Source organism: Setaria viridis, chromosome 9, assembly GCF_005286985.2.
Source record: "Setaria viridis chromosome 9, Setaria_viridis_v4.0, whole genome shotgun sequence".
Lineage (NCBI taxonomy): Eukaryota > Viridiplantae > Streptophyta > Magnoliopsida > Poales > Poaceae > Setaria > Setaria viridis.
The window spans coordinates 52,227,199-52,362,777 of NC_048271.2; the positions used below are offsets into that span (position 1 = coordinate 52,227,199).

General features: G+C 46.6%; 18 protein-coding genes and 2 long non-coding RNA genes across 28 annotated transcripts in view; 8 read left to right on the forward strand and 12 right to left on the reverse strand.

Moving 5' to 3' along the window:
* Positions 1-1,989: 1,989 nt before the first annotated feature.
* LOC117840451 (probable LRR receptor-like serine/threonine-protein kinase PAM74) lies at positions 1,990-5,045 on the reverse strand. The gene is made up of 8 exons (XM_034720960.2): positions 3,807-5,045; positions 3,256-3,719; positions 3,005-3,140; positions 2,717-2,788; positions 2,551-2,619; positions 2,397-2,468; positions 2,235-2,306; positions 1,990-2,150 (listed from the first exon to the last, which is right to left on the reverse strand). Exons 1-8 carry the CDS (start codon positions 4,451-4,453, stop codon positions 2,126-2,128), a joined length of 1,557 nt encoding a protein of 518 aa, XP_034576851.1. The 5' UTR covers positions 4,454-5,045; the 3' UTR covers positions 1,990-2,125.
* Positions 5,046-7,054: 2,009 nt separating this feature from the next.
* LOC117840653 (UDP-glucuronate:xylan alpha-glucuronosyltransferase 2) lies at positions 7,055-11,068 on the reverse strand. 2 transcript variants are annotated; one of them, XM_034721168.2, is made up of 3 exons: positions 10,662-11,068; positions 9,915-10,530; positions 7,055-8,153 (listed from the first exon to the last, which is right to left on the reverse strand). In XM_034721168.2, exons 2-3 carry the CDS (start codon positions 10,459-10,461, stop codon positions 7,213-7,215), a joined length of 1,488 nt encoding a protein of 495 aa, XP_034577059.1. In that variant the 5' UTR covers positions 10,462-10,530; positions 10,662-11,068; the 3' UTR covers positions 7,055-7,212. The 2 variants fall into 2 exon arrangements, with proteins under 2 accessions (XP_034577059.1, XP_034577058.1); XM_034721167.2 differs by having other exon boundaries at positions 10,667-11,067.
* A 6,583-nt stretch (positions 11,069-17,651) lies between these two features.
* Positions 17,652-18,890, reverse strand: LOC140221377 (uncharacterized). The gene is made up of 2 exons (XR_011897137.1): positions 18,353-18,890; positions 17,652-18,223 (listed from the first exon to the last, which is right to left on the reverse strand). It is a non-coding gene; the product is annotated as an uncharacterized lncRNA (long non-coding RNA).
* A 1,313-nt stretch (positions 18,891-20,203) lies between these two features.
* On the reverse strand, positions 20,204-24,434 carry LOC117835061 (protein WEAK CHLOROPLAST MOVEMENT UNDER BLUE LIGHT 1). 2 transcript variants are annotated; one of them, XM_034714409.2, is made up of 3 exons: positions 24,292-24,434; positions 22,287-23,302; positions 20,204-22,203 (listed from the first exon to the last, which is right to left on the reverse strand). In XM_034714409.2, exons 2-3 carry the CDS (start codon positions 23,265-23,267, stop codon positions 20,371-20,373), a joined length of 2,814 nt encoding a protein of 937 aa, XP_034570300.1. In that variant the 5' UTR covers positions 23,268-23,302; positions 24,292-24,434; the 3' UTR covers positions 20,204-20,370. The 2 variants fall into 2 exon arrangements, with proteins under 2 accessions (XP_034570300.1, XP_034570301.1); XM_034714410.1 differs by lacking the exon at positions 24,292-24,434 and adding an exon at positions 23,886-24,278.
* Positions 24,435-24,561: 127 nt separating this feature from the next.
* On the reverse strand, positions 24,562-27,899 carry LOC140221430 (pentatricopeptide repeat-containing protein At5g39350-like). The gene is made up of 2 exons (XM_072291037.1): positions 24,798-27,899; positions 24,562-24,700 (listed from the first exon to the last, which is right to left on the reverse strand). Exon 1 carries the CDS (start codon positions 27,781-27,783, stop codon positions 24,817-24,819), a length of 2,967 nt encoding a protein of 988 aa, XP_072147138.1. The 5' UTR covers positions 27,784-27,899; the 3' UTR covers positions 24,562-24,700; positions 24,798-24,816.
* A 620-nt stretch (positions 27,900-28,519) lies between these two features.
* LOC117835063 (cold-regulated protein 27) lies at positions 28,520-31,375 on the reverse strand. Of its 3 annotated transcripts, none has more exons than XM_072291038.1 (3): positions 30,531-31,375; positions 29,559-29,967; positions 28,520-29,070 (listed from the first exon to the last, which is right to left on the reverse strand). In XM_072291038.1, exons 1-3 carry the CDS (start codon positions 30,591-30,593, stop codon positions 28,961-28,963), a joined length of 582 nt encoding a protein of 193 aa, XP_072147139.1. In that variant the 5' UTR covers positions 30,594-31,375; the 3' UTR covers positions 28,520-28,960. The 3 variants fall into 3 exon arrangements, with proteins under 3 accessions (XP_072147139.1, XP_034570305.1, XP_072147140.1); XM_034714414.2 differs by having other exon boundaries at positions 29,553-29,967; positions 30,531-31,262; XM_072291039.1 differs by having other exon boundaries at positions 29,553-30,397; positions 30,531-31,260.
* Positions 31,376-32,035: 660 nt separating this feature from the next.
* Positions 32,036-37,270, reverse strand: LOC117835062 (15-cis-phytoene desaturase, chloroplastic/chromoplastic). Of its 2 annotated transcripts, none has more exons than XM_034714413.2 (15): positions 37,051-37,270; positions 36,206-36,515; positions 35,995-36,127; positions 35,799-35,887; positions 35,633-35,690; positions 34,998-35,153; positions 34,644-34,792; positions 34,060-34,179; positions 33,657-33,870; positions 33,482-33,584; positions 33,311-33,358; positions 33,076-33,121; positions 32,730-32,917; positions 32,458-32,620; positions 32,036-32,335 (listed from the first exon to the last, which is right to left on the reverse strand). In XM_034714413.2, exons 2-15 carry the CDS (start codon positions 36,383-36,385, stop codon positions 32,267-32,269), a joined length of 1,716 nt encoding a protein of 571 aa, XP_034570304.1. In that variant the 5' UTR covers positions 36,386-36,515; positions 37,051-37,270; the 3' UTR covers positions 32,036-32,266. The 2 variants fall into 2 exon arrangements, with proteins under 2 accessions (XP_034570304.1, XP_034570302.1); XM_034714411.2 differs by having other exon boundaries at positions 36,206-36,448; positions 37,051-37,269.
* A 4,261-nt stretch (positions 37,271-41,531) lies between these two features.
* Positions 41,532-46,624, forward strand: LOC117838612 (ATPase 10, plasma membrane-type). The gene is made up of 20 exons (XM_034718706.2): positions 41,532-41,597; positions 41,729-41,848; positions 41,938-42,036; positions 42,175-42,312; positions 42,393-42,527; positions 42,645-42,824; positions 42,916-43,122; positions 43,209-43,328; positions 43,420-43,539; positions 43,648-43,770; positions 43,914-44,018; positions 44,130-44,274; positions 44,350-44,753; positions 44,856-44,888; positions 45,127-45,208; positions 45,299-45,459; positions 45,543-45,716; positions 45,844-46,026; positions 46,095-46,261; positions 46,357-46,624. Exons 1-20 carry the CDS (start codon positions 41,532-41,534, stop codon positions 46,451-46,453), a joined length of 2,859 nt encoding a protein of 952 aa, XP_034574597.1. The 3' UTR covers positions 46,454-46,624.
* On the reverse strand, positions 46,607-52,653 carry LOC117838611 (protein STRUBBELIG-RECEPTOR FAMILY 6). Its single transcript, XM_034718705.2, has 16 exons — positions 52,276-52,653; positions 50,957-51,089; positions 50,790-50,861; positions 50,626-50,700; positions 50,467-50,538; positions 50,306-50,377; positions 50,084-50,155; positions 49,928-49,993; positions 49,784-49,849; positions 49,429-49,709; positions 49,056-49,339; positions 48,374-48,645; positions 47,874-48,009; positions 47,459-47,589; positions 47,202-47,358; positions 46,607-47,106 (listed from the first exon to the last, which is right to left on the reverse strand). The coding sequence occupies exons 1-16, from the start codon at positions 52,409-52,411 to the stop codon at positions 46,966-46,968; spliced, it is 2,166 nt and encodes a 721-aa protein (XP_034574596.1). The 5' UTR covers positions 52,412-52,653; the 3' UTR covers positions 46,607-46,965.
* Positions 52,654-64,767: 12,114 nt separating this feature from the next.
* Positions 64,768-65,750, forward strand: LOC117839275 (FCS-Like Zinc finger 17). Its single transcript, XM_034719582.2, has 2 exons — positions 64,768-65,216; positions 65,340-65,750. The coding sequence occupies exons 1-2, from the start codon at positions 64,912-64,914 to the stop codon at positions 65,518-65,520; spliced, it is 486 nt and encodes a 161-aa protein (XP_034575473.1). The 5' UTR covers positions 64,768-64,911; the 3' UTR covers positions 65,521-65,750.
* Positions 65,751-69,329: 3,579 nt separating this feature from the next.
* LOC117839274 (ethylene-responsive transcription factor ERF073) lies at positions 69,330-70,591 on the forward strand. The gene has a single exon (XM_034719581.2). The coding sequence runs from the start codon at positions 69,562-69,564 to the stop codon at positions 70,483-70,485; it is 924 nt and encodes a 307-aa protein (XP_034575472.1). The 5' UTR covers positions 69,330-69,561; the 3' UTR covers positions 70,486-70,591.
* Positions 70,592-76,199: 5,608 nt separating this feature from the next.
* Positions 76,200-77,437, forward strand: LOC117836929 (uncharacterized). The gene has a single exon (XM_034716457.2). It carries the CDS (start codon positions 76,388-76,390, stop codon positions 77,285-77,287), a length of 900 nt encoding a protein of 299 aa, XP_034572348.1. The 5' UTR covers positions 76,200-76,387; the 3' UTR covers positions 77,288-77,437.
* A 6,810-nt stretch (positions 77,438-84,247) lies between these two features.
* On the forward strand, positions 84,248-85,879 carry LOC117840982 (uncharacterized). 3 transcript variants are annotated; one of them, XM_034721541.2, is made up of 3 exons: positions 84,248-84,564; positions 84,705-85,462; positions 85,545-85,879. In XM_034721541.2, the coding sequence occupies exons 1-2, from the start codon at positions 84,315-84,317 to the stop codon at positions 85,433-85,435; spliced, it is 981 nt and encodes a 326-aa protein (XP_034577432.1). In that variant the 5' UTR covers positions 84,248-84,314; the 3' UTR covers positions 85,436-85,462; positions 85,545-85,879. The 3 variants fall into 3 exon arrangements, with proteins under 3 accessions (XP_034577432.1, XP_034577433.1, XP_072147132.1); XM_034721542.2 differs by having other exon boundaries at positions 85,564-85,879; XM_072291031.1 differs by having other exon boundaries at positions 84,249-84,564; positions 84,705-85,879.
* A 3,333-nt stretch (positions 85,880-89,212) lies between these two features.
* On the reverse strand, positions 89,213-90,014 carry LOC117840984 (uncharacterized). Its single transcript, XR_004637134.2, has 2 exons — positions 89,705-90,014; positions 89,213-89,489 (listed from the first exon to the last, which is right to left on the reverse strand). It is a non-coding gene; the product is annotated as an uncharacterized lncRNA (long non-coding RNA).
* A 924-nt stretch (positions 90,015-90,938) lies between these two features.
* On the forward strand, positions 90,939-92,272 carry LOC117840983 (ethylene-responsive transcription factor RAP2-12). 2 transcript variants are annotated; one of them, XM_034721544.2, is made up of 3 exons: positions 90,949-91,339; positions 91,460-91,804; positions 91,914-92,272. In XM_034721544.2, exons 1-3 carry the CDS (start codon positions 91,066-91,068, stop codon positions 92,141-92,143), a joined length of 849 nt encoding a protein of 282 aa, XP_034577435.1. In that variant the 5' UTR covers positions 90,949-91,065; the 3' UTR covers positions 92,144-92,272. The 2 variants fall into 2 exon arrangements, with proteins under 2 accessions (XP_034577434.1, XP_034577435.1); XM_034721543.2 differs by having other exon boundaries at positions 90,939-91,804.
* Positions 92,273-93,374: 1,102 nt separating this feature from the next.
* On the forward strand, positions 93,375-96,566 carry LOC117840129 (eukaryotic translation initiation factor 3 subunit K). The gene is made up of 8 exons (XM_034720589.2): positions 93,375-93,638; positions 94,302-94,358; positions 94,444-94,494; positions 94,591-94,653; positions 94,995-95,045; positions 95,134-95,200; positions 95,873-95,955; positions 96,175-96,566. Exons 1-8 carry the CDS (start codon positions 93,531-93,533, stop codon positions 96,373-96,375), a joined length of 681 nt encoding a protein of 226 aa, XP_034576480.1. The 5' UTR covers positions 93,375-93,530; the 3' UTR covers positions 96,376-96,566.
* Positions 96,567-97,003: 437 nt separating this feature from the next.
* Positions 97,004-100,404, reverse strand: LOC117840130 (uncharacterized). The gene is made up of 7 exons (XM_034720590.2): positions 100,229-100,404; positions 100,065-100,109; positions 99,085-99,707; positions 98,618-98,810; positions 98,348-98,412; positions 98,056-98,266; positions 97,004-97,531 (listed from the first exon to the last, which is right to left on the reverse strand). The coding sequence occupies exons 1-7, from the start codon at positions 100,382-100,384 to the stop codon at positions 97,169-97,171; spliced, it is 1,656 nt and encodes a 551-aa protein (XP_034576481.1). The 5' UTR covers positions 100,385-100,404; the 3' UTR covers positions 97,004-97,168.
* A 1,129-nt stretch (positions 100,405-101,533) lies between these two features.
* Positions 101,534-103,556, forward strand: LOC117835871 (small ribosomal subunit protein uS2y). Its single transcript, XM_034715188.2, has 5 exons — positions 101,534-101,781; positions 102,126-102,388; positions 102,488-102,685; positions 102,787-102,973; positions 103,133-103,556. The coding sequence occupies exons 1-5, from the start codon at positions 101,634-101,636 to the stop codon at positions 103,264-103,266; spliced, it is 930 nt and encodes a 309-aa protein (XP_034571079.1). The 5' UTR covers positions 101,534-101,633; the 3' UTR covers positions 103,267-103,556.
* Positions 103,557-105,941: 2,385 nt separating this feature from the next.
* Positions 105,942-113,232, reverse strand: LOC117835870 (phosphoinositide phosphatase SAC2). Its single transcript, XM_034715186.2, has 16 exons — positions 112,673-113,232; positions 111,786-111,990; positions 111,525-111,690; positions 110,684-110,906; positions 110,010-110,086; positions 109,674-109,861; positions 109,499-109,593; positions 109,193-109,326; positions 108,975-109,088; positions 108,426-108,741; positions 107,912-108,033; positions 107,676-107,786; positions 107,065-107,247; positions 106,817-106,975; positions 106,649-106,730; positions 105,942-106,511 (listed from the first exon to the last, which is right to left on the reverse strand). The coding sequence occupies exons 1-16, from the start codon at positions 112,730-112,732 to the stop codon at positions 106,401-106,403; spliced, it is 2,346 nt and encodes a 781-aa protein (XP_034571077.1). The 5' UTR covers positions 112,733-113,232; the 3' UTR covers positions 105,942-106,400.
* A 20,654-nt stretch (positions 113,233-133,886) lies between these two features.
* LOC117840057 (probable flavin-containing monooxygenase 1) overlaps positions 133,887-135,579 on the reverse strand; it is a 3,754-nt gene continuing 2,061 nt past the window's right edge. Inside the window, exons 2-4 of the mRNA XM_034720509.2 lie at positions 135,403-135,579; positions 134,807-135,159; positions 133,887-134,707 (exon numbers count right to left, since the gene is read on the reverse strand). The exon at positions 135,403-135,579 is cut by the window's right edge and continues 2 nt beyond it. Of these exons, the coding sequence (XP_034576400.1) occupies positions 134,368-134,707; positions 134,807-135,159; positions 135,403-135,579 (870 nt within the window). The 3' untranslated portion in view covers positions 133,887-134,367. The remainder of the gene's footprint in view (positions 134,708-134,806; positions 135,160-135,402) is intronic.

Consider the following 135,579-nt stretch of genomic DNA (forward strand, 5'->3'; position numbering starts at 1 on the left):
TCATTGTGCCTTAGGATCTTGCTTCTTCTTTCTCCTTCAATCTCCATCCCTTCTTCCTTCTTCTTCTTCTCCTTTTTCCTCTCAACTCATCTTTCTCCTTTAGTTCTAGTGGAGCTTTTGGGCGGAGGAGGAGGGCAAGTGCCCCTAGCAGCTGTACGTACAGCAGTGCGCTTAACTTGAAAGGTTTGTTCTACTAGGTCACAAGAAATCCAACCAACCGCTGCTCGTGGCGTCCTCTCCCTCCCGATCCAGCGCCCTGCCTTCGCAGCCACCGCCATGTGCAATCTTCTACCATGGCGGCGCGCACTCCTCGTTGAGCAGCGCTACCGCCATAGTGCCCTCCCACTCCGTCCGCTTCACCTCTCCATAAAAAAAGATGGAAACGGATTGAATAGTGCCCTTACCACATCCGTTTCCATATTTTTAAAACAAATATGATTACGAATACAATCAGAGCTTCTTGCAAGCTAAGAAACTTTGAGGTTTAGCGCAGTTTTACAAACCCAAAAGGGACGCCTAAAATGGGATGAGCCTCAGTACTGCATGGTGACTCGTGCAACTGACGAGTGGGCCATGCGTGATCATGACCCACGCGCCAGTGACACTGAGTCACACTGCAGTACTGCAGAGGAATCGTTTCCCGTGTTATACTTTGGGAGTGACCATGGAACACTTGGAATTCGGCAACAATGTTACTCTAACATACCATAGGCCATAGGTCAGCAGACAATGTTAATCAGACATGCAGATGGCACCTGCACGGCACAGCGTGCATCGTACTAAGCATTCATGATTCATGTATCGTAGTCGAGGAATCCGTCCTACTCCACCGCGCTGCGCATCTGCCGACGAACACCCCGCGACGAGGCGCTCCTGATCCTCCCCGCTCCTCTGCTCTGCCTGCACGCTGCACCACACGTTGTTTCAGCTACCACTGCCAGGTTCACTAACCAAATCCAGGCGACCGGTTGCTTCAACCCAAACCCGAAGTTGGGCTGTGTCTGGTGCCGATTGCCGTGCAAACACATGCAAGATTGATTTCCTAGCATCCTCTTAGTACACCACCTATCCGGTTAAACGCTGTGGCAAGGTCTCGCGTCATCTTCAGATATAAACGTTACTCTCTCTGGTTTAAGGTAGATATAGGTTGTTTTAATTTTTCCCTAATAAAATTTATCCAACTTTAATCAAAATTGTAACTTTGCTCATAGCAACAAGTAGGCGTGACATCGGGTATCCATACCCTCTCCCCAAATCCACACCCACTTTCAAATGTGGAGGGTATGGGTAGAAAATTATATACCCATTAGAAATGGGAAATGTTGGGTATGAGGAGGGCAATTAATCAATTGGATATGTATATATATGTAGTATAAAGTTAATTATCCATTGGATATGGATGGGATTGGGAAGGGTAAAGAGTGGATAATAATTATTTGGATTTGGGTACGAACAAGAGTGGGTTTGGCCATACCCTCCTCAGTAGCATGCCTACATTTCCGTGACATGCCAAAGCAAGACTCTCATTGTCACTTTGGTGGATATTGGATGAGAAAGATGAAGAGTTCGACAAAAACTACCTTGCCTACAAGAAAAGGCCGGAGCTAAAGAAAAGGCCGGAGCTAAGTACTAACTTATCAGGAGGTGAAAAGTGGCATTTTGGTACGTTTTAGGCTTTATCTATCAGAATTGGCTGTTATGTATTTTGTTTGTATGCCTGTCGGTACTTCTACTGACACTCCTGATCATAATTTGCAAAATGCATGATGAGCTATTTACGGCTTCTGCTTGTTGCTGTCCTAATGGAAGTTTCAGAATATGCAGTTTTGTGACTTTTTAGATAGATTAACGTATGATTCTTTCACCTAACACCTACCCCTAATTGATGCTTTCTGATGCAACATGTGCAACAAAACTCTAAGAATAGGACACAGGTGGCTCAAAGGGATGCTGGATATAACATCAATCTTCAGCTCTCATACACCAGACACCAATATCATCCTACAAGTATTGAAGCCTTCAGTCCTCTCCCTTCATCATTAAACTGTGGTCTTCTGTGTTCATGGGTGCAGCATCATATTGAGAAATAGTGATTTAGCATCAGGATACTTCCTCCTTGCCTGTCTCATTCAAATTTGTTCCCCTCAGTTCTGTAAATTATTCATGCAAACCGTATCATCAAGAGTTCATCACAAAAAGAAGGAACCCAATGAAGAGATTCTCATTCTTCATACCTCAAATCAAGTCCAGGTTTGTTTTTCAGGCCGTCTGGTATCTTGCCCGTGAGATTGTTGTTGTTCAGGTATCTGCCATTGTCCAGAGAAAATGCATTAGGCAAACAATGTATCGGGGTATTTTCTGAGGCACATTACGAACATGAGAAATGGAGTACTAACAGTTCCTTAAGATTGACGAGCTTTTCCATTGATGGGTTGATCGTTCCACTGAACTGATTGCCATCAAGGTGCCTTTTCAATGAGGAAAACCTTAGAATGGTTAGTAAAATTATAGATGAATTGTTCAAAACAAGTCAAGTATGCTTGAGCTTACAAGGCAGTTAAGGTGTGCATGCTGCTCATGTCAGGTATGGAGCCTGAGAGTTTGTTGCCACTGAGATTGCTGCAGCCAAAATTTCCTAGGCGTAATTAGAAGGATTGTCCATCCATTTTGTTCATACACTGTTTGCAGATATTAGCTTTGTGTATGTATATCTTACACGGTTTTCATCCCTGTCAAATTTCCAATGCTGTCGGGAAGCGATCCTGAAAGACCATGATTTTTTAGATCCCTGTATTGCAGAAAATCGGTCATATTAACGCAGAAATTATCAACAATTTGCCAGTGTTTTATTTTTACTGAATTGTTAATGCCGTTCTTTCCATTGTTACAAGAAGTAGAATACCAATGCATTGGCCGAATTTAACCAAAAAAAATATTTTTGCAGTTTGAACACCATCAACAGCCAATTAGATACGACCGTCATTGTAATCTGATGAGTACTTACAGTGACAAGACTCGCACGGGTGATCCCTGGGAGCATTCAACCCCAGTCCATGAGTGTTGCTGTGGCAAGCAAGGGTCTCCAGCCCAGTCGGGCGGTGGGTTCTTGAGACTCATAGCAAGATCTTCCATTGCAACCACTGCACGAGGGAAAGGCCTACACCTTCTCATCATCCAGACATTTTATCTGACAGACCGAACCCCGCTGACAATGCTAGCTAGGTGAATTGAAGCCTTGAATCTGCAAATGCATACCATCTCTAGTGGCCGTCTTGCCGCCGAGCGGGACAATCTGGTAGATCTCCCCAGCGTTGATGAGCGGGCCGACGGGGGACGTCTGGTTGGGCGTGAGCAGGATCTCCGTCCTCCCTGACAGCTGCATCATGTTGGAGTAGACCATGACGCCGGCGGCGGAGGCGTTGAGCCCCCGGAAGAACTCCTTCCCGTTGACGGCGACGTCGAAGACGCGCCAGCTGTAGGGGCTGGCGGTGCGCGGGTCCTGGAAGTATAGCGCCACGTAGTAGGTCGCCGCGGGCAGCTCCGCCGGCGGCCACAGCACGGTGAGCTTCTTCCCCCGGCTGGTGGTGACCCCGGCCCTGAGCGCCTTGGCCGGCGGCAGGTTCCAGAAGTCGCCGGGCGAGATGGGGGAGTGGCTCTCCACGGTCGGGTTGGCGTCCGTGAACGGCGCCCAGTACCGGTTGTACTCGTCATCTGGATAGCTAGAATAGAATGCCAACCCACGTCACGTCAGGATTCCCCGCGGGCGGGACGCGGACACGGCAGCTGGGACGACGGCGCGGGCGTACCTGACGATCTCGCCCTTGCTGCCGAATCGGCTGCGCGCGACGGTGCTCATGGCGTACCTGCCGTAGTCGGTGGTGTTGTACATGGAGTCGTCGAGGTCGATGACCTCGAGCGCGGAGATGAAGGGGCTGGACGCCGTGTCGGGGCGGCGCGCCAGGCACACGCTCATGATCTTACCCTGCGCCTCCGCCAGGATCTCGAAGTAGGTGGACATGCCGCGGCGGTAGTTCTCCGTGGTGTTGACGGCGCTCCACCGCGTGCCGTCGACGATCTGGTCGAACACGGGGGGATCCTTGCCGCCGTCGAAGCCGCCGTAGAAGTAGGTGGTGCGGACGAGGTAGCGCGTGCCCTTGACGACGGGGAGCTCGTAGCAATACTTGCGCGCCGTCGCGTCGGGGAAGAAGCGCAGGGTGGCGAGCAACGGGAGGAGGTTGGGCCTGTTGATGGCCGAGGCGTTGCCGACGCCGATGAAGCCCTCATCCTGGACCCACTTGATGCTCCCTACCTGCACATCCTTGTCCGACCCGCAGCTTATGTAGAACCCTCTGGGTTGTGGAGGCGCGGCGGGTTGTTGGGAGGACGAGGAGGGGAATAAGGCGGCGGCGGCGACGACGAGGGCGAGGAAGGGGAACGTGATGCGGCTCGGCATCGTAATGACATGCTAGGATTGGGAGGACGGTGGAGCACCCGCGAAGGGGAGGCTCCGAAGGAGAAGAGGCGAAGAAAGGGGGGCCAGCCAGGGATGAGAGAAATGTTTATGGGCTGGACGGGCGCCGCATGCATGGCATGGCAGCCTGCACGACCGTATGGATGGATGGTTTTGGTTTGTGCTCAAATATAGCAAGGTTGAAGGGGTCTGTTTGGTGGCAGAATTAGTACGGGCGTTTCGGCGTCCCCTTGACCGGACGGCGACCGACGCGCGGTGAAGCGGAGACGACGACGAACTGACCCACCCATCAGCGTCCCAGGCTCCCAGCGAACAGGTGGGCCAACGAGATTGGGCCCGAATCCGATAATTCTTTCTACCCAGCAGCCATGCAATCCTGGCCCAACAAGAAATAAAGCCCAGAAACAATCATAAGTCACGTGGCTCATCTCTCAATTCCAACCCGTAAAAACATTGAAAACCCACACGCACGGACCAGGATCTAGCCCATAGATTCGATCCACCAATGTATCCATGATCAGTTTGACCCATTGACCTGGTCAATTCCTACTAATGACCTTGTCCAGGGTACCCGGCCCCAAGCGTTAGCCTCTAAATTTTTTCAAATTTTCACAATAACTTATTAGTTCCTGAAATCATTGACAAATCCCAACATTCATATTTCTTATGATATTCTCAAATTATTCCGTCACGCTACTTTTTCCTTAATTAATATGCCGGACGATCACATAACTCCTCCATTCAACTCCTATAAATTCATCTAAAATAAATCTCCATCCATCTAACCTAGTTTGGTAATTTATGGATTTATTTAGGATATAGTTTAGCCTCGAGCCATTTCACCAATTAAAGGTTTAACCATCATAGTTGGCAGTCAAACACCCGATAATTAGGTGGACCTATCTAATAACGCTAGTGTTTACATGCACTACCGATAATAAAGCAGCAAGTCGAGTTTGGGCTCAGCTCATAAGAGTTTTATGATTTTCTAAAAGTTTTAACCTTTGTTTTCTCACTAAACTTCTAATGGTATCATGTACACGTCATTTGAGCAAAGACATTTTCTGGATTTTTTTTACGTTGACTCAAGATCAATTGCTCATGTACATCCACCTCTTTTTAACATACTCTTTTTAACATACTCTTTTTCTTAGGAGGCGTTTAGTTCCTCAAGCTAAAGTTTAGTCCGTATCACATCAAATATTTGGAGGCTAATTAGGAGGATTAAATATGAGTTAATTATAAAACTAATTACACATATGGAGGCTAAACGATAAGACGAATCTATTAAGTCTAATTAATCCGTCATTAGCGAATGTTTACTGTAGCAGCACATTGTCAAATCATGAACTAATTAGGCTTATAGATTTGTCTCGCCGTTTAGCCTCCATCTGTGTAATGGGTTTTGTAAATACTTTATGTTTAATACTTTTAATTAGTATCTAAACATTCGATGTGCAGGGAACCGAACGCTCAGCACAGGTGTGCATCGTCCATCATCTTGTGTTTCTAGCATCGGGAGCCCCCTCCCTTGACCCTCGAGGAAAGGAAGGGGGAGGGATAACAAAGGGAAAAGAATAGAAAGAGTGAAAAAGCTAAATGAAGAAAAATAATATGGATTGGAATTTTGATTTCCACTCTTTTCAGTCCAAGCAAGCATCATATTCGGCTGAAATTTAGATAAAGAAATGTATTTCCACAGTGAACAGTACTGTTCTCCGCAAAAAGTAATTTCGGTAGAAATTTTAAGGGGCTGTCTATTCTATAACCGAGTGTTCTACAGAAGCTGGGCACATGATCTTTTGATCCGTATGATAAAAGTTCGGACAGCTCTGGCTGCTTCTTCAACCTCCGGCCGTTTTTCTTTCATCTGTTTGCAGCCCTGTCCGTTGTTGCTCCCATGGCTGACGGACCTCACCAGCCCTGTCCTCAACCCCGCCCCGCCCATGTTCCTCGTCTCTGGCAGCTTCCCGCTGCCGGATCCGCCGCCACCACCCGCCGTCGCACTAATCCGGCTCCACCGGACCCTCGCCGTGATGCCCCCACCCACCCTGGCCCAACTGCCTTTCTTCACCGCCGGCCCCGTGCCCACCACCACCGCCAGTCCGGCCTACCACCGGCAGTCTTCCCTCTATGGCCGGGAGGCAAGGATCCCCACCCCAAAACCCAAATCCCAAACCCCTGAGCACTAACTTCGCCGGAGACGGGAAAGATGACCCCCGCGTCGTGTTCGTGGCCACCCGCGCTCTCTTTGTTCGCGACGGCTTGTGGTGGCCGGCACGGCGAACATCGGCTCGGATGCACGTTTTGTTTCAGTCGGCAGGCCTGTCCTGGGTTCGGCTTTCGACTGGCAATCAGTTAACCTTTTGGCCGTGGCTCGCAGTGAGCAGATGCTGAAGGTGAACTGAACCCCTGCATATGCTGATGCCGGCACCAGTGTCCCCTGACTGAACAGCGACGAATTGCTGCAGCTGCCGACGGCCAACGCGCACGGGGGATTGGCCGTGGCCCCTAGCTGCCTGTCTGCACGGCCTGTATCCGGACGGCACAACACCTCACGCCGACACGAGCAAAGTGGGACAATGAACTGGAACTGTAGTTATTCATTATTCAATCCATTCAAGTTCTGCTTACTCCTCTGTTGTGTATATGTATATACGAACAAAGAGAAAATCAAAGGAACCCACGAATCAAAATGTGGCGATCGAGCTCGATCAGCTGCGGCGGCCTAGCTGCGGCAGTCAGTCCCATTTCCTGGGGTCGGTGATGTTGATCTTCCAGTGCTGGTCGGCGAACCCGACCTCCTCCGCCACATGCCTGTCCCATGCGATCTCCACCTTCCTCCGCTCCGAGAGCCTGCATGGCCCTCGCATGGCCTCCCCCATCCGGTCGTACACCTGCCACCACCGCCTGTGCGCCTCGTCGCTGGCGTACACCCGCTGGTCCTCGACGTTCCAGTTACAGTCGTAGTCCCTGTAGCACGTCCAGGGCTTCATCCCCAGGTAGTGGATGGACCACACCTCCGCCGGGTCCGCCCGGAACAGCCGCTCCTTGAGCGCGCGCTCGCCCGTGGTGTTGGCCCAGAAGTTCTTGAGGTAGTTGACGCGCCGCGGCAGCCGGTGCCACCACACGAACACCTCGTTCAGGAACCCCTGGTCGCCGCCGTTGTACGACCGCACCGTTCGCCGCTTCCGGATCAGCGCGTCGAAGGTGCACGACGACGGCTCGATCACCATGACCCCCGAGTTGAAGAGGGACCCGTCGTTGCCGACGGCGGCGAGCTGGGGGAACCGGAAGAGCGCGTCCAGGTTGCGGAGGACGAGGATGTCGGCGTCCACGAACACGACGCGGTCGTAGTCGGAGAGCTGCCACAGCCGGAACTTGCTGTAGTTGTACTCGTTGTAGGTGCCCCGCGCCGCGCGAGGGTTGCGGATGCGCTTGATCTTGCGCGGGGTCCACCCGGCCGCCGACAGCGCGCGGAGCGCCGGCTTGGAGACGGTGTGGTCGTGGAGGAGGATCAGGTCGCGGGTGGAGCCCGCGCGACGGATGCTCTGCGCCAGCACGATCGCGCCGCACAGGTACGTGTCCGACGAGTGCAGCACCGTCGCGTAAGCCTCGCGCCGGGGACGACCGCCGGCCGGCGACGGCAGCTCAGCCGACACGTTGAACACCTCGTTGATGCCTGCGGCACGCATCTCGTCAAATTAACTAGATTGATCCATACATTAATTCAGTCGTAAAAAAATTAATTCATCGAAATCGATGTGTCGATCCATCTAGCGAAGCCTGACCACGAGAAGAAAATGCTGGATTGAAGTGTTCGTCAAGTCAAAACCAAAGGGTAACCACGAATTGGAAAAAGGGAAAAAAAGGCTTTGCGGCGGCGTTGCGTACGGTTGTTGATCCACCTGGTAGAATGCAGTAGCATGCAAGTATCACTTGGTGTGCAGTGCAGCGCCCAAGCTGGTGGCTAGCAGCTGAGTGCAGGGTGCCAGGGCAGCTCACCAACCGTAATCAATCGCCAATCGTGTCAGCGTATTCGCCCTGCCATCATATGGCGTATGTGCTCGATGGATCGATCAGACGGGTGGGAACGACCGAAAGGCCTCCAACCACGTACGTTAGGTAAAGCCCCAGTCTCTCCTGCCGGTATTCTAGTAACTTTTCTTTTTTACCAAAAGTTTATTTACTTCATTTACTACATGTGCAAATTGGATGTAAACACTTGTTATTTGTGGCTTGTTATCTGGCGATCCTCCTGTCAGGTTCTTGCAGGAGCTGAAATTGGTGTGCTGGAAGGCTCACACCTAGTGGCTCTATCTGTCTGCTTCTTGCAGGGACAGGTTAATCTGGGTTCTGTTTCTGATAACAACAATGAGTCAATGACACCACTGATGGATCCATCGATCACTACCAGTGGATTTCTTTCTTCCTGGCCTACCTTTAATCGTGGCCTATTAGCTCCAGTGTTATCGATCAGATTTCAATAAGTTGGGTAAGAATATATGCATGGGGGCTACTGGTTCAAATAATAACAGTTTGTTTCTTCTTCTTCATCTAAAAGAGAGAGCGTTGAGTGCTGGTGAGAATAATCGTTTCATGCATTGTACGCCTTGATCGTGGCCTTTCACCACATCTCCCGACCAGATTCCTCATTTTGTTCTTGATGGCTTGCCCTACGCACCCCCATTATACCGGCCGTCCCTACTGATCATATCATATATGCCCAAGATAAGCATCGTAGCTTGATGATTATGTGCTTTATTCCATTAGGATTAGGTAGGATGTTATGTCCCTGACCCTAACACAGGTCTAGTAGCACATGTTCCCAACATTATTTGTTCCAGGCCCGATGTGCTAATGCTCTTATCCTCTCTAAAACTTTTTGCCCCTGCAAGGTATTGGGATTTAAATTTGGTCCATTTTTGTTAGCATACAGACCTTTTTGTGACACAATTGTTGTTTGTAAGAAAAAAGCACAGCGCAAATGGAATGGTCGCCTAACAAGAATTTTAGCCTTATGTACACCATGAAAAATCTAGCAGCCATTCATAGTTTCATTATTAAAGAATAAAGATGTTTTTTAGGGCTATTAAAGAATAAATATGTTAGTGAAAGTTCAAATCAAGCAAAACTACTATACCCTGGTTTGTTCTTGGCCCTTTGCATAGATAGCAGTCATAGTTTCTGCTGTCCCAATCTTGTTTTACTAATTCCCTATGGATTTTTTTTCTAATTCTACTACTAGGAGCACCACAGGCTAGTAAATGATCCTAATGTGATGCACTATTCATGATGCATATCATCTATCTTGTTCGTACTGCCTGCTGCCTTTTCATGTTAGTTCGCCTAGGTGCAGCTAGATGCTTGGCACGACCTGCATGCATGGAGGGGGTGCAAAAGATGAAGCAGATCAGACACCACAGATCGAGACCGAACGTACCTCCTGCTCCCCAAAGCGGCAGCGCGAGGTTGCAGGATCCGACGGGCAGCCGGAGCTTCTCCTCGAGGCGCTGCACGTCGACCCTGTACATCCACCAGTCCCCCTCCCGGCCCACCTCCTCGTCGCAGCGGAACAGGTCCATCATGGGCTCGCACTCGCTCCGCAGCACGACGCGCACGGCCCCGCCGCCGTCGCGCCGGCCCTTGCGCGCCGCCACCTGCGCCGCCGCCAGGTGCACCTGCAGCCGGAACACGTCGCGGTTCCACCCGCCCGGCGCGGTGCGGTTGCACGGCAGCGACGCCACCACCACGTCCACGTCGCCGCCGTACAGGGAGAGGTCCGGCATGGGGAGCTCCGGGCAGGACGGCCCCTCGTCGTCCTCCTCCTCGTCGATCCACTCCGGGAACAGGTCCGACCACCGGAACACGTCGGAGACGCGCTCGAATTCCACCCGCACCGCCTCACCCTCCACGCCCAGCGCCAGCAGGTCCTCGTGGACGATGTTCACCAGGCCCATCCGCAGCCGGCCACGGAGCTCGTCGAACATGGCCGGCGCGCGCCCCGTGTTCACGATCCGCTCCGCCGCCACCACCTTGTTCGCCGCCACGCCTCCCAGCTGCACGTTCATGCACGCAACGTCAAGGCCGGGAGACGAAGTCTGCTTTCTGACGCGGCCGGCCTGCCGGCGGGCGGCGGCCGGAGCAGAGAAGAACGCCACGACGCGTACGTGCCGGTGGACGTACTCACCTTACCTTCCGTGAGAGCTGGGTGGACGGCGGGCAGGCGTCGTCGCGGAAGGTGCAGCGGACGAGGGAGGTGGCGCCGCTGTCGAGGAGGTACGAGTACTTGGGGTGGAGGAGGAGCGCCATGTACGCCAGGAGGAAGAAGGCGAGGAACGCCGCGTTGAGCTTGACGATGACCGAGGCCCGCCCAGGCGACTTCACCGCCTCCCCCGCCGTGGTCACCCCCATGCTGCGCAGCGCCGCACTAGTATATCTGTATATGTATATATACGGCGGCCGTTCACTCACCGGCGTGTCGTCGTCGTCGGGCCGGCCGGGCGTGCGGTCGAGCAGGCTAAGGCGAGGCGCGTGTTGCATGCGAGGGGTTATATAGTGGGGTGGCGTCCCGCGGCGCGGCGCGGTGCTGGGCTTGGGAATGGATTGATCGGGTGAAGAAAGCTGGGGGTTCCGTGTGGGTGCGCGGCAAGGGTGTGAGGCGCGGCCAATCAGCGGTGGTTGGGCGTGGGGTGGCTCTGAAAGGACGGCTGTAACGAACGAGGGTCCACGTGTCACGGTTCATCCGGCCGCAAGGACGACTGGCCATGGCCTGGCCTGTCGCTTCACAGTGGTTCAATCGATCCCAGCAAGAATGATCGAGCTAGGGGGTACTACAAGTACCTGCACAAGAGCTAGCTCTTTCTTTCTTCATTCATGACGTACCTGGTGATCTGCCCTTGCAGTCATGATTTTTCACCATCCTAGATCATGTACAGTTTGTGGCCAGGTACACACTCCTACGACTATGATCATGACAATTGAACTTAACTTCACCTAGCTAGAGAGATAGCGTGCCCCTGCATGACTAATGAATGCTCTATGATCTATGTAATGTCCTGTAGCTGTCTGAACAGAGACAGTCGATTTTCTTCTCTCCAGTCGATCTATTTTAATTTCTTTAGTTGCAATGCATGTATCAATCAGTCGACACATAGCTCATTTTAGTTTTAGTGCCATTATATTGTAGCAACTCGGATCATCACTTAATTCAGTATCAGTCGAAACGCACCTAGCCAGCTGCATTGCAAGTAGCAGTATCCATGACATACCCTTCCTACCTTATTATGGTGGAACATCCATTGTTATTCCAATTTCGTCGATAAGCAAGCTTCACGCATAAGTACCCCATTAAAATACAGTGATCCCGGACAATTTAACCTCCATTTTCTGCATATACAATTCCGTCAGGTTGGTCACAGCCGCACAGACCAAACTGCAGGCGTCGGGATACGATCCGTTTGTTGGGTTGGTGCTTGCATCCTCCTCCAGAAGCCATTGCCGATCGATGTATAGATGCCTCTCGGTTTAGTGCTTTAATTTTTCAGTGATTTGGTCACGGTTTCATTTCCTTGGTGCTGTTCCTGATAGCAACCTGTCAGGCTCCCGATATGATCGCTGATGCCGCGTCCCCGTTGGCGCTTGTGCACCAAGGTACGGTTCGGTTGCCCGGGCTCGATCATGACCAGCAAGGACACCTGCATCCCCTCTTCCTCGATCGTCGGCCGCCTTCCGCGTAGCGCTGCTCCGGTCGGTGAGATCCTGGGCGTTCATTCCAGCTTCAACGCACCAGATCAAGCAGCTAGCATCAGGATTTAATTATCCGCACCGCATTGAGTTTTCATCACCTTACGCCTCGCCTGCAGGGAACGCAAGAAGGCTTTGTTTGGAACGCAGGAAATCGAAAACGCGGTTAAATGCAGCGGCCCATGGCATTTAGCATGAGCTCCAAAAACAGGGAAGTGGAAAGGAGTGGCTAGCTGATCGCTGATGCGGATCAAAATGGAGTAGTCGAGGGCGACCCTAGTGCTACTGGTACTTTATATTCTGCGCATTATTCAGGAACGAACAAAAAGCAACCGAGTTGATCATTACCTTGATTTTAACGTCTCGATTGTCTTGGATGTGCACGCGTACAGCTACAAATGATCCAAGAGCTAGATTGAATTAATGCCTTGGCATCGCACGTCTGTAACCATCACAATTAAGGCGGAAATTCACTGGTCCTGAACTCAAGTGCTGCATCTGAATTAAAGCGCACCACACAGATACAAAATCCTAGCTGAACCATTCATCATCCAGCATTCGAGCTATGATGATCTACAAGCATAGCATAGACCACTGTTGCTGGTCCAGTCTGATGTTATCTTCGCATCACTAGCTAATAAAGAGAGATTTAATTATTATCCTGAGTTCCTGGCAAAATGATGTTTTCTTTGCCGGTGCAATGAACGAGCAACAATGACCGGAGAAGTGTGTCAAACACAGAACTCAACTGAAAACGATGCTCAATTCATAGAAACTGCGTGCCCAAATCGCATCAGGTCAGGAGCTCCCATCCATGCTACAGGCGAACTCAAATCTGTTCCAGTGATGATTCGGGTCGTACATGCCCGTCGTGCTCACGCTCGTCCGTCGTGATTTTCATACGTGGAAAGACGACGACGCCCGGGTCGGTCGATCGCGGCGTTGGAAGGAATACGCATTTAGCAACGTGCAAAAGCAAACTATTAGTTGAACCGAATGCTTCAAAGAATCCTTTTTTTTTCCACTTTGCTTCGTCGTCTTCTTTTTCCCCGTTCCTTTCGGTATCCGGTGACACTTTCAGTAACTTTACCCCACTGTAACGTCAGGGGATTTGCGAGACCACGGATCTGCATGCTCAACATTCAAAGAGCCGTTTGGGGTATCAGAAATTGTGACGTTACGTCTCACCTGAATATAAAGAGCTTTAATAAGTGATTTGGAGCATAAGACAAGCACATTCAAGTTTGAAGTTCTATCTCAGTCTTGTGAAAATTGCTTACACACCACTTCTGATTCTTACTATATACTAGTAGCATCTTTTTACCAAAGAAACCACTATAACTGTTTGGTGAAAAATATGATCTTCTTTGGTGGTCTTTGGAAATTGGAGAGAAAAATGCTGTGCTTTGCTTGCACTTTTTATATGATGTTACCCTATCCCATACCCTACTGGTCCCATATATGTTTCTCTTTCGCTTTAGATGAAGTGTGTAATGGATCTTGGTAAATGGCCGACAATATCTTTTTCGGAAAAGCTTCGACGAAAAGGAACATGTATGTACTATGCCAGGTGAATTTCAGAGTAGCACTTGATAAAATCTAACATGTCTAATCTTACTAGCTTCGTTGATTAGTAAGCTGAACAAAGGCGAACAGCATCTTTCTTTAATCATGCGTCGCTGAAGAAGACATGGCACAGACATTTGGAGTTATTAGGTTACATTACAGTCGTCAAAGATCTCTCTTGGCACCAATGTATGAGAAAACTAGCAGGTACCCCGCGCCAATAGCGCGGCTAGATTTGTTGATTTTTCCTTTTAAATATCTTATTATCTCAGTCATTGTATATTTATGATTTTATGATCGGTCAATACATAATTTCTAGATTTTCTTGATGAATCTATCGAACACGGTTGCTTATGCCTTCATGATTATGCTTGCACGTCCTTTATGTTGATCAATTCTTATTAGTTATCCTTAGTTTGGATAAACTATAAAAAAGAGTAAAACATGGAAAGTAGAGATTATGTTTTTCTTCAATTTGGACACTTGCAAATCCCTTCATCTGTTGCTAATATCCTGTACTTTTTCACATATTGTGCTTCTTTTTCCATTTTAATCTAAATTTAGTTATCGTAAATCATATTTTATATGAGTAATTTATTTAGGTCTTTTTCTTCACAGTACCATGATAATCTAACTTAAAATAAAGTATTTATTTATATCTATTTGGTATATACTCTTATTTGGTTATTTTAACTTTGAAGCCATATGAAAACCAAACTGCTAATTTCAATTCTATTGTTTGCTTGGGCTCACCGTGCATCTTTAATTTTTTTTACTCAATTCATAATTTCTTAATTGACATACGGTTTTTTATACTATCATGAAAATATTTAACTCAAAAAACTGTTTGGAAAAAGAATAAGGAATACACCCTCAGGACATACCATAGTCCCACCTTCGTTACTGATAATCTCCTTGGCTCGGGAGAAAATCGATTTCTTCCTATGTTTCTCTATTTTCTATGCTTTCTTTCCATCTCACCAACGTGCACTGCTGCTTCATGCGTGCACCTGCAGCTGCAAAGCCTCTTTAACTTCCTCCCGATGCTTCACCTGGTCGTTCCTATTTCTTATATGTGCTCTAGTGATCTTTGTTCAGATTGCAAACAATGAAGGAATTTAAGGTGCAGCAGATTTCCACGACTCGACTCTATCATCACATCCACCAATTCTATGAGAACCAGTTCACCTTGGCACTTATACATTACACACTTGAAGTGATCGCTATAGGAGTGTTGTCTCGATCTGCGCTGTCTCTAACTCTAGTGTGAGACACCTTTGTAACACAATCACTGGTGAAATTGTTTTTTTCTCTCATATTGTTCACTTCATCCTTGAGCATTTTGCAAAGGCATGCAGTATTCTTGTAGCCTTGCTTTCGTGTTCCAAAGACACAGACAACGCATGCAAAGTGGTATTTCGCTGTGCTGGTGGCATTGTTGGTCAATGTGGTTGTTCAATCATTCTCTTTTTCCAAAATTAGAGCGCCGCCATGTTAGGCATCTTGACATTTCTTTCTCCGGGTTTATTTATGTTACTGTTCGTGGTTAGCATTTATGCCACGTGGGTCCATGCAACATGGCAACCCGTGTGACAGATCTCATGTCGTCATTCTTCAGAGTGCGAGGCCTCACCTTACTCCTCATCCAGTCGGCCTGCCTTCTTCCATCTGGCTTCAATACTCCATTGGTCTCTTGGCTTACTTGTTTTTCCATCGGCGTGAGGCTAAGTTTTCATTTTAAATTGGATTGTACTCTTGTACTCTTCCCTTGAATAATCGACCCATTATAACATGCGCCACTAAGATCAATAGTAGAGATATTTATGTTTCTTTCACTGGTTAGGTAATTTATAGTTCCTATAAATGAACATAGGTATTAAAATAAGTAATCTCATGTTTTTTTTCAAGTCAACGCCGAATATTGCCTTTGAATAACTTAACCTATTATAACCTACGTAACAATATCAATTGGTTTTATTTCCATTTCCAATCAAATTGTTGATCGTATACCTTGTGGACTCTTTAGTATTGATGTAATTAATCTACTACTATAACTTAGACCGTGACAAATCAAATAGTGTAGATCGTTCTTGTCTACCAATTGACAGGGGAATTTTGAACCCTTGAGAACAAACATGGTGGCTTATTTTATTTTTCAAGTATTAATCTTTGTGGGATCTGAATTTGCTTCTCAATATCAATAAAAATAAAAATAATCAACTTTTTGTTTCAAATTTTCATATTTATTAATTATATTTGCACAAACTCTTTATTTAGCTATTTTGCTCCCCAATTTGTATTGAAATCACATGCTCATTTCCTTAATTTTTTTGAAATTCTAAATTTATATATATTTAGTAGTTGTATTTGACATGGGCTCTTCGGGTTAGTCTAGACCATTAGATGTATATTCTTATATTTATCTTACTCTCTGGGATCATGGTGACTTCTTTTAACACTATCGATTTATATCAAAATTCTCGCGTCCCAGCACTAAGTCCGTTCAATGCTAGGTCTTAAAAGACCTCAATGTCGTGTGCATGAACATGTAAAACAGGGTTTTACATGACTTCCATTTGTTGTTTCTTTTCATGCAATGGGCTTCGCCTTTACACTTTGGCATGCTACATACTCCCTTTTGTCTCATAATATAGCAATGTTTTTTATTCTAAGTCAAACATTCTTAATTTTGACCAATAATATCTTTAAAAATAATTTATTTTAAATAGAAAAGTTACATGTTATGATAGTTGGTTTCATGATAATGTTATGTCATCAATATTTATATTTTTTTACTATTTAAAGTAAATGTTTGACTTAGAATAAACCTAAACATAACTATATTACGAGATAAGGGACTATATGGAAAAAGAAGCATGGCTTTCCATTTTCTCTCAAAACCAACTCCTTCCGTTACAAGCTTTAGGCCCTGTTTGAGTTTTTCTTTCCGAAAGCTGGGGTCCATTTGGCAACCCAGCTTCTCTGAGGATGAGAGTGGCGACGAGGACGAGCAGGGGCCGGGCGATGAGGACGAGGCGGGGCTGGGCGACGAGCAGGGGCTAGGCAACGACGATGAGCAGGGTCGAAGGGAGGAGGGCTGCCCGATGCGGATGGAGGAGGGTGGTGGCCCAAGTCGGGGCTGGGCGACGAGGATGAGCAAGGGCGGAGGAAGGAGGGTGGCGGCCCGAGGTGGGGCTGGGCGATGAGGACGAGCAAGGGCGGAGGGAGGAGGGCGGCGGCCTGACGCGGGATGCGGAGGGAGGCGGAAGAGGATAGGGTTTGACAGGGGATAAGGGTACCGAGAGGAAAAAGGAACGTACCGATTCGCAACATTACTAATGGCAGGCGGGTAAATAACGCCAGAAGCTCGTTTTTCTCTCCTTTCGAGCTTTCCATTGAACCGTGGCTTTCCATAGCTTTTGGCTTACGAAAAGCTAGGCTCGAAAGATTGCCGTTTGTTTGGACTTTTGGCTTTTGGAGGCGAGAAGCTAGCTGAAAGCCCAAATAAACAGGACCTTAGACTGCATGTGTTTTTTTGTTGCTAGCTGATGTGATCCAAGTAGACGGTTTTGCCATGATACTTGATAATAAATTAATCCCCATGGTTAAACAAATGCTATTTCAATTACCGTGGGAACATGGAAATCAAGCTCAAGCAAGACTCATACGCGTATTGAGTTAGGAAAAGGAAAGCAACATTTTTTTAAAAAAATTCCGGATTTATATTTGTATATACTATTTGCCGTATTCAACATGGACTCTTTGGCATAGCCTAAACTGTTAGATCTTCATAAAATTCAAAGGTGTATATTTTTCTCTTTTTTAATTAACATGGTAATTTCTAGACCATCTCAGTAAACGTGGTAGCTTCTCCTAACACTATTGTATTAAGATAATAGATAAAAGGCTGTGGGACACAGATCCGACTCATCGGAGTCCCTCTAGAGCTCACACGATTAGAATGGCGAAAGAGAGATAAAAAGGTGAGAGTGAGGTCTACTACAGTTACAGGAGAGTAAGTGCTGAGTGGCAGCAGGGTTACAGAGTCTTGAAGCCAACTCCATGGCCAAACCTACCCTAACCCGCCTAGCCTTTTCTCCGGTTCGTTTTCCTGATCAGCATTCTTCTCCGTCTTCCACGTCGATGCTCGATCGCTAGAACATCGATCGGTCTCTCACCAAATCTTTGATGGTTTTCTTTGTCTTTCAGTTAAGAAAGTTTGGATGTAAAGCTTACTGGTTATTGCTACATCATTCCAATCAAGGGGAAAGAAAAAGGATGGATGGGGAACTTGACCTGCTGTGTGTGGATCAGGGGTTACCTTTGGTACTGGATGGTGGGAATCTTGTTACGAGTTGTGAACTGACTCATCTCACTTGAGGGGAGTGATGTGCACATGAGGCCAAATTCAGACAGGCCTTTTGTTTGCACTACGTACATCTGCAGGTAATCAGAGGAAGAAGATAGGTTCTTCAGTATAAACTGCAAGCCGTGCTGCCTCATCAGGAAAAAAACGAGACCAAAACTCTCTTCAATCTAGTTCCATAGTACGACAAGAACAGTGGTCACCTTGCCTGGTTTGTCCACGGCCTAACCGACGAGACGCGACTCCACGCGCGCATGAGAGCCTCTTCAGCTTCACGGGCGGCCGCGACCTGCGGTACGGCGGCGGGCGTCAGGCCAACCACTGGAAGATTGCCGGCCGCCATCTTCGTGCCCATCTCAAGCCGCAGCCGCCGCGCCTTAAGACAGCAAAGGCGACGGCGGCGGCTTTACCTGCGGGCGAGAACGCGCCGGCGCGGCGTGGCTATCCTCAATCCTCAGCATGGACAGTCTGCAGACGCCCGCCACCGTTTGTGTTCTGCGCGTTGCGTCAATGCCAGCCGGTGCCGCTGGCGGATCCTGAGGTGCGCGCGGCGCGAGGAGTGAGTTCTGTCACCGCAACGCCGCTCAACAGCCGGCGGACGGCGGCGGAGAGGCGGTGACCTCGGCAGCGAGGGAAACGGGTGGACGGTATTTCATTTACCGTCCACCCCCTGAGGTCACTGCAGCCGTCAGATCGAGAATGAGCGGCAGGATCCTAACCAGCGGGGGCGACCCCGGGTGCGTCGCGTGGGCCGATGTGCGCCTAATTCTCGGTCCAGTTTACTGCCGAGGCCCAAACAAATGAATAGCAGGCACGCGCGCTCCTTTCAAAAAAAAAAAAAAAAGGCACGCCGCCGTGCAGGAACTGCAGAATGGAGGTGAGACGAGCGCGCCGCCGCCTGCCGGAGAAGGAGGAGACGATGGCCATGGAGGTGATGTCCTTCAATTTTTGCGGCAGGACGCAGGAGAGGCCAGGTTACATTAGAGACATTGCTGAATGTCGATGCTTCAAAAGTATGGCCTGGACAACCTCTATGACGGCGAGGCTTGCAGCATTGGTGGTGTGTCATGACAAAGTGCGAGTCTCGCTGCCTCTGCCCGTCTGGCGTTGCCGTTTACCAATGAGTAGTGCAACGTCGACGTGAGGGGGCGAGTCCATCTTGCCGACGGCGCACCTGCCGCGCGCGCCAGCATGCCAGCCACCGACCGGTCTGATGAGGCGGCGGCTGAAAACCACCTGCGAAGCGTGTCGTTTCGGGGCGGGATAAGCGTGCGGCCGACGGCTCGGTGTTCGATGGATCTCGCCGCGGCGGCTGGAGACGCGACGCGACGAGGCGAGGCGAGGCGTGGATCCTACGAACTGGGTTGGGTGGACCGACCGGTTTCCAGGCCAACATGTGTCGGGGCTTGGGGATGTGCGGTTGCGCCGTTTGCTTCGCCGGCGTCACCACGCCAACTCGTGTGCGCCTCTCCTGACTCCTGCACAGCACCAGTCAGCACCCAACAGTAGACGCGACTGGACGGTGCTCCAGTGTACCAGCACTGTAGCGACTTGTGGCGAGGTGTTGCAGAAGGGCTAAAACTGGGCCTAGACTAAGGTTGGGCCGTTGTTCCCTGCTCGGCCCATCCGAGTAACGTTTGGGCTCACTTCAACCAAGCAACGTTCCAACTCATAGGCGACATCCAGCTTGCACACACAATGCACATCAGATCGTCGTGTAGGCTTCAACTGCAAGCTGGGCCAGCTTGCACGCATCTCGGGAGATGGACAGTCAACGCTAGCTGCTGGGCGGCTGGGCCAGCTTGCAACTATAGTTGCTCTACCAATGCTGCGAGCACGTCGTCCCGTTCCAGCGATCATGCCTACCGATCCAGCGAGTTCCATCCCACCGGGGCCTGACCAGGCTGTTTTCTTTTCAGCTGACATCGTGATCGTGCCGTGATTTCGAGAACCAGATAGAATTACCCTCTTGCGCTTTCTGTTCACACTTGTCAGCATCTTTTTAGTCCCAAAACACAGTCACACGCATACTGTGCATCGCATTGTTCGCCGAATCAGGAGCAGAAAAGACCAGATCCAATTCCCTTAGAGAAGCATATCTTGTACAGCAAACTGAATACACCAGCGATCTCATTTCTTCAACACATACATCACACACAACGTGCCATCGAACAAATTACTGCAAATTTACACACTCCCGTCACTGTTGCACATCACCAGGTTACTTCGCGGCTTTGAGCCGCCTCCTGCCCAGGAACATGATGACGCGCGGGAAGAACGACACCTTCTTTGCCTTCTTCGTCTTCGCTTGCAGGGCCAGATGCAGATCGTTGGGGCTGCTCCTCCCGGACGCGTCCGACAGCGGATGAACCGACGAGGGGGCGCGAGTGTCTTCCTTGCTCGTGCACTTCGTTTCTCCACCGATGATGATCTCTGCTGTGTTTGAAGATTTGGCTTCAGGTTTTGAAGTTTGGTCACCAGCCCTGCGGCGCCTCCCATTCTCCTCTCTCCATTTCCTCAGCTCCTGCTCCATGGCCAGCTTGCCCTCCGTGGCCCTGTCCGCCTCCTCTGTGGCTGCCAGCAATGCCTGCTTTCGTTCTTCCAAGGCCTTGTACGTTTCGTTCAGTTTTGATAAGGTGCGTGATTCGGACTCCTTGGCCGCCTCGACCTGTGCAATAGCAGCAGCTGTCTTCTCGTGCACAAGCTCTTCTGCCAGATGGGGCTTCTCGATCAGAGATGCGTACTCATTCAAACCAAGCGTGATGATCTGAGAAGAACCCTGTTGTTTGATGTTTGCTGCAACCTTGGTGCCCTCCAGAGCATTCACCGCCAGCCTCTCAGACTCTTTCGCTGCTTCTATCTCCCTCAGAACTGCTTCAATCCTGAATTCCATAGTGCTCAGAGCAGCCTTGGCTTCCTCCACTTCTTCCTTGGCCTTTCTTAGCTCCTCCTGCGCCTTGGCAGCGACGGACTTAGCATCCTCAGCTTCCTTGGCTGCATCTTGCAGAACCTTGGGCAACTTGACTGTTTTATCTGGGTGCTCCTTCTCCTTGGCATGAACTGCTTCAAGTTCCTGCTGACACAGTTTAATCTCCACCTTGAGAGATTGGATGGTTATGGATGCCATCGCTTCCCTCTGTTGAATGGCGACAAGTGCTGCTTTCTCTTTGTTCAACTCAGATTTGAGTGATGCGGCAGTTGCTTTCAGAGAACATAATTCATCTGTCACCTTAGATATGCTTTTCCTGTGCTCCTCGAGCTCATTCCTTGACAGAATGATGGCTTCTTCTTGCTTGGATTTATGAGTTCCACTTTCTTGTTCTCGTGCTTCCTCGATTAGCTTTGCCTCCAAACAAGTTGCTAGCTCATTCTTAAGATCCAGCAACAAGCTGGATGATGTATCAAGCTTTGATTGCAATTCTAAAACAGAAGAGAGGTACATGCTGATTTGATTCAGCTCTTTGTCTGCTTGTCTGAGATCCTTTTCCAATGCCAGGGAATCCTCATCACGCGCTATCAACATGACTTTCTTGTGTTCTTCAGCATCATGGCATGTTGCCTGAGCCAAATCAAACACCTCCTTCAGTCTTTGGAACTCTATGGTGAGCTCCTCTACTTGTTTCTCGGCATCTTTGGACGTTGTGAAGGCTGCCTGAGCTTTTCTAACGGAAATATCTGTTTCAATCAACAAAGAATCATAATCCACCTGGACTTTTCTGAAATCATCTTTCACTAGCATCACTTTGGCAACCAATGATTTGTGCCGTTCATGAGTATTATTCAACTTCTCCTCAACCGTGATACTATCATCAGAGGCAACTCCCTCCTCCATCTCTTGTAAAATAAATTGAAACAACTCCAAGTCCTCCTTGCCATCAACCTCTATGGCTTGTTGCCTCTCCAGGACACGTTTCATCTCGCCAATAATCTTCTTTGTTCTCTCAAGCTCATTGAATACTGATAACTTTGCAGCCTCTGCAGCTTCTGCTTGATGTTTACACACTGAAATTTCGTTCTTCAGCTTATCAAGCTCAAGTATGATATGATCAGTATCCTGCTTATTAAAACAAGTGAGAGTATGTCACAGTTAGAATCCATATAAAAAAATAAAATGAAGGGAAAGTAATTCTTGGTTACCTGTGCTGTTTGTGATCTGCGAGTTTTCCAGTTGATGCTACCACCAAACTTTGATGCAGCAACCTTTACTGATTCAATGGGGGTCGTAGTATCAACAATGGTTTTATCCATTCTCAAGTACTTGCTGGTGCTTGATCTGCTCACTGGTGCAGGCACCTTTTGCTGTGTGTCTCCTAGGCTCATTTGGCCCTTATGGGATCTGTTGACAATCAGTGGCTTATCTTCTTTCACCTTTTTCAGGATAGCAGGTGGTGTTCCACAAGTAACCTTACCAGAATCAATACAAGAAGAATCATCTTGGATCCCTTCACTTAACCCAAGCAAAGACTGTGAAGCGGCACAGACATTTACTTCTAAAGCTTCCATTTTGATAGAATCATCTTGGACTTCCTTCGATTCATAGGCATCACTAGAGGAAGTTGGAAAACCATCAGGAACTTTATTGGTGGATGGAAATTCACAACTGTCTGCTTTTGGTGAAAGGGCAACATAATCACCAATGGGAACCTTTTGTTCAACTGAAACTTCATGCAAATCACCCTTTTCGTCAGTCAATATGAGGCTCATAGGGCATTCTTGTTGCATTGGTGCCTCAAGCATGGAACTCGCTGTGTTTGATTTCATTGTGTTAGAATCATCATGGGTTTCGCAAGAGGAAGATGGAATACCATCATGAACTTCATTGGTAGATGGCAATTCACTGTTATCCACTTTTGGTGAAAGGTTAATAGAATCACCAGTAGGAACCTTCTGTTCAAGTGAAATTTCTTGCAAATTGCTTTTGTTCTCAGCCAACACAAGGCTCATAGGATGCTCTTGCTGAATTGGTGCCACAAAATTGGTACTTACTGTCTTCTGAAGGTTATTATCATAATCTTCATCAGTACCTTCAATTAGCTTAGGCTCTACTGAATTTTGTAAAGATTTTGGTGAAGATACAACGTGAGATGCATCGGCCTCTTCAATATTATTGTCTGCCATCCTTTAGAGCGGCAACTCAACAAATTTGTCACTAACTGAAGAAGAAACATTGAAGATGAGAATCAAGGATGGATAACAAAATAGTCAAAGCATATGCACACAACAAGAAGCTTGTATTTCATCAATCTAAATCTGAAATGTCAAACTATTGCTCAAATTGATGCAGATCCTGAATTATAATACTGTATAACTGAATAAGTATCCTTCATCCATGAAATAGCTCAAAAAAGAACATTCAGGAAGGATCAGAATTCAGACCTTGGTAAAATTTGGTCCATGGTGCATAATCATCTTTATAAGCCACAAACCATTAACCCGATTATTTGTCAGGACAAAGCTCCTTTTAGCTAATTATCACGGTTCAAAAATGAGTATCCGATTACTGTGAACCTATGAATACTACCCTCACAGTAAACTTTGTCATGACATGTAAGCAAATCCCATGTCAAACACAGGAACCAAAAGAACATCACAAAAGAACTCAAGAACTTATGAAACAAATAATGAGAACAATCAATAAGTGAAGCCAATCTAAAACAACACATGAAAGGAAAGTACATAAAAGACTACATGAATCAGAAAATAAATCAAAGTATAATACAAAAGCATAATACGAACCTTACTCAAGACACTCCTACGTGTAGGTGTTTATCTCAGGAGAATACTAAAGGTAGGACAAGGGATTTTGGGCAATGTATGCATGATTTTTCAGGGAGAAAACTGGAGGAGGGGCAGAGATTTGAAGCGGTGGAGAGCCATTTGGGAGGGGGAAGAATACCCATACAATAATTACAGGAGAAGACTTGGACTCATTCCTTAATCTATAATTGCTTTGATTTATTTCTGTAGTTTATTCTCTATGTTTACTTCTTTATATTGGTGCTATTGGCACAAGCTGGATAGCCTAAGGAAATTGTGCCAGCATGAAGCAGGGACAGGCGAACAGCTGTATCGGCAAATATTCACATATAACCTCATGAAAGTTGGAAATTGCAAAGAAGACTGCATAAAACTGAACGTTCACCTGACAACTGGACAGCAATGGTATTCCAGAATTGCACGTGTCTGCACTATAAATTCTTCAACTGTCTGCTCAGTTTTCTGCATATATTGCTGTGCTCATGTAACTATATCTGATCTGGAATATAACAGGATCTCCTTGAGTCAGTCTGTGCATCATCTTAAGAAAAAAATGGGTCAAATAATTTCCTATTGTTACTGACATGATAGCAATCAGCACAACAGTGCAAGTGCAACCCCGTGCAGTGCCTCTACCATTTACATGTCCCACAACCTTCCTTGGAATATTTAGTAGTAGATTTTAAATGCAATGTTCTTCGTTGCAACAATCAGCTACACCAAAATATTAAGCCGTGGAAGAATGATGGAATGTTCTCTTGTGCACAAACAAAAATAAATGTTCTGGTGACTTCCTGCAAGAAAAGTAACTTAGATATGAGCAATTGAGCATAGTTTCCATACACCACCCAAAGCTGTAATATGCGACCAAAAACTTCTCAAACTCTAGACCTTTGTTTCATCAGGGCTATTATGTCATCCCAATTAAGCTAACCCCCACATCTTTTCGCAGTCCTTTTGCTTCCATGTCTGACCTCAGCTCCTGACAGTCACTCCATTTGCCAGCTGAAGCATAGATATTTGAGAGCATGACATAAGATCTTGACTTGCCATGCTCAGATTCAATGAGCAATTTCCCTACAGATTCGCCAATTTTAGAATTACCATGGAATCTGCATGCTCCAAGCAACGATTCAAGCAAATTATCTGATGGCCTGGATGGCATTGATCTAACAATATCATATGCTTCATCCAAGTGGCCAGTTCGGCCCAATAGATCCACCATGCATGCATAATGCTCCATTCGTGGTGTAATGCCATAGTCTGCCTGTAGTGATTTGAACAATGTTCTTCCTTGCTCTACAAAGCCGCTATGACTGCAGGCCGACAAGACACTAACAAAAGTTATGTCATCTGGATCCACTCCTGAATCTATCATCGTCGAGAAAAGATCAAGGGCAGCCTCACCATTTCCATGCATACTGTATGCATTGATCATTGCACCCCAAGTGACTGAATCTTTCTCCACTGAGCTATCAAAGAGCTCCCTTGCAAACGATATGCTTCCGCATCTTGAATGCATGTCAATAAGAGCATTGAGAACCAAAACCTTTGCATTAAAACCCCTCTGGAAAATGACAGCCGTAACACATGCAGCGAAATCTGCATCTCCAAGCTGTGAACATGCTGAGATGAGTGCCAGAATGGTTACTGCATCAGGTTTGACATTAATGAAGAGCATATGCTTGAAGAAATCAACTACCACATCAGCCTGCTTGCATTGGACACATGCAGATAAGAAGGCATTCCATGATATAATGTTTCTTTCACCAACCAAACTGAAAATTTTGCTGCAGTATTCTACATTGTCGAACCTACTATACATACCCATTGCTGATGTGGAGAGGGGTGTTTCAAACCTGGTGAAATTTCGTACTGCGTAGCTGTGTATAGACTTCCCTTGCAACTGGCTCCGACAAACAGGCAATAAATTCAGTAAGGTTACAAGATTTGGTTTCACATCATTCTTGACCATTTGGTAAAACAAAGGCAATATCTTCTCAGATACGTTGTTTTTGCGATATCCACTCATCAGAGCATTGTAAGTGATTGTATTCGCAAAACAACAACTGTCAAAAAGTTGCTGACCCGCTCCAACAATACCACAGTTGGTGTACATGGTAATGAGGGCATTTGTAAGAGAAACATCTGAATTACATCCACTTTTGATTGCCAAAGAATGAACTGATTCTCCAACCGTGGCATTCTCGGACGCTGAAAGGCTGCTAATAACACCAATAAGAGTTACTAGATCAAACTGCACTTCCTCGTGGCACATCTGGCAGAATAACATTAGAGAAGCCTCTGAATCCCCTACTTCAGCAAAACCAGATATCATAGTGTTCCAAGATATTAACATCCGTACTTCCATTTTCTGGAATAATGTATAGGAAGTTGATATATTTCCACAACCAGCATACGTAGCTAGGAGAGCGTTCATTACGCTCTGGTTTGATTCAAATCTATTCCTAACAGCATATGCATGTATTGACTTCGCCATGTACAAATCCTTTGTGTGTCTACATCCAGAGATGACATTAATGATAGCTGTTGCATCTGGAGCCACACCCTTGATCTGCATCTTGCAGAACGAGTCAAGAGCCATGTCCCAGTCATTGTTCACAAGGTATCCAGAAATCATAGAGTTCCACATGAGATTGTTCTTCGTGGTAAAACAACAGAAAAGGAGCACAGCCGAATCCAATTTCCCAAGCTTCGAATACATGGAAACAAGAGCACTGGCAACAGAAACCTGCTCTGCAAGGCCAAACTTGATAATCATACCATGCACAGACTTGCCTTGGTTTATGCCAAAGAAATCATTGCAAGATGGAAGGACAGACACCACTGTGACCAGATTAGGTCCTAGGCCTGCACAATGCATCAATCTAAAGACCTTGAAAGCTTCCTTCCAGTTGCTATGCTGCATGTACGCTGATATCATGGAATTGAAAGATACCAAATCTTTCACAGGTTGCAGATCAAAAACCAATCGAGATGAGGAAAGATCATCAAATGCAGAATACATCGAGATGAATGCAGATGTAAGGGACTCATCAGCTATCGCCCCATATTTCATTGCCAATGCATGGAACGAACTACCAGCATCCTTTGCTTCGACACTACCACACATACCAATGATTCCAACAAGTGTGCTTGCATTCAATCTCATGCCACCCTGCTGCATCTCCTGTAACGCCTCAACAGCTTCCTTGAAGCACCCATTGAGAGAGTACCCTGAGACCATAGCGTTCCATGAAATCAAGTCCCTCTGCACCATACCATCAAAGACTCTCCTTGACACATCAATCTGACCAGCCTTAGCATACATATCAAGGAGCGCTGTCTGCACACCAACATTGCCCCCATGCCCAGTCCGCAGAACCCTGCAGTGCACCTCCCTCCCCAGTCGAAGGCAAGAGACGGCCGTGCAAGCCTTGATGACCGGAGGAAACGTGAAGTTGTCGGACCCAAAGGCACACAGCTCCCTGTAAAGATCAAGAAGCTCTCGGTGGAACTCATGGTCCGAGAAGCAGCGGACCGCGAGATTCAGCGAGTAAACCGTGGGGCGGCCGCGGTAGGCTTCGGCGAAAAATGACGCCGCGGGCGCGGGCTTCCCTAAAGAAAGATACCTCTCGACCAGGCCCATGACGACGGAGGTGTCCCGGATCGCGCCCGCGACGGCGAGCCGCGCGTGGAGCGTTCTGAGGCATTTCAGCGAACAGGTTCTGTGCAGGAGCACGGTGAGGGCCTCCAGGTGCCGAGCCTCACTCGTCGGAGCTGAGGAGGCGAAGGATTTGACGCGGTGTTGTTTCGATTGGTGCAGGAACCTTGTGATCTTGAAGAATTTAGAGAGATTGATGCAGTGGGTGGCCATGCCATGGAAGAGCGCAGAGAAGGGCGTGGCCGCGTGGTCTGTCTCCTAGGCGGGAAGAGGAACCACCGGTTTATTAACCGTTTGTATTTGTTTGTGGGTTGCCCGGTTTAAAGAGGTCTACGAAGGATAAATATCGTTTCAGAAAAAAAAAAAAAGAAGGCATTTATATGAAGTTATTAGACCTCGTTTGAAATGTTAGAACGTGAACTGTACCGCCTAGTATGCTCAAGAACCTTGTTTTTATGAATTTTATAATTTTCAAAAATATTCCTAAAAAGTGAGAAAAATTAAGGTTCTAGTAATTATGCCATGCTAGCTGAAATGCTAGAACTTCTCAGGAACTGTGTCGCTTCTTATGCTCTATATTTTTCTATGAATTTAGCAATTTATAAACTATTCCAAAAAATAGTGAGAAAAAATATGGTGGTTAATAATGTGCCATCCTAGCAGCCGGATCAGTTGTGTAATTGAGAATTAAGGTGATTATGAACTCATGCGTATGAGAAATTGTCAAAAAAATCAGATCCAACAGTTCCAGTAATTAAACATGAATGCAAATGACTCATGGCCACTCTAGCTTTATTTTCAATTTTCTAAAAAAAACGATGATCGTTCAACGGCAAGCATACCTTCCTCCCGGGAACATGCTACTTGCCGAGTACATGTGCGCGACATCCACAAAGTTGAGGCATAAAAATAGTTTGGGAATTGGAAATCTGGAATGATTCTCATAATGTGGCAAACATGTACATCTCACTCATATTGCAAATTTAACAGTAGCTGCCCCACAAAGCTGCAGCAAAAAACATTACATTCATCAGATCAGCCAATACATATATACACCAAGTAGAGAGCTAGCCTATTATTATCCTTCTGACGAGAAGAGTGAGGCACTAAACAGCACTACTGATGAAGACTGCAAAAATACACCGATATACATAACAAGAACTTAATCCACCAAAATGCCGCTACTAACTGCTCCAGTACATAGGTCACAAAATTACTAATAACTACTCTTACAAAGTTCCTTTGGATCATCTTGGCTTCCAACAGCTTTTGTGGCCACAGAGAAATTTTGAGGGACCCACCCCAATCATCTTATCACCTCCTTTTGTGATAGCTAGTCATCTCAATTCTTGCAACAGACTAAGCTAACTGGTCCTGCGAATTTACTTGATCATTCATCACGGTAGTGGGATGTGCTGCTTAATCTCCTTTCCTTGCGTGCTTTACTTGATTCCGCTTCAACTTCTGCCTCCTCGTCAGCGAAATTTTGATCAGAGACCTCTGGAGAGGAAGAAAAGATATAAAATTGGCATTAGAAACAAGTATACTGCATGCTCCTCCTGCTGAGCAGTGCTAGTTGAATTCAGCACCATCAACATCTAATAGTTAGCTGTAAGGCTACCATAATATGTATCCGAAAGAAACAGAAACAAACAAGTTCTTGGAGAATAAGCACAGTTGATCAGTTCCATTATTCATGTGTCTTCTATAAAATATGCTTGTGTTAATAAAAAATATGATGATATGAATGAATTTTTATGGCATTGATTGAGGAATCTCAGTACATGTCATGGAAAGCTAGCATAGATGGACTATATTAAATTGTGAACTAGCTGCATAGCTAATTAGGACACCTTAAGTTTGAGCAGCTGTGATACTTAGTAAAAGAAAATGTTCAGTCAATAAAGAATTTCAGACAATTACAGCAGAATTTTGACCATTCGGGCAAAATATGCCAATGAGATAAAAATCAAGTTAGCAACCTGTACTTTCATCAAGAAGCTGGTTTTCCCCTTTGCAAGCTTCCCATTTCCTTCCACGAGACACTGAAAGTCTCTCCCCGTTTGTCTGAGTACCTGATTCATGATCGCCCACTGAAGCCTCCAGCCCATCACTTTGTGCATTGCTACCGCAATCACGTGGCCTGAAATGCCGGATCCAGGGACTTGCAGGCACACAGCATTTTGTCCCACTTTGTGCACGAGCATTAGTCTTCTCGTACTTGATGTACTCCCACACACCCCTGCGGAGAACCTTGAAGCCATTGCCATTTGTATTATGCGGACGGTGTCTGTGATTGTATAGTTGATCAACGAAAGAAGCCTCCATAGAGCTTATATACAACATGTGCCTCTCATCTGTCCACCCTGCCGACATCATGTTCAGAATTCGATTTCCCTGTCAACGAATCAAATGAAACATTTTATTTACCATGTGTAGAAATCGGCTAACAAAACGATGTAAGAAAAAAAAAACCAAAAGTCATGATCAAATGGCATACCAGTACTACTTCCATTATTGAAATTATGTAGTGGAACATGATAAAGCATATAATTATTTTTAAAACGACAGTAGTCTTAAAAGGATACTTCTAAAAAAATTTAGTCAAGACACAGTAGGAGTTAGGTAACATTTTCTGACTTGGAAATGAACACGCTATGCCCCAGTCTCATTGCATTGCAAAGGACCAAAAAAGTTCACAGCACTCAATAAAAGATATCAAACTGCACACAAACTCATATATGTCTCTAGCAGGTCTCATCGTCCATTGCTTCGACCCTTGAGTTTACCGAATAGCAGTTCGCAATCATCCTACCAAGCTCGACTCCTAAGATCATTGTTAAGAGAAAGGGATCATGAAATTACGCACAAAACAGTTCAACAGACAGTAAGGAAATTACAGGACCTAAAGAACTAACACGATATGGCAGAAAGAAAGGGAAACAAATGCAGTTTACTACCTTGGCAGTGGCACCGGCAGCTGGCTCGGCCTTCATGGGTCGATTCAACGACACATCCCCCATTGGATTCTTTGAATTAGGGCAAGGAACAAGCAAATGATGCCAATTCCAAGGATTTGCTTGTACTTTCCTATTTCCTTACTCTATCCGATGAAACCAGTGTTGTGTTTCCTGTTCCTCGATGAACAGAAACTTTTTCCCCTTGAGAAATTGTAACGAAGATGCAGAAACGCAGAAGATCAACAGAAAAACAAACTGGTGCAAGAAAGAGCCGCAATTTCCTAGGCACCGGATGATTGTGGATCGGAGAGACAGAGCAGGAGGAGATCGCAACTCAAGAACCAAGAAAGCCCTCCAAGGATTGCAAAACCAACAAGAAGAAAACGACCAAATTTCAGCGAGGAATTCAAGGTGGGCTCTTGACCGCACCCCCCAGAAAATCAAACAATCCTCGGAAAGCAGATCAAGGAAGCTCCTAGATGTGGCTCGGGCTCTGGATAAACGGCGAGCGACGGAAGGGAACAAGAGAGAGGTAGAGGCATATAACCGCGGAGGGGAGAATGGCCATTGAAACGCAAAGGACAATAAAGGCAGGATTAAAGAGGGGATCAGCACCCGGCCGGACCCTCTGGATGGAGCTTTACGCCTACGTGCCGGAGCTTTTCCACGTGGCGGGCCGACACGTGGCGGGGCGGGGAAAATATCTGGCCTCAGATATTTGTTGGCCTCCCTTGCCGCCAGAAAAGGGTAAAGGGTGGCGAGAAAGATCTGCACAGGCACCTGGGACACCGCGCGGGGCCCGCCGCCGCCGCTGGAGGAAGACAACTCCACCGGACGAAGCAATTGGCGCAGCGCAGGCATGGGAATATGGGATCGGATCATCACAGCCTGTAGTAGTAGTTATCCTCAGCTCCCGTCCTGCCTTTGCTGCCGTCTGATCCTCTGAATAAATCTAGCAGGCTTTATTCTGTTATATCCTAAGTAAAGTCACCAATTGATGCCGTGGCAATACAAATCTGAACAAGAAAAGTCACCAAATGATTCTGTGGCAATACAAATCTGAACAATAAAAAGTAACATCAGAGAAGCTGTGCCTGCTGCTTTCAGGTGGATGTAACATCAGAGGCGCACAACCAGGATGCCAGATAACATCTACGAGTACCCGTACAATGCAAACAGATAAGAGAAATGTGACCAGTGATAATATCTGGGCTCAAAAGGACAATTATTGAGGTGCCAGAGTATCTGAGGACGAAGAAATATCTCACGGCCAAGGCCAAGGTCCAATCTGGACCTTCCCTTTGCTAACTGCAACTTGCCAAATATGGTATGCCGCAACAAGACAAACGGCACACAGCCTCGAATAAGTTCGGCGAATGGCGCAAGGCACCTATCGTAAAAAAGGTCAGCCAATGGCTTACCTGACGCGCACAGTGGACAAGTCTTCCCACGTGGGATGATGGATTGAGCGAAGCCACCATCCGAAAGTGCTACAAGATAATATCTACCTGAGATCTCTTTTTCGCTTTTCCTTTTCCAAAGGGTCTAACAATTGCTATGCAGGTCGTTTTACATAATGTCACTTTTTCCCAATATGATATACCAACTAGTGTGTCACAAATTCAACTCTAGGGAATTGTCAAAGGACCATAACAGGTGCCTTCACCATGACCAGTTGGTGGGTTCCCATGAAATAGGTGATAAGATGGCACCCCAAGTGGGAGCCTCAACTACAACTAAGATGCGACCGGAACTTCTTCAGATTGTAGGCTTTTCTGACTCCTGAGGGAGAGCCTGCTATAATCCTGAAAGCAGCAGATGTTAAATCATTAGCTGCAAAATTGTATCACATCAATATGATCCAATAAGGCAACAACACAGTAATCTGGTGCTTTTATGTGCAACCAGGACCCTGGTGAGTATTTACCTGCACTATAGACTGGGCGCAAAGCTTCCCAGATAATACTGCACCTTCCATGGAAGCCAAGTATTTCTGCTTTGTGTAATCGCCAGCCAGATAGAACCCTTCGATCGGTGACCTTTGGAGAGGTCGGCAAGGTTCACAGTTTGGGACAGTTTTGTAAACAGATCTGTCAAAGCAAACCAGAATATGAACATGAGGAAGCAACAGACAAAACTATCAGAGCTCAAGCTACTTATGATTATCCATCTGGAAGGGTCTTTGACAAATATCCTCACCTCGGTGTCTTCACGACATGATACTTAAGAATCTTTGCTTTACTCTGATCGGCAGCGATTTCATCAGGAAACAACTTGGCTAGCTCTTCCATAGTCGCATCGATGATTTCAGTGTCACTCCGACCAACCCACTCCTCTGCAGGAGCAAAGACCAACTCCAGCATTGAACGGTTTGGATCATAGTATTCCTATAAAGAATTAGAAACAACAAAGTTAAGAAAAGAAAGATGAGTGTGCATTCATGTCATATCGTGATCATCCACTGACATGTTCGCGATGACTCAAGTCCTAACTTTTCAATACATTTAGTGTTTGTAGAAAACTGATAAGGTCCTCAAGTTGGTACCTTGCAGGTTACTGACATGTCTGCATAGACACTTAAAAGTGGACTCCTGAAAAGAAAATAAACAAGATCAATAAAGGGCATATGGTATTTGATACCAAAAATGGACATTCACGCATGAACGGTAGAAACTGTGCAACCTTAATAGCACATGTAATATCTTGATAGATAACCATAACCAAGATATACTGCACAAAACAAAATGCATGAACTACAGGAATATGGCCAGGAAACATACCTGCTGAAAAGAAGGTGGTCATATGTGTTTTTCAGTTTTCTGTCAAACCTGAGGCATTCAAAACAACAGAAATTCTCAGCAAAGCTTCAGAAATGTCTCAAGGAAGAAGCATAACCACACAATGTAATGAAGTCGTTTCCAATTCAGAACCAAATATTTCAATCAACTAACCATATATGAACATTGATAACAGGAACTCCTACCAACTTCTCCAGCTTCTTGAAATAAGAAATTTCACTCCACTCTTGCGGTACAAGAAGCTTGAAGATATCAACTAAATACAAAGACTAGTCAGTTGAATTGAATAGCTGCACAGGAAACAAGGTTTATTGGAAATAAATCACACCTGGTGCCGCACAGACATATGCATCTCCAGTTATTTGAGTTCCGTCGGTAAGTGTGAAGTGTTTAACAGTTCCATCAGGATTCAACTCAATCTTTTTAAGACGAGAATTCAGGCGGACTTCACCACCCCTAGACCGAATGTGATTAACAATAGGCATGCACAGCCTTTCAGGTGGATTACCATCCAAGAATGCCATTTTGGAACCATGTTTCTCCTGCAGATTTACACAAAATAATCTTTTCAAAAGACATGCATGCTATCTTAACCATGCAAATAACTATTAGCATTTTTCTCAGGTAACAAAGAATACAGACAAGGAAGAATCAAAATGTGTAAGCTATCTCTCCAAACAGAACAGGCAAGACATACATTACACAATCCCACAGAGCAACAACAGCTATACCTGAAGAAATCGGTTCAAAGCAATCAAAATGCACTGCATGGATAGCTCATCAGGATTTATGAAATTGAGTGCCTTGGACATTGCAATAAAAACTTCATCATTCACTCGATCAGGAACACCCTGTGCTGATCAAATAATTGTATCAGGCATCAAATGGCTCCATAAAAAAAACATAGAAAGATATGTTACCATATGTATTCCAAATGACAAAAATGAAACCAAATTTGAAGAACGTTGCATATGTATATCAGTTAGCAAAGAAACTGTTGTGTGCTCTTCAGCTCTTGTGCTTTTTTTTTCATTTTGGTACATTGCTGAACTTAACTGGAAAAGTCAATGCATCTATAAACATTGCTCAGCCTAAACTTGCACAGAAAGCACTTTTACGACCAAATACTATAAGATACGGACTTGAGCATATTAAGCATTTTCGTGTATGGAGCTACTTATGCTTCTTCAGGAAGATATGAAAAGAAAAGGAAACAATTTATTGGCAAACTATGAGCTCTCTAGTAGTGATGAAGAAAAGGAAATAATTTATTGGCAAACTACAAGCTCTCTACTAGTCTGCATTGAACTTGTACCTGCTTTTTCATCCACTCTGAAACCGTTAAACCATCTTGAGCTTCAACATAAGGTTGACCACCAAGCATTGCTGGCAGAAGTCCAATAGCAAACTTCACTTTCTCCGGCCAGGTAAGCATTTCATTGTTTCTCAGTATGGCCCATATTCCTGTTAAAAGTACAATGGTAAATCATGGTACGGCATCAATTAGAGGAGTGAAGATGAATGGTAATGCTGTAGTGTTATTGCTGCCACTAACAAACCCTCTAATTATGTCCATATATTAGCAAAATAAGAGAACAAATATTAGAATGCATTTCTGGATTCTCTAGGAAATCTGTTGCAGCAAATCCAACATTGTGTATAATCTTACCATTTACAGGTGCTGGCAAAGTTTCTGGGAAATCAAACCGGCTGAATTCTCCTGGCTTGTTCGGCATGGCAAATATCATGGAGTGTTCTTTCCATTGCAAACGGTCTTCAATACCAAGCTCGCCAAACAAATTCTGTATGTTGGGATAAGCTCCAACTTAAACCAAAAATACATGGTTACATACGCGCACACAGTAAGTGTCATATATGCTAGGAAGGGAATGGTAGCAATCCAGTGCTCTTGTGGACAGAAGAACATATATTCAACTACCGCATTATGGATGCGATAGTGCATAGGACAACACGGTACATAGTTTATGTAACAATAAATCATGTACTGATGTATGGTTTAGTAGTCCGCATTTCAGGTTATTTTGGCACTATAATTTAACAAAATTCCTTTCTCAATAATTATTTTGCAGAATTATTTACAAATTTTCCTTGAACGAAATTTACTGCAACATAATGAAAAAAAAGACAAATAGACACAAGGAAACTATGGTTCAGAAGTTTGCGTGATATGGTGTGCCTTAACAGTTTGTTAACATGCGTACATTCCCTGTATGTTATTATAGAAATAATCTATAAAATTAAATATCATGGAGAGAACCTCGAGGACCAGAAACTGTAACTTACAGAAGATATGAAGCCCGGTCTCATACCAATCTCCATCTTCATCCTTCCAAGCAGCTACCTGTTCAATGCATAAACAAAAAAATATATATAAAAGGTGCAAATGATGAAAACGGTGAATGCAAGCAATTCAGAGAGAGTTAACCAATCATGTAAGTATCTATCAGACCTTTCCGCCCAAAACATCTCTTGCTTCAAGCAATATGGGTTTATGGCCAGCATCTGCCAGATATTTCGCCGTTGATAGACCAGCCAGTCCTGCAAAAGTCACATAACATTAATAAAGCTAAGAGTAAATTGTGGTTGCCCTCAAATAAATTTACGATAAAAAACTATGAAAACATTAATCACGAAATATGTCGGACCTGCACCAGCAATCACGACCTGTAATGGTTTACTGGGGCGTTCGCTGTTTCTAAAAAATGAAGAGAGCTGTCCAGCTTCCAAATAGTTTATTGTGCTTTCTAGCGGAGGTCTTGGAAAATCCTTGCAGACAATCTGCAGAAAAGGTAATCAATCATGTTTTCACAAGAAATGACCTGAAAATATGGAAACAAGCGAACAAAAATGCTGAACCTGCAAAGCAGCATGTCTATGGTGTGACCTTCTTCCTTTGTTCCTCACAACAAGAGATTTCACAGCAAAGCTTGCATGGTGACTATTTGCAAAGCATCTCTGAGTAGGAAGTTGTCCTGCTAACGATCTTGCTTGGTTCACCCCAGTAATGTTCATAGACGACAGGCAGCCAGTATCCATGTCGAAGCAATTCTTGATAGATTGTTGTCAGCTCTGCTTCAACTAATATGCAGAGGCAGACTACTGTATAATCAAGAGGAGCCATTAGACTCACGGTTCATGAGATCAACTAATATGCAGAGGCAGACTACTGCATAATCAAGAGGAGCCATTAGACTCACAGTTCATGAGATCTTTTTTTTATGTGCAAGTATGGTAAGTAAATTGGTCCAGGTTGATAAACATTAACAAAGTTATTGTATACCGAAAACAATTAATGAATTAACTATGATGTAAAGGAAACAGAAAAACACAACTTGGACCTCCTTTTAGGCCCATTTTGTAGCATCACCGTCTAGCATTAAAGTTCATCCATGTCTCTCTATACCATACAGTGTAAGCCATACTCAACAATCTCTACCAGAACACCGCTAAACCTCTGTGCCCAACAATTGCAGCCTACTCCATGTAAGTTGTAACTTGTAACAGCCAATTGATGCCTTCAAAGTACAAACCCTAAGAAATCCCCCATTTCTACAGCCTGTTAATTTTTTCCACTTCCAGGTAGCATGAGAGCCCGCCCCATCCCCCTGAGGAACCGGATCGCGCCCGACCGCATGACTAAACAGAAACGCAGCGTGAACAAGCAAGGGAAATCGGCTTGGGCAGGCGCGGCGGGGACTCACCGGGAGGCGAAGAGAGGGAGGGGAGGCAGCGGAGGCGGACTGGGGCGAGGCCCGGGGCAGTGGGTAGCGCGTAGCGGAGTGGCGTGGAGGCGGGGGAACCCAGGTGGGAGGAATTCGTGTCTCAACGTGGGCGACGATAAGGGGAGGCGACCTCCGTCATTCGGTTGCGGGGCGGTGGGAAGGGACTAGAGCACGACAAGACGGGGTGAGGAGGATGTGGTGGAGGAGGATGCCTTTTGGCGCCTGGTGCGCTCTACGTCTCCGTGGTATATACCGCCAGGTCACTTTCTTTGGAATTCTTTTTTCGAGCGTATCTTTTAATAATTTTATATTAAGAAGGAAATAACGTTCGTCGTAACGCGGGTGTAACCAGACACACGTACACGGATAGGATAAAACGTAAAAGAAGTGAACTATCTTTTTAACACAGACAACAGGCATGATGAAATGGGCAGGTTCAGGTAGATTGCAGGCCTACAGCCGGCAACTGAAAGAGGCCCAAGTGCTTGGTGCTGCAGCACACCATAACTGAACCTGCTCAAAAATCTCTGTCAGCAGCTGCCCAAGCAACCTCGCCGGCTCCCTATTGAAAACTCGCGAATTGCGTTCATTCCGGATGCTCCATGAGACAAGCATGAAAGCCGAGTCGAGTCCTCTCTTCCTCAGGGAATCCAGGTCATCCTTGCAGTCGAACCACCATTCGGTTATGCCTAGGTGCAGTGCTAGTGGTTGCCTCTAAATATTTAGAGCGGACATCAAAACTTGCCAAAGCTGTTTGTTGAACAGACAGTGCACAAAGAGGTGGCTTGCCGTTTCAGTGTCCTACTGGCACAAAGCACAGGCGTCATGATCCTAGATTCCTCGTCGGCGCTTCCTATCTTATGTCCATAAACGATCTTTAACAGCGAGCCATATAAAGAACTTGATCTTAAGAGGTCCAAGCTTTCCAGATTAGTTTATGAGCTGCAAATCTGATCGCCCCTTAAAGAAAGCATTGTACGCTGATCGGGTTGTATAATCACCGGAGGGGTTCCATCTCCAGGACACCTTGTCCTCAGTTCCTGACGCAAGGTGGAGTCCGTCAAGAGCGTGCCAAAGACTGACATATTGTATCTACAACCAATTAAATGATAAAGACGAAGTGCACTTACTACATTGCACTGCAGGCGATGCAGCGAGGAACAAAGAGTATGACAGTCAAGTACGCCAAGCCTCGACAGTACGTCCCTCGTGTTTATATTAGCTACACTGTACAGCGAGGAAAAAGATGTGTATTACTTTTACTGAGCACATCACTGAACACGGAGATGGAACTGAAGGAGGAACTGAGGGACCGATGAAGCCATGGAGTAATACCTGGAGGCTGGTGCGGTCGGAGAAGTCGGAGCTCGGAGGAGGCGTCACCGCAGCCGGCGCCGGCGCAGCGCAGGGCAGCGGCTTTACCCGGAGCTGATTCCCAGTGGAGGGGCGGAGGCCCGACAGAGGGCGGCAAAATCCCGTGCGGATGGCCTAGTCCGCGCCCTCCTCAACGCGGCCTCGCCGCTACTCCGTCTAGACTACGAATCCAAGCGCCGGAGACGGAATGTGGTGCGGGCGCCGGCGGGTGGCGGAGGCGAGAGGGCCGGCGCCTGTCCAACGAGCAGCAGCGAGCGGCAGTCAAATGGACAAGGAAGAAGAAACTGGCGGCCTGTTTAATTGGACTTTTCGGCTGAAAAGCTGAAACGGCTGATTTGTTGTGAGAGAAAAATACTGTTCGGTGGCTGATAAGCCGGCTGATAAGCTGAAGTGAACAGGCTGTGGGCCTCTCGATTTGAGCCAAGGTTGGGCACGTTCGTGACTTTTTTTAAAAAAAAATCTTGGCAAAGCACTACCATATCATTTAAGTAGGAGTAGAAATAGAGCCTGATACATAAATTATATATTACATAATTAAGATCAAACTCATGAACTCAAAAGAAACTAGGATACAATAACATTAGAACTAAGTTATTCCCGGCGCGCCGCACGCTTGTCTGCGCAGCTCCATTTCCTATTTGATGAACACCGCCACCTGCAATGGTGATCCGCTCTTCCTTCAATTATTCTTCGATTTCTCCCATTCCAGATATTCCACACCATGTACATCATAATTGCAGCTTTCAGTCTCCAAATTTGTTGTGGCAGCGATTGCAAACTCACTAGTCCACCACTTGCCCACACCGATCCCCATAGCAGGCACATTGACCAGATTTGTTGTCCACTCACTAATTCTCTCCCAAACATCCTTGGCATAGGGGCAGTGCAGGCACAGGTGCGCTGCTGATTCAGACTCCTGCTGACATAATGTGCAAATAGGATCACACGGCCATCTTCTTCCCAAGAGCTTGTCGGCTGTTAACAACTTGTTCTTCCCAAGAGATATTCCACACCATGTACATCATTATTATAGCCATGCAAAGAGCGTGTTCGTTGGTTGGACCAAAAGTTTCACTCCCCGCCCCATGTTGAAAAATTACGTGCGCTTGTGGCAGCCTCCCGATGGTTTTTTTTTTTGGGGGGGGGGGGGGGGGGCGCGATCGGACGGCTTAATGTGTTTGAAGTGTAGACCAATGGGCCTGTAGCACCAACTTACGCGCCTATAGAAAAAAAAGTTATGACACTGAGAATTCAAATGGAATCAATCCACATATACCTTTGTTGTTGAGGCGTTGTATAATCTTAATAGTTGTTGGCTTTCTAGACACTCCAATATAAATACAATGGGGCAGCTCTACTGCCTCTTCCTTTAAAAAAACACCAAAGAAATGAGAAATATAAAGAATTATAGTTTGTTTTGGCTTTTCTACATACAAATTTTTTTATATGTACGCAATTAGAAAATTTAAAATGAATAGTGATTTGGGACAAAGAGAGTACTATATGAGCATAGAGCTTAATTATCATTAATCAAGCGCATCGATCGTGCAATCGGAACTATGGCGGACACGTGGGATTACAGGAAGGGCACACGGCCCTACACTCACCCAACGTGTCATAACACAACGGTTCCGGTGATGTTTCGGCTCACACTAAACCTTGGCGCAGAACACCAGCGCCACCTTGCTCCCATCTACTCCTCCAAAGCGCGTAATGCTATATGCGTGGCTCCTTGCAGTTCCAGCATTTGGAAGCTCGAGAGCACGACCTGCTTCATTATCGTGTTCATCAGCACGAAGTATACATGCATATGCATATCTCCAACCAATTCAATTGTTCAAGATAATCGGTACACTTATATTATGCAGGGATGAAACGAGGAACAAGAGCATGATGACCATATGTTCCACGTATTCATACCCTTGTTCCTCGTTTCATCCCCTGCACAATGTAACCTGCTTCATTATCGTGTTCATCAGCACGAAGTATACATGCATATGCATATCTCCAACCAATTCAATTGTTCAAGATAATCGGTACACTTATATTATGCAGGGATGAAACGAGGAACAAGAGCATGATGACCATATGTTCCACGTATTCATACCCTTGTTCCTCGTTTCATCCCCTGCACAATGTACACTTACATTGTGCAGGGGATGAAACGAGGAAAACGGGATCAGTACACCAAGGCTCCACGTATGTTCCTTGTATTCATGCTGGATAGGAGTTGACTGCAGGCAATTGTGCAATGGCCTGTGTCTGTGTGTATTGGGATGGCTTATATACACACGCGCAAGCACATGAGTATAACGACACTTTTTTTTTGGTAGGACGTCAGCTGTAAAATCATAAATTCATGATTTTGTTCCTTTTAAAAGATGGAGAGGAAGATTAGTTTCTTTTTCTTAATTAAAAAAGGACAGAGATCATTGGTACTAGTAGCCTGAAAATATGCAAGTCTACTCTCAATCAAATTTGTCATGAAATCCTCTAGAAAAGAAATTACGAAATTTCTCTAAAAAATCATGTATTTTTTTCCGGCTTCAACGTGCTAGCGTTTGACGTTCCCGTAGCACTTGGTTCACATCCGCCAGCAAATTGTTACTTGCATGCAGCCATGTACCAGTAGTTGTACCAGTTCCAACCCTGCCAGCCATGGACCAATGGACACACCAACCCGGCAACCCTATGCTTTGCACACCTCCATGCTCATCGGTGGGTCGCATCTGCAGACGGCATACAGAATTCACGCTACAGGAAGGCGACTGTTTGGTTTGGAGAGACAGCCAGCAGCCTGCCGGGGAAGTTTGAACGGTGGTTGGAGCAGTCAAAATGGCGGGTAAAAGGGGGATACGAGTCCAACTGCCACTCTGCCAGCTCCCTTCACTCACTCGCAACGCCTCAAGAAGAACCACCCTGCCAATGCTCTGCCCTAGTGCCCTTCAGCTTCCTGAACGGTGAGTTCTTCAAACTGCATTGTCTCCGGATTCCATATGAAGGTGTAATTCAGTTACATGAAGAGTCTACCAACTACCTTATTCTACTTGATGAACTGCAGATCCTCGCTCGCGTGAGGGCCAACAATGGCTGACGAACTGCGCAATCCTCTGCTGGGGCTTGAGAAATTCAGCAGCGAAGAGATCGATCTGGTAAGCGCATCAGTTACAGCAATGCAAGGTCCCATTCCTCTGATTCTCTGAAGATTCATTCAGTTACAGCAATGCAAAGTCCCATTCCTCTGATTCTCTGAAGACGTCATGTATGCACTGTGCGGATACAGGAAAGCCTGCCCCTGGAAGATGTTTTCGAGCAGCTCAACACATCTCGCAGCGGGCTTTCATCGGCGGATGCTGCAGAACGGTTGCAGCTGTTTGGGGCAAACAGATTGGAGGAGAAGCGTGTAAGTTGAACATTTTGACTAACCATTTCTGGATGACGCACATATTCTGAATTCCTAACTTTCTGAATACGCGTTTCACTTTCTGGCAGGAGAACAAGATTCTGAAGTTCCTCAGTTTCATGTGGAACCCTTTGTCCTGGGTGATGGAGGCTGCAGCAGTGATGGCATTGGTCTTGGCAAATGGCGGTGTAAGTTTGTAACATTCAGAGATGTGAATATATGACCCTTGACTGGTTTACTCAACAAGTCTCTGAAAATGTTACTAAGATACTAATTTCAGTCACTCAAACTGTCAAACATAATGGGGATCTTTTTCCTTTGTTCAGAGTCAAGGTCCTGACTGGGAGGATTTTGTTGGAATCGTCTGCCTTCTGGTTATCAACTCAATTATCAGCTTCATTGAAGAAAATAATGCTGGCAATGCTGCTGCAGCTCTCATGGCACGCTTGGCACCAAAAACAAAGGTTTGTATAAACAAAATAGTGCTATTCCAGTCTGATCTTGTTGTGCTCTTCATACATGGGTCATTGGTGTGCTTTTTCAGGCTCTTAGAGATGGGCAATGGCAAGAGTTGGATGCTTCCATCTTGGTCCCAGGAGATATTATCAGCATCAAGCTTGGTGACATCATACCAGCGGATGCGCGCCTGCTAGAGGGAGATCCTCTGAAAGTTGACCAGGTAATTTCCCAATTGAATTAGCAGATATTGTTTCCATAAGTAACATAGCAGCTGCTGGTATGTTCAGATGAGCATGTCAGCTTATTTGATCTGCTCCTTGTATTTTCCCTAATGCAGTCAGCTCTAACTGGTGAATCCCTTCCGGTAACCAAAAGGAGTGGTGACCTAGTGTTCACGGGTTCAACGTGCAAACATGGAGAAATTGAAGCTGTCGTCATCGCGACTGGCGTCCACTCTTTCTTCGGAAAGGCAGCTCATTTGGTGGACTCCACAGAGGTTGTTGGCCATTTCCAAAAGGTGAATTGTCAAATGTTCAGAATATATGTATGAATCTCTAATTGCACATGAATGCCTCTGGTTTAAGCTAATCATACACCTGAAATTTCAGGTTCTAACCTGCATAGGGAATTTCTGTATATGCTCGATTGCGGTAGGGGTGATTCTTGAGGTTATTATCATGTTCCCAGTACAGCACCGGTCATACCGAAATGGAATCAACAATGTGCTTGTTATTCTGATCGGCGGGATACCTATTGCGATGCCTACCGTTCTGTCAGTCACTCTTGCAATAGGTTCTCATCACCTATCTCAACAGGTATTCTACGGCACTGTTGATATCTTTCTTCAGACAATAGTTGTTAATGCATCATTTTTCCTTAGGTTTGTTAGAACATCTTGCAGGGTGCAATCACTAAAAGGATGACAGCCATCGAGGAAATGGCAGGAATGGATGTTCTGTGCTGTGACAAAACTGGAACTCTTACTCTCAACCATCTTACCGTCGACAAAAACCTAATCGAGGTAACTTATTATGATAATATAAAAAGGTACTGTGTATTCACCTTAGTGATAATTAGTGGTGCAAGCTGATCCATCCTTTGGGTAACTTCAGGTGTTCAGCAGAGTAATGGACAAGGACATGGTTGTCCTGTTAGCTGCAAGAGCATCAAGAGTGGAGAACCAAGATGCAATTGATATGGCCATCATTAACATGCTAGCTGATCCCAGAGAGGTTCTGAATTTATTTGCTCGGTTTAAATCTGCACACATTCAGAACAGTCCTTGGCAGCTTATCTGTTCTCTCTTTTCTGAAACAAGAATGCTACGTGTTCCTTGTCAGGCACGCGCCAACATCACTGAAGTTCATTTTCTCCCCTTCAATCCAGTTGACAAGAGAACAGCTGTAACATACATAGATTCTGATCATAAGTGGTTCCGGGTCAGCAAAGGCGCTCCGGAGCAGGTACTCCTGTTGAAGTTCATCGTTGTATCTCTCAATCCATAATCCATTCTTCCTTAGTCAGTACAGGCCTTACAGAATTCTGTCGAACCTACTTTGATTCTGTGTGACTGAATGCTATTCTTCTGATGATGTTCATATTTCAGATCTTAAGCTTGTGCTACTACAAAGATGATGTTGCCGAAAAGGTGCAGGCAGTGATCGAAAATTTTGCAGAGAGGGGCCTCCGTGCATTAGCAGTTGCTTACCAGGTGCCACATCATTCAATTTATTTGGTGGCCATTACTTTTCTTTTTGAAGAAGAAGATCTGGTGGCCATTATTGCAATCTGAACTCTGAAATCAGTTGGTACCTTGTATCAGGAGATCCCAGAAAGATCAAGGGACAGCCCTGGCGGACCATGGATCCTCTGTGGCCTACTGCCGTTGTTCGATCCGCCGCGGCACGACAGCGCCGACACCATCCGCAGAGCGCTCGATCTTGGCGTCTGCGTGAAGATGATCACCGGTGCGCATGGCCACGAACTTGTGCTTGTTTCCGTAGCGTGACGCCCTGACTTGATCGCTGGCTCTGTCCGTGCAGGTGATCACCTGGCCATTGCAAAGGAGACCGGCCGGCGCCTGGGGATGGGCACGAACATGCACCCGTCGGCGTCGCTGTTCGGCCGTGGCAACGGTGAGAACTCGGCGGCGGTTCCCGTCGACGAGCTTGTCGAGAAGGCCGACGGATTCGCCGGCGTGTTCCCGGAGCACAAGTACGAGATCGTGAGGATCCTTCAGGGTAAGGGCCACGTCTGCGGGATGACGGGCGACGGCGTGAACGACGCGCCGGCGTTGAAGAAGGCGGACATCGGCATCGCGGTGTCCGACGCCACGGACGCCGCGAGGGGTGCCGCCGACATCGTGCTCACGGAGCCCGGGCTCAGTGTGATCGTCAGCGCCGTCCTGACCAGCCGCGCCATCTTCCAGCGCATGAAGAACTACACGGTTCGATCCTTATTGCATTCAGTATCATGCTTCAGCATTGCACGGCACAGTAAAATTCAGTGGTAAATTTGGCTTGCCGTAACTGCTGCTTCATCTCTGCAGATTTATGCCGTATCCATCACCATACGGATAGTGGTAGGAACCAAATTAACTTTTAAATACTTGACTCTGCCATTCTAGGTCACACTAAATACTTCCTCCGTTCCAAATTGTAGGTCATTTTGGACTTTTCTAGGTTCATAGATATTATTATGTACCTAGACATACACTATATCTAGATGCATAATAATATCTATGAACCTAAAAAAACTAAAACGACCTACAATATGGAACAGATGGAGTAGTAATTTCAGATTTTTTTTTCTGCAAGCAGCTAGGATTTGTTCTTCTGGCATCGATATGGGAGTACGACTTCCCTCCGTTCATGGTTCTAATCATAGCCATACTGAACGACGGTGATGCATCTCTGAACTTGTCATCTCATCCAAAATAGCTGCACATTGCTACATCAGAATGATGGATTTGAAATGTACCACTCTGATAAGGGACCATCATGACGATATCAAAGGATCGCGTGAAGCCGTCGCCAAGACCAGATAGGTGGAAGCTGAATGAGATCTTTGCAACTGGAGTCGTCATGGGAACCTACCTTGCATTGGTGACGGTGCTGTTCTACTGGGCAGTGACAAGGACCACATTCTTTGAGGTAACATAACATTGGTTGCAGCATCCAGAACTGAAGATATATTTGATAGATCAACTGACTGAAGATCTGTCTCTGAATTGCAGTCACATTTCAAGGTGAGATCTCTCAAGGAAGACGCTGAGAAGCTCTCGTCGGCGATGTACCTGCAGGTCAGCATCATCAGCCAGGCTCTGATCTTCGTCACACGCAGTCATGGCCTGTCATTCCTCGAAAGGCCTGGAGCTCTGCTGATTTGTGCCTTTGTCGTAGCACAACTGGTGAGTCTCTGAAATCTCTGGAGAAGAGTGAGCTGCACCAGAATTTAGCGAGCGCTTGTCATTCACGTTCAACCCAAGATGCATTGAAGATGTGCCTGTAAGTTGTAACTGAAGCTCTCGATCGCAGGTGGCTACCCTTGTCACCGTCTATGCGACCATCGGCTTCGCATCGATCAGTGCGATCGGATGGCGCTGGGCCGGTGTCATATGGCTGTACAGCCTGGTTTTCTATGTGCCACTTGACCTGATCAAGGTCGCCGTCCGGTACATTCTTAGTGGCAAAGCATGGAACTTGCTGATCGACAGGAAGGTACTGCACAGTTGTTCATCTGCTCTCTTCCTTCAGAATTCATTCATGGCTGCTTGTTCATGCTTCAGACTGCATTTACAAGGAAGAGCGACTTCAGGAAGGAGGACCAGGAGTCCAGGTGGGCGCTTTCCCGGAGAGATGTTCAGCAAAGGGCGTTCTCTGATCATCTTCTCAGCAGCTCAATGCCGTCCTCTCAGATCGTAGATCAGGCGAGGTGGCGCGCCGAGATCACCAGGTAAGAGTGCTTTGGGGATTGCGAGATTTGGTCTTCTTGGCTGGGCAATGTCAAAGCAGGAAACTGAGTGAGAATCTGATCGATTCTGTTTGCAGGTTGGGAGAAAGGCATGCACTGAGAGCACACGTGGAGTCTCTAATGGGGTTGAAGCGTGTGGATAGTCGCATCATACGGACGGCTCAGACCGTCTGACCTGCATGAGCCTTAAGGTGGTGGTGTTTTCAGATAACAAATGGGACAGCATCTGTTCAGCTCGAAACTAGTGTTTATGCATATCTTCTTAATAAGGGAATGCTAAATGTGAAGAGATTTGATAGAACAGATTCCAGATCACACCCAATAAAGTTGCACTGATTTTATGCATCTTGTTTCAGCTGATGCAGCAGTACTGAGAGTACTTGATTATTTTAACATTCAGAGAACTTGACACCATAGTTCTGTTTATCAGGTGCATTTGAATATAATCTAGCCAAAGAATACAATAGAATGCATTAATCTAAGATCAAGGTACTGTTTTTCTTGACACAATACAACCATCAACCATAGAACACAACTCCTTTGTTACCAAGAAAAACCTGTGATTATGTACTGGCGAAGCTGACAAACTCCTCTGTTTTCTTCTTCCACTTATCTCTCTTCTGGCACTAGTCGAATGGAATAAATACAACCTGAGATGTAACAGAAAGGATCGGGTTCTTCTTCCATCATATGAAATCTTGGTCTTGGTCATCTGGTCGGCGAGAAGTATCTCCATCGAGCATTCTCTTTGTCATGTTTGCCCTCTGCACAAGTCGAACCAGTGCTTGCACCACCTCTGACATTGGTGGCCTGAATTCAGGTTCAGGCTGCAACAAGAATTTGGTTCACAAGGTTCAGAACTTTATTTAGATGGATATGTTTGTTCCATACGACTAGTATATATGAACACTGTAACTCCTACCTGGACACATAGTGCGAGCACATCAGCAAATCGAGATAGAGATTTGGCTGGGTATAGACCCTTGAGTGCAGGATCAACCATCCTGTCCAACGCGTCAATGTCATGCAGCTGGGGGGTCGCCCACCGCACAAGTGACTGCTCTGACCTGGGTCTAGAGCTGTAATGAAAATGGTCACACAATGGCATGTAGGATCATCAATTATCAAATTTTATAAATTATAACTTAAAAGGCTGAAAAACAGATAATGAGAGGGCACCTGTCAAATGGTCTCCGTCCCGTCAATAGCTCAAGCATGACAACTCCAAAGCTGTAGACATCACTTTTGAGGGTGTACTGACCGGTCATGTCCACCTCTGGGGCAGTGTATCCCGCACTTTGTTCTGCTGCCTGCACAAATTTATTTGGCGGTAAACATTACAAAGATGGTTAGTGAGCCAGAGTCTGAAAAACTAGGGTAAGAACTGCATAGCTGATGCATACCTAGATAACCAAGAGGACATAAAAGATATTTGTTTTTCATCATTGTAGGTACATGTATACATGAAGTTTTATAAGCTCATTAAACTGGTTTTTAGTAGCTTGGCTACCTAAGAGTTCTCCATGTACTAAAGTTCTTTTAACTTGACCTGTTGACCATGCAAGAACTTAGATGTTAGTATATTGACCATTACCTGGAATTCAGCATCAGGAATAAAGCTTGCAAGTCCAGCATCTGAAACATGTGGATTGAATTCCGAGTCCAGCAAAATGTTTGATGACTTGAAATTCTTATGGATGATGGATGGAGAACATATTTCATGAAGATACCTATGAATTACATTTTAATGGGAAACTGTAAGGATTTACATAGTTTGAAAGGAAAAATAGAATGTTACAGTATATCACGTCATGAACAGGCTTAATAATCATTGAAGCATGTTCCTCAAACTTTCAGTTAATATTTTGACATATTTAACCAACAAGACAGATTCCACAAGAATAAGAAAAGAGTAAAAAAAATGCATAAACAAAAAGTCTATGCCGGGATACTGTTTATTCCACTATCTAAAATATAATATGCATGTAGACTATCTAAAATATGATAATTGACATGCATGTAGACTCAATATCATAATTCATGCCATTCAGATTAACAAATATTATCATTCATGCCATCCAAATTTCCACTTACTCTAGTGAACGGGCAGAGCCGAGTGCGATCTTGACACGAGAATTCCAACTAAGTGGCTTGCTGTAATCGTCTGAAAGGTGAAGTAGATCATGAAGCGATCCATTCCTGTGGAAATCATACACAAGCAAGTGTTGCCCGTGTTCCATACAATAGCCCACAAGCTCATTTAGATTTGGATGGTGCAATTTTGAGATATTAGAGACCAGTTCAGCAAAGTCATCAGATGATTGGAATGGCATCACAGTGCTGTCTAATTTCTTGATGGCCAGAACCTAGATAGAGTAAACAAAAGTAAGCACATTATATTTAAATAAATGGCCCAACTCTGTATTACACTACATGAGTACTTTCTAAAGAAAAGGAATAAATATTAGAACAGGAAAACAGAAGCTATCATTATGCAACAGAAAGTAGTCAATTTTTCAGGATCTTCTATGTTACTTTGTTCTTCATTAAAACATCTTGCTCCGAAAATATAATTTCTTCTTAGCACTGTATGATTGCCACCTTTCACTAATGTTATAATATATACATGAATATAATTTCTTCTTAGCTCTGTATGATTGAAAACATTAGCCCTATTTTCAAAGGCCTTACAGAATACAGACAGTACTTATATAAAGAAACTTTTCGTGTACCTTACGAAATAGATAGGAATTGTGACATGAGGATATGAGCATACCTTTCCATCATTGAACTGTGCCCTGTAAACACGTCCAAAAGTACCCTCTCCAACAAGGTTGTCGAAGCTGAAGCTGTCTGTTGCCACCTGTAGATCTGCAACTGAATAAACAGTCGCCTTTATAGGTGTTATATTGCTTTTCTTTGCAACAGGCCTGTTTGAAAAATCATCATCATCAAACGATTTGTGGCGTTCTATCTTCGGGGGCGGTTTCAGACTAATGGAAGCAGGTGAAGCCAAAGACTCTATGTCTACTGTGGTAGACTCATCAATAGGCTTCATGTCTGCAACATGTGAATAAAGCAGATATTCACATAATTATATAAAGCTGAGAAGACATCTCTCAAGTGTGACAGCCATCAAGATAACCGACCTTTAATTTCGTTTGAGGGAAAGGAAGTGAATGGCTGGTGCTGTTCATAGTGTTCTGCCTTAGCAGCTTTGCGTTTTCTTCTTTTTATTAGAAAGAACGCAACAACTGCTCCAACAACCAACAATGATATGATAATTCCAGCCACACCTCCACCACCTATCCCAGATTTTCCACCAGAACTTGATGAACCATCTGGGCTGTTCCTACGGTTCGGAGGAGGCGGCGCTGTATATGGAGGTGGCGGTGGCGCTGGTCCTGTGCTCCAAGAATTTCCGTCAGTCCTGTACACAAGAAGCATATCAGTCCAAGATATAGCTCTCTAACAGTTGCACATCAAGCAGTCAAGATAACTCACTGTATACTGTTTATCTTCTTAAGTTGACTAGGAATCCAACCAGTGAAACGGTTGTTCGCAACATTCCTACAGGCAAGCAAGTTATGAGATATTGTACTGAGCATGCTAATAAAGCATCATTGAATTGCACTGTTGATTACTCACAGAGCTTCAAGGGGGAGATTCGCTAGGACATTGATATAACCAGTAAATTGATTGTTCTGCAAATATCTGAGAAAAAAAAGGAATGGGTTAATGCAAAAAAGTTCTAATGAGATGTGTATAGGAGATGAAAATAAATGCACAGGCATCCTTTCATACAAATGTTTCAGGCTTGACAATCCAGTGAAACTTTGTGGAAGATCACCCGTAAGAGAATTAAAGGAGAGATCCCTGCATCACATTAAATATGAAAACAATGAGAATCAAAACAGAAGGAAAATGAACGAAAAATGAGGAATTTTACTACACAAATTAAGACCCATCTTTTTTATTTTTGCGAAGAAATTAAGACCCATCTGACACTGCCCACAACGTACTTACACATCTGTCAAACTATAAAGGCTGGAAAATACATCGCTGATGTTTCCTTGTAATTGGTTATGGTTAAGGTTTCTGCATATGCCAAGAAAAAAATCATTTAGCCCTTCATAGATGATATATATTCCAAGGTAAAATCAACTCCTGGGTGCAAAGATACTCACAAATACTTAAGATTAGTCATTGTCGAAATCGAGTAGGGTAAATTTCCACCAAACTGATTTCCTGCAAGATTGCTGCACAACAAGAAGAATCCTCAAACAGTCATGCCACCTGAATAGTTGGAAATAATTACAAATGCATGTATTCACTTGGGAGCTTACAGTCTCTCAAGCTTCATATAGGGAAGATTGTACTGTATTTGGCTCCCACCACCAAGACTGTTTTGGCTCATGTCACTGCACCAAACAAAAATTGATTTACGATGGCTATCAACTGAAGTCTCACAGCAAACAAAGTTGAGCAAAAGTTATAATTGGGGACTCACAGCTCAACTAATGAACCCAAGTTATTCATGTTGTAGGCCAAATTTCCGGAGAGTCCCAAGTTCGACAATAGGCTACAGCATCAAATAAAGGAAAAATACACTAAGAAGGAGTAAGAAATGAAAGCTGTGCTAGGCTGGTAGCAATTATATTGCGGCACAAAGCTCACATTTTAGTGACCCCTGATCCTGAGCAAGTGATGCCCTTCCATGACTGGCCACAAGGATCACCACCATTTGCCTGCCAACCATTGAGCTGCCCAGGAGAATTCAGACTAGTAAAGAGTGTATTGAGGACATTAACTGCATGCAGGAGAGACATGAATTAGAACAGTAGATAGGACATGCTGTTAAAGATCTCAGTTCGTATGCAAACGAATTAGTAAGAATATGCATGGATTCAAGTTAACATAGCATGACTTCTAATGGGGAAAAATCACCATGGTTGATAAGGAAAAAAGATCTGCTCAGAGAAATCTATAGGGCAATTTTCATCTTTACTTGAAGATGAGATTTTGTAAAAATAAAAGGAGAAGAGGTGTCAAATCAAGAAGCTGCCTCAAAGGAAAATGATTGTGTTATCTAGGAGACTGTTAAAACCAAAATGTCCCACTCACAATGGCACTCCTATATCCAACCAACTCCATCAACACTTGCAAGAATCTAAAAATAGCATTATGAGTTCAAGTGGTGCTACTTTTGTTAGATAAAGGAATAGTTCAATATTCCGGCCTCTACATCACAGTGTTACTTGAGGTATTAAGTTCAGAGGCATCAGCTAACAATAGAATTTTCTTTTACAACACTTCCGATTTCAATTCAAGTCCTTGACAAAGAGTTGAAAACAGAAGTGAAGGAAACCGAGACCAACAATAGATAAAGGCAGCAAGAAGAAAAACATTGCAGAAACTAGAATTTCCTCTGAATCCAGCGCATTCCCGCTGCTGAATTACCCCTCCAAATCCACCAAAAAAACTGCAGGCCCCTGCTATCACCATCTAACTTGTGTCAGCGCGCTGCGACAGAAACTGCCGGACGCACAGTAAACCGTACAGTTCGTGAGCTTGTGGACAAACAGACAGCGGAATTCAGACAGCATCCTGTCCACAATGTAGAAAGGATGAAAATCGAGAGCATTCTCAAATCCCACACAAAGCGAAGCCCCCGTAACCTAATTTCTAAAAGTAACGTTAAATACTAATGACTAGAAACGGGGGAGTCGCGAGAAGAAACCAAGATTTGGTTAGGGAAGAGAGCAGTTCAGCAGACTTGCTGATTCCGGAACCGAATCTACCAGAGCACGGCACCCATCTGGTGGAAATACCGAAAGAAATTGGAAAATTCACCCCTTGGAAATTGGTAGGAAAAAAAATCCAACTTTCTTTCTGAACTGAAGACGCCAAACAGACCTCTAAAGAGCAATCCAGTTACTAACTTACTACTACCAAAAGGAAGAATTATCCAGTTAGAGCAGAAGTTTCCAACTCACGATCGCTGGGGTCCGTGTCGGCAGCAGCGAAGATCCATCCGCGTGGCCAAATGCCGCCGCCGCAGCATCCCAGGAGCAGCAGCACCAGCCATGGCGCGCCCACCGTCCCGCCACCGCCTCCCCTCCTCCTCGCCATCTCGCGCGGCAATGCTCTCCTCCGGTCCTCCCCCCTAGCGAAACCGGGAGGAGCTCCCTTGTGTACTCGGCGCCTCCAAATCCGACTGAATTACGACCCTTTTTAACAGATCGTGGCGCCGCTCTTCAACCCCCGGATATGAATTGTGCGCGTGTGCGTGTGCACTGGAAACTAGCACGGCGGCAGCTGGCAGACAGAGCGCCCGGACAAGAACCCGGGTGGTGATGAGGTCAATCGCTTCGCTGGTGTCGCTGTCATTGGCATTCCCGTGATTCGCCTGCCCCGGGGAAGGAAGGTAACGTTCGAAAGGAAATGGAGGATTTTTTTTCCTTTACAAAATGCACGAAAGGAAATTCCGCCGATTTACTTGTCATCGAAAATGCTAGTACTGCTCCTTTTGTGAGGAAAAAAGGATATTGACATGCTAGTACCGCTACCATGCTTCGTAGGACAATGAACAGACAGGATGGCGATTATTAGGATGGACAGAGGTCGTTACACTAACATGGGATTAGGTCTCCGTCTGCCTCTCTGTGGATGGGTACGAGAACGTGGCAAGTGCCCTGCAGCCTGAGCCTGAGCTGGCCGTATCGGCTTGGTCAGCGGCAGAGGAATTTTGGCCCCTGTGTTTCCCAGCTGTGACAGACAGAGAGAGGATACAATACTGAAAAAAATAGTCACGAACCGCCGCAGATTGTTGTTATTCTGCTATTTGTCAGCCCGATGGGCGGTGCTTTGTTTTTGTTTCCTTTTCTTTTTCCCCAACCCTGCAGTGACGATCCGACGGTGCGAGTGTGGCGTGTCATTCTTTTTTTTTCTCAATCTAACCTGCATGCGCTTCCACCGCGACACGCGCACCTGACACAAAGGTCAACCAAACAGAACCTGTGCCCGCCCGCCCTGCGTCGCCAGCTGGTCGTGAGCCAAGAAGAAGAGCGCCGCGTACGACGACGAACGGGCCTCATGCAATGCAATGCAATGCATCCCTGTGGCAGGACACGGCTGTTGCTTAACGCTCCGCGAGCAGCGCACCGGGATTAGAGAGCAAAGGGCAGAAGCGGCATTGCGGTAACCCATCGCTTGCCCACACGCTAATGATTGGACCATGTCATGTTACCATCCACACTACGCGCAGGGACGACGAAGAGAGGCTTTCCTCCATTGCGATGCGTCGCAGCTGCTCGATTCAGTCGTGGCGAGAACCAAGCTGGACAGCAACATGCGACCAACCGCCCCAAGCCAGCGCGCGGACACGCTAATCTAATGCAAATCCTTCGACACCACACCAACGGGCAACGACGGCTCTGCCCGCGCTGACGAGGACGCGCTCGGCTCCTCCTCCACCAACGGCCCTGCAGCGCTTTGGATTATGTTTTCTACTTGGCGAGCACTTGGGACTGGAAAGCGAGCCTGCAAAGAGAGACCTGAAAAGCACAGACCCGTGCCCGTGTCCCTCCCGGATTCGCACCCCCTAGTGGTGGTACAAAGTCTCCTGCTTGGGTTCAGTTCGTTCAGACTTGAGAAAGTGACTCTGCAACCACCAGCATCCATAAGCACCGTGTGCGTTTCAGTTTCTGTACTTTCTATGGTTGTCTGCAACTGACTGCAGTGATCTCGGTGATTTTCACGGGGCCTTTCGAGGTGTCGTCGTCCCCACGACGTGCAGCAAGGCCACGAGGATTTTGTGGGTTCTGGCGTTGTGGGACACGCATATGGATTCGGGTTTCGAGGATGCTACCAACGGGGACTGAGGACGGGCTGTACCTGTACGTGCGCTCCTTGATTGACACACCTGCCGTTATGTCCCTCCGCAACGCCGGACTGCTCGTACTAACTAACTGATCATCATCAGGTCTGTAACGGAACAGAGTACGGGACTAGGTTTGTTAGCGCTCTGTCATTGCTCTGCTCCTTTTCTTTTCAAGTTGGACAACTACCAAGAGCTTGGCTTGGCTTGGCTTTGCTCATGTTGTCTTGCCTCTTGTTCTGTTGACTTCTTTTTCATGGTATGAAATCTATTGGACTAGATTTTATCTCTTTTTTTTCTCGTTCAGTCTCTACCTTTTGGGAGCGATATGAAGGTAGCCATTCCGATGAGCCCTTGTCATAGCTGGACAGCTTGATGATGGACTGTCAAGCGGGATGAAAGGCAAGATCTGGATTGGGATGTGTCCTTGAATAGGTACACAATGGATAGTTTTCTTGGAGATCTCAAGCAGAGGTTGCATTGGGGTAGCACACAAGAGCCTCACATCTGGTCCACTGACATGAGCACAAAGATCCAAGAAAGGGTTTAAATTAGTGAGCATCTGTTAACCATATTCAAGGATAGATGGTCTGTAAAGTGGGTGTGCTTCTTAGTTGAAATTGTTGACATATGAAGTAGTTTTTCATGTCAGTCAAGTGTGACTTTCTCGAACAGTGGCGCGCAGGAACCATTTCTGCTTGAGTTTGTGCCATGTGAGCTACCTGATTTTGAATCGATTAATTGGGATACATTGGTAATTTAGGAAAGTCATGATGAGGAAGGAAGAATTGAAACCATTGGACAAGATAAATTGTACGTTATTTTGGGGTTGAAGGATGAGGATGAAAGGGTGAAGAAGGCCGTAGAGGCTGCTGCAAAGGAGGCTGCAGCACAGGCGGCTGAAACCCAAGGAGGTACCATGCCATTGGACATAGAGGGTGCAACCATTCCAATGGATGATGTCATACCAGAGGAGTTGCATATAAGTTATGACAAGGATAAAACATAAATGAAACTTGGCATTTATTACCATGATATGGATGAGTATTGGTTGGCTGTGAGGCAATATGGAATCAAGTTTGAATTGGGTACAGAGACATCAGATCAAAAACGATTTAGAGGGTTCTACACAGGTGAAGACCGCCCTTGGAGAATAGTCGGCAATCGTCAAAGTAATGAGAGAACTATCATGGTACTAACTTGTTATTTTGCATGTGTTTGTAGTGCCTGACCTGCAGCTATTTTTCATGTGTTTTCACTTGCTCATATGAACTAATTTTCACTGCTATTTGATTGCAGATCACCCTTTTAGTGGATAAACATGATTGTATATCAACCGGTAGAATAAAGACTACTACAGCTTCAAAATCCTGGGTGGCTACAAAAGTTGTCCCTATCCTCATCAAGGATGAGAAAATGGGTACTAAGAAACTACAGAAAAAGTTGGAAGATGACTACAATATCACTATTGGGTATCATACAGTATAGAAGGGAAGGGGATGGCTTTGAAACAGATATATGGGCCATGGGAAGAGAGTTTCCATGCATTGTACAGTTGAAAGGCAGAGATTGAGAAGATGTCTCTGGGAAGTGTTGTTGAGATTGATACAGAGGTTGTACAAGGGAGAGTTTACTTTCGTAGATTTTTTTGTGCACTGGCCCTTGCATTGAGGGATTCAAGGCTGGTTGTAGGCTATACCTATCCATTGATGGAACTGCACTTAATGGAAGGTGGAATGGTAATTTAGCTTCTGCTACAGGTGTAGATGGAAACAATTGGATGTATCCAATAGCCTTTGGATTCATAGATTCGGAGATTGAAGATAATTGGGTTTGGTTTATAAGTCAGCTCAATAAAACAATAGGGAATGCTTCCCCTTTGACCATCTGTACAGATGCTTGTAAAGGTTTGGAAAATGTAGTTAAGCAAGTATTCCCTCAAGCTGAACATAGGGAGTTCTTTAGACACTTGATGCAAAACTTCATCAAGAAGTATTTTGGTGACACATTTGGAAGGATGTATCTTGCTGTAAGAACATATAGAACTGTTGTGTTTAATCATCACATGAAAAAAAATTTGGATGCAAATTCTGAAGTGGAGAAGTACCTAGCTCAGTACCATCACCTGAAGTGGATGAGGTGTGCTTTCAACCCAGCCATCAAATATGATTACATAACAAATAATATTGCCGAGGTGTTTAATAACCGGGTAAAAGACTATAAAGACCTACCTATTACGGAGCTAGCCGACAAGATAGGAGATGATAATGGTACTATAGGATAAGAGAAGAAGGATGGGAGAAAGGTTTCATGGATTGTTATTACCAACTGTAAGGCTTCATCTAAGGGCAAGGACCAGAGGATTAGGATACCTGAGAGTTGTCGGTTCTGCTAGATTTTCTGCAGAAGTTTGGGACAACAGTAGAGATAACCATGTGAGGCATGTTGTCAAATTATTGGACAGAACTTGCACTTGTGAGGAGTGGCAACACACAAGTAAACCATGTGAACATGCCTTGGCTTTTCTGGCGACACAAAAGCTAAGTCCCATTCAATGATTATGTTCATGAGTACTTCTCAGTTCAAAGGTTTATAGAAGCATATCAAGGAATGATTGAACCAATGACTAACAGAAGTTAGTGGCCTAAGGTCGACCTTGGCTATGTCTTAGGGGCACCTCTCGGGAAAATGGGAGTAGGAAGATAGAGAAAGAAGAGGATCAAAAGCTTCCTGGAGGGGGTAGCGTGAAAGGGAAAGCATGAAAGGATAATAAGGAAGAGAAAGACATAGGAAAGGGAAAGGAGAAGATAACGATTAGAGGTCCAATAACATGCCCAAGATGTGGAAATAAAAGACCATAGATAGGCTAGCTACAAATATCCACTAAATGGCAAAAAAAAAGAAGTTGAGGAAGCCTAGGAAAAATAAAACAAAGCAGTTGAGAACTGATTCTAAACCTGCGAAGTCTAACAACACAAGGGGTCCACTACTAGGAGACAACCCTGGGATGCTCACAAGAAGGTAATGATGCTTCTCGTGAAAAAATTGCTTTGTATCATTGTTCGCGACTTTATCTAATCTGTTTTTATTTTTATATGCAGGCATCTACGATGCTTAGGGGAGAATGCACTTCCAATCAGAGCACTGCAGCACCTCCTGCTACTCCAAGCACACTAACAACTTCAGTTAAGATTGATACTAAAAAGATTACTTCAGAGAAGAGGAAAAGGAACCTGGAAGAGCTACTAAAACCCTCTCTTTTGTATAATGAAAGTGCTCTATTTTGTTGAACCATCTAAATTGTGCCATGACTCTGCTATTTTGTTCAGCCATCTCAACTATGTGATGACTGCTATTTCAAATTATGGTCTGCATGCTAAATGGTTACAGCCTGGACCTTGCAATGAAGTTGACTGAATTGTGAACTCATTATGAAAATGAATGAACCATGATATTGTTGCCTTGTTGGGTGTAAAATTAATTCTCAATGTTTCATGTCAATTGCACTGCAGCTAGGGGTGGTAATGGATCATGGCCCTTATGCCTCCTTCATAATCCAACTTAGCCCTATCTATTTTTAGTTTAAATTCATATTAATTTATGGCCCGGTCCTTATTGAGCCCGATCCTTAAATTTGGCTAAATTAGAGGGCCCTTTACCATCCCTAACTGCAGCACACGAATTTTGGCAGGGGCGACGCTAGGACCTGAGTCTGCCGTGGCGCTCGTCCTGTCAGTACTCAAGAACAGCTCCGAACAGCCTTATCTGGAACGTGAGCACTTAGAAAAGATATAAGGGGTAAGATTGTCATTTCACGTGGGTATGTATGGGAGAGAGAATTAAAATGGATTGGAAACAGCATAGTGGCAAGAAAAACAAGGTTGCAGGTGTTATTATTGGCAAATCGATGAAGCTATTGTTGGCAGGTGTTATTATTGGCAAATCGATGAAGCTATTGTTGGCAGTGGCAAATTGATGAAGCCAAACATTTGACCCAAATAGGCAAAAAGCTCTGGGAAGGAGAACCGACGGAGGAGGCGACGCGGTGACGGGATCGGGGACTTGGGGATTGCCGGATGGTAGGTCTGGTTAGGAGCAAAGGGAGGTGTTGTCTTTTTTTTCTCTTTTTTTAGAGAGCAGGGAGCCAGGGAGGGTGTTTTCTGTGAGCAGGCGCAGGAGAGAGAGTAGTAGGTTGGCCGTCTCGGTCCGCTCGAAGTCCATCACGACACTACGGGGGTGTTTGGGAGCACTCCACTCCACGAAAAATTGCTCCACTCCACCAACTTCGAAAATTTCGCAGCCAAACGCGTCTAGCTCCAGCAACTCCGGCTCCAGAAAAAAGGTGGAGCAGGGGGTAGATCCACGTTTTTTATGGAGTACCTCAAGAGGTGCTCCAAAAACCCCCTGTACAGACCTCCTCGTGGAGTTGGTGGGTATTTACCCACCATTACCACTCGTTACACAATAACGGTTCGCGAAACAAAAACAGCCTCCCGTCGCCCCGTCCCTGACGTGCGCCGCCCGCCCCTGCCGCGCCACCCGCCCCCCACCGCGCCGCCCGCCCCTACCGCGCCGCTCGCCCACCACCCGTCGCGCCGCCCGCCCCTGCCGCGCTGAAGGGGATCCTCAAGACCGAACTGAAGTGGCTCGACACGATCAAGACCATTTGCTGCTGCTACTTCTCTCTGAACATCTCTAAATACTGCATATAGGACTTCCCACTTGAGCAAATGCTGGTGTGTACAGGAGGAAAGAAGGGGAGGAGAGAGGAGAGACAGATATGTGGGTCCGCTCACAAAGGGTAAAATAGGCTATTCACAAGAAGTGCTCATGTTTTTGGAGCTAGAGCACTGCCACCAACCAAACACGTGCAACAGCTCCATATTTTTCTGGAGTTGTTAGAGTGGAGCTAGGAAAGTACGGAGTTGGTGGAGTGAAGTTGATTTTTCTAAAGTGAAGTGCTCCCAAACAGGCCCTACAAACAGCCCACGAAGCCATGGCCGTAAAAATGTGCGCGTAGCAAGGAGAGAAGCGCACGAAGTCTGTATGATTTCGCGGCGTACGTGTGTAAACTAGGGTCCTTTATATAGGCCTCAATGGCCATGCAGGTCGATTAGCTATTACATAGGAGTTTATAAACTGATCAGAGCTCTATCTCCAATCCATATGATCAAATATTATCTGCAAATCCTATCAGCAACCCGCAGGTTTTCACTACTGTATGAAAGAAGAAACAAAAAAAATTATGAAAGAAGAAACAAAAAAGACAAATAGGTGCATGAATAGTACATAATCTTGCATAAATTTTTATTCATCCTCAAATTTGCATGATAGTAGAAGATGACAAGTAGTATCCATTCATAATTTTAGACGAAGTTTTTATGCACATTTTGATCGATTCATAATCGTCGTTGTCTTGTTGATGCAGTGCAGTGTTTCAGTGATTCAGTTTCCACGCTTTCGGACATGTAGGATGTAGCAGGTAATCAAGCCTGTAGGTTATTGTGGGCTCATTTTAGTTGGGCGTATCTTTCACTTATGCGGACTATATGCCATTTGCAACCAAAACTGAAATTATATATTATTTGAAGCAAAACGATGATGGGATGTCTAGTTTTTCCTCGGCAGTGTAAAGTTGACTGAATGGTTTTTCCTTTCTGAGGTTGAGGAATATAAAGGTGAGTGAGTGTTGCTGACACTTGCTGTGTTGGCCCTCGCATATATATGACCACATCTCTCCAGGCGACCACCACATATCTGAATCTTGATTGCGAGCACGTCCCTATCAAGTATCAACAATAATCAATTAATCATCGATGTATCTGCTCAATTAGTTGGCGTGTCGAGCTCAACGGAACGGATACTTTCATATCGCTTCCAAAAGATAGAGACTGAACGGAAAAGATAAAGTATAGTCTAAGAGACTTGCTACATACAATTACTAAAAGAGAACTGTAGCCCAATTGAGCAGGGGGCAGGACAAACATGAGCGAGGCCAAGCTTGGCAGTTGCTTCAACTTTAATAAAACCAAAAGAGCAGTGACAGCGCTAACAACCTCACGGCGGCACAGCACGGTCCACCGAACATAACACGTACTCTGTTCCGTCAGAGAACAGTCCAGCATCATGGACAGACAGAAGGGCCTGTGTGTCAATCGAGGAAGACGCCGTTCGCAGCATCCTCGAATCTACGCATGTCCCACGGCACAGCTGCACGTCGCGGGGACGACACCTCGATCGAAAGGCCCCGTGGAAAACTGAAGATTATTACCGACATTTCAGAAAAAGGAGTGTATACACTGACGAGGGCAGTGTGCGCCGGTGGTTGCAGAGTTGCTTTCTCAAGTCCGAACTGAACCGAAGCAGGAGAGGGGTGCGAATCCGGGAGAGACACGGGCACGGGTCTGTGCCTTAATTTTCAGGTCCCTCTCTTGGATTTGGAGGGGTAACTCAGCAGCGGGAATGCGCTGGATTCAGAGGAAATTCTAGTTTCTGGAATGTTTTTTCTTCTAGCTGCCTTTATCTATTGTTGTTCTGGTTTTTCCTTCACCTCTTTTAGAAATCTGAACTGTTCTAAAACGAAATTTTATTGTTAGCTGATGCCATTGAACTTAATACCTCAAGTAGCACTGTGGTTTATCAAAAAAAAAAAGTAGCACCACTTTTGAACCCAAAATGCTATTTTTAGATTCTTCGCTAGTGTTGATGGAGCTATACCTGAGCATTTTTTGTCCAGCCCCCGCTGGGATTTGGTCCGCCCACGATGACTATGGGATTGGCGTGGGCAGAAAAATTAAGCCCGAAAAGATTCAGGCCAGCTCGAGCCCAGCTCGAAAAATCAGCCCAACACCGCCTATGGAACGGTCGTGGGCATGATTTGTCAGCCCGAAATGAACCGGGCTTTTTTTCAGCCCAGCCCGAGAAATATGGAGCTGGTGGATAGATGAGTGCCATTGCTAGAGGGACATTTTGATTTTAACGGTTCCCATAGACAACACAATGTTTTCCGTTCATGCAGCTTCTTGACTTGACGCCTCTTCTCCTTTGTATTTTACTAAATCTCATTTTCAAGTGAAGCATGAAAATTGCCCTATTGGTTTCTCTGAGCAGATCTTTTTTTCCTTATCAACCGTGGTGATATTTCCCCATTAGAAGTCATGCTATGTTAACTTGAATCTATGCATATTCTTACTAATATGTTAAGAGCAGAAGATCATCAGCGATGGGCACACAAACAAACCGCAGCCGAAAAAGGAGGAGCCAGGAGACACAGCAGAAATTGGGCCGAGCTGATTTAGACGCAGACGCACGCAACGCTCCCGTGCGCCTCCGCCAGCTCGGATCCTGCCGCTCGTTCTCGATCTGACGGCTTCGGTGGCCGCCGGGGTGGACGTAAACGAAATACCGTCCACCCCCGGTCGGTAAACGAGATACCGAACACCCCCTGTTCCCCGTCGCCGCCGCGGTCCGCCTCCTGCGGTCCTGCCGCCTTCCGACGGTCGTGGAGCGGCGCTTGGGGGGGTGTGTGTGTGTGGGTGGGGGGGGGGGGGGGGGGGGGGGGGGGGGGGGGTGATAGGACCAAGTCTTCTGTACTCGCGCACATCAGGGGCCCTCCTCGATCTGTAAACGAGATACCGAACACCCCCTGTTCCCCGTCGCCGCCGCGGTCCTGCCGCCTTCCGACGGTCGTGGAGCGGCGCTGGGGGGGGGGGGGGGGGGGGGGGGGGGCGCGGGGGTGCGGGGCGGGTGATAGGACCAAGTCTTCTGTGCTCGCGCACATCAGGAGCCCTCCTCGATCAGTGCTCCTCGAGTGGCTCCGGCTGGCATTTTTGCGCCACGCCGTCTGCACTCTGTAGCATGCATGCCGACGATGGCCTCGCCGCCGTCTGCACACGGACACCGCCGAGCAGGTGGCGCGAGCGCAGCGCCGCGTCGCCGTCCTGCAGCACCCGGGCGTTCACTCTGATCCAACCACGCGCGCAGCTGGTAGCTGAGGCTTGCCGACGGCGCTCCTCGTCGACTTCAAAGTTCAGAGGCGGCCTCTCCGTCCGGCCGCCCGGCGTTGAGTCTTGGACGGGGTGGCCACGAGACGTTCTCCAGCCACCACGCACGGCTTCCTCCAAGACCGGGTCTCTAAGCGCCGCCACCGCGCACTATGCTCACGCGCTCGCCAGGCCGCCGCATCTTGCCACGACTCCTGCGGTTGATCTACCTCTCGTTTGTGCAATTCCCTTCAGTTGAGACGGTTCAGCTGACAGCTCGCAACTGGATTCACACTGGCCATCACCAAAGATATAACCTTGGTGACATGCACAGCAGGCAAAGTCCCAAACTTTCCCAAGGTAGAAACACAGACACGTCGCTGCTGTCACGAGTCACGACTCACTTCAACCACACAACAGAGACGCGAACGCACCTGCCATTGATGCTGCAAATTAAAGCCTCCTTGCCTGCAAATCGTAGAGGTTGCCAAGTCCATGCTGGCGTGGCCACCGCCGATCGAGCCTCTGATGTAATCGTCATTCAGACTTAAGCATCGTCATTCAGAAGCGTCTCTGACGTAATCTCGCCTCGTCCAGCCGCCAGAATTGAAGGACTACTCCTCCATGTCCATCGCCTCCCTCTCCGGTAACGCACGGCGAACGATTCATTTTCTGGGCCTCAGCAGTGGTACACTTGGCCGAGCTGATTCCTATGGGCCCACGCGAGGCTCCCCCTCGCCTCCGTCGGCTTCGGATCGTGCCGCTCGTTCTTGATCTGACGGCTTCCGTGGCCTCCGGGGTGGACGGTACCGTCCACCATCGATCGGTCCGCCAGGTTCCCCGTTGCCGCCGCGAGCCCCGCGATCAGCTCCTTCCCACCGCCGTCCGCCGACTGTTCAGCGAAGCTGGGTGACGGGACCCGGTCGTCCCGCTGCGCGGACATCAAGATCCCTCGAGCTGTGCGCCCTGAGCGGCTCCGGCTGGCATTGCCGCGACAGGACCGTCGCCGTCTGCAGCATGCATGCATGGCGATTCTCGCCCGCAAGTAACACGACCGGCGTCGGCGCCGTCTCTACAGCAAGAAAGGTTCCAGAACACGCCGGCCTAGCACGTCGCCTCCCCATTTTTCACGACGCGCGAATCGCGCAACTGTTTTGTCCGGCGACGCGATCGGCCATGTGCTGCGCGTCCATCGCTGCCTTTCTAGGCGTACGCACGCACTGCCTTTTTCTTGCTCGGCGTGGCGACAGTCCTACTAGTTTGTAGATTTAGTACGATCTAGGCCGTCTCACATGGCCTAATTCAGCTAACCGGGCCTCCTCTAGGCCGTCAGCTTTGGAATTTTTTAACTGCTATATATAATCTGGTGTTGCTGGTCGTCTACTCCCTCCGTTCCTATCGTAGGTCATTTTAACTTTTCTAAGTTCATAGATATTATTATGCATCTAGATATAGTGTAGTTCTCACCTATGAATCTAAAAAAAGTTAAAATAACCTACAATTTGAAACGGAGGGAGTACAATTTGCTGGTGAAATCACCGTAAACTAAGCACAGTGTAGTTCTCACCTTAGCTCACGCACCACTAGCTAACAGCGAAGCTGCTGATAATATGATAGTTCCAAAGCGTGCGCCGTGTTTTTCCCCTTCCCGTGTTAGCGTGAGGCTCTGCATGAAAGTGATACGTGTTGACATTGTTGTTGTTATCATTTTATTCATCTATTGTATAGTCGACACGACGTTTTTTGTTCTCATGTGGAGCGGTGAAGATATGATAACACCCACACGTCTCGCTACGAGCCTACGACTACGATGTGTATAACGAAAAGGCAGGGCGTCGCCGGGAAGCACGTGCGGCACGAACACAACACTAGCTTCTGCCGCTCGATCGCACAGACTCGCAGGCCGTGTCATGCGTGCAGCCGTTTGTGGAGCCGAGCGAGGATGCTGTCGTGCACGATGAGGGACACGGGAGAGTGGCCGGGGGAGAACAAGAATCGGATGCCACCGGTGTGGCCCATATGTGCCGCGCCCCCATCGCCGCTTTCTAGCGTACGTCCACACGCGCGCGCCACCTTTTTTCTATAAACCTTTTTTACGGCAAAGCCGGTGTTACTTGTCGCCCACATTTTCGTAGTTTAGCTGGGCGGTTATTAGCTGCGTGATCAATGGCCACAGTTCCATTATTCAAATTCGCAGTGGGTGTGGGTGTGGTTCCAGTTGTTACCACGATTGGCCATTCAGGACAGTGACGTTAACACAAGATACTGCAATCGAAAGGACACCTTGTTGTCGTGTGGAACGGTAGAGATAACACCAACCCACATGTCAGTTGTCGCGTCTGACGACTACGATGTGTTATCCGGGTGTACTACGTGGCAAACAGGGCGACACTGCAGCTGCAGGCCACGCCTACCCAATCGCGTGATCGCACGCACGCCGTGAAAGTGAAAGCTGGCCCAGCTTTTGCCTCATGTGTAGCATGTGCGCGTATCCTCGCTACAAAACAAACATTTCTCTCTCTCCCAGCTTTTTCTTGGCCTCAACCAACTCAACTGTATAGCCACAAGAACTAATAAAACGCGTGCGTCCACAGCGCAAGCTGCTGTGGGGCTGCTATATATTCGCGCACCTGGCAGCTCAAACACCTCACGACATCAATTCCTAGCTCTCTTGCAATATCTTCTCTATCTCAGTCTCTCCGAGTAGTACATACACAGACATACACGCTCCGAGAGAGGCAGATACTTGCAAACTAAAGCACAGAGCTAGCATGATCCCAAGAGCGCCAAGCCTCTTCCACCTCGAGGAGGGGGTGGGCGCCTCGACCTCGACGCCAATGGCGGCCTCATCCGCCGGCGAGCTCGTAGGGCTCCGCCTCATCATACAGCCGTCGCCGAGGAAACAACAGCTGCCGACGGTCCTGAGGAGGTCAGCGGTGAGGGTCCCGGCGGCGGCGACGGGCGCGTCCAGCAAGTGCCACGAGAACGGCAGGGTGTTTGTCGGGCTCGAGTTCTTGAAACGCTGCTTCTGCTGCCACAAGAACCTCGACGCCACCATGGACGTCTTCGTGTACAAGTAAGAATCCCTGCCACTATCCAATAACCTTCCTCGATCTCTCAGGAGCTCGTTCACTCTCGAGCCTAGCTCGACCGTGTGAGTTAGTGACTCATGTGGGTTTCGGGTGACTTAATTTTGCAGAGGAGAGCAAGCGTTTTGTAGCGCCGAGTGCCGGTGCCAGCACATAGCGAAAGAGGAGCGGCGAGAGATCGAAATGCTCATCAGGAAGCGCCGCGACGCGTTCCACCGGCGGCACGCTGCTGCGGCGCCTAAGTTGCAAGGAGCAAATCGGTTCATGAGACTGCAAACCGCCGCACGATGATAAACATATGTTAAAACGCTGTATAAATACTGTTGCCTTCTTCCATTTTACAAGTTAGGAGTGCGTTCTTCTTCAGTATGAATCGAAGAAAGATGTCAGTGGTGAGCGGATGGTACTGCTGGTTGACCTTTGGCCTGGGTGCCAGGAAAGACGACTTCCTTCTCTTTTTTGAAGCAAAGGAAGAGGCAACTTCTGAATAATAATAGACTCAGACAGCATCATACGGTTCATGGCTTATGGCGCATAACATTTTCCATGAAGCAATGTCTTTATTTGGCATATTCAATTAACTACTCCGTCCGTCCCAAAATTCTTAAACTATTCTAAGTTTATCATTCCACTGTGCCTCTAGCAGTAGCCGGCATGGAATGCAGCAGATCAAAAGTCAATGGAAGAAAGAATGAAACGATCATTGCTGTTCAATGTTATCGTGCGTTCTGATCAAACAATCGGATTGACGTGTATCAGATCACCAGAAAAAAATATAAAGAAACTAAAGAGGAGACGTTACATTTGAGAGAATCGAAAACGGACACAAAAAGGGAAGAGGCGCATCTAGAGAGCTGGATTATTACTGCAACCATCTTATTGTTGTTACATGTGGATCGGATGGGCGACACTAGGGCGGGCACACGGGATCGCAATGAGGGCACTTGGCCCTACACTCACGCATCGTGTCGTAACACAGGGATTCTGGCCTCTCGTTCCAGCAGCAGTAGCAGTCATATGGCTTCGTATCACACTCCATCTTGGCACAAAATACCAGCTTCACCTTGCTCTCATCGAATGTCGCTGTAGCATTATTGCTCATCTTCCTGAGGCTATACGCATGGCTCCTTGCAGTTCCAACCTCGAGAAGGTGAGGACGACCCGCTTCAATTAGACGTACGTGTTCAACAGCACGCGGAATATGTATATATACATCTAGATTCAATCAGTGATAAAAAAAATAATGAGAAAAAAAGAAACAAAGATGGTGAGATGTAACTTACACCGGACGGGCGATGCAACCAGGATCACCAAGAGTATGGCCGTCATCACCATGCACCCCCAAGCCACCGCACCTGTCCCCCATGTTCATATTGGATCTGATCGAAGTTCTGAACGAGATGATTCAGAATTTCATACTGAAGGAACTCAAGGAACCTCGAGAGAAATAAACTAACCCCTGCACAGAATACCGGATCTCCTCCCAAATCAATGCATCCACCGGCTCCTGCAGACGTGGAGAGGGTAATCTCGCTTGCATGCTTTGTTTCCACAGTTATGGCTACCAGTAGTGTTTAAGTACCAGCGAAAGGCAACCCATGAACAAAGGCATAGACGTTAACATGACCGTTGCAACGGGCGCCAAAAAAAAAAGTTTTCACGAGAATATACAGTCGTTCATTGTCGCAAATCCGGTCTTATTATGAGAAAATATATAGTCGTTAGTACTGTCGACGTTGTGAGCTGTCTGACCCTTGTAGAGACACAGGCCCATAAACGGCGTTTCAGCCGCGCGAGAAGGGAACACGGAGAAAAAGGCCTGGCAAGCCCATGGAACGGAAGGGCCCAACAACACAGACACGCCATCCGAGCGGGCCTCATCGAGGATATCCCTTTTTCTGGCTCGCTAAATCGTACGCAGACAGCGAAAAATACAGCTTGTTGCCACTGAAATTATTCTATTCAGTTGCCTGGCAGTTTCATTCCTCAGTTGATAAGCTTGGAGTTTGCGTGGACCTCTGTTCCCTCCCTACGCATAGCGAGGAGCATGACACGAACCGCAGCTCTACTGAGTACCTTCCAACCATGGCAACCGACCAACCGTAAATTCAGTCATTGGCATGGCAAACGCAACACAGGGAATTATCGACGTGTGGTCCCATGGAAATAGATCATCCAAGGACACACTTATTTCCCTCCCAAATTTTAGAAGCTACTTTATGGTCCAGATCAATATGGTAAAAAAAACCACCTAAGATGCTTATCATACTACCCACTAGGGACACTAGCTACTTTATGGTCCAGATCAATATGCTCATAACACATGCATTAGAGTGTATAATTTGCATAGACAATCGATCAAGTCTGTATTGTTTTCACCCCTCACATTAAAGAACTTTGCACGATCTGGTTTGCTTGGGCCCCGTGTTGTAGTAACCCTGGCTTCATCCCTGCTACCCACTACTCAAATACTCGAGCCTTCGATAACTACTTTACGGGCCGCTCCTCCACACTTTTTCTTTTGTAGACCATCCAAGACTCGAACATCTTTTATCATAGTACCTACTACTCAGCCGAGAGTGACGGCGTCGCTTTGGTTGGGCAGGACGGCGAGGGCTGGGACGTTATTCATCAGGAATTACATATTATTCACGAAAAATCAGGAATTACATATGTTTGCTCCGCTCAGGTGCTGCAACGGACCGAAAGAATGGAAAAGGGCCTTTCAGTAAACTAACTGCCCCAAAGTTGGGCCCTTCTATAAACACGTTTCATCAGGCCCTTTTAGAGAAGAACTCAAAGGGCCTGACTAGCCCATAGAATGGCCCAACAACAAAAAAAAAAGTGTTGAAGACGCGCCATCCGAGCGGGCCTCCCCTCATCGAGCATATCCCATTTTTCTGGCTCGCTAAATCGTAGGCACGCAGGCAGCGAAAAATACAGCTTGTTGTCACTGGAATCATTCTATTCAATATTCTGGCATTTTCATTCCTCGTTGATAAGCTTCGAGTTTGCGTGGACCTCTCTTCCTCCCTACACGGCTACGCCTAGCGCTGAGCTTGTCGAGGCCTGAGCTCAGCTTGGAGACAAAGTGAGGTCCGTCCTCCTAGTCCTAGTCCAACGCAATACCGATACCGCTTTTCCCGAAACTTTGGCAAGCCGCAGTCGTCCTCGTGCCTGGTTTGGCACTTTGGCTCGGTGATCATTGACATCATGACCCAAGAAGATGTATCTGGAAGACTTGTATATTTCCCAAATTGCGGCGATATGTTTATTCCAAGTGCACGTACAGTACTGTTTGCAGACCGAAGACAGGCACTCTTTCAGTTTAGTTTACCTCGATTTCTTTATGCGGGCCCCACTTTGAAAAGTTGAAGGCCTCCGGTCCTCCACTCCACCCCACTTGCTAACTCTGTCAAATCATCATCAGCGCTAATCCTTCGGTCTTATCGCTAAAGCTCAGCCCACTTGCTTAGTTTAGCAAGGGGTTTAGCGGAGTGGTTAACAATAACACACCTGATTAGAATAAGCTCCCAGCTGGGCCACTTGCCAATACAGCCTTCCCACAAACTGGGGGGCGGAAGGGAGGAGGAGGTGGTGGTTCCGGTTTGGCGCCGCTGTCGCGGGCACCCGTCTCTGGGGCGTCGCGTGTGGCCGCCTCGCCACGGGCTCCAAGAGGCAAGGCTCTCTTCCTGCTCCGGCGCGTGGCGGGCACACGCCCTCCTCCTCGAGTCTTCGGTGCGCTCAGCGGCAACACGGTGGGCCGCAGAGTGGAGACCGTCGCCGAGCATCGCCGAAAAGCTCAAAACCGCGGGCCGGGGCGCCCGGCACGCGCGGACAACTTGACCCCAGCCGGGCCAGGGCGCCCGGGTCTACACGTCTGGCTGCCTGTTGCCGTCGCTGTCCCCCGCCGCGCCTCGCGACAGCGGCTTCAGCGCGGACGCAACTTGGGAGGAAGGCAAGAGGCAGATGCATTGCACCTCCTGCCCAACCGCCGAAATAGCGATGGCGACGAGGGGACACGAGCATGCGGGCCCTTACCTGCGTGTCCGCGGCGGCCGGCCTTATCCCCTCACACGCTGCGATGAAGCTGCACGCCCCGCTCAGCTGCTCTGCTCTCCTCGCCCCGCGAATTTTGGAGCTCCCACGCCATGCCATGACCCACCGCTTCTTCCTCCTAGCCCAGCGCGTCCTCCCCCTATTTAACAGCGCCTCCTCGTCGAGCCGAGACCACCCATTCCAAACCAAACACAAGAGCTAGCTAGCGTCCGACTAGTGACTCGCGTCAACAACCAGCAAGCAGAGAGGCAAGAACCCAAGAGAGAAAGCAAGATGTGTGGTGGTGCGATCCTCGCCGAGCTCATACCGAGCACGCCGGCGGGCCGCGTCACGCCGGGCCACCTCTGGCCGGCGGCAAGCAAGGGCAAGCAGCAGCGGAGGGCCGACGACTACGAGGCGGCCTTCCGGGAGTTCGACGAGGAGGAGGAAGAGGTGGAGAGCAAGCCGGCGTTCGCGTTCAGCGCTTCCTTCGCCGCGACGAGGAAGCTAAGGAGGCAGCAGCGCCAGGAGCTGGCCGCGCCGGCGCCGAGCAGGCGCCGCAAGGCCGCCCAGTACAAGGGCGTCCGCCGCCGCCCGTGGGGCAAGTGGGCGGCCGAGATCCGCGACCCCGTCAAGGGCGTCCGCGTCTGGCTCGGCACCTTCCCCTCCGCCGAGGCCGCCGCGCTCGCCTACGACGCCGCCGCGCGCGACATCCGCGGGGCCAGGGCCAAGCTCAACTTCCCCTCACCCGCCGACGCCGTCCAGAACAGCCGCAAGCGCGGCCGCGCCGCCGAGGTCGTCGACCTCGTCGCCGACGAGGAGGACGAGGCCAGCGAGAGCTCCGATTCCGGCGCGCTCCCGGACTTCTCGTGGCAGGGCGTGTCGGCGTACGACGAGGAGGCCCCCGCGGCGCACCCCGCCCTGGAGGCCGCCGACCAGAGCAGCGGTGGCGCTAGCAAGCGCCAGAGGACCGAGCCGGAGAGCGCCAACGACGAGGCGTCGCCCCGGGCCTCCGACTCCGAGTCGGACGCCCTGTTCGACGCGCTCATCTTCGGCGACCAGTTCGCCTACTTCAACGGCGGCGCGTACGAGTCCCTGGACAGCCTGTTCAGCGCGGACGCCGTGCAGGGCAGCAGCGCCGCCGTCGCGGCGGACGAGGGGATGGGCCTGTGGAGCTTCGACGACGGCTGCCTCGTCGAGGACAACCTGTCGTTTTAAGCTTCCTCGCCTGTGGTCATGTCTTGTAAACTACGGATGGTTTTGTAAAATTTTGTCTAGTTTGAAACCTTCAATCGAGGAAGAGCTGCAATTACCGTTCTCTTAACATCTTTCCCGGATCGAGGAAGAACAGAAATTACCGTTCTCAAAAACATGTTGCTCTATCCTTTCACATCCAAGCGTTGATAGTCATCTAGCCTTTGATGAGGAATTCTATTGCATCAAGTCTTACTGACTGCTTGAGTTGATCAATGTTAGTTCACAAAGAAAAAATGGTTTAGGGGGTGTTTTTTTCTAGAGCTAAACTTTAGCCCTGTCACATTATTAGTCTTAATAGATTCGTCTTGTCTAGAACGTGTCACATTATTAGTCTTAATAGATTCGTCTTGTCTAGAACATCTGCAATTAGATTTAATAGATTCGTCTCGCGAAATAGCTCATTATTTCTGGGATTTCTACAGTTAATTTTATAATTAGTTCATGTTTAATTAGATTTAATAGATTCGTCTCGCGAATTAGCTCATTATTTCTGGGATTTCTGCAGTTAATTTTTAAATTAGTTCATGTTTAATTAGTATCCGAATCTTTGATGCGATAAGAAAAGGACAAACACGCCCTTCAACTAGAAGGAAATTGAAACGACGAACGTGGTTCTTTTCTGTTCCTAAGGTAAACAGTCGAGAGCAAGGACCATTGAAAACAGGCGAAGCATGTATTCGCACGCAAATCGCGAGGCTGAATTCCACTGATCGTCCTGTGGAGTCTGCAAGGTCGCGTACTCGCGTGCACCATTAGTGCGTTGTTCCACGAATGACCGGAGAGAAAGAAGTCTAGAACCAGCCAACCTTTATCCAGCCAGTGCAAGATTAAATTACGAAGAGAAACATATAATGATACTTTCATCTGACATGTTTTTACTCTTTACATATAATATATCAGGACATGTTAAATTAGGAATATGTAACAGTTTATATATGCGATTGTTCAAATGATTGACTTATGATTATGTTTTGTTTAAAATTGACATTGAATTGAAAATAACATGATCAGTGCACCCAAGTTCACCAATTCAATTAAATTTAACAAACTCAATATTGTCCTCATGATTTGCAATTTATGTTATGTTTATACAAAATCTACATATTTAAAATACAAAACAATTATCCTTATATGGTTTCTCTGGAGACTAGAAATATTTGTTGATTCCTAATGCAATGAAACCAAAGAAAATGTAGAATGTTTAAGACAACCAGGCCATTTTGTAAAACTAGTATAGAATTTGCGAACTAGGTTCTTTGTTTTTTTTTGAAAAAACATTACCATTTGGATCTTTGAGCCACGAACTACGCACAGGTACTCCCATTTCCTGACAATTTTGTTCACTCGCTTTGACAGCGAGGTTCATTTGATTAGTTTATGAGTATGATGATTTATCATTATTATAAAAATAAGAAAAAAGTTCTATTTTCACCCTTAAACTATCACAAAAGTCTAATTTCCAACCTAAAACTACAATACCAAACAACTAGGGCCATTTAGCTATCAAAACGGGGCAAATTTGGCCTTTTGGATGGTTTAGATGGTGGTTTTGCATTTTGTAGAAATTTTAAAATTTTTGATTTAATCAAAAAATTCATAACTAATTCATTTCAAATCCAAAAAATATGAATTTTTTACTAAAAGTTTTCTAAAGGGGCAGGTTGATGAGCATGAGCCTTGGCATTTTGGAGAGGATGTGCTCTTAGATCTTTCTCTTTGTGTGCAATATGGAAATTTGGCGGAAGGGCATACTGTGACACCGCTGCGCTACAGAACTGACGCAGGAGGCAGAGTTTATCACCTTGTATTTTACAAATCGGTGATTCATTCGGTGATGACAAAGGGATACTTTTGAATATTCGGACGAAAAAAGAAGAAGAGAGAGGATGACAAGATGAACTTTGCCAGCTGCAAGCATGAGCCTCCCAGACGATAGGGAAGACATTTGTATTCTTTTTCATTATCATCATCAGTTGCATTATTTTGTTGGCAACTCTCAGGACTCAGGGAGAGGAGAGACACTGAACTTGGCTTTCCCTTGCTTGCAAGGCGTCCCTCAAGTTGCAAATTGTCAAAGCTACAACATGTCGCAGTCTCACCATCAGATCAGCCAGCACGGCTCGGAGAGGTGTCGACATACCGCGCACCATCCCATCATCTAACAGGCACAACAACGCCGTCATCTCTTAAACAAACAAGCCAAGATGTTGCCATCTTCTCCTACCCCCTATCATCTCATCAGGGCTCCAGTCCAGGCCAAGCCTGGCTGTTTGCGTACGTGCACAGTGCGCCTGTATCTTCAGCACTATTTTGATAGATACGAGCGGGTGATCCGTACTCCGGGTTTTTGTCATGCATGATGCGTGTGTGTCTCCAAAGCTGGCCTCCATTTTTTTTTCCGCCGTTCCATCGCCACACTGCCAACGAACTATATGATGTGTGGAAGTGGAAATGAATCTGAATGTTTAGAGAGTGGTATGTGCTTCTCTTGTGGCGACAATGGGTGGACTCAAACTGTTAAGAATCAAAACTATTACTGCCTGTAATTTTAGGTTAAGGTAAATTAGACTCGCGCGTGCCCGACCTGATTGGTACCTGAATTTTCCTCATCTCCCTCTTCACTCCATTCAATTCTCTTCTTCTTCTTCGATGAGAACCCAAACTGTATTGTGTGGCTATGGCTTCGGTGATTCTTCCTTTTCTTACCTCCCCATTAGGCTGCTCATCATCTTCATCCTATCCTTTTCATCATCCTCAGCTGTTGTTCGTCGTCCCAAATGCAAGTCCCGGCGACACGTTTGTTCAGTGTGAGATACCGCTCTCCCCTTGATACCTGGGACTGGAAGTGATCCATGGTTTTGCAGTGCAGCGTTCAGCAGAAAAGCTGGTTAGCACCGCGGTGTCGATATAATAATCAGGTGATTGCCGATTGGATGGTCCATTGCATAAACAATGACAGGCGTAGCTAGCTAAGAGACGACGACTGTTTGCAGTAGTCCAGACAAAGGAGCTTGGCTGCTTAGGTAAGGTAGCACGACGACTCGAGTGCCGTGGCTCAGGAACGCCAGGATCGCTACTTTGCTATCGGAAAAGGTAGTATCAGATGGGTGGATTAATATACGCATCCAGTTGATGATGAATAGGCTCGTAGCAAAATAAAACTAGCGTGATCCGTCCAATCGCATGAACTAGCTTTAAGCGCCACGAAAGTAAACTCAGCGTCCACTTGGTGGAGATGGATACAGCCTTGCTGGAAACTGGCAGGCCGTACCAGGTTTCGGAATCGCACGGTTCCCCCTTTGAAGCTACTGTCAGCGGGAACACAAGGATCGAATTCACAGTTTTACTGAAATCCTTCTTTTTAAAAAAATACTGAAATCTGTAATACACTAATACTGCTATACTGTACTTCATTTGATAAAATTTTGCAAATTCAATGGCCACTTTCAGAAGAAGAACGATGAGCTGTTAACCTGCTAAGCCCATGCGGACATGTTGACTTTCAGGTCGACGTGAATTACTGCAGAGAGAGACGCGTCAATGAAGGACGTGTTAAGCCATCATGCCGTGCAGCTTCATCTGATCGGATCCGGATGCCCTTTCTCGCCTGTCGCCTGTGGGTGGGAGAGTGAAGTGCAAACCCCATCAGCCCATTGGTACCTGCCATCGGCCCGGCCCTTGAACGAGCCTTGCCGTCGTCTCCCATCAGTTCTGGAGCCAGCCACGCGCCCTTGCGGCTAATCGTACTCGTCGTTTCGTACGTGCTGACTTGGATGTCCCTTTTCTTTCCACTAGTCCATCAACCCGTGCTCCCGCACGGACTAATATTTTTAGAAGCTATTGTATTTGAAAATTATTTAGAAATTAAATTCCTAGCTAATAATCAAAATTGATTTCCTACTACTCTCTTATTTTTTTCAATACGTCAACATAATACTTATATAGATATGTACCTATCTTTGTTCAGTTGTGATTGATTTTTAATTAATAATTACTCTATGCACTTTTTCATCCATATTCATACTTTTTCCATTTTGTATTATATCTCCAATCCTCCATACATTATGTTTAGCATACAAATCAATATTTTTCATCGATTCCTCACATACATGTATAAATGGTCTAAATGGTGACACTCATCATGTGTATATACTTTAACTTAGTATTTTTATATTAATAATGACATAAATAGGTAATTTAGAATCATATATTATTTTATTTTTTGATATTTTTGTATGATACACATGAAGATAATTAGATTAAGATTTAGATTACGTGGGTAATATAGATAAAATTTTAGAATGACATTTTAAGTTATGCTTTATAATGATATGTATTAGTAAATTGGATGAAGATTATGGGGTTACTTTAGATTATTTTTTATAATAGCTGAGCTCGGTAATTTAGATATAGGTTTAGAGCTCATTTTTGAATATTTTCACAATGATAGTGGTGGGTAACTTTTTAGAAAATATAATGGATCAATGGCTATGATTATTAGAGTTTACAGGATTGGTATTTGATGTTTTTGATTTTTATGAGAATTTGTCTCTTTTTTCTAGCTTGTCTCGTGGGAACTAATGCGGAGCCTCTAATGGAAAAAAAATGGGACTACATTGCTAAAAAAATATTACCATAAGCTACCTCTCGTTTGTTAAATATTCAAACACAATACTTATATAGATATATACTTATTGTCTTCATCCAATTGTGATAGATTTTAGTTAGTAATTACTCTATAATATTTTCATCCACATTTATAATCTCTAACTTTTCACTTGCATCGCAGGTATGCACTTCAATTTGTTCAATGAACCCAAGTTTGTGATAGAATTTTAATATAGAAATATATATTCTCATCACTTCCTCTATATCTTTATAAATGGTGACACATCATGTATATAGACCTTAATTATTATATCATATATCAATAGTGCAAGATATAGACGATTTAGAATTATATATTGCTGTATATTTTTTATTAAGGTTATTTGATTCAAACGTAGGGTTATCATGTTATTTTTAATAATGGCATATGTGGGTAATATAGATGCAAATTTAACGGGTTACTTTAAGTTTTTAAGTAATAGTGGTGGGCAATTCGGTTGCAAATTAGGGGGTTATTTTAAATATTGTTTATAATGGCATAAGTGGGTAATTTTGATGAAGATTAGGGGGTTACTTTACTTTATTTTATATAATGGCAGAGGTGGGTAATTTATATATAGATTTAGGGGGTTACTTTAGGCTATTTTCATAATGGCATAGGTGGGTAATTTTTTAGAAAACATAATAGATCCAATGGCTATGATGATTTGAATCTATCGATTGATGGTTGGATGTTTTGCTTTTTTGTGAGAATTTCTAGGATTTCTCTCTTTTTCTAGAGTGTATATATAGATTTAGGGGGTTACTTTAGGCTATTTTCATAATGGCATAGGTGGGTAATTTTTTAGAAAACATAATAGATCCAATGGCTATGATGATTTGAATCTATCGATTGATGGTTGGATGTTTTGCTTTTTTGTGAGAATTTCTAGGATTTCTCTCTTTTTCTAGAGTGTCCACCTAGGAATCCTAGGTGGCTTCACCTGGAAGCTTCAAAAGGAGCCTCAAATTAGTAATAGTAAGATAAGATTGTTTCCCTCTTCGTTCGGGACGAGGCCTCGCCGTCGCGGTGACGCGATCGCGCAACGCTTTTCTTTCCTTCTCACGCCTTTGCCCTCACGACCTCCATAAATAGTCGCCACCGCCGGCGACCAACACCATCACAGCACTACACCGATCCACAGCTGCTTCACCGCTCACGGCCTTCTTCATTCCGACAGAGCACACTAGGCATCTAATAAGCTAAGCTAGCAAGATGTGTGGCGGTGCGATCCTCGCCGAGCTGATACCGAGCGCGACGGCCGGCGGCAAGGGCCGGAAGCGGGCCCCCGCCGCGGCGGCCAAGGACGACGACTTCGAGGCCGCCTTCCGGGAGTTCGACGAGGACTCCGACGAAGAGGTCGTGCTGGTGACGGAGCGCAAGGCGTTCGCGTTCGGCGCCGCTGCCGGGGCTCGGCGCAGCAGGCGGCCGAGCCAGTACCACGGCGTCCGGCGCCGTCCGTTGGGCAAGTGGGCGGCCGAGGTCCGCGACCCCGTCAAGGGCGTCCGCGTCTGGCTCGGCACCTTCGCCACCGCCGAAGCCGCCGCGCGCGCCTACGACGACGCGGCGCGCGACCTCCGCGGCGCCGGCGCCAAGCTAAACTTCCCGACGTCGTCCTCCGCCACGGCGCGCACCAGCAAGCGCAGCGCCGCCGGCGCCGCCAAGGCGGTGCCGTACGTCGACCTCGTCGACGGAGACGATGTTCCTGACGCGGCGCACGCGCCGTCAGTCAAGAGCGAGGCGGAGACCAGCGACAGTGTCTCCGACGCCAGCGGCTGCAGCACCCTGCCTGACTTCTCGTGGCAGGGCATGTCCGCGACCGACGACGGCGCGACGTGGCCTGCTGCTGGCTTCCACGTTGAGCTCGGCAGACCCAGCAAGCGGGCCGGGACGGAACCCCAGGAACCCGAGGAGGAGGAAATGGCGCCTCCACCGGCGGCGTCCGAGGAATCCGCCGACATGCTGTTGGACGCTTTCATGTTCGGCGACCAGTTCAGCTTCTTCAACGGCGGCGCGTACGAGTCTCTGGACGGCCTGTTCGGCGGCGACGCGTCGCTGTCGCTGGGCAACGAGGGCGTGGGGCTCTGGAGCTTCGACGACACCGTGTGCTATTAGGCTTAAGCTTTCCTTCATTCATCTACCCTGTTTTCCCGGAGAAGTGCTCGCTTCATCGTCCTGCACTGTTGCTCGTGTTCTGTACAAATGCTCTCGTTGCTATGAATCCTTGTGGTTTGTAATCACATGTTGCATCATTGAGGTTTTCAAGTCTTCATCTTCAGTGACCACGTGCTTAACTGATTGTAAGACGACCTGCTAACATCTGAACTGAACGTTACAATCTGCTTCTTGATCGCTCCTCGATTTGTTGTTACTTTCTTCATCATACAATATATTAAGTTCAAAATTTTGATTAAAGTTGGATAATTTTTTCTTAGGGCAAAATTAAAACAAACTTAAAACAGAGAGAGTAACGTTCATCTCTGAAGATTACGCGAGACCTCACCATAGCGTTCAACCGGATAGGTGGTGTACTAAGAGGATGCTGCTCTGCGACCTTTTAGCCTGACCGTAGGAAGGAAATCGATCTTGCAAGTGTTTGCACGGCAATCGGCACCAGACCCAGCCCAACTGCGGATTTGGGTTGAAGCAACCAACCGGTCGTGTGGTAACGCCTGACACATCCCAACCTGGCAGTGGTAGCTGAAACATCGTGTGGTGCCGAGCAGAGGAGAGGGGAGGACGAGGGAGTAGGAAACATCGTGTGCCGGTGGTCAAGAAGAAGAAGAAGGGTGCTGTATCGCTGGCGGCTCTCCTCCTCCTCGTCGTCCTCTCTGGTGTCTCTGTTGCATCATCCGTGCGCCGCCGCCGCAGGTGCTACCGCATCAACAAAGACGGCATCAAAGTAGGGCTGACCGGGGTCGAGCCCTTGGTGGTGGCCAACAAGCCAGGAGTCCTGAGCAAGTGAGCATGTCCACCATGGGACTGTGGGTCTTTCCGGAGGACGGCACACCTTGTTCAAGAAATGCTTCTATTGTCCCGACCATCCTTCGGTCGGAGTTCGAAATTTGCTGATGCAAGTCCATCTAGTTCATTCCAGGCAAAAATCAATTACTGTGATTTCCTTCTTATATAATCTGAGTTTAGTTGCCATGAAAAATTCACAGTTTCTTTTTTTCGCGCTTCCATTCCTACGACACATGCATGCCGCAGATCTGTACATAGTTTTAATTTCTTCTTTACGAAAAAAAGGAGCTACTGTAGTATATCGGTGATGCTCCTCGTACCTTCCAGCGAGATGCATCACGCACGCACGTACACAAAAGAAAGAAAAAACAAAGAATGTTAGTACAATTACATAACCTCCTCATAGTACTTAAGAAAACAAAAGCATGAGAAAACAACCTAGTAATGGAATAGAGTAATCGAATGTGCAAGAAAACATAACCAAAATACAAATGAAAGTGATGCTTACTTGATTGAGTTGTACAACCAACATTAATCTGCAAGTTGCTAGTCTACTACTAACTTAATCTCTAAAGTCTGAACAAACTACAAATGTACCAACGGAAGTAAATAGGCTCAGAGTGGAGCGGACGTGGTGGGAGGGGGAGGGGGGGGGCACAACCCCCCTAAAAGAACTAAAAGAAGAGGTGGAGATGGAGGAGGAGGAAGATAATCCTGCCTCCACCACTGGCTCAGAGCACAAGGGAGCGTAAGGCTAACTAAAGGATAAATCAACGCCATGGTGATAATTGCGGGTGGCTCACGGTGCTCTGCCTAGCACCTGAACTTGGATTTCAACGGGTAAGAAGAGCATGTTGGGCAGCACGGACGGTGGTGCCGGTGTCCCTGGCTCTGGGATCATCAACCTCACCGCCGGTAGGATGAGCTCGGGGTGGTAGGTCCAAGTCAAGTAGGCGAGCATGTTGGGCGACTCGGGGCGGTAGCCCCGGGATCATCAATATCTCTGCCGGTGGGATGAGCTCGGGGCAGTAGGTCAAGCCCGGAGCCGAAACTCCACCACGTCGGCGCGGTTGGCCGTGTTGGCGTGGAGGCGCTCAATCCAACGGGGTTGGAAGAGTACCGCCTCCGTCGTAGCAATCTCCCAGTACGCTAGTAGACCTGTGATGGAGATCTCCACGTAGTGGACTCGCGAGCCGGAAAGGACGCGTTCAACGTCCGCCATCGATGGCAACACCACCATGTACCCGGCCGGGAACTGGTGGATAGTGAGGTTGCATGCGGATTGGGGGCTCCAGCCACCACCATGTACCCGCCCGGGAACCGGTGGATAGTGAGGTTGCAAGATAGGGGGCTCAAGACCCACCCACCCCCGCGCGGTGCAGGCGTTTGTGTTGCGTTTTCCATCGCTGACAACTTGCACTGGGTCGGTCGATCCAATCCATCACCGACACAGCTCGCTTGTATTATTGGGTTCAGTCATTGTATTCACTCATGCCTCCATGCATCTATCGTGCGTTTTCTTAAGCCCGTGCGTGGTTAATTAGCTACATCTCGATCTATCCTCATGCATCATCTGGCATTGTTAGTGCTATACACGGACGACAGCTGCGTTTTGTACCTAGAACCAGAAGTTGAAAGGCAGGAGCTGCGTTTTCTAGACCGGTTCGTCAGCTGCGAGTCGGTGCGGCTAAAAATCAACAGGACATCCTCCATACATTGCTGAGCAGTAACACGTCAGAAAATCGTGCTGATGGATCCAAAGGTGATGAGCATTAATTGTTGCCTCGTTGGTGATGGGGTACGGTGGCAGAACCAAATAATAAAGCTAGGATGGGCGACCGGAAGTGCCATGGAGCCTTGGAGGCATGCAGGGAAAGGAGGTTGGAGGCTTGGAGCTAGCTAGAAATGCAAACCATGGGGAATAGAGAGGTTGGTGACGACGAAAGGTGGAGGAGCGTATCTTTCCTAGCTTGTTTGTCTCACTGGCCGCTCGTTGTCATCGAAAGCAAGCAGACGCATGTTGCGGCTGGGCGCACTGCAAGCAGATGCATATGTGTCCCACTGATGTGCCAGCTGATCGGTCAAGTCTGTTTTGTCCAGCAACATGGGCGCTCTCATCCGTCTTGGATGGTGACGGGATCGGATATGCTGTGGGGTGACGGACATGGCGCGGCCGGACGGACGGACTTGCTGGCTGGCTGGACACAGACGATCCGTGCAGTGGAACGTATGGCATGCTGCACCAGCTATACTTGTCCCGTTGGGCGAGCACCAACTATACGCTCGTGCACCTCAAGTGATTCGCGCACTGCTCGCTCATCTATAAAGGCAGCATATGCACATGCACATGTTCATTCACCTCTTCGGCTAGACCTCCATCTGGAAAAGTAGGCACTGGTTCACGCACGGTTAAATTCACATCATGAAACGAACCTGCAGCCAATCGAGCTATGTGATGATGCAGCCATCTGCGCTTCGTCGATTCGATGTTAATCCCGGCCATCAACGGCAACCAACTTGAGCCAAGTGTACCGACGCGGTGCCCGTGTACCGCGAGCTGGCCCCGGGAGTTTGCCGTGTGCGGCAGCTGGTTCGCGTCCAACCAGGCGTGCACGCAGCCAACCGGGTAGCTATTCGTGGTCCGCAACGACGCCAAGCACAGCTCGTCCCCGGCTTGCTGCAGCGCACCATCTTCTATTCGGCGCACTGCTGGCTGGCTGGCTCGCTCGCTCATAGTCCACAAAGGGATCGGAGGCAGCACCGCCCCGCAGCAGGGTCATATCCGTCGTCATCGATCCATTTACAAGGCGAGCCACCGCTCCCGCTTGCCCGCAGCATGCATCGCGCTGCTACTGCTCGCAGCATGCATCAGTATGTAAGCATTTCACTTTTTCACCTTGCTAAGGCAAGTGTAAATATTGTAAAGTTGCCGATGATCTTTCCCAAAGTTGAGCAGCCATATGCCGCCCTCGGGCATACCAGGTTGGGAAAACCAGGGACAGAGTACATAGCGGCGGATTTTTGACGTACAAGTGTACAGCAGATCTATACTATACATTAGTAAACAACACTACCTCTAAAAAAATAATAAGAACGCAACAGGTTTTATATGTATACGTGGACAGATAGGCTGAAGTCATGAGAACAATGTTCTTCCAAAGAGCGGCGTGGCAATACAAGCCTCTAGCGTACCAAGCAAGCGGCGGCGGCTGCTATGGCGGTTTGGCAAATCATATGACCTTCAAGAAGTAAGGGATTTGCTGGTTGGTCATTAATTATTTTTATATGAAATAAATTTGTCCTATGCCAACAACTCTTTTTGGGCGTCTCTTTGACGTAATAAAGACTTTAAGCAATAAAAATAAAAACTTGTGCAAGAGCTTTTCTCTAGTATCTCGATTGAATGCTGGATCCTAAAAATATTCATTCAGATTTCTCATGTCCCAAGGACTTGTTTGTGAGAAGAGTGAATATATACTTACACTCTATCTTTTTAATTCTCGAAAAACCTGTCGATTCCATTTACTGGTACTATCTAATTTTCGATTTTCAATATATACAAACGTATTAGAATTTTTTTTGAAGGAGCAACTTACTGGAATTTTAAAAGGTCAAACTCTATAAGTTTGACAAACAGTTATTTCATTTTAATATGATATTGATTTTATAACAATTAATCACATATTCAAAAGGTAAATTAATCGTCCAAAATACTTTAAAAAGAAAGGCAGGGAGTATATTGTTTGCTTTTGCCAGGTAGGCGGAATGTGGTGACCACAAGCCATACTCAAACATATGACTATATGAGCATTGGACGTGCGATTCGTGATGAAGTAGTCAAAAGTACTAGCTGCATTATGATGGAGACATGCTTAATAAAGGTGTTAGGGAGATAAGATTTCTGTTTAGCTGATGTGCCCATTCTAATCCCTCATTAGCTGTTTGTTGATCTGTTTGCTCTACCTTAAAACTGTAAGTTGTTGGCGTGACGACTGAAGGCAGTTGTTGTTATGTGACCGTGACATCATTGCTCAAGTAATCAACATGGGCTGTTGCAGTGGAACGAGCGAGATTAGGGCGCCGTCGTCCTTTTGTAAGTTTATCATTGACGGCCAAGTGGGGAGGAACGAGGCCTTTGCACAAGTAGCTCTGGATGGTTGTCAGGCCTGAATGACGAGGAGGGATGAACCGGCAGCTGAAGGGACAGTCACCCAGACAGTTTCAGAACAAGTGGCATTAACTGACGAACGGAGCACAAGATACTCCTCCAATTGCAGGAGCACGCATAGTAGGACGATTCTTCATTAGTGCTAAACTGCTAATGTAATCAGCCCAAGCATCGACCAGAGTTCCCAAGTGAAGCGTTTGAACGAAAATGTTTCCAAAAAAAAACGTTGAACGAACTTACAGCACCTATCTACTCCCTCCATTTCAAATTTCTATTCACTTTAATTTTAGCATAAATCAAACTTATCTAACTTTAACTAAATTTATAAAAAAATATCAATCTCTACCGTAACAAATAAATGCACAATTAAGACATATATTATAGTGGATTCAATCGAACTAATTTGATGTTGTATATGTTGACTTTTTTAATAAATTTGATCAAATTAGATAAGTTTGACTTAGAGTAAAATTAAAGTGAAGAAGTAATTTCGGAAAAAAAAGCGAGTAGCACAGAATATTTTCTGAAAGAGTCATCGTGATGAAATGGTTTATGATCACTCGTCTACTTTGTGGCATTGTTTTCTGATTTTTTTTTTTAATTTTGGCTGTAGCAATTAGCATAGAGGGAGAGAGCTTGATCAACCTAGAAGAACAAGGTGGCTTCCCATACTAGAAGAAATAGGCACCCAATCGAGCTAGCTTAGTTCGTTCAATTAGCATAGGACATAACAAAATTATATTTTTAGAATATGATTTTGCGTGTGTTTTCATTGTTTATGATGATGAGAAGTGAAAAAAAACCCCCCATATATGTGCGTATCTTCGTCGTTTCAGTTTAACATGTGTGTATTCATCATTTCAATTGGATGGGAATATACGAATGAGCATAGTCACTTGTTAACACATTCCGATTCCAGAATTCAAGTTTCATTCATTCAAATTGGGAAAAGCTATCCATTGCTCGGGTGTTTTAGGAGCTCCCGTCACCTGAATTTTGTACCGTCCAATCTAACGATGTGTGGTGCTCATTCATTCGCTTTCCCGTTACCTGCTGCTACCCACTGCCTCCTGCTGCAGCTGGCACAGCTCTCTGCCTCCTACTGCAGCCTGCGCCGCTCTCTGCTTCCTGCAGCGCTCCGACCAGGAGGCAGTCATCTGAGCATGTGTTGCAAGCAGGTAGACAACGCTCCGACTAGGCCATGGTGACCGATTTTGAGCTGAGACACCGTGCGGCCTCGTGCTCCCCCGTGATATATCGGCAGTGCAAGCCTAGTTGAAGGGAGGCAGTAGAGTTTGCTAGCATTTACCGTTTGAATTATATTAATTTACAGTGCTTTAGTTGTTGTAAATTATTTAAACTTGTCATGTAAATGAGTTGCAATTTTTAATTTTGAAATCTGATTTGTATTTTTGCATTCGAGGGGTTTCTCACAATTATAAATAATTTGTTATCCGACTGACTATAGAAAAAATTTGTTATCCGATTGACTATAGAAAAAATTTGTTTCAGTTGTTAATTTTGCCTTTTGCATGTTATTTTTCTTTCTCTTTTCTGCATCATTTTATTTACTATGTGCTCTGTATAGTTGTTTTCTTTCTGCATCATCTAATCAGGATCCTAGAGCCATAATTTTCGGGTGACAGATCTGTTTCCAACGCCTGATTTTTTTCCACTTCAAAACAGGGTGTTATACCCCTGCAAATCACCCGGGTGATTGTTGGCCCAATAATACCCCGGTGAGGAGTAGACACTCCCTTCAAATTTTATCTGAAATACAACCTTACGGCAGCAGGAAGGGAATGCAACGTGGCTTACCACTTGGCGCGCAAATGCACCGTGGGATCCATTAAGCTGTGCTAGGTGCGTGACATGTGGCATGCTACTCACCATGCCAAGTCATCCGCCAACGGTCCTAGCTGGTTTATAAATCTCTTCCCTCCGTTGGCAACCTTCCTGGTTCCAAACAACACGAACAACCCAGAGAAAAAAGTTTCGGAGGGGTGAACAATGTGCGGAGGCGCCATCCTCACGGAGCTGATCCCGTCGCCACGGCGCGCGGCGTCGAAGCCGGTGACCGCGGGCCACCTCTGGTCGGCGGGTTCCAACTCCAAGAAAGCCGGCAACGGCAGTGACAAGGGGCACCACCACGCCGACATCGACGACTTCGAGGCAGCCTTCGAGGACTTCGACGACGAATTTGACGAGGAGGTGGAGGATCACCACTTCGTGTTCTCGGCCAAATCCGCATTCTCCCCAGGTAATCAACGTCGTCGCTGCTCATTAATTCAAGGGTGTTCAATAATCTGTATCGGCAAGAATGTTCACGCACGTTCTTGGGTTTGATCGTGACGTGCGCAAGAGCTGTTAGTGTAATCTCAAGGGAAAGAACTCTTGTAGCCCACGGCGGGCGCGCGGCGAGCCAGAAGAAGCGCGGCCGCCGCCACTTCCGCGGCATCCGGCAGCGGCCCTGGGGCAAGTGGGCGGCGGAGATCCGCGATCCGCACAAGGGCACCCGCGTCTGGCTCGGCACCTTCGACACCGCCGAGGACGCCGCCCGAGCCTACGACGTCGAGGCACGCCGCCTCCGCGGCAGCAAGGCCAAGGTCAACTTCCCGGCGGCCGGCGCGCGCCCACGCCGCCGCGGCAACCCGAGAGCCGCGCCGAAACCGCAGCACCACCATGCTGCAGCGGCGGAGCAGCCCGCGTTGCTCGCAGGAGAGAAGAAGCAGGAGGAGATCGCCGTGAAGCCTGAAATTACGGTGTCGTTCGACGTGGACGGTTTCTTCAACATGACCTTCCCCGCCTTCCCCGCCGCGCCGCTGGCCATGGAGAGCTCCTTCACCGGCAGCACCGAGCCGGAGTCCGGTAGCCCCGCGAAGAAGCCGAGATACGACAACGAGTCGTCTGGTGGGATGAGCTCCGGCGGTGGCTCCACGCTGGAGCTCGCTGACGAGCTGGCGTTCGATCCGTTCACGCTGCTCCAGCTGCCCTACTCGGGCGGGTACGAGTCCCTCGACGGCCTGTTCGCCGTCGACGCCGCCCAGGACGTGAACGGCGTGAACAACGGCATGGACGGCGTCAGCCTGTGGAGCTTCGACGACTTCCCTGCTGACAGCGCTGTCTTCTAATGTGTAACCTACCAGTTGCGCTCAGTTGTAAGCACCTGAACTGAATCCATAGCCATGGCTTCTGTTCCTTGTGTTCGTCTACTACTGGATCACGATCACCCTTTGTCAGGATCTGGTTCTTGGTTCAGGAACGGCGTCGGTGCTCAACCGGACGATCGATGCGGCTGAGGGCGACTGGCCATCGCTTTGCTTGGTGTTTGGTGTGTAATCATACGTCAGATTACTGTACTGCAAGCGTTTGCTTGCTAGAACCTGTATCTGTACTGCCGGCCTCCTGATCAAACCTGTACTCTCTACTATGAATATTTGTACTACTCGTTTGGGTGCTTTGCACTACTGTTGGTCAATAGTCCTATGAATTCGATCATGTCGGCAATGGTCGTCTATATTGTACGGTTGTGATTGTTATGCCAAATAAACTTTGTGAACCTGGTTCTACATGCAGTATCTTGTTCATGTGTCACCTAGCCACCCTGCCATGCTTGAGTTGGAGCGTGCAAGGCGATCATAATTTTCTGAATCCTGTTAGATGGTGAACAATTTTGCTTCCTGTATAGGTTGTGTCTTGTGTAACTTCGTGTAAACATGGCATAACTTCACTATTTTTTAAACAAAAAATACATGGATCTTGCAAAATTACCTACTTGCAAACATGTAAAAGAAAGGCTCCATAACAAGCATAACTTCACTATTTTTTAAACAAAAAATACATGGCGTGCTAATCTTTTTTCGAAACGAACAGGCAGGGGCCGATTATATTAAAAAGAAGGAGTTCTAGATTGAAAAGATAAAAAATAGAATAAAAAAAATAAAATAGACTCGCCCGGTTGTATTGGGACATCAACACGGGTAGTCACTCAACTCAACACTGCCAGACGCGATCGGTTAGATTGGGACATTAACGCAGCCTCATCACTCCACTCGCCATGGCGTCACCCACCAACCTCCATGCTTATAATATGCCGAAACCTCCAAGCGTGACCCGGCGTCGACAAGGAACCGATAGAAACGGACCGCACCGCACCAAAAAGGCCACCGCCATGTGGGACCTTCTGCTGTAGTATCGCTGCAACACCACACTCCACCTGAAAGGGTGAAACCACCGAATCCGGACCTCTCGCGGGCTGCCTCGCAGTCGCCACCATGATAACACAACGCGAGAGGGCCTTGCCACATCCACCGTGAGACTCCACCTCACTCTCGTTGCTTCGAAGAAAAACACCACGCACGGATCCGTTTCTTTTGTCGTTGTCCGAGTGGTGAGCAAGGTTGCCCCGCTCCACAAGCTCTCCTCGATCAGCCAAGCCGGCGCCACAGGGTCGACCTCGCCTCATTGCTTCACCCACGCACAAGCATCCGCCGCCATGTCAGCAAACCAGAGAAGTCGCTTGCGCCGCCTTCTGACAATGTACCGCATCAGGTAGCCCAGCCAAGCTGAGCAACCCGCCGTGATCCGCTGCAAGCCTAGTTATCCCATGATGCCGTTGCCGCAAGCGTTGTCCTCCGACGCAGTCCCACGCCGCACTGACCGTTGCCAAGCAACACCAGGCGTCGTGGTCCACTGCAAGCGGCCAAGACCGACATCATGTGACAGCCCCTGACCGCCACCATAACTGCGATCATCTCCATGTGGCCTCTGCAACACACGTCCAGCTTGCCACACGGCAGAATTGTCGCCAACGGCTGCGGCCATCCATGACTTATGGACCAGGAATGCCATAGATCGAGATGGGTCTCTAGAGATGATGCCTCCAAGGAGGGCACGATGCCAATGGTGCCGCCGTCGCTCGTCCAGAATCTGGACAGAGTTTTCACCCAGAAGCCCCCGCGCCATAGGATTGTAGCTCAGAAATGACGCCCCCAACGAGGAGAATGACGCCGCTGTCATCTCCACCAGCAAGCACCGGCGGGGCTTTTGCCTAGAGCATCCCAACCCCTGCACGCTCACGGCTCGGCACTCCCGGCCACAGTCACAGCAGCCTGTTCGGGGCATCATCGCCGTCGCGCCTCCTCACACTGCCGTACCTCCACCTTCGATCTCACACCGGCAGTCATCCTCCTTGCCGGCTGCTGCACTCCCTCCGCGTCTCCTCCTTCGGCACCTCCTCCACAACTCCTCCTCCCGGCCGCCCCTCCACAACTCCTTCTCCATCGGGCCGCCTCAAACGCGCTCCGTCATCCACCGGGGCTGGGGGCTCCCGCCGCACCCGCCAACCTTCACTAGGCCGCCTCCACCATCGCGCGACCTCGGCCATGGCGTCGAGCGCCCAGTCGAGCTCGTTGACGGAGTAACCCAGTAGCTCGATGCAGTCGCGCATCGCCATCTCCCCGCGCGTGTAGTTGGATGGCGTGACGAGCCCCCTGACTGCCCCTGCAGTGCTCACAGCCTCGTCGAGCCCGCCGCGTCACCGGCGAGCGTGGTGGGTGGCGCGGCGCCGCCCGTAGCGCAGGAAAAGCGATCGGAGCCCGCGTCCGCAGCGCAGAGCATGCGGCCCGACACACCGGGGGCACGTCCACAGAGCGGGACTCCCCCGCCGCCAGTGCGAAGCCCGTGGTGGAGAGCGGCGACGACCCCGCGCTCGACGAGAGCCCCCCGCCGTCTTCACCCGGGCCGCCGCCGCCTTCGCACGACCGCTTGCCGGCGTGGTTCGGGGGCAACGGATCCGAGGGCGTGGAGGCCGGATCCGCCCACGGCAGGGTCGGATCCGGGCTGCTGTTGCCGCTGTGGCGCGCCAGCGGCCGAGGTCCTTGTGCCGCCCCGCCTCGGCGCACGAGTCCCGGATCAGCCGGTCTACCCTACCGCCGCTGTCCTCAGGAGCCGGACGGGCTTCCGGCGGCCCCCTCCGACGGCGGCAAGGTGGTCACGAGGGTGGGGGGGAGGGGGGTTAGCGGTGGCAGCTCGGGCGCTGCGCGTGTCGCTCGCGGGAGGAGCGACGCGGCGGCATGCCAATCAGAACCCCTGAAAAAGAATAGTTCAGAGAACATGAACATATCATTTCTACGTGCTGGCAACAGTTCTTTGCCATTTCATTTATTCCATGAGACCATGACACCAAATTTCGACCACCTGGGAAAACAATTGTCTCAATTTTCTAGGTATTGCTATTTCTACGTGCTGGCAACAGTTCTTTGCCATTTCATTTATTCCATGAGACCATGACACCAAATTTCGACCACCTGGGAAAACAATTGTCTCAATTTTCTAGGTATTGCTTCACGAAATAGTCTTGTGAGTTGCGACGGATGCAGAAACCACCTCGCAATCCGGTGGGCGCACTACTGGTTTTCGACAGCTGCCGGACGATAATTTAGGCTGCAATTTGCACACCTTGCTATTATCTTGCTCGCCCCGATGTAGTTGCGACCGCGACTCGGCTCAACTACGTTCCAAACTGAATTGAGTTGCAGGATTCTCAAGCAAAAGATAGAAAAATTCACAAGTGGAGGCAGAAAAGCAAACGCCTCAGCCCTCGCGTTTTTTTGGCTGCAACTTGATGACCTGAGGGCCATGCCATTATCAGTCGGCAGCGCCTATTTTAACTTCAGAAAACTGCCAGTTGCGCCGACTCGGCCCTCTTCAGAATCTGCCCGTGATGATGGCCTGATTTCGCCGCCCATGATTCTTCGCAACGATTGGATCTTCCCAGCATGGTTGCTGATAAAATTAGTTGCCTAGGTCGCCAATAATTTGTTTGGCTACTCTTCTCACCTGTTCCGTTAGCTGGAGAATTCTCCCCATCACATCGTTGTAGAGGAATTATAGAATCCTCGACCCTCTAGATGCAAAGTTCTTTTCAGCAAAACAAAAGGTTGCTCACAAGCTTATCCATTTCTGGCACAGAACGACAGAACCTTCAAGATCGATAAGGCTAACCAGTGCCACTGTTAGTTGTGTCCTCAGAGCACTGTTACTTGTCCATGCTTGTACAGAGAAGGGGATGACTCGACAAGTTTGGTTAAGGGTTGTCGCCTCTAGAAGAGATTTTGGATTTTGTTGTGAAGTTGCAGAGATGGAAGCGCCTCCGGTCGATCTTCTTCTCCTTCGATTTAAAGCCTGCATAAACAGAGCACAGAGCACACTGCACTTTTGAAGAAACTGTTGCTTCACAGTCTGAAATTGGTTGGATACAACAGCATTTCCAATTCACACCAAGACCTCAGAAAGAGAGAGGAAGCGTAGATGAAACCAAAATCGCCTCTCACTCTGATGAAACCAAATTCACGCCAACAGCATTTCCAATTCACGCCAAGACTCGTAAAGGGCCTTACCAAAATCACCTCTTTCTGCTGAAACCAATGCAGTCAATAAGAGGAACTCACAGTCCTTCATAGTTGAGGCATCACCTTGGACAGGGGCAGCACTTGACAACTGACAGGGCCCGATGAGCAATGTGCATGACTTGGGATGCTATAAGTAGCAATGCCACGTCATGTGTATACGCATCAAACCGCAGGGCTCCCAACGTTTTCTGCAAAAGGGGTTTGGGACGGTCTTATACTAGTATGGCATGGATGATACGCCTCTAGATTCTGTCCTATCTGCAAATAGCAGTTGCCAACTCTGCAAGTCTGTGGGAGACTGGGAATAGAAAAGTAGAAAACCCAGGGCCACGGGACTCTCGGACCGCCCATGGCTTCGTGGGCTGAAAAGAGCCCATGGTATCGCACAGGGGCACAGAATTTTTTTATATAGAAGTAGACCGCTGCAGCTGGAATAAACGGCGGAAAAATTCAAACGGTGGTAATTTCTCAAGATAGTATACTTTTAAAAAATCATATCTAATTCGTATGAATTTAGATAGAGGTAAACTTTATATGAAAATTGTAGATCTTGATGAGATCTATCGAGATCTACAACTTTGTAGTTTAAAATTTTTTATCATCTTGGTACTCAATTAATCGTCGACTCAATTAATCGACACAAGTTTAAAACTGAGCAGCACACATTCAAAAAATCATAACTAATTCGTATGAACTCGGATAGAGATAAGTTTTATATAAAAATTGTAGCTCTAGATGAGATTTACAACTTTGTAATTTAAATTGTTTTCATTTGGTTTCTTTTTTTCTCAAATAATCAACACAAGTTTCAGATCTAAAATTGAATTTTAGATCTGAAACTCGTGTTGATTGTTTGAGTATCAAGATGACACCAAATGAAAAAAGTTTGATCTACAAAGTTGTAGATATCATCGAGATCTACAGTTCTTATGAATTTCCATCCGAGTTCATACGAATTAGTTACGATTTTTTGGAAATGTGAAAGGAAGTTACTGCCGATTCAACTAGTTTACTTCCGCCATTTAATTCGACAGTAGAGATCTATTTCTGCAAATTTTTAAATCCGCTATTTATTTCTGCAAAATCGTGAAAGAAAAAATATAGAAATAAAAAAAATTCAGGGGCACACATAGCAGAGTCTGTGGGCGCACACAATATAGAGGGAGAAAGAGAAACCGGCGCGCGCGGTTTGTTTGGTTGGGTGCGGCGACGAAGACGACGACGCCCACGGTCTCCCACGGTCTTCAACGGCCCACGCCATCCGGTTCCTCTATTTACAGTTCCCACGCGCGAGATTTTCCCTTCACGGTCGCTCTCCCGCGTTTGCAAGCTTCCAACATCCAGACGATATGTGCGGGGGAGCGATCCTAGCCGAGCTCATCCCGGCGCGGGTGCACCGCCCGCTGACGGTCGCCACGCTCTGGCCGGCGGCGGCGGCCGATGGCAGGACCACTACCGCCGGCCGCAAGCGGAAGGCGTCCGACGTCGACGAGTCCGAGGCCGCAACCGACGACGAGTTCGAGGCCGAGTTCCGGCTTTTCGAGGAGGACGAGGAACCGTCTCCGGCCGCCTCGCCTGAAGCCGTCGGTGGCCGCAGGTCCAGGACTGCCCCTTCTCCTGCAGGTACGATCAATCAGACCACCGGCGGCCAACTTCGAGCTAGCACTTCGTCTGCAAGAAAGACGTGTTCACTTTTTTTCCTCGTGTTCCCGTGCGTGACGCATGCACGGCACGCGGTTTCAGTTTCAGGCGCCGCCGTTTCCACGAGTCCGGGTCCAAGCAGCCACAAGAAGTACAGGGGCGTCCGGTACCGGCGGTCGGGCAGGTGGGCGGCGGAGATCAGGGACCCGCGGCAGGGGCGGCGCGCGTGGCTCGGCACCTACTGCACCGCCGAGGAGGCCGCCCGGGCGTACGACCGCGAGGCCCACCGGATCCGCGGGAAGAGCGCGCGCCTCAACTTCCCGATCCCGCACGAGGACCTGCCCAGGCGGCGAACGCCGGTGGCCATCGACCTGAACGTTGCGGCAGTTTCCGATGATCTCGACACCGTGGATGTTGACGGAGATGCGGGTGACATTCGCCATGAAGGTAATACGTCGTGACAGCATGCTTACACAGTTACACTTAATTAACACTAGTTCAGTACAGTACTGAGTGTTCACTGGTACAATGGCGTCGTTGCTGCATGTCTTCGCAGAGATGGGCGGTGAGGCGGTGAGGCGCACGATAGCGTGGATCAAGGAACTGATAACGCAGGGTCCTCAGGACGAGAGGATCGTGCCTGAACTGAAGATGAACGGAGCGTTGCGGTATGCGGCGTTGATCGCCGAATGCAGCCGTCAGATGGAGGAGATCGCCGCCCTGCGGAGGGACCTCGAGACCCGCGAGAGGCAGCTTGTCCGGCTGGTTTCAAATGTGCTTCGTTGATCGCTCCAATAACGTGGAGCTGAAATTAGCACTGATGTTTGCAGAGTCAGGAAGCTTTAGTATGTATGATGATCGCTGGATTATATATGTATGTTTATGGCGTGAAGTGTGAACAATGTATTTGTGATAGAGGAGCACTAGAACAGTAATGAGTGAGAAGATCTTGCCATAACGATGATGACAAGGTCGAACATTTTCCAGCTTTTTTTCGAATCAACGTAGATACTTATATACACATACGGACACTCGCTCCTACGCGAATGACCGAGCCGGCAAATTTATGAGTACCTTCGAAAGATCGAGCCGGCAAATCCTTAAGATGACGTCATCATTAGCCGGCACATCCTTAAGATGACGTCACCATTGAAAGAACAGCACATCGAGGCGGCAAATCCTTAAGATGACGTCACCATTGAAAGAACAACACCCTTAAGATGATGTCACACCATTGAAAGAACAACACGCGCGGTTCATGTGCAGTACCGCTTCTAAGATTTTTTTCGTTCTAGATTACAAACAGTAATACATAAACTACATTATTCACATGGCCGCGAGTGGGTCGCTTGTCAGGCAAAAAAATGGTGCGAATCAATTGAGATGGCACTGCTATGTACACTGCGTTAAGTTACACTTCTAACACGCTTCTTTGTTGTACACTTCTAACACGCTTCTTTGTTGTACACTGCGTTAAGTTACTATTTAGCACGCTTCTTCAAAGAACACCGGAAATGTACAAGTTTCTTTTTCACAGTGCAAAATTTAATACTCGTTGGATATCTATTGTGAAACACCTAAGGTGCCAAATGTTATTTTTTTATTATTTTAGAAAATGAGCAATAGGCAGTTCAATTTGTGTAAGAATAGGAAAAGATTATCTCGTTCCTTGCCTAAAACTGCAAATTCTTAATACTTATAGTGAACATAGATTAAAAATTGTATTTGGCCATTGAGAGCTAGTGTGAGCTCAAAAGAGCCTTGTAATGAAATGAAAACCTTTTATATCCTGTTGTGTAATGCATATGGACTGGATGGTTGCCCTGGAAAAGTGATCGGGCATCAGGCATCAGCCAAATACAATTTTTCTATAATCTTAACAAAATTCCTATAGATTTCATCACTTTTACATCTAAGAGGAGTTTGTACGAAATTTTCACTCTCCAATTGGACACCAATGCAGTTTCCCCTGTCATATTTTGCAGCGCAGGCCCCCATATGCGGGACACGGACATTCGAGGGGCCCAAATAACAGATTCAGCAGCCCCCGAGCCCCAGCCCTTGGAAACCCTTCCATCGCCTCTCCTCCGCGCCGCCACTTCCCCTCTCCAGCGAGCTCCCCACGGTTTCGCGCGAGATCTAGCTAGGGTTCGGGTTCTCGACACCGGCGGCGATGGCGACCGAGCAAGCGGCGGAGAACTACACGGTGGAGGACCTCGTGGCCCTTAACCCCTACAACCCCGACATCCTCAACGACCTCGAGAAGTTTGTCAACGAGCAGGTAAACCCTAGCCACCGGGATGCTCTTGCTTCTGCTTGTTTTTTCCCCGTGAGGGTTAGCCTCTGCTTTTGGTAGTGCTAATGAATATAGCGTTCTCACGTTTACGTTTATACGGCGGCGAATTCGTGGGCTAGTCGGGTTCTAGATTAAACTGCGCAGCTTTGACACAATGGAATGGTGCCATCATTTTGTTTCAATGACTATAGAATTAGCAATATCTCCACCTTCACGGGTGGCTTGTAGTGTATATGTTTGCTGCGTAGTGGTGAATTTACTGGGTGTACTGAGCATGTTTGTTTATGATCTATATGGTCAGCAGGAGTTTCTAGAAATATATTCACTTTGTAGGAGTAAGTAGCATGAAAAGGGGTTCTGAAAAGGGGACTGTTCTGATTATCTCAGTGGAGGTTAGGAATGCCACTGCTATTGTAAGATGTTAACTGTTGTGTCTTTTGCATCAATGTGTGATCATCACCCATCAGGAGCGTTAACGATGAAGAGCCATTTTCAGTTTCTATGCTCCGCCATCAATTGTCATGCTGTTATTTTTGTGTATGGTACCCATAGTACGATTGCTTCCATCTATTCATTTGCTGAAAAAACTTTAGGTTCTGACTTCATTAGTTGCTTAATTACTCAGTCTTTTTTTTCTGTCTTCATTAGGTCTCGTCTCAAACATACAACTTGGATGCAAACCTGAGCCTCCTTCGCCTGTACCAGGTAATAATGATCCTCCAGCGATTCCAATTTTACCAATATTGTGGCTCCATTTACATGTTTTCTTAATACTGGCTTCCTTATGCAGTTTGAGCCAGAAAGGATGAGCATACAGATTGTAGCCCGCATATTGATTAAGGTCATAACATCTAATGCTTGCATTGATTTTATTTATCAGTAGCATGTCAGGTTCACTTTCTGACTATGGGTTTTGTCCATGATGTTCTGTTGACAGGCTCTCATGGCAATGCCAGCCCCTGACTTCAGTCTGTGCTTATTCTTAATCCCTGAACATGTGGTATGAAAAATTGCATCCTATCCTTTTAGTGAATATTATCAGATATGCTGTGTAGGCCTGGGATTCGCAATATCTATTGATGTCTCATTCTTGATGAACGTGCATAGTGTCCTATCTTTATACGCTTGCTAAAGAGGCCCTGCAACTATGTTTGAAGTATATATTGTGAAATGTGATTAGTGAGAATTTGAAAATTTTTCCCAAAACAGATTGATCTTATGTATCAGATGTCACAAAGGCTGTCCTGTTGTCTTCTGTTTTTTGTGGCTACATTGTTGTGTGAGCTCACTTGAAATGTTTTGTTAGTATCTTGAGCTCACCTGTCTACGCCTTTGTTTCAGCAAATGGAGGAACAGTTCAAGACATTGATAGTTCTTTCTCACTACCTGGAGGTAAATACTTTGGTCTAACTTACAAACATATAATTAAATATTAAAAACCATGTGGCATCTATAGCTAAATCTAATACTCTGCTTAAAGACTGCTAGATTCCGTCAGTTTTGGGATGAAGCAGCAAAAAACCGCCACATATTGGAAGTTGTTCCAGGTAAATATATTTCTTGAACCATTTAGGCAAGAACTCAAGATATGCACTGCCTGGTGGCTGTCGCATATTCGAAGTCAACTTGTTGCATCAATCTGGGTTTTAATACCTAGAGGAATTGTTAGTCATGTTATTTTTTTTTGTGTTCACATGGGGTTCCCAGTAGAAGTTCAAAATGATGGCAATCTTGTTCTTTTCATTTTCCTATCAATCAGGCTTGGGTGCTGGTGTTATCCATCGTTGGTGTTCATTTAACATTCAATCATTCAATTCATCACACGCATGTTCATGCCCAAGTAAATTGTTTTCTGTACCTGTCCTCTCCTGACGCTAGGTGCATGGTTCCTTTTGTTTTCCTAATCTTAAGTTGTCTCACTTTTATGTGCATGTATCACCAGAGATTGGAGAGTTTTTTTTTTGGTATGCGGGCAGTAGGATAGCACTGTGGGCCTGAATGGGCTGCTTTTTGGGCCCTTGGTCCTGGGCTGTAACACTCACCTTCACCTTATGGTAACCATTTATGTGGGTTCTTTGCATGGGAAGAATGCCTGAGGGCTAGAATTTCTGTTGAGTGGATTTACACAAAGATGTTCAGTTGGATGATATTTTAGGCCGGCTGATATGCACTTTTACCTGTATATCTTAAATTGTTCTCACGTTACATGTTATGTGCAGGTTTTGAGCAGGCAATCCAATCCTATGCGATTCATGTGCTTTCCTTGACATACCAGAAAGTTCCGAGGCCTGTTCTTGCAGAGGTAAAACATTTACTCTGTTTAATAAATGTTTCAAGTTCTTCATTAAGTGCCGCAATACTTTTTTCAACACTGGTAATTATAAGAAGCATATTAGACTGGTCGGAATATGTTTGATGTCAATTGTAGCATGATCATGAATTCATGGTCATCCAGGTTGTGCTTTGTTTACATGGGGTATTGGATAATTTCTTGATATTAGCACGCCACTTTTCTTTACAGGCTATCAACATTGAAGGTCTTGCTTTGGACAAGTTTCTGGAGTACCATGCCGCAAACGCAGGTTGGGTGATTGAGAAGGGTGGACAGTCTCAAGTGATTGTTCTTCCGCGCAATGAGTTCAATCACCCCGAGCTCAAGAAGAACACAGCTGATACTGTTCCATTTGAGCACGTGACACGCATATTCCCCGTCCTTAGCTGATTCAGGCGTACTGAGAGATTTATATATAACTCAGAGCGAGTGAAGTTTCTCTAAGCAATTGTATCTCCTGTTTTGTGGTGTATCGCATTTTGAGAAATCTTGATATACCTGTTTTTGGCTGAATTAGTACTTGCAACTGATGGTGCCTACCCTACTACATTACTCTAATGAAATGCTCAGTTATGTCAAAATGGCTTATGATGCCTTTCTCCCTGTCACGTTGCTCAGATCGGCCTGCCCTAATGCAACCAGACTGGTCCTTCAATTCGGCATATTTCAAAAACATACCACTGTCATGGGTTGAAGTAGTGAGATATTATTTTCGTTCGCCCAAGGAATGAATTCTATCAGCACCCAGGCGCCAACGACTTCCGTGCTGGTGGCGGTGATGCCATACCATACCATATCATCGGTTGAACTATCTGATAATGGTGCATCCATGATGGGGGATTGACATATGTTGGAAGCATCAGTCTGAAGTCTGAACTCTGAAACATACCGTAGAGATGAAGTATTTTGTTTCAAAAAATTTCTCAGATTACCTTTTGACAAGATTCCAAGGTATTCTAAAGGCTTGCAAAGTAATACTGCTACAGTTAAACCAGAGTATAGAAAAATAGAAGTACAATGAAGAGACGAACTAGAACCATGCGACTTCACATTCACAAGATGTAACACAGTTGATTCAGTCATCATCATTATAAAAGAAATGCCTGTGATTTACCACTACAAAAATTGGGTATGTACGATGCATTTTATACGAATCTCTTTGGGGAGGGAAACGATGAAGCTCTCAGTGCTTGCTATCCACGGCCTTGGAAGCTTTCTGCTCCCGTGTTTCGATCTGCTTCATCAACTTCTCTCTCCTGCGCAGTAGCGCTTGGAATTCCTCAGGGCTGAAAGGAGGTGGCAGGTCGCATGGGCCAGCATCACTGGCGGACCTCACCATGGAATCCTCCATGAACTTCTTCTCACGGCCTATAGCTTGGCAAGCCAAAGACTCGGAACAGACCTCAACAGCTTCAGGTGGTTTCGTTGGTTTGAACCTTAGGAGCTTGGCATACTCAGTTAAGAGGTGAAACATGTAGTCGTAGACATAGTCCATACTGAGCTCTTTTTGGATGAAGTTGCTCGCTTGCTTTCCTATTCTCTGTGCCTAAAGTTGAAGTGGAGATACATGGAAATATTTATTATCAAAAGTTGCAAAACCTTTACAAAAGTACATAACAAAATATTCTCTATAGAAGAAAAAGCATATTCTTTACTTCAATATGATCATTACTAGTGAAAATCAAGTAGAATCGGAATATAAAGTAGGAAAGCTTTTGCCAGCAAATTTTGAACTTGTAATATTTTTAATAGAAACAAATTGAGCCGCGCATAATACCTGCATTTCTCCTTTGTGTTAACATGTTATAACCAAAAGTTATATGCTTTTAACCGAAGCATATATCAAAGCAAGCGCAGCAAAAAATAGAAAAAAAATGTTGAAATAACTCCATGGTGGTTTGATTAATATTGGTGACACTAAAAATATCTCCTGAGTTCAGACGACACGATGCATCTTACAAGTAATGTGTTTCAAATTTCAATTCATACAAATAAGCAAGAGTATGTTATGGTATAGTGTAGTAAAACTTCATCATTACTGAAAAGTAAAAGTCATATAGAAGAAAATACCTTTTGTTTGTGAGAATTGCCCCAATCAACAGCATACTTGATTGAGTTACACTTATTGTCATCCTGAACTGGCCAATAATGTTGCATCGGCATCAACACCCTTGAATAGAAATCATAGTATTTTGGTGTAACCACTAGTGTCATTGAATCACAAGCTAGAATATACTTCTCGCTGACTGACCATGCTGATCCTTCAATATAAATCTTGTACCTGTCACCCAAAGAAAGAAGGTTACCATTACTGACAGAACAACATCAATCTTAACATGTCTGCAAGGATAAAAAAACAAACCTATGGGTGCATTGACTAGCCAAGTCTGATTGTTTGTATCCTGCCTTGATCTCCTTGAGCCAATCCTAAATGATAATCAAAATGAACTATGTAATCAATGATGAATCACCATTACCAGTACTGTTTCATTGAAAAAGTTGTTATCCACCACCTATGAAGGGTTAAATATTTTATGAATGTAACTGAACAATATGATGGAAGTTATGTGAAGAGAATGGGCCATGACAACTTCAAAGAAACTTCAATGCAACATAAAGAGAAGCAAAGTACCTGTTTATAAATCCGTGCATTCCATTCATGCTCACTGGAAACATTACACTTAACAAGTTCCTGTCTTATAGCTGCAACATCTGGATTCCCTTTCCAGTAAGCATATGGTTCTCTATCCATCCATCTCACCCTCCTGTTGCCACTGTTCAATTCCTTCTGCAGAGCATCCCATGGCTTTATGTTGATCTCAGGCCTGTCAACAGTCATCACAGACAGTTAATTAAGTGGTTGTACTTTTGTCTGAACATCAATACACAAAGAACAGACTATCAGCAATGATTTCACTTTGCTAGCCTCTAAAAACTCAAACATCAGAAATGCAACTGATTTTTTGCAGTTGGTTCTCATCGACTTCACAATTATCAACAAGGATTGCAGTGAATACTGATATAGCCATGCCAATGCACGAAAGAAACATAATTAATTAATTTGTGGTGGAGAAAAGGAAGCTAGGAATAGTTGCTTACCAACCCCAGAAAGACCAGTCCGGGAAGACGACGTCGAGCGTCTCATTGTCGCCGCAGTACCTGAAGAGCGGCGGCAATACGGTGGCGTTCTCCCCCTCGTACTGGTCAGCGTGCACGACAGGCCAGTCGACGCAGTCGAACATGAGGTCGAGATCAGGGACACGACCGGGGTAGAGCCGGAGCAGCTGCAGGATGCCCCAGATAGTGAAGAGGTCGCGCGTCTGGAATGCCGGCGCGATGCGCTCGATGTAGGCGCGGCCCCGGATCACGACGAGGCGGAAGTTGGCGGTGGCGCGTGCGCGGTCGACCATGGCGTGGGTGATGCCCCCCGCAGCGCGCCATGGGTGGAGGTCCTCGTGGATGAAGCGGAAGTAGGCGGGGCAGGTCGAGGAGGCGTTGCCGGTGGCGGGGAGCGGCGGCGGGTCGGGGATGGCGGCGCAGGTGGATGCGGAGGAGGCGTTGGGGGAGAGCGCGAGGCCGAGTGTCTGGGAGATGTTGCTTGGTATGTCCGGGTCGCGGGGAAGCGGCGGCGCCGAGCAGGAGAGGGAGTAGGTCGGCCGCGGCGGCGGCGGCGCGGCGGGGCTGGCTGGGATAGCGGTGGTCTGCGTCGCGGTCAGGATCGCCTGAAGGGACAGGAAGACGATGATCAAGCCTCTGAACGAGTGTTTACGCGGTGATGGTTGCTTCAGAAGTTTCAGTCAGCCCATTTTTTAAATTAAAAAGAAGAAAGAAATTTGATCGAATTGTCTGTGTGCTTTTGTTCTATGCTACCAGCTTCTCTGACTCGAAATGGGAAAAGCCCTGAGTTGATCAGCATCACATTCACATCCAATCTAACTCCAGACGATTATGCTGATAAGAAATGAAAAATCCCTATATTTTTATATATTTCTTTGTTTGAATTATGGAAAATCCCAATATGTTATTCTAGGTGATTGCAAAGAATTGTGAAAAAAAAAACATGGATGGGGCTTACCTACCGGCTTTGAGCGCCACTGATCCATATTTGTGATTGGCAGATGAGTCTGCACATATGTTAAATTAATTGTTAATTAGAGCTCAGGAAGGAATCGGCGAACAAAATCCTCAAACAGCGATAGATGAAATGCACCAACGAATAGATTCTTCACTGTCGAGCACTCACAGTTGTGGTGATCCAGCGGGCGGACACAAGGATGCCGACCACGACGACGACGAAGAAGAGGAAGATAGCTGTCGTCACCGGCGACGATGGCGAGCCCGAGCTCTTGCTCCACCGCCGCCCGTCCGGGATCACAGCTGCGGCGGGCGCCGTAGCCATAGATCACCTAGCGGTTGTCAGACTCCGATCTTGGGTTTGCCTATGGAAGAGAAGAAAGTTGGCATCATTGGGCATCACATCGAGCAGGAGCTGCCAGAGAACATTGCGTTCGCGCCGATCGGTCAGGAGGGCGCGTCCACGTGTGCCAAGTTCCTAGGACAAGAAGCGGTCAGACTGAGTGCAGCGGTTGAGTATTTTGACTGTGCTAAAGCATGCACATGCATACTCTAGTTTCGAGCATGCGCCCGTGTAAGGCAAGGAAGCAGGGAGGCAACTGCATGTGTAAGGCTAGAACATAAATTTTCACGGCAGGTATTAGCTTCACTCTTGCCACCCAAAACCTTGTGATATTCTTGACATGATGTAACTTGAATTATCATGCCCTGTTGCGATCGTTGTGCTTCCCCGCTGCATTTTTCTTTGGTGCTGTTTCATGCGTACTAACCAGTGGGAATGTAAATCGTTTCGATGATCTCCAGCTGATAAAGAAATTTGGACCATGTCTTTGACAACTATGCTTTCCTGGTATCTTTCACCTTCTTTGATTTTCAGAGATGATCAGCTTTCCCTTCACATCTTCCAGTGACATTTTCAGAATGTTGACTGTCCCAATTGTTCAGCATTGATTAAATCATTCGTCTTACAGAACATTTCAAACAAAAAGAGGAGCCGGAACGAAATTATGTTTGATGAACAAAAGATACACTTTGTATGCATGTATTATTCAGAGCTAAGTGGTTTACCACTGCAGAAAGAGGAGGACCGACATTGTGTGTGCAATGCTTCGCAGCATGGTGGAGACCAGCCATACATTTGCCAACTATGGATGGAAGTTTAGTGACGATTAAGCTAATGGCGGGATATTTTATTATTTACCTTTTGTTTTTTAAAATAATTACCCGACTATTTGTAGTTGTAATAAATACAGGCCGCATGCATCTGTTGATATAGAGGTTTTATTAGGGGAAAAAACCATGTCGATGATGCGGTTGAAATTCATATGAAAAAAGAGAAAAAAAATTGGAATAGTAGTAAGATGGGCCGACTAATGGACAGGCCCATGTTTTGCCCGGCCCAACGCGCATCCCCGCGTCGCTGCAGAACTTTCCTAGGGTTTTGAGGCGCCTCAGATAAGAGACCCCCTCTCCTCCCCATTCTCCCCCTTCGCGCCGCCACTCCCAGACTCCTAGCCCGAGCCTCTCCTCCTCCCCTCCGGGACACCACCAAACACTTGCATCCCCAATCCACCATGGCGGCGGCGGGAGGCGGAGGCGCGCCGCGGGCGCTGTCCCAGAAGGAGACGGACATCCAGATGATGCTCGCCGCCGACGTCCACCTGGGCACCAAGAATTGCGACTTCCAGATGGAGCGCTACGTCTTCAAGCGCCGCACCGACGGTACGTGCCTGCCCGGGAGCATCCTTCCCTTGTCTTCCCCGCATGTAAATCCATGTGGACAGATAGACAACCTCTGTCGCTCCTGTGTTCCTGCCATGGAATCTCCTGCGTAGTTAGCCTGTGAACTTGTGTCATCATGCTTGTATCGTAAGCTTAGATTTTTTTAGCTGGAATCAGAGTTATATGTTCTTAGTGACTCAACTTGCGGAAGCCTAGTACTATGGCGGCATGAGGCTTGCAATGGAAATCTAGTATTAATTGTGATCTGCGTTGCTGTGTGCTACCTAAGTTAACTGGCAAGTGGTGCTTAGTTGTGATATGGCTTTCTGTCGCTGTTTTATCAGGGATCTACATCATCAATCTTGGCAAGACATGGGAGAAGCTCCAGCTTGCGGCTAGGGTAATCGTTGCCATCGAGAACCCTCAGGACATCATTGTCCAGTCCGCCCGCCCCTACGGCCAGCGCGCTGTCCTCAAGTTCGCGCAGTACACTGGTGCCCACGCCATTGCTGGGAGGCACACCCCTGGTACCTTCACCAATCAGCTCCAGACATCCTTCAGTGAGCCCCGCCTGCTCATCCTTACCGACCCAAGGACTGACCACCAGGTGAAGAGAATTTCCATTTCAATGTTCTGAGATATGCGTTGGCTGGAACCTGCAGTAACCTGTGATTGTGAACTAATTGTTATCCATAACTGTTTGCAGCCAATCAAGGAGTCTGCTCTGGGGAACATCCCTACCATTGCCTTCTGCGATACTGACTCTCCCATGCGGTATGTCGATATTGGCATCCCAGCCAACAACAAGGGAAGGAACAGCATTGGATGCCTGTTCTGGCTCTTGGCCAGGATGGTTCTGCAGATGAGGGGCACCATCCTCCCTGGGCACAAGTGGGAAGTCATGGTACGCCAGCCTAGGATGCTGTACAAAATGATATTGGAGATGCAATTAGTGCAGATTTTTTTTGTACCCTTTGCATTCTTATGTGATAATGTTATTTGCAGGTGGACCTATTCTTCTACAGAGACCCTGAAGAAGCAAAGGAGGAGGAGGAAGCTGCTGCTGCCCCTGAATTCGCTGCTATCACTGATTACCAAGCACCTGAACAGTGGGGTGGCGACCAGTGGACCTCTGATGTGGCTCAGCCTGTTGCTGTTGGTGGCACTGGTGCTGAGTGGGGTGCTGCTGCAGGTATGTACTGATAAAATTTTATCATCTTTGGTATGGAACTCATGCAGAAATCTAGCTGTGTTGAAATGGAAACTATATAACCCACACCTTGCTCTATGCCCTGAGTTGCTCTTATAAGTTTGTTGTGGTAACACGAAGTGATCACATTTTTCTTTGCAGCTCCGGTTCCTACTGGCGATGGCTGGGATCCAGCTGGTGCTCCCCCTCCACCTGTGGAAGGTGCCGTACCTCCGGCTGTTGCTCCTACTGGATGGGACCCAGCAGCCCAACCCCCCGCTCAAGGCTGGGAGTAGGCATAGGCCCTCGCTTCGTGATGTGTCTTCTGCGGCTTAAAATCAGTGTTTTCTGAAGTATGAATGTCCAAAATCAGACGCATCTTCTATAGCTATGCATTGAACACTTCTGTTTTAGGGCGTTCTAGCTGAACTTCTTGTGCCCCTGTTCTGTTTTCAACATTTCTGTGCCATGATGGAGAGAGCTTGGGAGATTATGTGGTATAAGTAGCTTTTGTTTCTGTTGCTTATATTGCATGGATCTGTGCGATGTGATGGTTCTATATAATATATTCAGTCTGTTATGAAAATCTGGATGCCATGGATTTTGTGCGGTATGATTCTCCCAGTTACTTTGAAATTTGATACAATTGGACTGAATGTCTTGTTGTCATGCGTGGCCTCGTAATCTGAATGATGCGTCTGTGCCTTGAATTGCATGTTTCGAAAAATTGGCGTTCCCACGATCTATAGTGTCACTAATTCTACGAACCACTTCGTTCCGTCGTTCAGGATTAATAGCTACGCTTCTTACCAGGTCTCGGATGTTGGTGCGCATACCTACATCAGATGTTCAATTTGCAAGTGATTCAGTTTTGAGTAGGTACTCACATTCACAGGGAAACGGTGCTACAAGGCACTACTCTCTTGCTATTGCAGCATCTGGCATCAATTACGTTCTGCAGCTAAATGGGCTCCAACAAGCTGCAAACGGGAGTGTCTACTGGGCATCCGAGTGTTTCTCGGGTACCTAGCACTCAAATTTTTTTTTCAGCCATGCGATTTGCATCCAACGGCACTGGAGTCATCTTCTTCCTCTCATGTCCGCTCGTTATTCCTTTCTATGAGTGTGCGACGTTTCGCTCCAATAATCTACGGAGGATTTGGGAGCGTGGGCGGCACCGGGTCGGGGAATAGGCCGTGGGTCGCGGGGATCGATGGTGATGGGGCTAGCGGAGGTCGCCGGCGGCACCTCGGGTTCATCGGCTGCTCCGGCGTTGGCCTGGAAGATTTTCGAATTGTCCCGTGGTTTGGATCGTGATTATTAAAGGATCCTTTTGTAAATTTTGACTTAAATAAATTTCATAAGAACCTCTTGTTCAAAATTGGGGGTCCTTTCATAAATTCGACTCAAATAAATTTCAAAAAACCCTTGGTTTGGATAGCGATTATTAATCGCGATCCAAATTGGCGATCCTTTTGTAAATTATTGACGATATCTCCAATAATCTGCTCTGCTCCGGCAGCTTGACGCGCGATTCACCGCGCGCATCCGAGCCGAGCGATAACCTGCGGTTGAGCTCTGGCGGTCGGTCCCGGCGGCGGCGTCTCCTCCCGGAACTGGACGCAGCGTGCCGGTCCTGGTATAGCCCGTCCTGGTGAGCTTCTCCCTGGACCAGATCTCCACGGCCCCGTTCCTGGATCCTAGATAGATGAGGTCCGCGCTGGCCACCAGCGACCGCGCCTCCATCGACGGCGGCATCGACCCGACCAGCTTGTAGTTTGCGACAGTTACACACCTGCGTGCCGCCGCAGCCGTCAGAAACCTGAAGATTGAGTTGATGCAAGTGTTCACTGTTCAGTTCGTTTCAGTAGCTTTACCTTAACGACGTGCCGTCCATGGAAGGAGTGCTTCCGGCCGGTGCAGAGCAATCCTCTTGCTGCCGGACTGGATTACACCCAGCGTGCCACTCGCCAGATCGATTTCCTGTCATCGTCGATCACATTCAGTCAATGCCATCCATCATCCGTGCCTCTAGTAGCTTCCACTTGAAATGGATGCGCTGCTTCTGAAGATTTCAGCAGCTAGCAGATAACTGAATGCTGCTGTCGCTGCAGCCGCAGAAAAGCTTGCCGTGCCGCGCACCAGCGCCATGGACCTCACGTACTTGTTGGGTATCAGCTACAGTACATAATTACAGGTTCTAGGGTAATACAGAAAAAAAACAAGCATAGAAGTCACTAATTGCCCTAGCCTTTAGCTCTCTGTAGCATGTTGCAAGGCATGATCTATTTAGATCAGACTCGACGATCGACCTCATGCCAGAAGCGGCATTAGACTCAAGAATCACCCGTTCCATTCCCAGGGAAGCAGCATGCTCCATTCCTTTCAAACAGGCAAGAGCTTCAGCATGCTGAGTAATCAGCAACCATTATACCTGACCAGAATGGTCTCCAATAACAAAACCCAACCTACTTTGCCAGTTTCCATTTAGCTTTATTCATCAGGTGCGAAAACAACAGAAGGTATTGACGGCGAAAGAAAATTACCTCGGAATATAAAAAAATTACTGTCATCTACATGTGTCCGTGATTGAGCCGCTGCCCATGAATTTCTGCTAAATAGAACATGAGGCGGCGTCTGCCTGCATCTGTTTTGTCCTTGCGAGGCGGGTCACGGATTCGCCGTTCGCGCGCCCCGTCTCGGTTGAATTTCAACTTAAAAAGTTGATAGATGCACAAGCACAGTCGGGTTTCAAATGTATGTCCACAAAATCTGCAGCGTGTCTAAAAGAAGAAATCTTACAATGGGAGAACCTGCAACGCACGGACACTGGCAGTGACAAGCACCGTACGTGCGAAAAGCGATGGGCGTGCACGACGCCGCAGCTCATGAGCTCTCTGACGCGTAACAACGCGCCATAGCATCAGATGGATGCGTACCAGAACAATACAAACGGAAACAGACAAACAGAGGCCTCCGAAATTGAACTGATATAAGCAGCAAATATTTCTATTTCTGTAACATACTATTTACAACAATAGTGCTCTTTTTTCACCTTTTTTCTTCCTTTTTTTTAAAAAATACTTTTTTATATTTTTTTCATAATTTCTATGGAGAAAGGGAAAATGTAAGCTAAGCTAAAAGAATCAGATATACTTTGGCCTATTTATTGTCTAAGCTATGGTCAAATTCTTCACCACAGCAAATTGAATCCTGTACCCAACCCAGCCGCCGACATCTCCTCTGATTACTTCCAGTGATCACAACCACGATGGTGCGAGGCTTCTCCCATGGCCGTCATCTCTTCAGTCCCATCTCTTATGCAGGCAGATGCGCCTAGCCATCAGCCATTTGATCTGCTCTAGCCGTCAGCCATTTCCTGCTGCTCAAAATTCCTACAGAGTTGTCACCGAGACAAAAAGTTCGCCACCTAGTAGCAAAGCATGCCTCCATTAGCGACCCAGTGCGCGAAGCGGTCAGAATAGTCCCTAGTGTCTGAGAGCTGGCTGCTCGAACGAGACAGATCCGTGTCATCCCTTCCCTGCAAAATTGAAAAAAGTTCATGCCATGAAATTCGGATATAAGGGAAAGCAGTGCAACAGTAAGCCCAGTTGCTTATAATTCTCATTGCCACGTTCAGATAGATAGATTAAGGAAAGGTTTAATAACAAGGCTAACCTCATCGAGGTGTCCTTGTTCGCTATAGGACGTAGATGATTCTACACTGATCTCATCCATAGGCGAATTGATCAGCGACGACCTGCAAATCACGATTTGAAAAATTGAAACACCCTAACAATGCAAAGAGAGTGGTAGGATATGAAAACTAGTGGCAGCAAATGTTACCTCTCAAAAACTTCCTCATCACAGGAATTCCCCGAAGATGACAACAAATCAAGATCAAGAAAATTTGAGGAATGCAACTCAGGGTAACCTAATCTTTTCAGATAACTCTGCCGCTCTTCTGACATGGAGTGCCTTGCAGGCACTGTGCCATAGTTCATACTGAATATATAGAAAACACGGTTAATATTAAATTCATGGAACGAACAAGTTTTCCAGTAGCCTCCAATTTCGTGTAAGGATAGACGCACCTGGAGCATGGGTTAGGTTCACATATGGAGATATCTGGTGCAGAATCAGAAGGCTCTCTAATATCATCCAGCGGTTGCATAGGAAGCAACGCAGTGTTGTTTTCTCCACTATTGCAGTTAGATACAGGTAGGCTGTTCTCCAACAAAATATTACCATCTGATAGCGACCTCTTTATGAATGATCTGATGTAGCGAGATGAGGATTACTAAATTAGAAGAGTCTGACGAACCAATACAAGAATAGTACAATTGACAGAACTACCGGCCAGTCTAGACTGCTGAAATATCTAGTTTTTGTTGTCCTAAGTTCTTGTTGCCCCAAATTTTGCAATTTCAAACAATGCCCATTGCTCTCCTATTATTCTATTAATACATCAGTTGTATAGTCATTTGTAAGCTTTGTTGCTCTAAGCCTATGAATTTGCACTTTGAAATAAGGTGTATATCGACAACCCTGCTACATTTTCATGAGACAATCTGCTATTTTCACAGCTAGAGAAAAGAATTTGCAGTAAGTGGTAAACCATCATATTAAAATGTCAAACGTATAAATAAAAAGCTGAGTATAAATATATCCATTTGAAAAAGTATTGGAAGCTTATAATCTGCACCTTGCAATCTCTTCTTTTAAAGTTCCTTGCCTCCCAATGTTGTAATGCTGATCGGAGTCCAACTTCCATAATGCAGGTTTCCCTTGTTGAGGTTGGAAATGACCTAAGAACCTGCATGTTTTAGGATAGATAAACCAGTTTGTGGTAAGCGCAAATATAACACATAAATGTCAGTGCTTTCCATTGGTTCCATCATTTCTAAATAATATTGTTTTGCAATACATTGAGAAGCTTACACGTTTATAGCATCCTGCTTGTCATGATCAGTGTAGGCGTTATTGTAGTAGCGTTGAAGGGTTCGAAGGAACTCCTGAGATTGGGTTGCTGCCTTCCATTGGCCTCTTTGCTCACAGAAGATCTGCGGCACATATGAGTAACATGGAAATTTAGACTGATGTACTACCTCTGGACCTTAATAGATGACGTTCAGACCAATATTTTTTTACTTGCTGCTACCTCATTCCTCTGGCCAGGAACGTCAAATATTCCGGACCGGAGGGAGTAAGTCAAGCAAGCAATTTGGAACAGTTAGGAATCTTTTTACAACAAGTTGACTATTATCTCGGATACAGCAGAATCACTTTGGAAGAAAGTATTCACGTCGTTCAGAGCATTTTACGCATCTTTCAAAGTGTTCAGATGCCATAGATTTAAGGTGTTTACAGTTAGAAAAGAAATAAGCACAGCATTATGAGTTGTACTCTTCGGTAGTGAAATATTTCCGGAGTAAGCTAATATAATATGAGATACCTTGTTGTGAGCTGCAGAACCACCATATTGAATAGCTAATGTATCACCCATTCGTTCATAGAAATCCATCAGATCGTCAGCCAGAGGAGCATGCAATTCAATTTTAGGTGCTTCAGTAAGCCCCAGCGCATGAAGTTGACGCCTTAAAGCAGCTAAACCGTATGCAAATTGTGCAACATTTGTGCGGTCCAAGCAGTCTATACAATTTGTCCTGAGGACACCCTTCTGTAACAAAATAGGTACCAACTTAGCTACGCATTCGCTTTGCACGCTGCTACTTTTGTCATCATGTGGTTTGGTAACAGTTCTTTCGCCACTGTAATAAATGGATAAAAGGTATTAGGACTTACAAATAGACAAAAGACATGTGATTTCTAATATATTAATTCGACATAAAGACTTGGAAAAACATGTTGTAAAAATCAAATTTTGGTGAAGGTGTATATTCTTTAAGAAATTTAGGGAACTGTAACATCCTATGATTTGTCAGCTACATGTTATGGTTTCCTAAGAAAAAGTTCTCTTAGTAAACTTTAGACCAGAAGCTACCTTGTGGCATCCTCAGATTTGGCTGATGTACTTATTTTGCAGTGGAGGAATTCAGTTAGATCCAACACATCCGATGCCACCTTGTTTAACAGTGCAAGCACATTGGTACCTTTCCTGGAAGCAGCATTTAGTACTTCGCATTAAGGTACTTACAAGATAATCCACTAACATATCAAGGGAGATCTTACAAAAGATTCGCTTGGAATACAATAAATTACCTTCGAGAAAGCTTACTCAAATCCATGTGTAAAAATTTTAGACGCTTGTCCTCTGTTAGCCCCTTATTAATGTAATGGATAGCCTTAGCAAATTCTGCACGGAGCAAAGATTCACGAGGCTTCTTCTCGCGGGTCTGATAAAAGACAATTAATGGATCCAAAGGGAATATTCAGATTTATAACAAAGAGCAAAAGGCTGTCAAGTTGGCGAATAAACTCTTAGATGTAGAAGTGAGTGACAATATAAGCTGAAGACAAGAAACATCATTCATGTCAAAGTATGAACAACATTGATGTTGCGCTTGCCTTTATTAAGTTCAAGATGATTATTGGATTCCCATATCTAAGTGCAAGGTTCTCAAAATGAAGACGAGTCGCCTTGTAGTCCACATCGGCTTTTACTGCAACAGCAAGGCAGTTGGAATATCAGGTGAGACAGTCCAAGATACAAACTCATAACGAATTTAGTGGAAGAACTTACAAATAATATCTGGTCTAATATTAAGTCTTGAAGTTTCCTGAAACCAGACAAGAGGTATTGATCCTCTATGTTGTACAACAGAAGCCATGTGACTTGGGATTCCATCAGATGTGTCTTCAAAAACAATCTGTTCAGTCTCAACATCATTGGCGACCCTGCCCTTTTCATTCACACCCCGTTTCAAGAATCTAAAATTCAAAATGAACAAAGAAGTATGCAGAAAGTGGTTAACAAACTACTGTTGAGATGAAAGGAATGTGGAATTGGCTACTTATAAATGTAATTTTTATCTAAATTAAACTATAAATCTAAAGGCTTAGAAGTTGTAACAAAAACCTCGTTCCAGCAAAATGGCGCGAGCGCCTAGCTATAAGTGTCAACCAAAAATCCTTCCCGGATACTGAGAGCTTCGACTGCCAAACCAAAACAAGTGTATTAGCATGTCTTCCTACAGCACATGGTTTGTAATGCCAATTTTACGATATGCTTTTGTGGTCCTTGAACTAGGATCAAGAGACAGTGCCCAACACTTACTTGCTAAGGAATGTTAAAACAGAAAAAATATAGCAATGAATTTCATAACTAAGCATTAGGGGAAAACAATTAAACTGTCCAGACTATATGATGTTACTCTGTATCAGCAACATACAAAAGATAAATTAGAAGAACTGAACAAAAACAATAACAGTCTGCTGAGACTTACGAGCAAATGTTCGACTCAGGAAAGCCTCAAGCAGCTCAAACTGAAAAATGTCAGCAGGTTATACAAAGCCATGCCTTTGCAAACCCTTTATTCAAGCTTTCACTATATATCAGGTCATGAGACGTGGAGTGAAACGCCTAAGTTAGTTGGGTGGCATTGAGTTAGCAGCAGCCCTACTTGTGGTCTTCGATGATGAATAGACAGTACTGGTGATTCGGATAAGCTCATTAATCAGAATTTTAAAGGAGGGATCAATTAACACACTAACAAAAGAACTTTAAACTTAGTTGTCCCAAAAAGAACATACCTGTTTAAAAAATCCATGGACTAAGGCAACAGTCCAACTGGTATTCTTGAGATGATTCCGAATTGCTCGCGTCAGAAATTCATTCCATACAAACATTGTTTCATAAACAACCTGTCCAGTATTCTTCTCAGTTATGTTCTTCTGAAGGCTGCGCATGATGTTGTAAGAGTAGCTGAAGAAGAAATCCTTTGAAAGATCAACCGAGCAAAGTAGGCGCTTATATCTACAGAAAATGAGAGACGAGAACATAAATCACTTCAGAAAATTTGAAACTTGTAGTGTATATCTGAAAATGAATATTACAAGTAGAATGCTACTGGAGCAAGAAAATTTGAAACTTTTCTATATACCTCCAACCACATGAACACCTTACACAAGGCTCAGAACTGCAAGAATTCCCATTATGTATACTGGCTATATGAGTTGGATGGATATTGTTTCTCAACAGGAAAATTTATACACATAAGAGAGATGTGAACAAATATTACTCTATCGCTGTACAATCAAACAACATCATGCAGATTTCCCCATGCTCTACTGGAACATAAATAAGGGATCCCCATAAATAATGAAGAGAGCTTAGTATGTCATCATGCAATTCAATGCAAAACAGTACAACAAGGGGGAAAGATGCATCGACACCAAAATTGTGTCTCAACACAACATAGCAACCAAACGAGCTCAAAATTCAAATACGTGGAAAAAAGGGTAAACAATGAGATAAATTAATAAGAAAGCTAGAAAATGTACGCTAGAATGCAAGCTGGCATTTTTGTTAAGAACCAATAATGGAATTACAACAGGCAGTACACAATATTTACATGTTGAAAAAATAAAAGACCTGTTCTCATCCCTAGAATAAGCCACGTTGGGCCAGACTATAACACTTGGAATTGTGATCATTTCACTCTTGCCAATGGAATAGATTTCATGGCCGCATATTGTGCCAACTTTCCTTCTCCTGGTTATTACAACCATGTAATAAGGACCAAGAAACTTTACAAAACCTGAATAAGCAAAGAATTAAATGTTATAATTTGAAGAGACAAGCTAGAGAGTTGCAACTGATATGTTCAGGGAGTGCCAGTTTATGTTGCATTACCAACTATTCCATAGCATTTTGTGACAAATTTCAGTCCACCAGTCAACCTATTCCCCTCATGAATCCGCCAAAGCAGTTCTTGGCATTCACTCTCCGTGTAAATAGTTGGATCCTCCTCGACACCCAGCTCAGTACACTCCATCCGATCAATCTTTAAGACCCTCCAGTGAGCCCTGCTCTTGTCTCTTCCAATAAGGTAAAATTTCTACACCAAAAAGGCGCACACATATTAACAACAACAGTTGGACATTAGATAAAATGCTTGTGAGTTTCAACATCAAAACTATCTCCAGTAAATCAATGGAACAGTATGCTAAGGACAAATATTGAACAACACCTATTGCCTAATGTACCAGTATCTAAATCTTCATCTCTAAATCGAGCTGGTTATCCTTGAAACTTGAGAAAAGAAACTTGTGCATACACAATCAGTAGCTGAAAGCTTATATTATAAGCAGAAGGCTGTTACGCATCAGGAGCCACTGTACACAATAGTAAAATTGAAACATCATTCCAGCAAACGATTTAACTTGCCTGAAACAACTGTATAGAAATAACAAAAAAAAAAGGAACAGCCTTTTTGTTTTCATCCCCTTGCCTCTTTGCAAAAGAAACAAAAGGATATTCGTCTACTTTTTGCAGCCTTTTACCCTTTCCAGTAACCTAATTGAACCGAACCTATCATAAAGTACACCCATCACGCGGTTCAAGCATTAAATCGCACAAGAACTTAATCAACCATTTTACCCAAAAAAAACACAAACCCATTGTAACAAAGTCAAGCACAGCGTGTTTACTAATATATAGAGATCTCAAGTTTGGAGAACCTGCAATTGAAACCAAATCAAGCGAGTACTGAGGAAACAGGATTTGCAGGAGATCCGTACCGATCTGGTTTCGTAGAGCCGAAACTTTTGCAGGAATTTACCACCCGTCATAGCCTCCATCGGATCAGATCGACAAACAAACACCAGGTCCTGACCGAGAAATTGTAAAAAACCAAAGACTCCCTGTAGTTGTTCAGCTCCTCGTCGGCTGCTTCAAGTAGAGCATCCTTATCGCTTACAAACACAAATGCTCCAGGAGAGAGAACCCAATCAAATCTCACACCTTTCGGATCAAGAACGCCAACAAACGAATCGAAATCGATCCAATTCAACCCCCCACAACGAGAGATTCCCCCACCGTTGGATCTGCGCAGAGCGCAAGACCCGGAAACCAAACAAATCGATGCAAAACCGAACACAAAGAAGAGGAGATTTCCTTTCCCTGGGCTCGGCAGCGAGAGATTTGTTGTGGAATGGAACGGAGGATTCCACGCAGACAACGCCCGCGGGAGAGCTGTGTCAGCAATAGGCGAGGCTAAATACTCGGAGTAAAGAATGGACTTTTCTGGAGGGGCAGGGAGGGAGGAGGGGGGCAGCGCAGAGCCACATGAAGCTGGCTGGATGGCGACGACGGCGTCGTCCACAAAAACACCACGCAACGGCGAGCGAGAGTGGCCGGGCAACCGGGGCAAAACCGTCTAATCATTGAAGGAACAGTATCTTTCTTGGTATCTTTTGGTGCTGGCTCGGCCCTGCTGCGGTAGGGGTGGATAGCGAGCTGGCTCGGCTCGGTGTAGCTGAGCTAGCTCGGCTCGGCTCGTTATGAAACGAGCAGAGAAGCCAGCTCGCGAGCCAGGCAGCAGCAAGCGTGGTCGAGCAGAGCCCCCTCGAGGCAGCACGGGACGAGGCAAGGGCGTACCGAGGGTGTCGCGGAGGAGACCGTCGCCGCCGCTCGTGGAGCAGCAGCTCATCCGTAATAACACTACTGGGATCTCATATCCTAATAATACGATCACCTAATAATTCAATTAATAAGAACTTAATTACACTTACTTATGTGATTAGTAGATACTCTTAGGGCTGCTGGCGACGAGGGAGCAGGCGTGGTGAGAATGATCTCCAGACGAGAAATACCATCACTGGGGGATAGTGGTCGGCGGAGGCCTTCAAGTGCGTCGATGTGCTGCTAGGATTAGGAGACCTCCTCACCTAATCACGTTTGGACTCAAGGGTCCTTCTTATAGCACGTCTGCCCTTGGACCTGACCTTTATATCAGTTTGTTGCCCTTGATTGATCAGGACAACAGGGTGGTAGTTAGGTAGTTAGCTCCCTTAAGACTTGGTCCTAAGCCACGATCAATTTCAATATTCTCCCTCTTGATCGTGAGGCTTATCATCATAAGTTCTACTCATAGTAAAAAATATACGAGGTAACGCGTCACAATAGTTAACAAAATATCATTGCAACTTCATTGCCCACAATATGTTAATCTACTTCTATTGGATAGTCGCTTATTCATATAATGGGAGATGACCTTCTTACTTATGGTCCTTCTGTGCAAATTGTTTTCAATTTCATCATGCGCATTTAGTAATAAGAAAATAAACATGTGTCTAGAATCAAGGATTTAAGATCTTAATTATCAGTTGTCACAATTCATAAAGCCGGCATAAATTGAGACATGTCTTTAGTTAGGAAAATATGACCCGAGTGATGTTCAACCCTTAACACTTATACGTTGAGCATCAACTTATATCATTAGAGCATGAGCTTAAACATTATACTATATTTAACATATGATTTTGGATCTTTCTTTCATAATGTCATGCGTTAGACGGTACCACTAGACATGTTACTCAAAACTAAATTGCACTTCTTATGGCAAAGTTAAGTTGCACTTCTTATAGTAATTCCGGGATCAATTTCTTAAGCTAAAGAAATTATCTAGTAACTTAAATTGGTCTCATGCTGAAATTAATTTTTGATTTGGATTGAAACATGTCACGACTGAGAATGGAAATATCAATTATTTCTTAGTGAGCTTGGTTGGAACCTTCCACAATATACTCCTCCAGACTCAAGCAAGAGTGAAGATTCATGTGGAATTTCTAATATCAACACTCCTTGCAAAATTAGCACCTGAATAACCAACAACCTTATGGCTATAAGATTCTTAATTCGTGAGCATGCACTGACAGAGGCATCTTGATGAATCATATTATTATTCAAAGACATAACGAATATTATCAAGATAAATTGAATACCTGAAGGAAAAGTAACCTTTAAGTTTTATAGAATATCCCTCTTAAATTTACATACCATAATATAGGCACTCATGGCTCTTGAAAATAATGAGCAACAAGAGTCAAGCTTTAGTCAAGGTTATAATTGTACTTCAGTTGTCACTATTGCTTATGTGAACCCTTACGAGAGTCATCTACCATGAGTAGCGATACTTTCCTTCTTAGAGTCACTATTGCTTATGTGAACCCTTATGATCCACTATTTTGACTCCGTTAGGAAATAAAATAGTACCACTAGTTTTTTTTTACTTTCTTGCTTAATGAAGTAATGCTTACTCGGTACGTACGTAATAAAATAGTACCCTCTCAAGTTCAATGAAACATATGCACAACCATTCATAATTTTGGTTTCTTAACAGAACACACTTATTTTCTGTGGTATCAACTAAAAGGCACGTGTGGTTATACTTTAAATTTTCAACCATAATTCTTATCTTCTTAGCAGTGGTTATTGTAGTACTTTCACTTAATGGAGCAGGTATTTCTATCTTAATGAGACGTTCTGATCTCCCCTCAAAATACGGATTTATCAGTAAAGCAAGCCACATTTTGATGACCTCTCATTAACCCACTTCTAGAGGAAAATTTAAGAGTTAGCATGCTTAGTGTTCCCAATAATGTAATATAGAGAGACAAGAAAGGATGTTTCTCCATATAACAAGATCAAAATTTTATTAATGGAATTAAGTGTGAAGGTATAACTTAATGCTGATCAAAATCTTATAATAGCTTCAATATTAGCCTCTTGTCCGTACGTAACTTCAAAACTTATCTTAGATATTTTCATTATACCCAAAGAAATGTTAACAACATGTTCATAAGGTTGCTAACTTTACTCAAAACGCTCGTTCAATATAATCAGCTAGGATTCACTTTCTCAATCTGTGCTTTATGATTGAAATGAACTCAAAGTTTTTATAGATTTCCTATGTCCCAACTCATCATTGTCAGATAACTTCATCCGATATGGGAATTGCTCCCCTAGATCCTGACATATTCTTGAGGGACATACATTTAGGCTGCTCCTGCTAAGCATATGGTAAATAATTCATTGGATTCTTATCAATATACTATTTTCCAAAACTTTTCTAATGAGAGCCCATACTCATGTGTATAGTTAATTATATCCTTAAGAAATAATGTACTAAAATTTAGGTACTATTACTTAATACTTTCTCACAATGCTTATGTACCACTAATAATCTAATATTTAAAATTTTTTGTAATATTTATTTGAGAGAAATTTTCAAAAATTTAAAACTTTTGACTGAATTGTGTGATTATTTAAAAATGATAGTCAAATTCTCTTCTCATACCAAAATTCCATTTCAAAACTTGTATGGATTGATTTGGATCTTTTTGGATTTTTTATTTGGATCTCATGTTTGAGTGCTAAATATAAATCTAAACCTATATCTAAATAAAACAAAACCTATCTAACCCACCAAGCCGGCCGCAACCCACCAACCTAGCCCGCTTCGCCCTCGCCCGCCTTCGACCTGGCCCGTTAACACCGCCTGCCGCTCCGACCCAACCTGGCCGTCCACCTAGCTCAGCACGCCGGCCCGCTTAACCACCAGCCCGTGCGCCGCGCTCCCTCTCTTTTCTCTCACCGACGCGCCGGACCCACCCGTCAGCCACGCCGTTCATGTGCTTCCTCCTCCTCCCGATCGTACTGTCACGCGCACCGTGCGTGTACGCCGGATGGGACGGCCGCACGCCTTGCCGGTCGCGCTGGCACCCACTACCGCGCTCGCCCGCGCCCTTGCTTTTGCGCTGGCAGCCTTGGATGGCCGCCCTGCCACCCGCGCCACATCTCGATCGTTCATGCCGCCAGTGCCGCCCCGCAAACCCTAGCATGCCACCACACCCCTCCAAAACCCTAACCCGTGCCTCGCCGCTATAAATAGTGCCGCTCTAAGCCCTTCCTCGCCATCCTAGCCCCCGGGCTCCTCCCCATCGCTGCCGCATGAGAGAGGAGAGGGAAAGAATGGAAGGGAAGAAGGGGGAAGAAGGGAAGGAGAAGGAGGAGAGGGAAGAGAGGAGGAAGAGAAGGAGGAGGACAGGAAGCCGTGCCAGAGGAGGCCATCCGAGGGAAGCCGTCCGCCGCCCGACGCCACCGCTTTCGCTGTCTCCCCCGCAGTGAGCCTCGCTACCCCTCTCTTTCCCCTCGTTGTTTCGCCGTGTGCCCGTCCTTCGAACCGCCTGTAGGGAGCGTCGTCGTTCGCCTTGCCGCGGGCCTGCGGCCAGGGACTACCCCGTGCCCGCGTGCACGCGCCTTCGAGCGTGAGGTCGGGGCCACGCGCTAGCCCGGTTGCCGCGTGCACGCGCCCATGCCGCTGCCGCGCCGCGCCCATGTCGCTTGGCTGCCACCTGCTGTCCGCGCCGTGCCGTTTTGGGCGCGGTCACCGCCACGCCGTGCCACGTCGTGCCGCGCTCCGCCGCAGCGCCATCACGTGCCACGGAGCCACCACGTAGGCACCATGTGGCAGAGCCACGTCGATAAAGTGTGCCACTTGGCTGCCACGTGGCGCTGATGTGTTCGAGGCCCGGGCCCACTGTCGGGACCCACTAACCTGTGGGGCCCACCGCCGACCGGTGGGACCCAGTTGACCAATCAACGACGACATCAGCAGACACGTGGCGCACTCTCGTGCTACTACGTGTCACAACAAGGGACTGACACGTGTCACAATAATAATAAAATGTTTTATGAAATTATTTAAATAAATAAATAAATCTTTTAATCTTTAAAAATTCATAACTAATTCATTTAGCTCAAAAATATGAAACCAGTTGCATTAAATTCGTAAAATCGAGCCCGTGCTGTTTGTAGCTAGTTTGGTGTTATTTGGATCTTCTAAATTTAGCTTTGTTGAAGTTTTTGCTTAAATGTAATGTTGTTTAATTTACTTTACACCGTATCCCGTTCTGTGCATTCCCGAGCTACGACCCGGAAGACCCTCAAGACCCTGACTACGCCGAGGAAGATCCAAACGACTACGGAGAAGGTGTCATGTCACTCCCAATCGTATAGATCCTATGCATGCTTAGTTGCTAGCGCTTTATTTGTGATACTTGATGATGTTGGATTGCATATCCAATATTTTTAGCCATGCCTTGATAATTGTTTATCCTGTTTCCCTTGTTTACCTATTTTTGTGAACTAGCTACAGATCCCTAGCTAGTCCACCACTCATATATCCATATGCATGCTTCTTGAGTTATGAATAGACATTTACCATGGTTTTGGTGATGGGAATTCCTTAACACTCTCACGTGTGTTTTGGGTGAGTGTGACTCCTTGATATGTTTTGACAGGAGTGAGCTGTGGATGGTACTGAGGAGTGCGTTGCCCGAAAGAGTATTCCGAACTCTCTTTATACCCTGTACCTGTGGCAGATACCTTGTTTGTTAGCAAGAAGCAAATGACGTACTTGTACGTTGCAGGTACTTCGGCATATACTTGTGGAGGAGACGCTCACTCTCAGCCGCTTGAGGATTGAGTGGATTGAGTCGGGCGGGCAGTGGGCGCTGGCCGGCGCGTGGGCAGCGGGAGGCTAATCCTGGTGGTGCGGATGTCGAGGGAGGGGCGATTCGGGAGCTAGCAAAGCTAGGGAATCAAGCGGCTGTACGGCTTGCCTATGTTGTGCACTTACAGGCCGTGCGGAGGAGATGCACATGCTGGCTATTGGGCCAACAAGTGGGCTGGGATGCTTACTTGTGTGTGGATTGGGGGGCGTGACGCGGTGCTGCTTGCCTGCTTTGTCCTGCCTGGGCCTTGGTCAACGCTAACATGCCTTTGCTCGTTTAGCTCGCGAGCTGCTCGAACTCACTCGCTGTACTAACGAGCTAAATTGTTAGCTCGGCTCGTTAAGAAAAAATAGTACGAGCCGAGCCGAGCGAGCTAACGAGCTACGGGCATTTTGTCCAGGTCTAGTTCAGTGACCAACTTCAGTTTCGTCTCGTCCAAGAGGAAACCGGTAAATGTTAGCTTTTTCCGGCATGACGGAGTAAAATGGTGCTACTCTGTTATTAGCTGCAACATAACATATAGTAATTCAATAACCAAACACGAATTTTCCAATTTGATTTCTCGAATTTGAGACTTTGACTTTGTGGCTTATTTTCTTGAACCTTTCCAATGACTAAACTACCAAATTATTCCTGTTGGAAACATGAATGGTTGAAACAGTTTTCTAGAAAGAATTCTTAAACGAGGTGTATATTGTATTTTTCTTTTTTTTAAAAAAATAGGGAATAGCTATGACAAGCTTTAAAACTTGAACAGTAGTATGAGCCTGGATTGAACTGCCAGGGCACTGGATTTAGGAAGTTGGTTCAGGGCCGTAGATGAGCAAACATCCCATATGGTACTATTAATGCAGTACTGACAGGAGAAGAGAAGAGAAGAGAAGAGAGGAGAAACGTGCAAGCAAGATGACACTTAGCTTTCCGGAGAGGGACCAAGAACTGGAAGCTATTCAAGCTACTTCATCTTAATTCCTCATGAAAAGCTGAGGAGATAACATGGTACAGCACTGACCAAATAAGATGATGAACATCATGATCAGTTCCTCAGCTCGCGCTTGTGGCAAAAGGAGACTTTTTACTGCAAGATTATACTGCATTTCGTTCAGTTACTGCGCACAGTATACGGAAATCTATAGTTGTTACTATTTAGTGCAGTTCACAATCAAACCACCCAACTACTTGGATTGACAAGGAAGGTCTTGTGGCCTTTACATCTGTGGAGTGAACAGCACCACCGGTCTATTTGTTCCCCAGGGACCACATGAAAATCATTTCCTCGCCCTCAACTCTGATTTTAGGGGAAAAAATGGCAGCAGGTCGATGATGTCTGCTCAAGAAAAACCAGCATCTAATTTCAGCCATTCGATGGAGAAACCTGGCGGTGATCTGGCAGGCGATGCGGCTATCCTTTAGACACCGTGCTTATCCACAAATCGGCACATCAACATCGATCGCCGTGCATGATCCAAAGACATCTTTTTTACACATGGTTACAGTTTAACCCCTCGTTTTGTCTCTGCTAGCAGATTCCAGACAGGTGTTGGGTTGCAGGGCTCCTCGAACACGAGCTCTGACTCCCTTTTTGGTAGGTAGCTACCTCCGGTCTCTGGATGCAGCAAGTCCACAATTATACACACTTTATTTTCACCTGTTTTTTTTTTATAAACGTCGCCCTTTTTTGAATTTGAGAGGCTGGTGGACAGTAAAGTGTTTCTTGCAAGCTTGCTGGCCCGTGAACACTGACATACGCAGATTCTGGATGTTTGCAGAATGCGGATAGAAAAGGCCGAAAGGGGGATTTTGGTCCGTTGGCAACTTGCGATTGCCGTTTTTGTAAGACTGTCGAAAAGACACTGCGGTCAGCAAGAGACAGTACCTCTTCATCGGCTGGTCCCAGGATCTGCAGAAAGCTGCCAGTACTAAAATCAGTAGAAGGGTCGCATGACGTGCAATATGACTTTGAAGTTATGTTTTGATTTTTTCAGATTCATAAATATTAAACTAAACATACACACATAATAATATCTATAAATAAAAAAACTTAAACAACCTACAATTAAAATGTCTTCTTTCTCAAGAAATAATTCGATTGATTGTGCATGGGTTGGCTGTGTCATGAGGTGGCAGTGACGACGAGAAAGACGCTGATTTAGATGGGCCACCAAGCGCTGCCAGTGCCAGTGGCCACAGCTCCACCACCTGTCACAGACATTCCAGTTCACTTGTTCACTCGTAGCCTCATAGGGGTCATCACCAGTTTGAGCACGTGGAACATGCGTCTCTGTTATTCCACCTAGTGCATGCCGCCGCAACAAAGAGTAGCAGTCTCTCTTGTTCAGACTTGCACGCATACGGCATACCTACACGCAGGCCACGGAAACATGTACGTTGCGTATGCCATATGGTCTGCATGCCGTGTGCAGCGATCCGTTCCCCCGACAACCTGAGCCGTCGCAGTTTTTCTCGGGGGTAAGCCGGACAGTTTCGACTGTTGATGAACAGTGGCGCCTGCCGAACGGCTTCTCGCCGTACTAGCTCGTCCTCTGATTTGGACGCTGGACGCGGTAGGCTAGTTTTGTTTACTTCTCGTTGCAGATCGACTTAGGAGTGTTTAGATACTATGTGCTAAACTTTAGCAGTGTCACATTGGATATTTGGATGCTAATTAGGAGAATTAAGTATGAACTAATTATAAAACTAATTGCAGAACCCTATGCTAATTCGCGAGACGGATCTATTAAGCCTAATTAATCCATCATTAGCAATGGTTACTGTAGCACCACATTATCAAATCATGGACTAATTAGGTTTAATAGATTCGTCTCGCGAATTAGACTCCATCTGTGCAATTAATTTTATAATTAGTCTATATTTAATACTCCTAATTAGCATCCAAACATCTGATGTGACATGTGCTAAACTTTAGCAGGGAGTATTCAAACGAGACCTTATTAAATGTTTGCACCTCCTGTCATCCACATTTTTTATATTTACATATATCATCCAGATTTTCAAGTAACCTGAAAGCGTACGCGAGAGAAACGAGTGCCACTCCATGATCATTGTGAAGGATTGCACCTAGCTGATGGGCAAGATCTGCCTACGTGTAATGGAAACGGTTTCGGACAAGATGGTAAAGGTCAACCATTTGATTTTTCACGTACTCCGTCCGATCCAAATAAGCAAACAAATATGAACACTAGTTGTATCACGAAATAGCATATGCTTTACTTAGCTACTAAGAATAATGCACTAGCAAGCTAGAATAATGTGAACTCGCGCTACTAATTTAAAAGCTGAGAGAGTTGAAACACAGACTAATCGAGAACAAACAAACATCTTGTACATGCCATATCATGTGCTGTGTGTCGTGCTAGCCACTTAAACGGGTGCCATTGGCCCACCCTACCTAGTCTGCTAAGGAGGAGTAGTCTACTAATTTAATTTAACCGAGCAAATTAAATTAAAATCTCTCAGCGTCGCTACCGACCGGTTCAGCTAGCCCGCTCAACAACCACAACATGCTCCATCGACCTGTCCGTGTCACCCGCGCTAATTAATTTTTTTTTCTTTGTGTATATACTTCTCGCGTCCCTTTCGGATGCAATTGCACGGTCAAGTCAATGCTGGTTGGCTAATATAATTCCATCTTTCCTTTCACTATGTTTAGAGGTGGTTTAGATGAGAGTTCATCGGCCCTGAGGTGATGTGATGGTATGCTTGGAATTAGTGAAGCATGTCCATTCATGCCCATATGCATCCATGTGTTCCAGCAAAGAACAACATGATTCACGGAACTTTGCTAATAAATGAAGTTTGTGCTATTTTCTTTCTTTGCGAGGGAGTGAGGGGCAACAAGTTTGTCGATAGGAGAACAAGCAACAGCTTTGGCTAGTTAGCAGAGGTGGTTGTATGACTCGTATCCCTTACTCACCAGAGTTCACTCCAGGTTTGATGCTCAGTTTTTGCATCACTAATGCGACTATTTCTTTCGATAATATGCGTGACGTACTTATCAACAATGAAGATACTTACTATGATTTTATTAAATTCAAGATATGCAATTACCGATTCCATCTCTCATAAGGCGCTCACAAGGATTTGATGTGTATGTGTGCATTTGTAGAGATGAATGCGCGTGGCTGCGTGTTCATGTGAGCATCTAACTACGTATGAAAACTGCACTCCAAGGTTATCATCGTAATGGATAGGTATTCCAAACACCTCTCTTTCTTTCGAGAACACGCCAAACAAAAAAAACAGCATTGCTAGCGCTCGGACGTCCGATGGGAAATTCCCATCTGACGCTCCGTTGCAACATCAAAACAAAACATCTGCAACATCGAAAATCTATAGTTGCAACATTGAAAAATATGCGAAAAAATGACTACATCGTTCGACTCTGGGATAAAAAAGACTACATCGTTCGACTCTGGGATGCGTAAAACATCATGTTTCATACAACATTCACTGTGAAACATGCAAAAATAATAGTTGCAATATCGATGCTTAACTACTCGAATATATGTCGAGGATTTTTTTTTAAATTCCGGACACCTAAAAAAATCTCGCTTGGTGTCAACATGGAAAATGTGCAACACCGATGCTGGATGCAAACGATGATACGGCCTCCTGCCTTCACGGCCGCGCCCGGACAGCAAAACTGACCTAGCTAATCCTACCATTAATTAATTGTCAAAGGGGAATTCACCATGTGATTTAATCTTGCGGTCTTTGATTACGGTTAGCCGGGCAGCAATCCAGGCACGCACCTATAGTAGGCCGGTAGTTCCGACAAGCGTAACCGCCAAAAGCGCGGTTGTTATCGCCCTCGCTACTGATTGGAGCACTTTATTTTTACTATTAATTCAGAATCAGAGTAGTTCAAGCTGATCATGTGGGAGAGGAAAAAAAATCAAAAGAAAATCGGAAACAAGGCATGTAGCCTGATGCCAAACTGCCAATAATCTGGCCGGATCCACATGACGCCGATCGATGCGATCGGCGCCAGCGCCACCTCATCATCGCTTGCTGAACTGAAACGCGTGGTTAATTAGTTCGCTACTAATCTGATTCCTACACAGCTACCTGATGATGACCTCGTCGTTCCTTGGACGGAACCGGCAGCGGCGTGTGCGCCGTGCTCCGACGAGCTGCTCGATCCGCCGGCGATTAGCCGGACTGACATGTGATTAGTATTAGCCAAATCCATCGCTCGGATTAATAATAGTTAATTACAGGGCGCCGTGACGTGGCACACTCTCTTTTGTTTAATCACCATCATGTATACCACTCCGCGGGGGACTGGGGAATGCTGACTTGGCTCGGACCAGCTGGACCAATGGGGATGGGTGGCGTCAACGTACGGACAGCTGGCCCAGCTCGATCGCGTCGCGCTCATGATCATCACCAACTACTTGACAGGTTTTCCATCCTTCCATCGTGCCAGCTTGTGCACTTGTGCTGGAACTGAATATTGGCAGGTCCTTGCTACTAGCCTGCTCTGCTCTTGTGGTTGTTGGGTGGGATGGGAGTACTATAGATTCTGCTGCCATAGACAGTTAACAGTATATTATATATAGCTGCTGGGTACCCGGCATGTGCTCTTGTAGAGCTGATGATGGACGAGCTGATTCATTCTGAATATTTTTTGAGCTGAAAAACGTAGCTTATTAACGCAACTGACACGAGGTGTTGATTTCCATAATCATGACGCAGTCGATAAAAGCAGGAAGAACAGAAGACGTTCCTAGCAGGTCGTCTGTGACTGCGAGTTAGACGTGATCGGTGCATCGATCGTCACAGCAATTGCAATTGCAATTGCAATTGCTGTGACAGTTGCCTCCGTGACACACTGCTGTAATCACAGTCATGGTCGCGTCCCGATCGGCACATAAATCCCGAGCAGGCGGACGGCGCTGCAGGGGCAGGGTGATGTGTACGTGCCCCAGGGAAAGGAAAAGATGTAGACGACCAAGAAGATGTTCGAGCGGCTCGCCGGAGTGTACTGGTGGACCCAAGCTTGTTGGCCTCGTTGCCTGCAAGATAAACAAGTGGGCGTGGCTGGTCGTGGCGGCCGCCGGCCGGCCGTCACCTGTCGCCATGGCTTCAGTTGCATGCAGCGTTTCGTTACCTGAAGAAACAGACGCTCACGAGCCGTGCTTATCCACTTGCCCCAAGGATAACGACGATGAGGTATGGGTCGTGCTTATCGCCTTTTCTGGACCGGGCCGCCATGCGAAGAAAGCCTATCTGCCGGTGAAAGAAAAGGGCGAGAGCGTAGAGAGAGGCCCGCGGGGGATGAAATGCAGCCCATTTCCATTGTGCTTTTTTTTTACTATCATGTTAGGGCAAATTATACGGACAAGGTGATCTAACAGAAAGAACCTAAAACAAAAGGTAAAGCATGGAGATAAAACTCATCGGATGCATACTGTAAGCATTTGGTTTCCTATACTTGTATGGAGACTGGAAAGTATGAAAAACGCTAGGGGGGCCTATGCGCTTTTTGACCTCCACTGCTATCTATCTGTCGTCCCTTCGTAATCCGACTACCAAATTTTTCACTGAGTTTTTATAGCAAACAAATGATTTTCTATTTTAAAGTTGCAAATAGTGTCAATGAAGCGGCTTTTTTTTTTTTGCGTTTCGTGATCTCGTCTGGTACTCCGGTTCCGTTCCACCGAGTCCAACCGAGCCTAGCGCTCTAGTCTTTCCTTCCTCCGTATTTTGTAACTACGGTGGCATAATCTTTTGACGCCGCCATCTGAGTGCAGCTACCTTTTCTTTCTCGTTAGCATCCATGTCTAAAGTTGCTAGAGCCTTCATGATAGGTGCAACAGTAGGGGGCTTGAGCCCCCTCCCACAAGTGGCAAAGACGGGGATGGGCTGTAAGCCTGCAATGTTGTTGTTGCCACAAAGAAAATAAACTCCCACCACATGTATAAGTGAATAAATTTCACAAAGCTACTAATATATGGACTAATATCACAAAGTTACCAGATTTAATGCCCATCTCACAAACCTACCCATACTTTGAGTTATCTTCTCACAAAATTACAACTTCATGATTATTCCCATTTCTGCATTTCATATAAATCAAGCGCACTCCTACGTGTCAATCACAATTCATCTAATTTGACATGTGGACCAGCTTGTCACGAACGTACCGCTTTACATGTGAGCCCAAGTGCCCAACTGACTATGAAAGGGAAATGATTGTGGAGCAGTAGTTTTTGTGATGATATAACCTAAAATTGCGGTGGGCTCGTGAAAGTGGCACAAACAATTAGCTCAAAATGTTGATGGGTTTGTGAGATTTGGTCTACGTAGGCTTCGCGTACATGCAACAGAATGAAGCCAGCATGTGCAGACGTGCTCAGCTGATGAATGAGCCGAACAGTCATAGTACGTACACTTGTTAGCTGATAAAATCCTAGCTTAACTCAAACGACTGAAGGTCTCTGTCTCTGACTACGAGGTAGAACGTATACCAGATCAGGCTTGCAGTTACTGTGTGACTGACTGTCAGAGTCACTATTACGGCCCGAATCCCTATCGGCTATAGGGAGGGGCCCAGTGAGGATAGGCCCAAAGAGAGGAGAGGGGCAGCCCGTTTTCCCAGCCAGCAGTCAGCCAGTGTAGCGTGCATTGACAGGCCCAGGACCCGTGGGGGACTCGCAAGATGGCCCGCGCGAGGCGGCGAAATCGGCGGTCTCCGGCGTTTGAGCGGGCCGGAGGCTGCAGTGGGCCAAGTCTTCTCCCCGCGCCTTGACATCTTCCTTCCTTGTCACTTTGTCAGCCAGCCGGTTGCTAAAGCGGGCTTGAATTCTAGTAGCGCACGGCGACGGCGACGGACGGCGGCCGCACGGGCTGCCGGCTGCGCGGAGGCTGGAATGGATCGTCGCTGCTTCCTTTCTAGTAGCGCGATGCGGCGACGGCGACCGACGTGTGCCGTGCGTGCGTGGAAATCTCAAATCTCACCGGCATCTGCAGCCCAGCCGTGGCATGGGGTTTTGTTTTGCCAGTTCTCCAGCTCCGGCGTACGTGTTGAATCTACTCCGCATGACATTTAGGCACGTGCAGGTCTACCACATGATACGCGCATTCAAAATAGACGAACGAGAGGCGCTAGGAGTATACGGCGTCGGCGTATCTGTACGGGCATGGGCGTATTGGCGATGTATATATACGGTACGTAGAAACGTACGTGAGTTAATGAGCAGATCGCGTACGGACGGGACGGCCTGGGGAATCAAAGTTGGACGACGTGCTTGACGAAATCAAATCAAACTATCTGCCGTCCATTCTTCTTGATGCATAATTGTCTAGTCGCCATTAGGGTTTGAAGGTCTCAATGTCTGATGACTACTCAAGAATCAAGATTAACCTTGTTCCCACTTCATCATTCCGCGCCCGTTGAATCTTGACGTACGTATGTAGGGAGCACAGGCAATTTGAATTCCAAGCTCGATCGATCTGGTTTTTCGCGTTGCATTCCTGTTGCTATCTATCTGGTCGATCGACGAAAAAACACAAAGTTCCCTTGCTTTGAAATGGATGCGTTCATACTACATTTAAAATTTCACTGTCGCGTTGGTTTAACCTAGTTTACCAGACAATGCGTGGACAGTGAAATGTTAGATGCATATTGCTTTCCCAAATCCAACCTATTATTCCCAAATAAAACTCCACTTGTTTCTAAATACGACCTAGCTATGCATGCTGTTAGAGGATAAACTAGATTAGTACATGCGGGGTGTCCAAATTAAACTAAAACTCTCGCAAATATAATCAAGGATTTGTTCGATGCATTCAGACGCGTTTGCTTGCGAATTCGTACCCTTTGGGAGTCAAGCTGAAGCTCCCAACTGCCGGAGACAGTCATCTGATAGCTATGTGCTGCATAGTTGAACGGTCAAAGCAGCTCAAAACCATGCACGCTGCTACATGCAACCCACGGATTTTTGACTAGCTCGTTGACAGTTGACACCCCAACATGCAAGACCATGCAACTTGCGGACTAAATTTACTTGCCTGCGACCATCTATGTATCAAGTTGTCTTTGTAAATTCATCAAAACTTTGCAATGAAATATGTACATGAGCCTTAGTCAATCAGTGCTAATATAACTAAGCAGCTGACTTTTAAATTTTATGACGATCTAGCATTATATTCTAGCTAGCTAGCTATGAGTATTTGTTTATATGCAATGTGGTATGCTATATACACACTTGAAGTAAGAAGGTCAACTTCTAGTTAAGTACACTGTGCCCAACCGTTCTGTACTTAGTATCGAATAATTTGACCGTTTTGACTCGGTTTCGTTATATTTTAGGCAACATTTTAATTTGTTGTTTGGACTCATTGACTCTGGCTACCTTGTGGGAAACAATGTATTTGTTTGATCGGCCTTTCAGGGAACCAGCAAGACAGTATCAATGGTGAGTGCTATTTCAAAGCTTAGTATCTTCCTAATAAATTAACCACTGCACGTCAAAAGGATTAACACAAGATAAACTAGCAGAACCACGATTATTGATGTATAAATCACTTTCCCGTCACTCTCTCTATCTTATGGAGCTTTTGTGTAGTCAACTGCCGGGTACGTAGTATCTCAATATGGTATTAGTTACAACATGATGTCTCGAGTTCGAATATGATTGGAGTAATTTAAAGAGAAAAATACAATAGATTCATATTCCATAATTGAGTCCTAAGGGTTTGCTCGATATATAATAATGATAAAAACAATCATATTGAATATTTGTACTTAAATATATCTAGCAAAAGGTGAAAGAAGTACGGAACCTCTAATAGGAGCGCAATAATTGCGAAAGAGCCTCTAGCCTAGTGGTTAGAGCACCTGAGTAGCATACAACAGGTCTGGGTTCAACTTCCCGGAATCAGCTGTCACACCCGGTTTTAAGGCAAAACCAATGCATGAATTACATGTGTGTTAGGATCAAGTTACACACATGCAACGACTTCAGTAAATATCAAAGACAGTGCTATAACATAGAGAGACTATATATTTATTACATGACCGATATTCTTTGATACGAAAGCAAAACGAGTCTTTATTATCGCAGTGAAACTCCAATGAAGATGATAACTCCACAGGCAGTTGACTGGGGGAACACGTACGCCTAGAACTCCTCGAAGTCTTGAAGAACCTCCTCAAAGTTGACTTGTTCTGAGCAACGATTTTAGCAAGGGTGAGTACACTTATTACTCAGTAAGGTCATTCAAGGGTAGGCTATGGTTTAATAGCAATTCGGAATTTTAATTGGTTGGTCAAGTTTTATTAGTAATTACTAAGTATAAGTTTATACCACCAACTATAAACATGAACATAAATAAAGATAAGAGCAATAAATAACAACAATTTAATTCGACTTCTGATAAATTAATTATGTGAGGGTTCAGGCCGCTCTTGACCGTGAGTACGGCTGATCGATCAGTTTTACACTCGGTTATATACATATACCGGTAGAATGGACTAGAAATCATTTATTGCGTGTTTATATTCCAGAACATATTGTTACATTACAAAAAGAATGTATTACAGGGGCAGGAATGAAAAAACTGTATTGGTGCAAGAAGCATTCAGCCGGGGACCTAGCTACCACCTCGTTCCATATGGTCCTGGCTGCTGCTTCTCCCCCGGAGAACTCGCGGTCGTGAGCGAGACGAGACCTCGATTAAAGTCCTCTACCAAACTCCTCCTGGGTTCACATGACACGACCATGACCTAATCTTCTCCTGATTATTATTAGCTACTACAGTCCTTAACTTTTGTAATCATATCATAAATACTAGTATAAACAAATAACGAATCTTATTAAGCTACTAATAAGCTCACACGTACATTAGGTATGCAACAGCTTTAAATAATAAATTAAAGAGTATAAGTATATGGGGTTGAATTAATTAATGTGTGGTAGGGGTCGTCGTCGTCGTCGATGGAATGGGTTCAACTCATTCCTCCTTGTAGTCCTGGTTGTTGTAGGGCGCGAAGAGTTCTGCGAGCAAGTTGCCCTTGCGGAGCACCTTGCAGCGCACACGGAGGTATATATTAATTAGGCACCTCTAAAAAAATGAAAAAATAGTGAATATGTTTAATTTTTCACCATATATGCACCTTCAATGATCAAACTCTATGCACGCATAAGGTAAGTGCACCCCCTTCCAATTTACTCTAACTTTGCCGCTGAGCGCATATGGCGTCGCTGTTGTGGATGTTGTAGGTTGATATGCAGTGGTGGCGGTAGAAGCGCGTGGTGCGGCGCATGGCCTCCGCCTTGCCGTCCACGTGCTGCACCATGTCCTCCACGCTCGGCAGCGCGAACCGGCCGCCGAGCAGGCCCCCTAGCCAGCGGCACCGGAGCTCGGACGTGTGCAGGTTGGACACGCTCTCCACGTACCCGACGAACGCCATGTTCGGGATCAGAGGGTGGATCGTGCCGCTGCATGCATCAGCATTGATTGTTCATTTATCGATCAGTCATCAGAAAATGCAATATATTCATGGATCGATCAACTGAACACAACCACCGGTAGAACGGCATCATTGGTAGAGAATTAACCTTCCATCCAGCCCCTTTAGTCCCGGTTAACATTGAATCTGGGACTAAATTATCTTTAGTCCTAGTCAAAAATATGCCACTGACGGCCACCCCGCGGGGGGGGGGGGGGGGGGGGGGGGGAGCTTTAGGCCCTGTTTGGCACGGCTCCACTTCTAAACTCCAACAACTCCATCAAAAAATTCAGCCAAACACCCCAACTCCAAAACTCCATGGAGTTGCCAACTCCATGGAGCTGTAGTGCAAATGGAGGTGGAGTTTTGGAGCACCTCTTTTGCTGCTCCAGAAACCTCTCTTTTGAACCTTCTCGTGGAGTTGGTGGGTAATTACCCACCAATGCCACTACTTACACAAAAAAACGTTTCATTCTATTCTCCCTTCTATTCTCCCGAGCCCCACTCGCCGCCAAAGCCCTGCTCGTCGCCGCCCCCGTGGCCGGCCGGCCCCGCCGCCCGTCGCCGCCCGCCGCCGCCTGTCGCCACGCCCGTCGCCCGTCGCCGCCCGCCCGCCGCCGCGCCCGTCGCCGCCCGCCGCCGCCCGCCGCCGCCCGTCGCCGCCCGCCGCCGCCCGTCGCCGCCCACCGCCGCCGCGCTCGTCGCCCGCCGCCGCCCGCCGCCGCGCCCGTCGCCGCCCGCCGCCCGTCGTCACCTGTTGCACCCACCCCGCCGCCTATCGTCGCCCGTCGCCGCCCGTCGTCGCCCGTCGCCGCCCGTCGTCACCCGTCGCCGCCCGTCGTCGCCCGTCGCCGCTTGTCGTCGCCCGTCGCTACCCACCCCGCCACCCGTCGCCGCCTGTCGTCGCCCGTCGCCACCCGTCGCCCCGTCACTACCCACCTCGCCGCCCGTGGAGGGTCTCGCGTGTGCGGCACAGTGCAGTCGAAAAAGGGGAAGAAGAAGATGGGATAGAGAGGATGACAAGTGGGGCCTTAATTGGGGGGCAACAATGGCAATCCAGACTGAAATCGATCTTTTTTGGAGCTGAGAGCACCCATCTAGCCAAACACCTCAATTTTGTTCTGGAGTTTTGGAGCGGAGCTGGCTCCATGTGGAGTTCTGGAGTGGAGCAGCTCCACCCGGAGTTGGAGCCATGCCAAACAGGGCCTTAGTCCCTGTTGTAAAGATCTAAATTCCCCCCTTTAGTTCCAGTTGTAAAGGCTATAAAAGATCGCATTGACGCCGCCTCCTTTTGTCCTAGTTGGCCTTTTGTCCCGGTTGGTAATTCCAATCAGGATTAAAGATTTAGTCCCGGTTGGAAATTCCAACCGGGACTAAAGGTCCCGGGGCCTTTAGCCCCCCTGTCTCTCCACCTATCCTCTCCCCTCCCTTATCTTGTGTAGCAGTCTCTCTTCTTTCTTATTTCTCTCCTCCTCTCCCTTTCTTCCAGGCAGAGCGGACGGCGCGCAGGTGGACGGCCTCGTGCGGGCAGCTTCGTGGTGCGGGCGGCCAACCTCAGGCGGGCGGCCCGCCGGCGCGCGCGGGGCAGCCGCGGATAGGCGGCCTCGCGGCGCAGGCGGCCGCGGGTGGGCAGCGCGGGGCGGGTGGGCGGCACGACCGGCGCGGCCAGCCGGTCGGGTCCATTTTTTTATTTTTTGGAAACTTTTAACACCAACTGGGACTAAAGGGGGTCTTTAGTCCCGGGTGAATGAGTCGGGACTAAAGAACCCCTTTTATCTCGAAAATTTAGTCCCAGATGGATTTTCGGGATCTTTAACCATTACCAACTGGGACTAAAGGTCCGTTTTCCACCAGTATTGAACATGAAAGTAAAGGTTGCATATGATCAAATTGTGATCAATGGCACGACTTGCCTTCCTGGACTGGCTCTTGCTGCTCAAAGTCTTGACCTTCGAATTTCTCAAATTGTGGTCCTTCTATACGCGTCACACGAGCACATACAAGCAAACAAGAGAATAAAATAAGAAAACAATACACCAAAAAGTAGCAACAGAGCAAAACATGATCATATAACTAATCTATGCGTTAACACAAACTCATAGACGCAAGAAACACTTAAAATGGATCTAAAACGCTAAAGATATGAACTAAATAAGGTGTAGGGGCTTATCTGTAAGAAAACTAAACTCTCCAGAGGCTAAGCTGCAAAAAAACAAGGGCATATGAATACGCATACAAACCGAAGGTTTAACGCGTAAAAGAGCGGATCTAGGATGGCGGGCACTATTTTGCAAAATAACGGGGGCTAAAACAAAAGAAAAAGGACCTAGATCTAATTACTTTTGAACTGAGCCGGACCTCGGGTGTAAAAACTACAAAACTTAGGGACTCTCGGCGCGGGAGTTGACTGGTATTGACTCGGGTCAAATCTGATCTGGGCCGTCGGATCAAGATCGGGCAGCTGTGGTCGCCTAGGACTCGACAAGCAACGCGCGAGCGGTAGAGCGGCGGCAGCGGCTCGCCGGAACTCGCTTGAAATCGAGCGTCCGGGAATCGGACGCGACGGGATCAAGCCCTGGAGAAAGCGAAGCACGCGGCAAACACATCTAGGGGGTTGTCGTGGTGGTTGGAGCTACGACGGCGCACGGCGGAGCGGCTCGCGCTCATCTCCGGTGAGCTCGTCCGTGCGAAGGAAAACACTGGAGAGCGTGGGAACTTCACGGGCAGCCTTGTCACCTCCTTGCAGTGCTCCAGGCGGTGTCCTTGTCGACGGAAGGGTGACCACAGCAGGCGTGTGCTGTGCTCGGGCTCGGGTGGCGCGCATGCGCCAGCTCAAGGCGGTGGCTTAGGGTTTGGTGAGGCCGGGGGGAGGGTAGGCGGCCTTTTATAACCCGGGGGCTAGCCTTGGCGTGCGGGCCCAAGGCCGAGGCAGACTCGCGCACGGGGGCGGCACGAGCTCGGACTCGAGTCCGGCTCGAGTGCGGCGCGAAGACGGCGAGAGGAGGGGATGACAAGTGGGGTCCAGTTGTCGGTAGGTGAGGTGGATGAGCAGCGTGGGAGCGGGCCGGCACGGGAGCTGGGTCGAGGCGGAGGCGGCCACTGCTGGGCTATTGCTGGCGCTACGCTACAGCTAGCGAGCTAGGTCGGAGAAAGGAAGCGGGCTGAAAGGGAAAGAAGAAAAGGAGGGGAAAAGGAAAAGGTTTTCCTAATGTTTAAAAAAATTCAAACAAAGGAATTCAAACACAAATTTAAATTCAAGCAACTAAAAACAATGCACCAGCATGAATGCAACAATGAAACTCTTATGATTCATTAATTTATTTGGAAAAAGAGTTAATTGCCTAAGAAAATTTAAATACAACCTTAAAATCTTTAGACATATAATCCTTAGACATATGCAACTAAATTCTAGCAAATTTTATTAAATTGCAAAAGTTGAAAATTAGAGTGTTACATCAGCCTGGCAATAAAAAACCTTGTTAAGCTAGCTTAGTGGTTCATTTCAAAATTACTCCGATTACACTTGTTTTTCTTATGTAATCAAAATTGGTTGACTCTCAACAAGTCGATTTCACTCTGATGTGGCTCAAAAAACAGTATAATCAAAATTGTTTTTGTTCTGCTTTTAGAAATTGGCTCTTAAATGACAGTGGGGACTATAATAAAAAATAAATCAATTTTTAACAAAGCTAAGAAAATAAAAATGGCTCATTTCCCACCCTAGAATGAAGTGGTGAGGGAGGGCAAAGGTAATTGGAACGAAACACATGTAAGAATTGCCTAACCCTAAGTGGGATTACTCTAAGTGAGGCATTACCATACAACCATTTGCAGGCTCATGTGCCATGGTCTCTAGATTCACACACACATGTACTCTACTCAAATAGAGGAGTTCATAAAGAAAGAGGGAGTAAGACATTGGACCCTTGGTTATATACACATACCGGCAGAATGGACTAGAAATCATTTATTGCGTGTTTATATTCCATAACATATTGTTACATTACAAAAAGAATGTATTACAGGGGCAGGAATGAAAAAACTGTATTGGTGCAAGAAGCATGCAGCCGGGGACCTAGCTACCACCTCGTTCCACATGGTCCTGGCTGCTGCTTCTCCCCCGGAGATCTCGCGGTCGTGGGCGAGACGAGACCTCGATCAAAGTCCTCTACCAAACTCCTCCTGGGTTCACATGACACGACCATGACCTAATCTTCTCCTGATCATTATTAGCTACTACAGTCCTTAACTTTTGTAATCATATCATATATACTAGTATAAACAAATAACGAATCTTATTAAGCTACTAATAAGCTCACACGTACATTAGGTATACAACAACTTTAAATAATAAATTAAAGAGTATAAGTATATGGAGTTGAATTAATTAATGTGTGGCAGGGGTCGTCGTCGTCGTCGACGACGGAATGGGTTCAACTCATTCCTCCTTGTAGTCCTGGTTGTTGTAGGGCGCGAAGAGCTCTGCGAGCCAGTTGCCCTTGCGGAGCACCCTGGTGCCGAGGTCAGCGCACATGGCGTCGCTGTCGTGGATGCTGTAGGTTGATATGCAGTGGCGGCGGTAGAAGCGCGTGGTGCGGCGCATGGCCTCCGCCTCGCCGTCGACGTGCCGCACCATGTCCTCCACGCTCGGCAGCGCGAACCGGCCGTCGAGCAGGCCCGCCAGCCAGCGGCACCGGAGCTCCGACGTGTGCAGGTTGGACACGCTCTCCACGTACCCGACGAACGCCATGTTCGGGATCAGAGGGTGGATCGTGCCGCTGCATGCATCAGCATTGATTGTTCATCCATCGATCAGTCATCAGAAAATGCAATATATTCATGGATCGATCAATCAGTGCAATCGTGAACACACGCACCGATAGAGCGGCATCATGCCGGACTTGTCGACGACGAGGCCGCGGAAGGGCTGGGGCAGGACGGCGCGGAGTTTGTCCTTGCCCTCGAAGCCGGTGGCGAGGAAGACGAGGTCGGCCTTCACCTCGGTGCCGTCGTCGAGGAGGACGCCGTCGCGGGAGAAGCACCAGCCGCCCGGGGCCCTCTTGAAGCGGATCATGTCGCGGTCGGCCATGTCGAAGAAGCCGTCGGGGAGGATGGCCATCTGGCAGGAGGCGTAGTCCTCCACGAAGGGGTGGTCCGGCCGGAGCCCGTACTTGTCCAGCGGGAGCTTCCACGCCAAGTAGGACTCGATGAACTTGGACACGCCCGCCCTCTGCACACATCAACATCACAGCCCATGGAAGAAGAGACAAATCAGACAACGCCATCAGACATGCATTCAAAGTTGATGCATGCCCCACGCCAGTTGCAATTACACCAGATCTGATAATCTGTTGCTCGTGCCTGCTGCGTGATGATGGTGACAAGCTATACATGGTGATAGATGGCCAGATGCCAGCAGCAAATACACTACACGTCGTCTCGAGCATGCACACATGTTCATCAGTGTCCATACCAGCGGGGCCATGAGGCGGCAGAGCATGGAGCGGAGGATTCCCTGGCCGGGGCGCTCGTAGAGGAACTGGGACAGGCGGGTGGAGTAGAAGAGGAAGAAGGGCAGGCCCCAGATGGAGTAGGACGGCACCACCCAGTGCAGGGTCCTCACCAGCATCGTGCACGCCTCGCCTCCCTC

Excerpts from the sequence above, each read along its gene's own strand:
- LOC117840451 (XM_034720960.2), bottom strand. The coding sequence starts at position 4,453 with ATGCCGAGCCGCATCACGTTCCCCTTCCTCGCCCTCGTCGTCGCCGCC. Across the intron at positions 3,720-3,806 it reads AGCAAGGGCGAGATCGTCAG|CTATCCAGATGACGAGTACA; the intron begins GTACGCCCGCGC and ends ATTCTATTCTAG. Across the intron at positions 2,151-2,234 it reads AAACCTGGACTTGATTTGAG|AACTGAGGGGAACAAATTTG; the intron begins GTATGAAGAATG and ends AATAATTTACAG.
- LOC117840653 (XM_034721167.2), bottom strand. The coding sequence starts at position 11,014 with ATGCAACACGCGCCTCGCCTTAGCCTGCTCGACCGCACGCCCGGCCGG. Across the intron at positions 10,531-10,666 it reads CCACCCAGCTCTCACGGAAG|CTGGGAGGCGTGGCGGCGAA; the intron begins GTAAGGTGAGTA and ends ATGAACGTGCAG. Across the intron at positions 8,154-9,914 it reads GCCGCTTTGGGGAGCAGGAG|GCATCAACGAGGTGTTCAAC; the intron begins GTACGTTCGGTC and ends TGCGTGCCGCAG.
- LOC117835061 (XM_034714409.2), bottom strand. The coding sequence starts at position 23,267 with ATGGCAGACAATAATATTGAAGAGGCCGATGCATCTCACGTTGTATCT. Across the intron at positions 22,204-22,286 it reads GCAGATCACAAACAGCACAG|GATACTGATCATATCATACT; the intron begins GTAACCAAGAAT and ends TTTAATAAGCAG.
- LOC140221430 (XM_072291037.1), bottom strand. The coding sequence starts at position 27,783 with ATGGCCACCCACTGCATCAATCTCTCTAAATTCTTCAAGATCACAAGG.
- LOC117835063 (XM_034714414.2), bottom strand. The coding sequence starts at position 30,593 with ATGGGGGATGTGTCGTTGAATCGACCCATGAAGGCCGAGCCAGCTGCC. Across the intron at positions 29,968-30,530 it reads CTGCCGGTGCCACTGCCAAG|GGAAATCGAATTCTGAACAT; the intron begins GTAGTAAACTGC and ends ATTCGTTGACAG. Across the intron at positions 29,071-29,552 it reads GCTTCTTGATGAAAGTACAG|AGGTCTCTGATCAAAATTTC; the intron begins GTTGCTAACTTG and ends CTTCCTCTCCAG.
- LOC117835062 (XM_034714413.2), bottom strand. The coding sequence starts at position 36,385 with ATGGATACTGGCTGCCTGTCGTCTATGAACATTACTGGGGTGAACCAA. Across the intron at positions 35,888-35,994 it reads GGTCGTGATTGCTGGTGCAG|GACTGGCTGGTCTATCAACG; the intron begins GTCCGACATATT and ends TGACTTTTGCAG. Across the intron at positions 33,585-33,656 it reads ATATGTCTGTGCGGCACCAG|TTGATATCTTCAAGCTTCTT; the intron begins GTGTGATTTATT and ends CTTTGTATTTAG.
- LOC117838612 (XM_034718706.2), top strand. The coding sequence starts at position 41,532 with ATGGCTGACGAACTGCGCAATCCTCTGCTGGGGCTTGAGAAATTCAGC. Across the intron at positions 41,849-41,937 it reads ACAGATTGGAGGAGAAGCGT|GAGAACAAGATTCTGAAGTT; the intron begins GTAAGTTGAACA and ends ACTTTCTGGCAG. Across the intron at positions 44,019-44,129 it reads CATTAGCAGTTGCTTACCAG|GAGATCCCAGAAAGATCAAG; the intron begins GTGCCACATCAT and ends ACCTTGTATCAG.
- LOC117838611 (XM_034718705.2), bottom strand. The coding sequence starts at position 52,411 with ATGGCGAGGAGGAGGGGAGGCGGTGGCGGGACGGTGGGCGCGCCATGG. Across the intron at positions 50,156-50,305 it reads CTTTATAGTTTGACAGATGT|GGATCTCTCCTTTAATTCTC; the intron begins GTAAGTACGTTG and ends AATGTGATGCAG. Across the intron at positions 48,010-48,373 it reads GGCTCTGCCCGTTCACTAGA|GTATCTTCATGAAATATGTT; the intron begins GTAAGTGGAAAT and ends TGTAATTCATAG.
- LOC117839275 (XM_034719582.2), top strand. The coding sequence starts at position 64,912 with ATGATCCCAAGAGCGCCAAGCCTCTTCCACCTCGAGGAGGGGGTGGGC. Across the intron at positions 65,217-65,339 it reads ATGGACGTCTTCGTGTACAA|AGGAGAGCAAGCGTTTTGTA; the intron begins GTAAGAATCCCT and ends TTAATTTTGCAG.
- LOC117839274 (XM_034719581.2), top strand. The coding sequence starts at position 69,562 with ATGTGTGGTGGTGCGATCCTCGCCGAGCTCATACCGAGCACGCCGGCG.
- LOC117836929 (XM_034716457.2), top strand. The coding sequence starts at position 76,388 with ATGTGTGGCGGTGCGATCCTCGCCGAGCTGATACCGAGCGCGACGGCC.
- LOC117840982 (XM_034721541.2), top strand. The coding sequence starts at position 84,315 with ATGTGCGGAGGCGCCATCCTCACGGAGCTGATCCCGTCGCCACGGCGC. Across the intron at positions 84,565-84,704 it reads CAAATCCGCATTCTCCCCAG|CCCACGGCGGGCGCGCGGCG; the intron begins GTAATCAACGTC and ends GAACTCTTGTAG.
- LOC117840983 (XM_034721543.2), top strand. The coding sequence starts at position 91,066 with ATGTGCGGGGGAGCGATCCTAGCCGAGCTCATCCCGGCGCGGGTGCAC. Across the intron at positions 91,805-91,913 it reads GGGTGACATTCGCCATGAAG|AGATGGGCGGTGAGGCGGTG; the intron begins GTAATACGTCGT and ends ATGTCTTCGCAG.
- LOC117840129 (XM_034720589.2), top strand. The coding sequence starts at position 93,531 with ATGGCGACCGAGCAAGCGGCGGAGAACTACACGGTGGAGGACCTCGTG. Across the intron at positions 94,495-94,590 it reads TAGCCCGCATATTGATTAAG|GCTCTCATGGCAATGCCAGC; the intron begins GTCATAACATCT and ends TTCTGTTGACAG. Across the intron at positions 94,654-94,994 it reads TCTTAATCCCTGAACATGTG|CAAATGGAGGAACAGTTCAA; the intron begins GTATGAAAAATT and ends CCTTTGTTTCAG.
- LOC117840130 (XM_034720590.2), bottom strand. The coding sequence starts at position 100,384 with ATGGCTACGGCGCCCGCCGCAGCTGTGATCCCGGACGGGCGGCGGTGG. Across the intron at positions 98,811-99,084 it reads GACTGGTCTTTCTGGGGTTG|GCCTGAGATCAACATAAAGC; the intron begins GTAAGCAACTAT and ends GACTGTTGACAG. Across the intron at positions 98,267-98,347 it reads GCTAGTCAATGCACCCATAG|GTACAAGATTTATATTGAAG; the intron begins GTTTGTTTTTTT and ends TTTGGGTGACAG.
- LOC117835871 (XM_034715188.2), top strand. The coding sequence starts at position 101,634 with ATGGCGGCGGCGGGAGGCGGAGGCGCGCCGCGGGCGCTGTCCCAGAAG. Across the intron at positions 102,686-102,786 it reads GGCACAAGTGGGAAGTCATG|GTGGACCTATTCTTCTACAG; the intron begins GTACGCCAGCCT and ends TGTTATTTGCAG. Across the intron at positions 102,974-103,132 it reads TGAGTGGGGTGCTGCTGCAG|CTCCGGTTCCTACTGGCGAT; the intron begins GTATGTACTGAT and ends TTTTCTTTGCAG.
- LOC117835870 (XM_034715186.2), bottom strand. The coding sequence starts at position 112,732 with ATGGAGGCTATGACGGGTGGTAAATTCCTGCAAAAGTTTCGGCTCTAC. Across the intron at positions 108,742-108,974 it reads AAATCTGAGGATGCCACAAG|TGGCGAAAGAACTGTTACCA; the intron begins GTAGCTTCTGGT and ends CATTTATTACAG. Across the intron at positions 106,976-107,064 it reads GAACCTAACCCATGCTCCAG|TATGAACTATGGCACAGTGC; the intron begins GTGCGTCTATCC and ends CTATATATTCAG.